Below are 101,191 nucleotides of genomic sequence, written 5' to 3' on the forward strand. Positions count from 1 at the left end.
GAGTTTGCAGCACAGGCGGAGGGAGTGTTCTAACAGCCCCAGAAGGCTATTTTATTGTTTCACTTGTGCACATCTCACCTTTGCTTTCACCATATAACTTCCTTATTTTTAAGTGATCATAGTAGTAACGACCAGAAAACAGAAGCTGAGACTGTAGAGTTAAAACTTATTTCCATTTGACATTAACAGGTGACTGGAGCAGTGAGATCTGCAGAAGCTGCAATGTCTCGTCTGGCTGATATTCACACTGGGATCATGACCTACATGAGTCAAACAATCTCTGCAGGAGCCCAGAGTAAATGGTGAGTTAAAAGTAAATGTAAAATGTCTTTATTGTGTTATATGGTTAAATCCCGCTATTTTTCAAGTACCAAATAGCAGAAATTTCAGCATCATGAAACACTAGGGGGCTTCATGCAACTGTCCTATATAGAATTAGTGAGCACAGTAAACTGAAGAATATGCGCACACGCAATAAATTCTATTATTTGTAAAAGCACCTAATTTGTCCTCCTAGAGCACACATTGACTGGGTTGGACAGGTTATGGACACGCCTATCTACACCAGCCCCATCCTGCTGTGCAGTATTTTGAAAGGAAAGTAGAATCATTGCTCTGTCACCTGAATGATTTCTTTCCTTGCGACACTGTACCAGAAGAAAAGAATAATCATTGAGGTGCGGTGACTGGGGCAATGGTACATCTTTCCTTCCGCCCCCTCTAGTGGATGGTCACACCTTTCTGGCAACTGATGACACACCCTTCAAGGGCATGTGGTGCTTCACACTATTACATGGGCCACTTCCATTGCATTCCCCTAGTGGGTCCTTAATGTCCCAGTCCAACACTGCGCATAGGTGCCTGCCCAGTGCCCACATTATGCTTTGAGCAGGGCCGGATTAACCATAGGGCTAACTGGGCTACAGCCCAGGGGCCTATGGTATCCAGGGGGCCCTTGAAAGTGCTCAGCAGCAGTATTGATCGGTCGGGGGCGGGGGCGCCCCCAGCCCGATCAGTGCTGCTGAGCACTTTCACTGCGGTCCTTCCCTGGCGCGCTGTATTCTCCTTACTGAGAGATCTCGTGAGTCTCACTCTCACGAGATCTCCTCATTAAAGAGCGTACAGCGCGCCGGGGAAGGAGGTAAGTGCCGGGGGGGGGGACGGGGACGGTGCGGGCAGCTCGGATCACGGGGGGGGGGGGGGGGGGGAGACCCCCTTAGCCCAGGGACCTCCGTTCCCTTAATCCGGCACTGGGTTTGAGCAATGACCATGTACAAAACCTCTGCATAGCAATACAAAAGCTCTACATAACAATGTGTAAGTTTGAGGACCCTGATGGAAATACACATTAAAAGAGTAAACCCATCACAACAAGGTTCTGTATACTATCACTTTGCACCTTGATAAAGCAAACACCTTTGTGTACCATAGCCGCTGCATTCCCTGCAATGATGGTAGCTCAGCCACTGAATATTGCACATGCATGAATAGGAGTTATGCCACGACTAAGATTTAGTTCAAGAGTTGACACTCTTGAAAGGTCTTCAGTTAATCCCTGACTTCCACGCCTACATGTAGCGTTATAAAAACCAAACCTATCTGACATGTGAATTCTTTTAGAACACAAAGGCAACATGTTATTAAATGGAGATTGATATGGAAAAAGTTACAATGCTTATTGAATAAAAAATGGTGATAACAAATTGGCAATTATAAATACAAAACAGTTGTCTTAAAATAAAACAGGAATAAATACAGAAATGGTCATAGCACATTCATATGAAATGCTGTCTGGGGAAGGTTAGAGAGTATGGACTCATCAACAGCAGAAAGATCAAGCCCAAGAACTGAACATTTCTAAAACCAGTCTCCCTTGCGCATCGCCCTTTCCTCTCCGATCTCACTGAAAAAAGTGTGTTGGTATGCTAATCTGTTTCACGACTATTTTGTTTACCTTTTGTTCAAAAACACTTCTAGTAAGTAGTAAAATTTTTAATAAGTCCACTAATCCGCTTATGATATTCCAGACATATGCACAGGAAACATGACTATGTTATATACATTTTTGGGAACATGCATTATGGCGATAGTTATTTCTATTACCTAATGGGGCTGGTATCTATGGACAACATATTTTGCATGACTGGTTCTGCTGGTTACAAATTGGTACAGCGGTATATTATTTTCCTAATTATTCAGATTAAGCTATAATCATGACATTAGTAAATTTTATTTCATTTGTAAATAACATGTCGAAGTCTGTACTTACATCATATACTGTTGGTCATATGAAGCTACTAATAAGTGCCTTTAAATGTAATTTTTTATTTGTTTTATGGTTTTGCAACAGTCGGAGCCTTTATATAAGCAGCAAGAGATTGAGATCCTTTACTATCACATTTGGATTTGCAAAGCAGTAATAATTTGCATATATAATTATCCCGTAAGAATCCACAGAACACACTTACGTCTCTTCTACACATTGTATTGTTGCAGTGGGCAATATAAAAGAATAAGGTCTATAATATTAAAGAAATAAACACTACATTTGTTCTCCCATATGTGTGAATGCATGGACATAATATTATATCAATGATCACCAGTTGTATCTCTCTGCTTATGTCCTACAGGAAATCTTCCCATGACAGGTATGTGACTTACTAAGATACAAAAGTGAGAAAGAAGTTTAAAAAAAATATGTTCCTAAAGTACAGCAGTCATATTTTAAATCATAAATCAAAGTAAAAAAATTACATTACATTTAATTCTTTTAACTGATCTGAAATCTAGCAACAAGGATCAGCTCATTAATCTGTAGGGTCTACTCAGAAGAATGCTTATAGAAATGTGCTGTAATTATATTTATTACACATTATACTATTGATAACAACAAACATACTGTATTTTTGAATAGAAACAGATATAATTTTAGGAAAAATGTGCAAATTGAAAAAGAATAAAAGCATTGAAGAGATTCAGAATTATCCCATATAATTAACATGGAGCTTACCCTCTAGGGGGCGGAAAAAGCTGGAGAAAGTGTTGGAGCAGACAAAAGTAGACATTGTGCAACTTACTGACCAGCTCCTGCAGGCAAAGGAAGGTGAGCTGCTCATAGCTTCTACATTACATAGCACATTCAATCTTACATGAAATCATTGCCAGGTTTGATGTTTAATTTTTATACATGACTTGCAAGAGCTTTATTACATAATTGGCACTAGTCCAGGTTTATATAAAAACATGCACGTAAATACGTGTGTGTGCATATAACAATAATAGCATTGCCAAATAATACAGAACCTCCAACAATACCCCATCCAACTGGTATAAAATGCTGTGCACCTGAACTTCCCACCTAGTTCTCTATTGCAGTTACTTGGGGTTCATTAATTATTTGCAAGGAACTGTATTGTTTAACATAATTTAATTAATTCAGCCCTAGTAACTGCAGTATCTTTTTAACAGAACAATTGGGACTGACGTATCAGCAAAAACTTTCAGAGCATAAATGTACATGAACCAAAGTTTCCCATAATGCAGTGCACAATCATATTAGGAAGATCAGGAGCAGAGCACTTCATACTGGATAGAAGAGGAGATGTTGCAGAATATGATATTAGAACATGCTCAGTGGTCTCAATGTTTATAGCATCTTCATTCTATTAGCCTTGTCATTACGGTATGGACCAGCCCACCTTTGTCATGATTACTGTGACTCTGCTCCATTACCTGTTGAAATACCATCCATGTATCCATGCTATGTGCAGCTTCAAGAATACAGTATATTGCAAAATACCTATATAACATGCTTGTTAGACATGTCAGTTTTTAATGTATCTTTTATCTATTTCGTAAATGTCTTTGTCAATTACTTTTTTTGCATGTGACTAGATGGAGATAGATTTAGCAGGCATTCTAGTAATGTAAAAACAAGGTTGACCCCTGTTACTGTGTCTTCAGGGACAGGACTGAAACCTAAAAAAACAAAAAAGCATTTTAATTTCTGGTTGAACATAAAGTCAAGTATAACACTTCTTAGAGCCGCCTTAATGCATTGGCATGCTGGGCAGTTGCCTGGGGGCCCCATAAGCATAGGGCCCCCATAGGCTTGCTAACTTTTCAGTATATTATTCCATTGATTTCACGTCAATTATAAAGTAATTCTTTGCAAAGAAATTTCACAAATGTTTGTGTTGAACACATGATTAATAATAAATAATATATAGTAATTCCGTACTGTGCCATCTCCGTCTGTATGATTTACCAACTGAGTACCATTTGTATGTTGAATTTCTTGTTTTTCATCTTCAAGGCTCATGTTATATTGTCCAAAGGTTTGTGCGGATTAATCTCTGCTTTGCCTGGGGGCCTATAATGTTTTTAAGACGACCGTGGGTGACAGAGACATTTACTGATCAGATTAAGTAAATTGTCAGCTCTGTGAGGCTTTCATTAATACTTTCCATCCTATCCTCGTACTTTTTAGATCTAACATTAAAAGACCAGAAGATGAAGGAGCTACTGAAACAGAATGAGATGAGAATGCTGGAGAACCAGCACTTCAAAACCCAGCTGGAGGTGACAAAAGTAAATATACAGAGTGGATGGTGAGGGTGTAAATGTATCACCATGTTAATCTGAGTAATGTAATGGTTATCAGTGACACCAGCAAGCCCGCACTAGTGCCAGGCCAGTCATGGTCTCTGCTCTTAGCAATCCCCTTTCCTATAGAACGTAACAATAATCCAGTAGACAATAACACCTAGATTGTAAATAAAACCTATATCAGACATCTGAGTGGGCCAAACTTATAAATACACAGTCACTTTTAGGCTGGTACATGCTCTCCTGGCAAAGCAAGATTTAGCACAGACCATACAAAGCCCAAAATTGGTCACAGGTGTTGCTAAGAAGATGCATTATTACATCATAGGCAAACCGAGGGGGGTTTACTAGTGTCTGGAAACCCCTTCCAAGCCTGGGACACTGTATAATTGAGGTGGCTGGACCCTGCCCCCGCTTCACGCGGCTCTGCTTGAAAACGGAGAGCTGCTTGCACCTAACAGTAGTGCATGCAACATTGCCCATGTATATTATGGGGATAGGGAGAGTTGGAGAGCAGCCAAGCACTGTCTAAAATTATAGCCACGCCCCCATGCATGCTGGTCACGCCCACTGGTGGTGTGGTGTGGAAACCCCCCTCTACAAATCCTACATTTGCCCTTGTACATATTTGTCTGAACACTGGCATACAAGTGCATATGACACCATGGAAAGCATTTTGCAGATCTGATATCCCAGTTTGAACTAATATGAAGACTATTTTCATTGTGTAGTTTATAGTAGCAAATACATGGTTATCAAACACTTTTCCAACTAAAAAATAATGCAGCCTCTACTGTCTGAGTAATTCTGTGACCATATAAAAGGTCTCACTTTTATTATTTTTATATTGCACAATAGAAATGGCATCTTTCCTTATAATACAGGAGCAGTTGTTTTTTTGGACAAACAAATAAAAATATATTTGTTGTAATGTTTGAATTACCATTTTATTCAATTAAATTTTATTTAATTATCTTCTTTTTTTTAATGAGTGAAAGTAAAGCTGTCAGCTTGGCACACAGCTGTGTTTGTGAGGTGATTCTGTCCATGAGAGGCTGGTAAAGAAGGAAGGGGTTTGGGAGAGGTCAGGTGTAGAGGTTATGATGGGTGTATTGTAAGCACTGCAATGGCTAGCTAAGGTAAATTTTAAATAAGAAATGATGCAAAAGTATGTTTAAAAACGATAAATAAATAAATATGAAACACAGTTATTTTTGTCATTGACAAGGTATGTCCTAACATGGCCAACAAAGGGAGAGGTATTATATATTTGATGATTGTAGAGGTTCACAAAAATAAATATGTCCATTACTTTTGTTTATACAGTTGTTCCCACCACTCACGTATTATAAAACGTTTAATTCAACTTATGTTATGGCTATAAAGGTGATCAATATTTGATAAATCCACAGAGTTATAGTACCAATATTGTAATGCTTTATATATATACACTGATCAGCCACAACATCAAAACCACCTGCCTAATATTGTGTAGTTCCCCCTCGTGCCGCCAAAACAGTTCTGACCCATCAAGGCATGAACTCCATAGAACCAAGGTGGCACCATCTGGCACTAAGAATTTAGCAGCAGATCCTTTGAGTCCTGTAAGTTGCAAGGTGTGGCCTCAATGGCTCGAACCTGTTTTCCCAGCACATGTCACAGGGATTTTGGAGGCCAAGTCAACACCTTTAACTCTTTGTCATGTTCCTCAAATCATTCCTGAGCAATGTTTGCAGTCTGGCAGGGCACAATATCCTGCTGAAAGAGGCCACTTTCATCAGGGAATAATATTGCCATGAAGAGGTGTAGTTGGTCTGCAACAATATTTAGGTAAGTTGCATGTGTCAAAGTAACATCCACATGAATGCCAGGACACAAGGTTTCTGTCATGCGCCGTCTCCGTCCTCCTTTGTCGGGGATGGACGCCTCTTCCGGTGCGTCCCGTTGCTAGGCAACGGGACACTTCTGTCGGCCGGGCCCGGGGCGCATGCACGGCCGTTGCTACAGCAACAGGACGCATTCCCCGGCTTCCTGAAATCCCCTGTCCACCAATGATATTGTTGTAGTCTCTATGTAAGGGAGACTCTGGCACCATTAGGGTGCCAGAGTATCTAGGTCTATGTCCCGTCTGCTCCAGCATTTCCTTGTACTTCTCAGCAACCTGACTGACTTCTTGGTTTCTGGCTTGGCTTTCCCTGACCTTCCTCGTGGATCTTCCTTTGATGTTACTACTCTCCTGTTTTTGACTTCGGATTGCCTGACTATGCTTCTGCCCGATTCCTCTGTACCTCGCTACCAGTTCGGCCTGACTCCAGATAGTTTGACTACTCTATTTTACCCACTACATCACTGGTGGCTAACTTGGAGGAAAACGACCTGCGTGCCTCTGCAGCGAACTCCAAACTTCCTTGCAGGGTCCCTGGTGAAGGGGCACGTTTAGCCTCCCTGTTAGCAGCGCAAATACCAGTAATTAGGCCTCAGTTTTGGAAATTGTGACTGTATACTCTGGCCATGACTTCTGAGGCACCTGATGAACCGAGTGCCCGTGACTTACTACTGCACCTTGCCCATGGGGTTGAGCAAGAGTCTGAACAGGCCCATTTGCTGCAATGTATCCAAGGGGACGCTGCTAGACTTGAGTCCCTCCAAGCCTCCGTGGCAGCCTCTCAGGCGGAACCTGTAACCTCCTCTGGAACCACTCCACCTACTTCTTCATCAGCCATTGTTTCTACCTCTTCTCTACGTCTTCCTCCCCTGGAGAAGTTTGATGGAGACCCCAAGAAGTGTAGAGGCTTCTTGAATCAGTGCCTGAACCATTTTGAGTGCAACGCAGCATCTTTTCCTTTGGAGCGTGTCAAGGTTGCCTTCATCATCTCTCTGTTGTCCGGGCAAGCCTTAGCATGGGCCTCTCCCCTCTGGGAACGTAATGACCCTCTCCTGTAGAACACCTCTTCTTTTATAGAAGGTTCTTTGACGAGCCTGGCCGTGTTTCCTCTGCGGTCTCCAGTCTTTTAAATCTGCACCAAGGTACCCAGACGGTTGGTCAATACGCTATACAGTTCCATACATTTGTGTCTGAATTGAAATGGAACAATGAAGCTCTGGTGGCAACCTTCTGGCAAGGCTTGGCAGATCGGGTCAAAGATGAATTAGTCTCCCGTGAGCTTCCCGCAGATTTGGGCTCTCTTGTTTCCCTGTGTAACAGGATAGATCTGCGTTTTCGGGAACGTATGCTGGAACGGACTACTACCTGACGTCCTTCTCCTCGACTTGCTCCTCACTTCCAGAATCCATTGCCTCCAGAGGAACATATGCAGATTGGTCGCTCTCGGCTCTCCCCTGAAGAGAGAGAGATGCTGTAAGCAGAATCTTTGCCTCTTTGTGGGGAACCTGGTCACGTCTTGTCTACTTGTCCAAAAGACCGGGAAATGCCTCCTCCTAGCCGGTGAGAGAGAGGCCGACTTAGGAGTCAAGTTTACTACTCCCTACACCAGTTCCAGTTCAGACTTTTTGATGTCCATCTCACTGGACACTCCTGTCGGTGCCTATGTAACCTCTGCCTTTGTGAATTCCAGCTCATCCGGGAAATTCATCTCCACCACTTTGGCTTCGCAACCCCAGATACCTTCTCGGAAATTGCCTCAGCCTCTCTTTCTCACTGCCGTGGATGGGAATCGAGTTACTAATAGTTCTGTATCCTGGATTTCTTCCCCTGTTCGGCTGACAGTAGGGGTACTACATTCGGAGTCTATTGAGTTTTTGGTTCTTTACATGGAGCCTATAATCTTCTACGCATCCGGCAGGGGGGCGAATGTAAGACTGCCTTTTGTACACGTGAAGGACACTTTGAGTACCTTGTACTGTCTTCTGGGCTTTGGAATGCCCCGGCTGTGTTTTAATCCTTCATCAATAAAACTTTCCAAGATTTGCTTACAACTATGTGGTTGAGTACTTAGATGATATTTTGATTTTTTTCTCTTGACCTTCCATCTCACCGTACTTATGTGAAAGAGGTCCTCTTTCGTCTCCGATCTAACCTGTTTTTCGGTAAGCTTGAAAAATGTGTGTTTGAAGTTCCTCATATTCCTTTTTTTGGGTTATATCGTTTCTGGTGCAGGGTTTCAAATGGATCCAGAGAAATTTTCTGCTATTCTTAATTGGCCCAGACCAACGGCTGTTCAGTGATTCATTGGTTTCACCAATTGCTCAATTCAACAGTTCTCTACCTTAATTGCTCCTATCACGGCTCTCACCCGGAAATCGGCCAATCCTCGGAACTGGACTCCTGAAGCAATGGTCGCATTTGACTCTCTGAAAAAGGCATTCTCTTCAGCTCCGGTCGTCGCTCAACCCGACCAACAGAGACCCTTCTTCCTAGAGGTAGATGCCTCATCTATAGGTGTTGGGGCAGTCCTTTCACAGGAGTCTACTTCCGGGAGACTTCATCCCTGTGGGTTCTTTTCCAAGAAGTTTCTCTCCTCTGAACGCAACTATGGCATTGGAGGCAAGGAGCTGCTTGCAGTGAAGTCTGCACTTGAGGAGTGGCGCCACCTCCTTGAGGGTGCCCTTTACCCTGTTACAGTCTTTACCGGCCACAAGAACCTTACCTACCTCCGGGATGCCTGTTGCCTGAATCCCCCCCAGGCTAGATGGTCTTCATTTTTTGCAAGATTTGACCTAAGACTTACCTATCGCTCCGGAACTCTGAATTCGAAAGCTGATGCCCTCTCCCAGTCTTTTGATATCTCTGATCGTCTACCGACCTCCGAACCTCCACCTATGATTGAGCCCTCCTGCATTGTCGCTCTTACCAGAACACCTCCCATTGGCTGTTCTTATTTGAAACCTCATCTTTGTCTAAGGCTCTCCGATGGGCTCATGCAGCCAAATTTGCTGGACATGCCGGGTTTGAAAAAACCTTCTCATTACTGTCTCAACATTATTGGTGGCCTACCCTTCGTGCTGATGTTAAGAAGTTTGTAGCTTTCTGTGTAACATGTGCTCAAAACAAAGTTCCCAGACAACACCCGCCCATATTACTTCTACATCTACCCATTCCTGATCATCCTTGGTTAAGTCTCTCGATGGATTTTATTAACGACTTACCTCCTAGTAACGGCTTCAACACCATTTGGGTAATGGTAGATAGATTTTCCAAAATGGCTCACTTCGTCCCTTTGAAGGGCCTTTACTCAGCTATGAAACTCGCACAAGTATTCATTAAGGAGATATTTCGCCTCCACGGTTGTCATCAAGGAATAATCTCTGATCGTGGTGTTCAATTCATATGTCGCTTCTGGAGGGCATTTTGTAAAGACCTTGGTGTTACCTCTAAAATTTTCTTCTGGATATCATCTCCAAATGAACGGTCAGACAGAACGGGTGAATCAAGATTTGGAACTTTTCCTCCGCTGTTTCTCTTCTCATAACCAATCCAACTGGAGTAACCTTCTACCATGGCCCGAATTCTCCCATAACAATCATATTCATACTTCCTCTGGGTTCTCTACAATTTTTACGATGTACGGTGTTCATCCCATTCTTCCTGATTTTTTTTTTTCCTGTTACTGTCCCGGCTGCTCTCTCCATGGTTCGAGATATGAACAAGATCTGGTCCTCTACCAAGGAAAATTTATTAAAGTCTTCCTATCACTACAAACTTTTTGCGTATCGTCACCAGAAACTAATCCCTACTTTCTAGGTGGGAGATAAGATGTGGCTATCCACACGAAACCTTAAACTTCGGATGCATTCTATGAAATTGGCACCACGTTTTATTGGACCTTTCCCTGTGATCCAAATTGTTAATCCTGTCACCTACAGACCTCGGTTTCCTCCCTCTCTAAGGATTCATAACACCTTCCACATTTCTTTGCTTAAACCTTTGGGGCTTAATAAGTTTTCTCGTACTCCATCCTTTCCTCAAGCTATTCCAACTACGGCTGGTAACAAGTACAAGATTTGTAAAATTTTGACTGTACGTAAGCTTCTGGGGCGTTCCCAATTCTTGGTTCACTGGAGGGGCTTCGGTCTTGGGTTTTTGAAGATGACTTGCATGCCCCCCATCTATTGGCTGCCTTTCAGAAGAAGAATTTGTTGACCGTTGTCTCCCCTGGTAGAGAGGGGGGTACTGTCAGGCGCTGTCCCCGTTTCTTCTCCTTTATTGGGGACGGACGCCACTCTCCTCTTCCGGCATGTCCCTTTGCCAGGCAACGGGGCGCTTCCTGCCTGCGGTCAGTCATGCTGAATGCCGAATCCCTTGTCCACCAATGATTTTGTTGTAGCCTCTATATAAGGGAGACTCTGGCACCATTAGGGTGCCAGAGTATCTAGGTCTATGTCCCGTCTGCTCCAGCATTTCCGAGTGCTTCCCAGCACCCTGACTGACTTCTTGGTTTCTGGCTTGGCTTTACCTGACCTTCCTCGTGGATCTTCCTTTGATGTTACTACTCTCCTAGTTTTGACTTCGGATTGCCTGACTAATGCTTCTGCCCGATTCCTCTGTACCTCGCTACCAGCATGGCCTGTCTCCGGATTGTTTGACTACGTTTTGCATGACCCCATTTGTACCTCACTACCCACACGGTTTGACTTCGGTTTGTTTGATTACTCTATTTCACCCACTACTTCACTGGTGGCTAACTTGGAGGGCCGCGACCTGTATGCCTCTGCAGCGAACTCCAAACTTCTTTGAGGGGGTCCCTGGCGAAGACATGGGGCACTTTAGACTCAGCGCCTCCCTGATCTCTCTCTCTATCATTGTCTGGGGAGAAGGTCAGATGTCTTCTGAGAGAAACTGCAAATTATTCTGTATGTTCCATTTGTTTGGTTCAAATGAGGGACACTAGGTCCCTCACTCTAGGATATTTCACTGTATTAGTTAGTAACCGGATGGCTAGAATTTTGTTTTATATATATATACATATATATATATATATATATATATATATATATATATAAATATATATATATAAATGTTATATAAATATATTTTTATTTTTTTCTTTTATTCTTTTTCTCTAGCTCTCAAAGGATATATCCCTGAGCTGAACATGAAAAGCTGTATCCTATATTTATCTAATTGGCTACTGTAATCTACAATATTTTGTACATTCTTGCATACGATATGTCGCTCAGACACATTTTATGTTGCCAGGGAAGTCTGCAAACTCTACAGGATGAAACAGCAATTCAACGGTCACTTCTTGAAGCTGAACTAAGGAGACAGGTTGGGAGACTGGAGGAGCTTGATAATAAGGCTGCAGTAACAGGAAAACAGTTTACAGATGCCAGTACTCAGGTTGGTGAAACCGTAGTTATATGTCAGTTTGGTGATTAGTGAAACTTCAAGTCATCTCTTAACATTCTGTTTTATTTTTAAATCTGGATTATCACAAGTAATTAAGGGATAGCAGGGTGGGCTAACAATAGCCTGGTACATTCAATGTGAATTAAAGTTTGACTTGGTCATGTCTCACTTATATTGTACTATACTAGTAGTTTGAGTAAAATTATTTTGTATATAACAATATGTCTTCAGTGGGAAATTCTAGAGTCTGTTCTTAAAGATGGTGAAGGAGTCATTACAGATGACAGTGAAGAGGAAATGGCTGAGAAAACAACCTTAACAGTAAGTGGGAAGAAGGTTCCACTGGTTGCTAAAAGTCTATGTATTATGATCGTATTAAAGAGGAAAAGTAATTGAGTGTCCAATGAATACATTATTTAATAAAACATTATTTTAGGAGTGAAGTTACGCAGCACAGCCAACATGTTGGTATGGAGTTCAGTCTCTGCACTCTCCACTGATAGTCAGCAAAGGGAAGTTTTTATATATATTCAACAATGAAAAACAGTTCACAAATGCACATAAAGGATTACAGTGTTATACAATGTTCCAAAAAGAAATCAATTACAATATGTAATAAGCTCTGTCTATTCTGAGTGGATGAAAATACCGTCTGCTGTTTTTGGTCCCTCAGGCATTGTTGTCATCTGGCTTTTTTGGTCATTTAGAACAGGTAACTCTTAAATAGAAATGTTACAATTAGTGAAGTCATATTTAGTCTGAAATGAACAAGAATTTCACAACAGATACGATAGTGACATTTTCCAAGATTTTAAAACTAGTACATATTACTAATCATATTATTATGTTATTGAACATTGATTTCAGTCTATGGGAGAATGCTAATCAGCGTCTGTTGTTTTCATTGCTAGCTGTACTGTGTTTACATATGAAACACTGTGAATACAACAAAAGGCTGTGTTTATACTAAATATATGTGCAAATCTAGTTTTTTTTGTTTAGATTAGTTTCACAAGTAATAAATGAGTATTAAAATACAATGAAATGACAATTAAAGATACAATCTTATCAATTTATTAAAAATTAACAACAGGCAGAGTCCACTTACAGCAGTGTTTCCCAACCCTAATCCTCAAGTACACCTAACAGTACATGTTTTCCATATCGCTTTGCTGAAGCACAGGTGTAATCATTACTGACTGACACATTTTGAAAGATCCACAGGTGGTATAATTATATCACTGGTCACCTGGAAAACCTGCACTGTTAGTACTTGAGGACTAGGGTTGGGAAACAGTGATTTACGGGATGTGATGGAGATATGTCCTGCCAATAAGTTGCTGAGCGAGTGTCATTCCAGTAAATGTGATATGAGTCATCAATGTGACATGACTCCATTGAGATTTCCGTGCTTTTAACTTTCAAGTTCAGATAATATTTCAAATAGTGTTTCAGATATTACCAGGATATGTATGTGGCTCTGCAGTTGACCTGAATATATTAGAAAATACATATGGAAAAATTGCAGCCATAAAAGACTAAAAGATGAACAAAAATTTATCAAAATTAGGCTAGTCTTTCAGACCTGGCCCTCTTACGCTTTCTGTAATCTGATGTAGGTTTATTAAGTACACAAGTTAACACGTGCATAATACTCATGCATTCTAGTCAAATCAAGCTACTTAAGGTGTTAAAAAGGTTCTTGTCATGCATTTGGGCCTAGCCCAGGCCTCCTCAGGGGAAGAGCGTTACTTCCTGACGCAAGCGCCCTTTTTTAACGTGGTTTTGTCCACATGTCACCACCTCATCATTTTTCTCCATCACCTCATCCTTCATCTTCATCGCTACATCCTTCATCAAGCTACTTAAGATGTTAAAAACTCCCCACTGTCACCCCCGGCAACCACCAACCAATCCCAACTGTCACTTCTCCTTCAAGAAATATATAGGTCAGTGTATAACTCTGCCCAGCAGTTGGCGCTGCAGCTTGGTTTTTTTTTTTTGTCACACACGCCACTAGGCATTTATATAGTAGATAGGGGCTACCACTATTGAAAGGCAAAATACTTTCTTCAGTATTTGCATGCAAAGAGGATAGGCAAGTATAAATATAATATGTGTGTGACATAGATCAACAATTTAGCAGGAAGTTGTGTAATCGCATCTGTTAAAATCCTTCACATTATATTGTATTGTTTTCATTATCATTGAAATTGATGGTAGTAAAAAACAACAATAAAAAATGTATCAAAATGTCTAATTCTGATTTGCTGGATCTGCAGATAACTATGAAATATTCCACTGTGACATTAGTCAATTCTTCTGCTTTTATTCACTTTGTTAAATCTTTTTTTTTATCCTACTTTTAAAGAAGAATTCAACTCAGAAATAAAATTTTAGTTGTATATGAAGTTTACAAATTAACAGAAAATACAAAGTTGTACTTTATTTTAGTCTGGCGTGACCCCAATTTGACAGGTCTTAAGGTTTAAGTGTTCTAGTCCCGTGGTCCTCTCTTCTATTACTGCTTTGCCTGATTCAGTCAAGCATTGGCGTTGTTATTGCCCCTTATGTGTCTGTCCCCCATTAATGTGAATGGGGGAGAGACACTGACAACACTGCTGTTAGTTTGGTAAAGGCCTGTCTTAGTAGGTGAGAGGATAATGGCAGGATGAAGCGTTAGAGCCATTAGGGGGACCTGCCAGATTGAAAATATGAAAAAACTGATGTCAAACTAAAGATAATTAAAACTTTGTATAGTCTCTCATCTTAGTAAGCTCCACTCAAAACTAAATGTTTCGTTTTTGGGTGGGGTTAGTCTTTAAGGCGGCCGTTTCAAAACATTGCAATTCTATTTCCTCACCTCTTTTTGAGGCACCAACATATTCTTCCATTTGTCAATTATTCATATTGTTTACTTCTTCCTATATGACTATGACTCCATATTCTTGTTTTTCATAGGAGTTCACAGAGGAACAAAATGATGTTCAGAACTTTAAAATGGAACTCAACACTATAGAAATTGGCAGTGCTGTCACAGAGGAAGTATCCGAACCTGAGTCTTTGGACTGCAATATTCCATCTTTTCCTATATTTGATGAGGCTATTTCTGATACAACATTGTATTCTGTTGTGGAGGGAAATAATTCCACTATTAGTTCAGTTTGTGTAGAAGAAGAGCGTAACACAAGTCTTACATCACTTCCTCTATCTCAGAACAGCGAACCTACTATGACACAACCACCTAATATATCCACTATACAACTATGTGATGCATCTGAAGTGGAAATCCATCACATAGACAAAAACAATTCTGAAATGTACCCTGCTACATCCTGTGCTGAACTTCAAGAAAGTGTTATGTTAGTCCTGACACCTCCTGTGTCTCCAGAGAACATGATGTCACTTAAAGACAAGTTTACGCAAAGCATTTTACCTCCTGTGATAGAAGAAAAGGGTCATTCTGCAATAGCACATACAGACTCAGCAGAGATATCAGATGGCAACCTGTCCCTTTCTCTGCCTAGCGGTGGATGTAATGTTACAACATCATGTCATGAGACTGACAAGACAACCCAACTTATATTGTCAGTACCTATGGCTGAAAAGTATACCAGTCCCATTACCGCTATTTCCTTGTCTCACAAGAGAGACCAATGGTCTCAGACTGACGGCAGTAACACTTTATTTCAGGAGTCTGAGAAGAATAATAGTCCTATTACACTACTCAAGACTGATGAAGACACAAACCCTATGACAACAATTCCTATCAATGACAATTCCTATACTTATCTGATGATATCACCATCAAATATTAAGACAAGTGCTGATTTTCCACCACCTTCCACACTAGAGCAGAATATTCACATATCTGTTCCTGCAGATAACACCATGACAGCACTTTCTCCTTCATATGAGAATGGTGACCTGACTGCATCAATTCCTGAGCTGGATCAGAGTTCACACAATAGTATATCAGTTCCCGTGCCTGACGTGAACACTCTACATTTTACATCACTTCCTGTGTTTGACAAGATCACTGAGGTTATTACATCTCTGTCTGCACCAAGTGACATCATCCGTCCAGTTACATCACCTCCTTTGGATAGTGAGAATAGCAATATAGATGAGAGTGTTCATACTATATCACTTATCATACCAGGTAAATTAATCAATTTTATTACATCATGTATTGTAGTTGATATTGCAGACAATTTTATTACAGTTTTCCTGCTCTATGCTTTAATATAATGAAAGTACAATAGAAAACTAGTTTAAACATGTCTCTAAACACCATCATATTCCTTCAGACCATAAGATGCAACCTCCTGAGACACATGAAGCAGAAGTTACTCCAGAACAAAATCAAGGAACTTTACTCTCCAAAGACACTGGTTCTATAAACCAACCATCTGAACCAGCTATACTCTGTAAGGATCTAGCAGGAGTAGAAAACAAAAAGGTATTTCTGATTGGTTATTGTGTCTGTAAAGTCCTCAAACTTGCACATTTTGTTATTTTGTGGATCAATCCAATCTGATGCCCCAGTGAAAATTTAGGCTTTACTAATAAAGTCCAACGTGATATAGGACTCATTGTTAGACTTCCCTAATGATGGGGCCTGTATATGAGAGGCCCTAAGGGATGTTATTTCAATCCTCTGATGAGCAAGGAAAACAAGATACTCTTTGCTGAGAGAAGGGATATTCTTCTTTCAGGTGAGTGGTTTTGCTAAAATATCTCTGCTGTGTCAAATTAAAGAAGACCTCTGTTAAAACTAAATATTTAGTAGTTAATATTTAGTTGAGCCCAATGAGTTAGTATAATAATATAATAAAAATATATAATTAATCAGATCTTTCCTTATGGCTGTACCTGTCCCACATTGTACTCCTGTTTCAAACACACTGAACAGCTGATACTCCTCCTTATTATACCTTCTGTTCTATTCTGAAGAAGGACAAGTTCACAGTGGGGTCTCAACACGCATTTAGCCTGTTTCAAACACGAGATGAGCTTGGGTGCAGTTTTCCTAGTTTTGGGTGGAGTTAATCCTTTGAAACAGTTTTTAAAAAAATACTAATTTCAATGTTACCTAACAGTATTAGCCCTGACATTTGCATAACATTTGCATAACATTTACATAATCCAAACATTATCCCTAGTCCTAAATCTGAACCTTGCCAATAATGCCTTAGAGGCACTAAGTCCAGTTGGGTGTTCCCTTTAGAGTTATACACCAAGGACTTGTACAGACACCTGGCACTAGATTGTGTTTGGATGTGAATTTTGCACCAGATCAGAGTAGGTGGTTTTTAGGTCTTTTTGGGTCTATATTTTTAATGGAACCTATTTTGAGCTTTCATGTCGTGCTTCGGTGGGGGACTGAATTTCCAGGCTCACTCCAAGCAATGTAATAAAAAAGCTTGACACACAACGCTTGGCACCTGTAATAAATACACCCCCATTCCCCTTCATTGCAATCATAACTTAGCCATAAATTAGGTTAAACCATACAGTATTATTAGGAGAAAAACAGAAACTTTAATTTATTAAAAGGGGTGTTACTAAAGAGGTAGGCGATTGTGACACTTTTATGCAGTGTGCTCCTGGAGAAGTTTATGGCATCTCTTCACATCTAGAAGCACTTCTAGTTTGTGGAGAGGTCTCCTGAGAGCAGACAGTAGACATGAAGCTCTCTTCCTCCTGATGGACCATCAGGATGCAGCAGTGCAAAACCAATTCGTTTTGCAGTGTGCATCAAGTGCGCTGCTAAATGGCCTCCCCTGTTGGTTTCGCTTCAGACAGGATGGACATTCCACACAGAAGAGGGTGAAGTGTCACCTGTGAAAAGCCTGGACAGTAGTGATCATCATGCACAGTTATGGGGGATCTCACAAAGATTGCATAAATGTATGCAGGAAATAAGAGAGTTGCTTACTACTGAAGGTGAGTGATCTGTGAAATGTTTTTGTACAAAAATATATCTATTATTATATTTGATAATTACCTATTAAAATGTATTTGTTTACCTACATATTGTCTAATATCTCCACTGGCTTGCCCGTTATCCTCTTTACACAACTATACTTGGTTTTCAGGCTTTCACTCATTGGCTGATGGTTTAACAGAAGAGGTTGAAGGTAATAATGCAGATGGAATATCTGGGAATCTTAAACAACTTGAAAACTTTCCAGCAGGTAAAGGTCTTTCTTCACTGTACTCAGATATATGGAATGGAGGGTTCTAAGGTGGCAGTCCTAGAGGGGTGTTGTGTGAATTACTTATAGCTGGGGAGCAAATTGATTTTGGTGACATCCCAATAGGTTAAGAATGGCCTTAATATGGAATTATTTAATTTTTGTATTGTAGCGCAATTATTCTTGTGTAGTATGCCGTAGACATCACCGATCAGCAATACCAATATATGTGTCACAAATTAAATGTAGGGACTGACTGTGCTCTCAATGCTTAATGTTCTATTCTGATATAAAAGCCTGCAGGAATCTTTTTTTTATTCTATCAGTCTTGCACAGTTTACTACATACTGCCACAAGAAAGAACACTGAGCACAAGCAGTTACCTGATGAACATTCACAAGGTGCCGATGTAACAAGTGGAAACAAGAGCACTGAAAAAAACTGGTATGGAAAATTGGCAAAATATCTTTTCATTTCTAGATCATACCTGTATTTTTTTACATTTGAAAAGCCTTTTGAATTTGATCGTTCAAGTGTAATGTGAAAAATATTTCAAATTCAATTTTTTTGTGTGGTGGAATCATTGGCGCATCAAAGTCTTATTCACAAGAACTAGACAACTATAAGGGAAGCAGCAGTATTCCCATTCATACACAAGATCTCTCTTTGCACAAACCAAAGTAATTATCACATTTTAATAGTGTGATGAAACTTGCAACATAAAAATGTTTATTTAAGCAGCGGCGCCGGAGGGGAGGTTGCAGCCGTCACATATGAGTCCCAGCACCAAGTCCCAGAAAACCTGAATGCCGCTAACCACTGTACATTGCCTTGTATTGTTATTTAATTTTTACATTACTGAATGTCTTTCTTTCATTTCCTCTTGGATGTCCTCTCCACCTTAAATTCAATCTTTCAAAAACGAAACTAATAATATTCCCACCAGTCAAGAGAAGCTACCTACCTTACATCTCTATTCCTGTTGACAACACAACAATAAACTCTACCCCTCAAATTTGCAGCTTATGTGTCATCCTTAACTCCAGAACTGTCCTTTGTGTCCCTGCTATACTGTACATCCTGTTACATATATGACATGACGATGACGATCAGCAGCATTATCTAACTTCACATTGGCTGTCTTCTTATTGACTGATTGCGTGTAGCCCTCTCGTACTGATTCATTTGATTTATGGTTATATCATATTTTCTGTGTTTGCATTTGTTACTTTTAAACTTTACAACCACTGCGCCATAAAAGCAGAAGATTCCAATTGCACTCATACTCGATAAAGTGACATGTGTGGGGGTGTTGGTAATTAATGATTATATTATTGCTTAAGTGCAAGCACACATTTTCCTACTAAAACTGCAAGAACACACTATAAGAAAAATATTCTTTCTTGAAACTATACTCAAGAAATATTGTCTCCCACAAAGGGAACAACATTGTGTGTTTTTGGTGACTGAAATCAGAACCTTTTCCTACTAATACTCCTCATTAATGCCATACATATATTTCCACATGTGCCCCTTCAAATAGTTATCCTGTGGTCATGGCACAGGTCGCTCAAGCATTATGTGCCCAATCTCAGTCCCTCTTCAGCAAGTGTTCATTATGATGTCAATTTCCAAGTTTAGTGTATGGTGTACATACACCACCACATCCAAGGGACATGGTCTCCTCTGGAAAGCTCCCTACCTATCCACATCATGGAATTCGGGACCATTTATCTGGCTCAGTGTGACAACAGCAATTCAGTGGCTAACCTGAACCATCATGGGGACAGTTGCAGGTCATGATGGGAGCACCTTGAATCCTACAATGGTCAGAGTTATGTGTGTTATGGGTTCACTCTGTGATTCAGACAATGTACAAGGTTTTAACGTGTTGGGTAACTGGTTGTTTCCGTATACCTATTCCAAGTTCTACAAAGTGGATGTTACTGTCTTGGTGAAGACTGCCTTCAGCAGAAAAGTCCACCAGTTGGCCTTCCACTCCGTCTGTTGAGAGTAGCTTTAGAAAACCAGATCTACTGTAGATGGAGAAAAGAGGATTTTTATACTAGATGTTAAATTTATTTCCCTGATGTTGTAGGGGCATACAACCATGCAGAAATCTCTCCCAGCAGGTGCTCCTCTTTGATTTTGACTGGTAAACTAAAGAAGAGGTTTATCTGGGAGAGAAGTTGTCAGTTTTTGCTCCTAGTGTTGGAACATAACCCATCACTTTACTTTGATGATAAGTTATTACTGATGCATTAGAAGTACAAACTGGCTACAATATCAATTCTACATCAGTCACCTTTTGCTACATTGAAACTGCCATATTCATCTGTCAAAACCAAGATACATTGCTATACTGTACATACTGAATAGATGAACAATGCCATATAAATGAAACCCATTTGTTCTGATCTATTGTAGCAAGTATCGTTGCTAACAGGACAGCTAGTTTACATATCCAAGTAACTAAAACATGAAATAATTATACTATTTTTTTCATTTTGTTTCATTTAAAAAAATGTTTACACTATTTTAATGACAGATCAAGATCTAAACCCATTGTTTTCATCCAAACATTTAATTTTAGCCCTCTGTTATCAATGCATACAGAAGATGGAACCCAAACTTGTGATGATCTATCAGTAAGTAGAAGTAAAGTATATATCTCAGAAAGTACTTAGACATTCACACTACTAAGTATGCCATAAATGCCATGTTCAGCACTACTAGATCTTAAACTCTATGTCATTTCTAGTTAAATTACAAATAGTCCTAATTGTATAGTTTTAATTTATTTTAACAATATTACGCATTGAACCATAGATTCCTTCTGGTATCAAGATACACAAATGTGCCCTGACATACTAGTTGGGAATCATTTGATTTACGTGTTTCATCAAAACATAGCTAAATACGAAGGACAATAATCGTATTAGGATTGAAATGTAATGTATTCTGTGTGCCTAGGTGCATGCTCCTCTCAGTCACGATTCTGGCAATACTCGCTCACTGATATTTACCCGTCTTGATGAAGAACACAACAGACGAGTTTTGCAACGGGCCAGATACCAGGGCAGGTTACCAGGTCATTTACACCAGGTGAGAACATCATTCTGCAGTATACGTTCTCTTGGCTTCTCATTCTGAAGATATCTTCCTACTATCTGCTATCCTTACAGGATGCCAGCAGAGTAATGACAGAGTACCGCATGATGCGCCAGGAGAGATTACAGGTTCTAGTTTGGAGATACGTTATATATATTGCCTGGAAAAGGGCTGAGAACCTCTTACAAAAGCAGTGTCTCCTGAGACCACAGGTCACCCCCACCCTAACTAAACTGCAAAAGCTGAAACATCAGGTAATGTCTGCCGTACCACAAATATCCCTATAAGTATTTCCAAGGAGTTTACTGATAAGAAATAATCTTATTAATAATGTTATATTATTAATACTAGAATACTGATATAATTGTAGGCACTTAGCAAGGTAACTGCGTAGTACGGCATACACTGCATCTCCAGCACAATGACACAACAACATCCTACTGTGGTATACTACTATTTTTATTTGAGAATATGTCTGTGCTGCAGGTTTTCCTTCGCTGGCGGGAAAAGATGATGCAGAGTCAGGAGGAGCGGCTAAGTCTTTCTGTAGCTCTTCACCAGACCTTACAAGGCGTGCAAGAGGAGAGTGGGATATTCCTAATCAAGCCTGTGCTTTCTTGGCCTGCAAGGTAATAATCTGAGCATGTCAACCTTCTACACGATGGTGTGAGGAGAAGCTGTACTATGCACATGACGTCTTGGTGCAGTACCTCCACCTCAAGTGGTCATAACAGGGAACAAAGAGACAGTTTATGGAAATACTCCCAAGAACTTCCAAATTAGTGCAATACAGGTCTGAATGCAAGAGTTCTAGTGCTTCACCACTGGGTTACAGTTTATGAAAACCCAAAGTATAATAATCAGAGGTGCTATTGTCCATATCAAGTTCTTAAAGAACAAACAAGGACAGGCACCCTACCCCAGTGCAGAAAGACAATGGCACACTCACATTATGTGGGACTGCCATATTTTTTTAATTAAAACTGGAATACTAATCTGTGGCTTGCTTGAGATACAAAAATCAGACCATCTTTCCTTTGGGTACAAACTGCTGTATGAACCTATACTACCTTTCCTTGTTAATTTTGGTAGATTTCTGGATTATTGGAAAATATCAAAATAATCATTGAGAGTTGGCAGACTGTTCTACACGAATCTGACACATGGGAGTCATAACATTGAGAGGCAACACAGAGCCTCAGGAAAATCTGACACCAGTCAATTCAATTTGTCAGTCTCCAGTCTCTCTATGATGATATTGACTATCCAGTGTTGTACTTAGCTCCAAACCACCGTGAGTTGCAGCCCAAATAAATGATACCTGGAGGAAATAACAGTTAAAAGGGCACAAGTATGATCCTGCTGCAGGCTTCTCCTTGGTGGAAGAAGCTCTAAAATAAGCAGCTACAGAATAAAACCTATAGGTTGTAGTTCTAGCTTTAATTTCTAAATCCATTGCATTAGGTATTATAAAAATGTTATCTTTGACACTAGAGCTAAGATGTGTTATATGTATTATGATTTGTCTCATTTAGCTCATCAGCGACGGAGACTCGCAAGGAAATACGATTTCGTTATAAAGCACTTCGGCAGCCTACGTTCCCCTCACTGGACCAGGTAACATTGGTGGTTAAAGATAAAGTGTATTACCGTATTAAATATGTAAATAAAATAACCTTAGTTGATCATTATTAATGATACCATCATTTATCATTTATCTATTCCTAACTTTGTTCACACACCACACACAAGAGGTACAGAGTTTGCGTTGTTCTTGTGTGTACTTTGGAATTTATTTGGAGACCTCAAAGGAAAGAAACATTTACTAGATGACGAGTATGTTAACGATTTTATTAATGTAATGAAATCACACTTACACCAGTTGAGATTAAAAGGCATATCAATGAATACCAGGCTGGTCAGATACTAGTATCCTCCCTGTGCTATGCGTTTCATATTTCTCCTTCTACAGGCAAACTGGAGGCACTACAGCCAGCAATAATCTACCACAATCAGCTGGTGCTTTATACAGAATTCCCCCTTAAAACATAATTGATTGTCGCAATGTTTAACAAATGTGCACATATGCTAATTCCATAAGGGTAATATCTATTAATACAATTGTCTAGTAGTAGTTAATTGTAACAGAAGATAGACTATAGTCAATAGACAGTAAAGATGATAAAAATAATAGACATACAATTTAAATAATAATAAAATACAATTATATAAACATGTTAATAGCTTGACAGTAATAAATACAATTCTCAATACCATTGATAAAAAAAAAATAATCCAAATTAAAAAGCACTATATATACTATGGAAATAAAAATCATCTTAAAAAAACATTAAAATCAAAGTCATTATTACCAACCATAGTTACAAAAGTATTTAGCATATAAATCCAGGAGGCCTCTTGTTCTCATGAGACCAGTTAATCCATCTATCTATCTACAGGGATAGTTTCAAGTCACAAATCTCAGATATCGGGAGTCAGTGTAATTGGCTTCAGAAAAATGTCTCTATAAACCATGTGTGATATTTTTAATTTTGTTGCAGGTGCTCATATATGCCTTCTTTTAGGTGCTCATATATGCCTTCTTTTAGGGGTTTAATGTTGCTTACTGCATATTGTAGACCACATTTGCAGACTAGAGGATATATTACATAGGGAGTATGGCGAGTAATATTATCTTTAATTGTAAAAAGACGATCATTGCTCTAAGAAATAACATTGATATCATCATGCTACCCATTAATGAACAATTTGCATTTTTTGCAGGTAATCTATTGGGTTCACATTTTGGATTTTCACCAGGAAAACAGGGGGCTAATTTATTTTTAAAGCTAGAGGCAAAAGTATATATGAATTTCAGCCTGTCTGAAAGAAAAGCATCTAGTACATTTGTAGGAGCATCCAGTTATTACTAATTAAGGATTCTATCTTCTTACTGTATTTGGATATAATGTTCAGATTGTAGATGGGGGCACACTTTCTAGTGATTATTTCCAACAATGAATTTTGGTCAACGATTATCAATCTCTGCTTTCATATTAGATAAAAGGTTAGCACTATCTAATACACTACTACTGATTTTTTTAGGATTGATTTTAAAAAAGACTTTCGGTTTGTTAAGAGTATAAAAGGCATAAAAAAAGCATCACAATAGAATAGTACAGAATTTTAAATGCAGCTTTTACTGGATTGGAGGATTGGAACCACGTGGGTGAAAGGTTAGAGCAGTGTCTTTGATCAGCAGATTTTAGGACTGGGGTATAGAAGGCAGTGGTTCAAGATCTAATTTACCAATTGAGCAAGGGTTAGTTGTGAAATGATGTCCAGGTAGCCCACACTTTATGAAAGATACAAAGGAGTTTCTCAGAATGCAAGTAATATGTTCTATTTGGTACGTGAACCAAACATGCTTGTTAACCTAGAATTTTTATGCCAACTAGTGACATTCAACTTCTTTAAAGTTGGTACAAAAGTTTTGAACGATCCACTTGGATTACAAAATCTACGAACACCAATGATGTTTTGCTGGCTGTGGGAGAAAATTACATTAAACTGATTGGAGCTTAAGTCATTAATTAACATTAAGACATAAAGACCAAGCCATCTATATAGTGTTTACATCTGAAGATTGATTGCAAATAGAGGATTGTTAGTCCAAATATGAGAGTTGTCACAGTAGTCCGTCAGTTGGTTTGTGTTAGGCAGCATTCCCGCACTCTCTCTGCTGTGTGGGGTCATCTCCTTCCTTCTCCATCGGCTTCTACGCATGCGTACCTCATCGCTAGGTGATGACAATTCTACTGTCCTCGGAGGCGGTCAATGATATCACTGACCACCAGGTGTCTAATTAAGGATCCCTATATAAGAAGGACTTTGGCTCCCAAGATGTAGGCTCTGGCCTTCTTTATGGATCACTGAGATCGTAGTGGGTTTCTTCCGCTGTTATTGGGGCATTAAGAGTTTTAACGGCTTCTGTGGTCAATTTAGGGAGATTGCAGCTAGTTTAATTGTTATTAAATTTATTCTCCAAATCCAGTGGTTTTTAGTAGGTTATAGAGTTGTAGCAAGCCCAAAATTCTTCAGTGAATTTTTGGGACATAGTAAGCTATCTGGCCCTGTGAATTTTGAATAGACGCAATAGCATTGTGTGTTCAGCATTGTCAAAACCTACTGGCCAGCAGAGAGTCCTTTTTATCGCATTATTCATAAACCTTTCGGTTCATCAACTTGTGTAAAAGTTAGTTTAGAGAACTGGGAGGTGAGGGACTGTATATCATGTTTTACTAGTCTTACTGGAGCTTCTTCCAATTTTTCCAGATTTTTGGGAGTTAATGAAAGGTAGCAATACTGGTTCTTTTTACAAATAGAAAATGAAACTCTGTTTGGGTGATGTCAATATTTAAACCTTTTTAAAAGTGGAGTGATGTTTTAAAGTACTGTGGAAGTGACAAGATATGTGGAATTATCTTCAGAAGAGCTGTGATTTGTATTAGTATTGTGTCCAGTAATGTCGGTGTGCTTGTTTGAGGGTCAGACTCAAGTACAATCTTATAGAGATTAATAAAAAAAAATCCATCTTATTTAGAGATTGAGTGGGGGCAATTTTCAGCTCTTTAGACAGTAGTTCAAATTGTGCATTACTGAGTCTTAATTTGGATAAATTAAAAATACCTTTCTCCCTTAATTCTTCATTGTTGTAGTGTTACTTTTTTAGGGGCAGTGTGGTTGCAAGATAAGAAAGGTTATAGCTAAGAATTTCCTAATTTCTTTCTAGAAGTGTCAGTCTCCCTGTTGAATCAGTGCTGGCGTATGTTAGTCATTTTATGTTTCTATCTTTAGGATGGTCTTTTGTGCTATGGCAGAGCTCCATCCCATGCGCCCAAACAATGGAAGAACATACACTCCCACACAGATATAAGACCACTAGTGATCACACCCAAACTGCTGGAGATGGACGTGCACAGAAACTTGTGCAAGGAATGTTGGTGAGTGCAGAATCTAAAATAAAACAATATGTATCTAGACAGAAACCGTAAAATGATCCAGGTCACCAGTGATACATTGTAACAGTGGATTTAGACCAGAGGGGCCAATATGACTTTAACAAGCAATAGCTTAACATACTGTGAGTGGCTTTCTGTATACTACTGTTAAACTACTGTTTATCAAGAAACTCCAAAACTATAAACTCAGATACGATGAAAAGCAAGTTTCTTTATTTCATGAAAGACACAAATATGTGGATGCCTTGCTCAGTGATCAGTAGACACTCCACTTACTACACATGCAAAACATGTTATATCCAGACATCACAGGGAGAAAGATAAGGACCATGACCTCAATCCATTACTAATAGAAACCGTTACATTATACCGTTACATTATTCTCACCATATTCAGTGACTATGTGGCACCTGCAATGCTCTCAAAGCACATCAAACAAAGGAACCTCTGCACCTACACATAATCCATGACTTGTCCTGGTCTGTCACTGCTGCGGAGATCTTTGAATGGAGAGGAAAGGAACATCTCATTTTGGTGGACATTTATTCAGGGTGGTTTGAGACTGACTACCTACCCAATCTCACCAATGCTACTGTTATTGCCAAACTCAAGAGATACTGCCATGCAATTTATGAGTAGAGAGTTCAAAGAGTTTGCAACTACCTGGGACTTTCAACACTCTACCAGCAACCCCAAATATCCTCAATCCAATTGGCTAGTAGAAAAAGCTATAAGCTCAGCCAAAACACCTGCTGGAAAAATGCACACATGATAACACCGATATCTTTGCAGCGTTGCTTAACCTAAGAAATACACCAAGAGATGGTTTACCATCACCTGCCCAGTGGTTATTGTCACCAGGACTCTCATCCTTGTTACTAAGCAACAATTGCAAGAGTGAGTACACACTCTGATTACCTCAAAACAGCTGTCCAATAAAAGAAGTTCTGAACAAGCAGCACATTGTCTTCCACATCTTATGCCAGGTCCACCGGTCCGAATGCAAACTCCATGTGGATATGACAGACCTGCCACTGTCCTCCAAGAATCTGCTGGTCTCCAGAGTTCCAGAGTTAAGCTGAGGGTGCCACCTATGAGGGTAACCGTCACCATATACTGAGTGTGCCTGAGGAAGTTCCTCCAGCAACCATGGTTGACCCAGAACTCATTCACACTTCACAGGAGTCAAGATTTGATGTGCCCATGACTATACCTTCAGACTCTAGACTATCACTTGACTTGCCTGAATACTCAGGTGGACTTTTGGGAAATAATCAACCAGTGACACTTCCTTTTGTCACATGGTCTAGTTGAGTGTCCAAGCCTAACCCGAAATTCCAGGACTATGTAACTTAGTGGTAATTCTTCCATGGCCTTTTCTCTCATTCACTGGCCACCACATCCTACTCCACTGCCACTTTAGGCCTAACCCATTATCTGTATTTTGAAGGGAAGGATGTAAATGTATGATCTGCCAGAGCCTGGCAGGAAGTGAGGTCGTGGGCTATCCATGCTGGGAAGTTCCTGTTCCCTGTTCTACATTCTAGTTATGTATACTATGCATAGTAAACATGTTATGTTTCACTCCTGAGAGTTGTCACTCCAGTCTTTCTAAACCCACATCTACAAAGTGTAACATGTATGTTGATTTCAGGTAATGCATTAAGTTTGTGTGTATAGGGGGTGTGGTGCAGTGTCGTTAAGGGTTGTTATAATGTTTGCTGTGTAGTAGGTGTTGTGTTGCATTGTATGCAATGTGCGTCTCCACAACCCAGCAAGCAGACTGTTGTGGGGAAATGGTGGCCACATGGAGGTGTAGTGGTGAAAACAATAATATACTGTACTACATCATGCTCTAGTCTGACTAGAGGATTATAGGTACTTAACGCAGGTCAGAAAATAAGACAGAGATAACATGTTAGAGTTATTAAAGTATTTAAAGTATAGCTATAAAAAAATATATACAACACCTGAAAGTTGGTTAATATTTAGTAAAGAGTGACGAGACAGATTTTTGTTTGCTGAGGATAAGACACCATTCAATTAAACACATGACTACTTGTCAAATCTAACTCTTTATAAATGTTTGTTTTTGCAATGTATATCTGCTATAAATAGAACAATACAAGGATTATGTCAGGAATGCGAATAATATTAATTAATATTAATAATTATAAGAACATAGCACTGCCGCGCTATTGATTGTGTAATACACATTTTTTTGTTTTGCAGTGTGATGTCTCAGCTACGCGATTCTTACACTGGATTACCTCTAAAAACCACCTCCCTTCAAAAAAATATTGTCAGTGTGAAGCGGACTCCTCCTTTCCCTGCATTGTGAGACAGAAATAGAAGTAAAAGACTACACATTTTTTCACAGTTCTACAAACTAATAAAAATATACCAGAGTGGAGTGCTGCATCTTAGGACTTTACTGAGTAGACATTTGCCTGCAAATATTGGAGTCATGTCATATTTTTAAAAGCTGGCACTCAAGTTTGAAATTTTATATATATATATATATAAAACAGTATATGTGCCATGTTCAAGAACAAATAATAATTACAAAATAGGATCAAATCCGGCAATAATGGTCTTTGGTGATAGCCGTCACCGGCAAGCAGAGGTTCATAAATAGGGAGGAACATTAAATCGGGAGACTATTCCTGTTTTCAACTGATTTAGGGCTTTTCCCTATGGTATAAATAGATACCTGTATGTATTGGCTTGAACAGAATATACCGTATTTCCCCATGTATAAGATGTACATTTTTCCCCAAAATTTTGGGTCTAAAACCTGGGTGCGTCTTATACAGGGGTAGCAGGGATGCAGGGGGGAGGGGGGGCGGGGCAGCGTTACAGTGGCAACAGGGGGGATCGAGGGGGAGCGGGGCAGCGTTACAGTGGCAGCGGGGGGATAGAGGGGGAGCGTGGCAGCCTTACAGTGGCAGAGGGGGGATCCAGGAGGAGGGGGACAGGCACAGTGGCAGCGGGGATCCAGGAGGAGGGGGACAGAGGCACAGTGGCAGCAGGGATCCAGGAGGAGGGAACAGAGGCACAGTGGCAGCGGGGATCCAGGAGGAGGGGGACAGAGGCACAGTGGCAGCGGGGATCCAGGAGGAGGGAACAGAGGCACAGTGGCAGCGGGGATCCATGAGGAGGGGGACAGAGGCACAGTGGCAGCGGGGATCCAGGAGGAGGGAACAGAAGCACAGTGGCAGCGGGGATCCAGGAGGAGGGGGACAGAGGCACAGTGGCAGCGGGGATCCAGGAGGAGGGGGACAGAGGCACAGTGGCAGCGGGGATCCAGGAGGAGGGGGCAGGCACAGTGGCAGCGGGGGATCCAGGAGGAGAGGGGCAGAGGTACAGTGGCAGCGGAGGGGATCGAGGGGGAGCGTGGCAGCATTACAGTGGCAGAGGGGGGATCCAGGAGGCGGGGGACAGGCACAGTGGCAGCTGGGATCCAGGAGGAGGGGGACAGAGGTACAGTGGCAGCGGGGATTCAGGAGGAGGGGGACAGAGGTACAGTGGCAGCGGGGATTCAGGAGGAGGAGGACAGAGGCACAGTGGCAGCGGGGATCCAGGAGGAGGGAACAGAGGCACAGTGGGAGCGGGGATCCAGGAGGAGGGGGACAGAGGCACAGTGGCAGCGGGGATCCAGGAGGAGGGAACAGAGGCACAGTGGCAGCGGGGATCCAGGAGGAGGGGGACAGGCACAGTGGCAGCGGGGGATCCAGGAGGAGGGGACAGAACTGTTATTTGATGAATCTGTGTGACGATCTGACTTGCTGTCCACTTCATCCCCCTCTTAAGAAAAAACTCCTAGGGATATATTTACGAAACTGCGGGTTAGAAAAATTGGAGATGCTGTCTATAGCAACAAATCAGATTCTAGCTGTCATTTTGTAGACTGCACTAAATAAATGATAGCTAAAATCTGATTGGTTGCTATAGGCGTTCAGTAAATATACCCCTAGAAGAAGTAAAAACAAACCACTATCTTATACCAGCATGGGAAAATATGGAAAGTGGTTTAAGAAGACAAAAACCACTAGAAAACTCACAAATGCATGCTACATATAGGAATAGAACAAGGTTTAAAGAGAAGACAACTGTGAACATTATTGTTAAGGTCCTATAATTTACAAGCAATTAAAATCTTTCAGCCAATTATCTTACTAGTATGTTTTTGGAGTGTGGGAGGAAACCGGAGCACCTGGAGGAAACCCACACAAACACAGGGAGAACATACAAACTCCACACAGATAAGGCCATGGTCGGGAATTGAATTCATGACCCCAGTGCTGTAAGGCAGAAGTGCTAACCACTAGGCCACTGTGCTGCCCAATGCTAGGTGGGGACCTTCACTGCACCCACACCTCACAGGATCACCATTATGTAACCAACATTAGAAGAATGTTTACTCTACACCATACATGCATGGAGCCACTGCAAGAGCTACATTTTATCAGCATCCACTTCCTCACAACTGTCTACGCAGAGCTGGATTAATGCACTTAAGACAGGAGGGTATTAAGGTCTAATACACATATATACAAACATTGCTCCCTTCATATAACTTCCATTGCCCCCTCCATACTCTCAAATTGGCCCCTAATCTCTCTCATTGCTGCCACCCTTCATGCCTCTTTCATTGCTACCACCCTCCACGACTCGCATTGCTATCTACACCATGTCTCTCTCATTCAATCTACTCCATGCCTCTCTAATTGCTGTCCCCTCCATGTCTCTCTCTTATTGCTGCGCCCCTCCATGTCTCTCTCACTGCTGACCCCTCCATGCCTCTCTAATTCCTGTCCCCTCCATGTCTCTCTCTTATTGTTGCGCCCCTCCATGCCTCTCTCACTGCTGCCCCCTCCATGTCTCTCTCTTATTGTTGCGCCCCTCCATGCCTCTCTCATTGCTGACCCCTCCATGTCTCTCTCTTATTGTTGCGCCCCTCCATGCCTCTCTCTCACTGCTGACCCCTCCATGCCTCTCTCACTGCTGACCCCTCCATGCCTCTCTCACTGCTGCGACCCTCCATGCCTCTCTCACTGCTGACCCCTCCATGCCTCTCTCACTGCTGCGACCCTCCATGCCTTTCTCATTGCTGCCCCCTCCATGCCTCTCACTGCTGCCCCCTCCATGTCTCTCACTGCTGCGACCCTCCATGTCTCTCTCATTGCTGCCCCCTCCATGCCTCTCTCATTGCTGCCCCCTCCATGCCTCTCTCACTGCTGCTCCCTCCATGCCTCTCTCACTCCCACCCCCTCCATGCCTCTCTCTTATTGGTGCGCACCTTCATGCCTCTCTCACTGCTGCCCCCTCCATGCCTCTCTCTTATTGGTGCGCACCTTCATGCCTCTCTCACTGCTGCCCCCTCCATGCCTCTCTCACTGCTGCGACCCTCCATGCCTTTCTCATTGCTGCCCCCTCCATGCCTCTCTCACTCCCACCCCCTCCATGCCTCTCTCTTATTGGTGCGCACCTTCATGCCTCTCTCACTGCTGCCCCCTCCATGCCTCTCTCTTATTGGTGCGCACCTTCATGCCTCTCTCACTGCTGCCCCCTCCATGCCTCTCTCACTGCTGCGACCCTCCATGCCTCTCTCATTGCTGCCCCCTCCATGCCTCTCTCATTGCTGCCCCCTCCATGTCTCTCTCACTGCTGCCACCTCCATGCCTCTCTCACTCCCACCCTCTCCATGCCTCTCTCACTGCTGCTCCCTCCATGCCTCTCTCACTGCTGCGCCCCTCCATGCCTCTCTCACTCCCACCCCCTCCATGCCTCTCTCACTGCTGCCACCTCCATGCCTCTCTCACTCCCACCCTCTCCATGCCTCTCTCACTGCTGCCCCCTCCATGCCTCTCTCACTGCTGCCCCCTCCATGCCTCTCTCTTATTGCTGCGTACCTCCATGCCTCTCTCACTGCTGCCCCTTCCATGCCTCTCTCACTGCTGCCCACACCATGCCTCTCTAATTCCTGTCCCCTCCATGCCTTTCTCTCATTGCTGACCCCTCCATGCCTTTCTCACTGCTGCCCCCTTCATGTCTCTAATTGCAGCTCCCTCCATGTCTCTCTAATTGTTGCCACCCTCCATGTCTCTCTCATTGCTGTCCTCTACATGCCTCTCATTGATGCCCCATCCTTGCCTCTCTCATTGCCCTCTTACTTACCTGTAGATGTGACAGACGTTCTGTCACTCTGCTGCACGATACTTGCTGCTCTGACAGAAAATGAATACACCTCTCTGGGCACTGTGAGACTGTCTGACATCTCCCCATAACACTCAGAGAGTGCTCAGAGTAATCTAAGTCATGCATTTAAAAATGCATGAGGCTAATAACTTTCTGCAGTAGTGAGTGGTAGGCACCGTGGGTCCCTGATAGAGAGGTACCAGGGGCACGTGCCTCCCCTTAATCTGGCTCTGTGCCTCCATGTTGTTATTCCCACTGCTGGGTTTCATCTTGACGTTTAGTTCTCAAGAAGTAACAATAATATCCACACTGCTTACACCACGAGGCTCTCAAGAAAGATTACACAACTAAAATCAGAGTCTAACCTTTTATCCTTGTTATAGAAGTTTGTTATATAAAATTCTCTACCATGTGAAACATGTTTTAAATTCTTGAAATATAGAGGTTTAGATATCTTTTTAATAATGTCAATTTTAGGTCATAGGGTTGGGGAGAATAAATAAACTACTCTGTTACTACAGGCACGCATATGCTCGAATTACAAATTTGCTCAAATTTTAAACTTGCACCTTCTTGCAACTGGAGAGGAGTATAACGGGAGGGGGGGTTACATAGGCCGAGTACTGTATAGCAGGGCTTGGGCTAATTGTCAACATAAATGTGCACAAATGCAGACTTGCATGGAGATGCATATTTGTCAGGTGCCTAAGGGCAAGTGCAAATACATGCTGACTCTTGCTAGCCACTTCTGATTTGCTAATTGTGTACTCATCTTTGTAGCTGATGGCATCTTTTATCATTAATTGTGCATACATAATATGATCTTATCATCATATTTTAACAAAAATGTTTTCATGCACAATGATAGTTATACCTGCTTTATTTGAGATTTTTTCTTCTATTCAAACATAATAGCGAATGCATATTTCACTATCAAAACAAAAGTTTAAAATACTGGGTATACAGTGTATCTTATGTATAACTGACATAAACCTGACACATATGTTACTGATGCATATGCACCGTGCACGCAATTGTGATTTTTTTAGTGAATGCAATTTACATCCGTGTTTACGCAAACTCAGCATTGGTTCCAAATAGTCCACAATTAAGCGTGTACACTCAAATCTCATACAATACTATACTACCCTGGAGGACCAGGTACACCCCTCTACAGCTGAGTACCTTGGCCACATTATAATAAATATTGCAACATGTTTCTACCTCTTTAAGGAGCCACGAAAGAGGGGGTTAAAGGACTTCAATAGAAATGCCTCCAAAAAGTTTCTTTACTTCATATAAGCTGTCCCATGCTGGTGCCAAACTCTTTAAACAGTAAGGGAAAGGGACTGGAGAATTGTGAATAACAATCTCATCAGGTGTAAGACAATTATTTCAGCATGCATCATAAATTGTTACAATGTTTGTACATTATTTTATTTTTATAATGGCTTAATAATCTAAATGTGGTTGTACTATTCTTGTAAATAAAGGAAAATGAAATCACTCCATACATCAAAACCAATGTATACATATACAATTAGCCATGCTTTTCTAAACATAAGAGAGGAAGAACAAAGACTTACAGTTTGGGATTGTTTAAAGGGTTAATCCACAGCCAACTTGTTTATAGCTCTAGCTGTAGGTTCTAGGTCTACTCCCCTATGTACAATAACTGTATGTCCGCACGGGGGCGCTGTCTCGCCTTTGTTTTGGGCTTTTGACGTCACCCGGCTCAGCCCCCCAGCCGCTGCTCTCCGGAGTTCCTGTGCAGTCCTCCCGCTTCCGGCAGCTCCAGTGATGGCGGATGAAAGTGGAGTCCCTCAGTGGGGTCCCCCGGAACTGGGGGAAGATGAGGAGGCTACGGGAACTGACAGCGACACAGAGGGGGAAGACATCTTCACCGGGACTGTGAGTAAGGCTGAGGGACAAGAAGAGCAATGACTGCTAGATATCTGTCATGTTGCTCACCCTGATCTGAGTTTATGTCCTTGGGGGATTACAGGCTCTGTATAGATGTAGTTATGTGTGTTCTTTACAGTTATATGGCATATAGTGTTAGGCTCTGTAAAGTCAGCATGTCATTTGGTAGTCTATTACTGCTGTTTATAGTCATATGATACGTTGTATACATGAGTGTGCCCTGGCGGAGGTCTGCTGCCCCCGCAGGGGTGCGCCCTGGCGGAGGTCTGCTGCCCCCGCAGGGGTGCGCCCTGGCGGAGGTCTGCTGCCCCCGCAGGGGTGCGCCCTGGCGGAGGTCTGCTGCCCCCGCAGGGGTGCGCCCTGGCGGAGGTCTGCTGCCCCCGCAGGGGTGCGCCCTGGCGGAGGTCTGCTGCCCCCGCAGGGGTGCGCCCTGGCGGAGGTCTGCTGCCCCCGCAGGGGTGCGCCCTGGCGGAGGTCTGCTGCCCCCGCAGGGGTGCGCCCTGGCGGAGGTCTGCTGCCCCCGCAGGGGTGCGCCCTGGCGGAGGTCTGCTGCCCCCGCAGGGGTGCGCCCTGGCGGAGGTCTGCTGCCCCCGCAGGGGTGCGCCCTGGCGGAGGTCTGCTGCCCCCGCAGGGGTGCGCCCTGGCGGAGGTCTGCTGCCCAGCAGGGGTGCGCCCTGGCAGAGGTCTGCTGCCCCCGTAGGGGTGCGCCCTGGCGGAGGTCTGCTGCCCCCGTAGGGGTGCGCCCTGGCGGAGGTCTGCTGCCCAGCAGCAGAGGCATACATAAAACATGTAAACTTTTTATGGTAAATTCAAGATTCTGAAAATATATGTATGTATATGTGTTTTAAAATGTATTAAAAACTCGCAAACATCTGACATTGCGCTTTCTCCATCATGTACACGGGACATGAATTCTTGTTTGAACTTGATTATTCCCATAGGCTTCCTGCTATTTTAGGCTCTTAAATGCACAACATTACAGGAAAACTAATACTTTTGTTTATGGCTGAGGGTTCTGGTTTCGCTAGTCATGTCTGCAACCAATTCCCAACTTCTGTTCAATCTAGTTCCAGGTATTAGTGAGTGAAGATTGTTTAGAGGTGGGGATTAATATCACTGGCAACAACAGAAATTTTTCAATGGTAACTCCAGTCAAAATCTAATTCTGACACATCTACACACCCCAGATTAACAGATTTGTGGGGGGAACTTGCCAGAAATGCTAGAAAATCACTAGAAATAGTCCCCAATAGTCCTTCAGCACTCCTTGTTCAAGAGTTGACATACAGGGGATGTTTAAACAGTGCTTAGTCCATTTGTAACACAGACACTATTCAGGCAGCACCTGTGTGGGAAACTGACACAGCAATTTTAAAATTTGAACAGCTCCCATTTGTCAACACCAATACAAGAAATGTAGCAATGAGTGATTTTGGCTTACTGGCATAATATATCTATTCTGAACGGTTCCTGACCACTTCATCATTCCTGCACAGTGTCCACTAGATTGCTGGGGATTGTGTACAGGATGCAGTATTTTCATCATGTGATTTCTGAACCTGCCTGCAGGAGGTAAAGCTACTGGGTCTAAGGAGATCCAGATTGGCTTTGTATTAAAAGAAATAATACAAAACTGTTCCTTTTAGCTCTAACCAGCTCTGGTATGTCATCTGCATTAAGAGCAAGTTTAATAGAAATTAAAATATGTCTGTAGTTTCCCTCTGTTCTGACCTACTGGGAGACATTCTAAAACAAAGCTAAATAAGGAAAGTTTATAAAAAGAAAACACTCATTTCTAGTTCCTTTAACTTTGACTAAACTAGAGAAAATGACAGATACTAAGTAAGAAAATAAATGGGAGAAGTAGGAGTATATAGTTCAGGATATGTTTCTGGGAGCACACTGTTTGCTTTAAAAATAACAATGAGCATAATTATGGTAAAGTGGACATTTAGCTTTCATAACCCTAAACAAAAACAAAATAAGCTATTAAAAACACGACGAACAAAGCTTTGTCAACGAAAATAAATAAATATATATATATATATATATATATATATATATATATATATAATGTGTAATTTATATTTCACCCTAACAAACAAAAGGTGTTCTCATTTAACCAGCAAATAGCAAATTTTGTCCTGGAGCTCTAGAGTGCCCTGGTCATTATGGGGTTAAGATCCCTTTAGCAGACTAATTTTCTAAACTCTTTCCTTGATTGACATTTTCAATCTTTACAGCATTGTGTAGTTTGGTAAAATACAGGAAGTACAAGTACTACATGAACACTAAACCTTTTACCCTTGCGTCATACAAAAGAACTATGCTACTTACAACGTTTACAGATGATATAGGTGTGTGTGGAGTTTCTATGTTCTCCCCGTGTTTGCGTGGGTTTCCTCCTGGTGCTTCGGTTTCCTCCCACACTCCAAAAACATACTAGTAGGTCAATTGGCTGCTATCAAAATTGACCCTAGTCTGTGTCTCTCCCTCTCTCCCTCTCCCCAAACTGCTCTTCAACCGTGGCACATGTGGATGTTGGCACCATATATGTACGGAAGATCAGCAGCTCTGCTCTGTAGTGACATCTTTATACTGAGAATAGAGTAGCAACAACATTCAGGAAGCAAATACAAATATTTTTGCATTCTGTATATATTTGTTTACATTACAAACTGCACTTCACACAAACATTCCTTTGTAAACTATTTTTCGCAAGATTGAAAAGCATTTTGCTGATGTGATGCAGAAATAATAAAATAAACTATGCCTTCACCATCTGAAAACAATAATCAGCTTCTTGCTGAACCCAGAGCCCTATTGAAACACGTGACTTGTGCATAATAGCCATATATAGCTCTGGATCTCAGATGGGAATCGAAAGCACCTTTAGTAGATTATTTTAGTTAAAATGCACATAAAGCAGAGCCATGGGGAACAGAGAATAGACCCTGGCAACCGGAGAAGACGTGCGGATCTGTTGATATGGTATTGCTGGGCTACTTACATCAAATTCCTGCCGTGCCCTCCGGCCTGTTCTAGACGCGTTTACTGGCATTTACAGTCAGTAAGGTTGGAAAAGGCACAAGTCCATCAATTTCACCCTTTTCTATACTCTTGATTCTGAAGAAAGCAAAACAAAATCCTTAGCATGGCCATCAAGTTAAACTCTGCAATACTTCATGAGTCCATAATAGGAATCTGACTAATTATCTGGATTATTTATGTAGCTGCAGTAGAGAACAGTGTTGTGGGTTATCACTGTCAATGTGAATCGGTAGCAGAGATATGAGTTTAATAAGTAATTACATTTTATATGTCACATATGGGAACATCTGTTCATCTCCAATTGACATGAGCATCTGGGCAGCACGGTGGCTAAGTGGTTAGCACTTCTGCCTTACAGCACTGGGGTCATGAGTTCAATTCCCCACCATGACCTTATCTGTGAGGATTTTGTATGTTCTCCCCATGTTTGTGTGGGTTTCCTCCGGGTACTTCGGTTTTCTCCCACACACCAAATACATACTGGTAGGTTAACTGGCTGCTAACAAATTGACCCTAGTCTGTGTGTGTGTGTGTGTGTGTGTGTGTGTATGTATGTTAGGGAATTTAGACTGTAAGCCCCAATGGGGCAGGGACTGATCTAAGTGAGATCTCTGTACAGCGCTGCAGAATTAGTGGCGCTATATAAATAAATGGTGATGATGATAATAAAATATTGTGGTATGGTGAGCGATCTGCTAGAGAAGTGGAACTGTATGTTTGTTCAGTAGTGAAAAGTGTCAGGGACAGTTGTGTAAAATGTGTGGCATGTCCCAGCAAATCGGCGACAGTTGCCAGCTGTGAAATTATATGGACATAAATGAATAGTTGGTTGTATAGTTTGTGTAGCTCTGGCAATGTGCCTGCTTTGAGAGCATGTTAAGGTTTTTCTTTCCTAGCAAGTCATGAAAGAGCATGACACTGGGTTGTAGTTTGTTTTACAACAACCTCATAGTCAGCATCATAGGTTCACCTAAGCATGCAAATGCCTCTAGGAGGATATGGAAGAGTGCATAATCTGTTTCTGCACGTCCCAGTCTATTTCCATTATGGCCGAGAGATATTCTACTTCTACAGAACCACACTCGGTACGATACACGTAGAGTAAATATTTGTGTGTTTATATATATATATGTGTGTGTGTGTGTGTATAGATAGATGGATGGATAGATAGATAGATATAAAAAATTTTTTTATTATTTTAAATCCAGTGGTACAGGTTGGTTTAATTAGCCATTCTGTACATTTTCTCCAATCGATCAGAGGGGCTTGAAAATTTTTCGGATCAAATAATCTTCCTCTCTGGTATTCATCTTGAAGCAATTTGTTTGAAAGGATTGACTATCTACTGCCTCTGTATTTAAGGGACTTCTGAGCATTCATAGACTGCTGAAGGCATATAAATATTTGCATGGTATTTAGATAGCTCCCAGAAACTCTCTCCCTTATTCTAGTGATGATACAGACATATAATTGTGTTAATATTTCTATATAACTTCAGTTTCTCCCCTTTCTCCCATTATATAGTATAAAGTTCATGCTGAATTTTATCTTCTCCATCAGAATAAATGCCTAGTCCCAATCCGTTCCTCTGAAATGGTCACCTATTATAACTGTATGTTACAGTATTTCTGTCCACATAATGGCTCAGTAACAGTTTGATTTTATGGGCCACATTTTACTATATTCATTATTGTCTCTTATTTCATATTTGGCCTCGGGGGGGTATTTAATTGTTCGGCTTGACGCCCGAAAAACTCGGGCTCTAAAACTATTACCGTTAATACGGTAATTACTCGCTGAATTTCAGCTCGCAGCTCCCTGAGCTGCGAGCTGAAATTCAGCGAGTAAATTACCGTATGAATGGTTTTTAGGCGCAATTTTACCGTATTAACGGTAATAGTTTAAGAGCGCGAGTTTTTCGGCCGTCAAGCCGAACAATTGAATACCATATATGATCTTTTGTTTACTCGATCCCTTAGGTCACTAAAAATGACAGCTCTAATGTGCATTAATTAGCTTGTCCTTTTCCTTAACTCTGCACGTGACTCATGTTGGCTTGTCTAACCAGTAGAACAGTTATCTGAGACTGGATTCCTCCCAGACCTGCTGTGAGGCTTGTCTATAATCACAGTAGTTGTAGGAAGTACTGCTAGATTGCCCCTGTAATTATGACTTTTGACCTTGTTATATTACAGAGCAAAGAGGTGCTGGTTCCACAGCCCAAGAAAGAGACTCCCCCAGAAATCTCCAAAGAAAATGGGCTATTCCTGGAGGAGGATGACCAGGATCTTTTTGCAGGTACATCAATATTTTTTGTAAATTGAGACTAACTGTTTACACTGTATGGTTCAGGTTTGGTTTTTAATTAGAGCTTCTCCATTGCCTTTTTGTTATATTTACCATGTAATGTCTTGTGAACTGTGTATTAGGCAAACAAAAAAGGGGTCCCATGAGCCTGTTCCATTTTGGAACAGGCTGGACCCCTCTGTGTCACAGCATGACATCTGTGTCATCCAAGAGAGCAGAAAGTAGTCTCGAACATAATTTGGAAGCGGTCGACTGATTGGCTTGATGAAGACTATATTAGGTGCTCTGTCCCAGGCTGATGGTGACACGAAGAAACACCCTTTTTGTGCAACATAATGTGGTACTCAAAGCATTATGTGATGAAGGGAAGAAAGCAGAGAGAATCTGGTGACCGAACCTGTGTAAATTATCCAGGTTATCCCAACACTATTTCAATAATCGTGTTTCTCCCACAGAATCTACCGTCAAGCTGTCAGTGGACAGTTCTCACAGCAGTCAAAAGGAGGAAGCTCCGCTCACTACCCCTATGCTCATCGCAACTGCTTCTGCTCCCTCCAAGCAGGAAACTTATGATGAGGTAATTTGTTAAGAGACATGGGAGATATTAAATGTAAACTGGGAATAGACCAACAGGCTGTGAAGGATTTACACTGAAATTGTTTCTGGTCGCCAGACATACCCTCCAAGTTCCACCACAGGAAAGGTACTGGCAATCTCCAATTGTTCTTCTCGCTAACTGCTCATTGTCCCCTCAGCCTGACAGTCCACCCTTTCTTGAGCTGGCTGTGGATGTTTCATGTCCATCTCTATCTCACTTAGTTTATAGGGAAATTATTCCCAACCAGTGTATTGAAACACATTGTGGTAAATTTATCAAGCTGTTGGTTTGACCAAGTAGAGATGTTGCCTATAGCAACCAATCAGATTCTAATTATCAGTTATTTAGTACAGCATACGAAATGACAGCTAGAATTTGGTTGCTATAAAGCAACATCTCCAGTTTTTCAAACCCGCAGCTTGATAAATTTACCCCATTGTCTTGATTTGTTACATTAATGTTTAAGTTACCTTGAAATTTGCTGGATATATAGTTAATAACTATCACCCTATGTTTCATAACTTCATTGTAAAAACTAGCTGCATTTTTATAAGACTAAAGAATGTATGCAGAATTCAATGCATTTGATTCTATTTTCTGACTGTTCTACTTCTTGTCTTGCTCCCAGATAGAAGAGGAAGAGCAGGAGGATCAGTTTGAACTGAACATCAGTATCCGAGACCCAGAGAAGATTGGTGAGTCTCCCTATATATTCTCTTCCACCTGCAGTGTGACTAATTATATTCTGTGTAGCCTGTGATTACTGCAGAGTATTCTCCTGGGGTGTTAGAACCACTTAGAGCATAGTTCTACATGCAGTCTGCCTATATATAACATCTCTGCTGATTCTACCATATTGTCAGGCATTGGTTCACACAACATTGCTGGTTATAAGACATAAAGCTGAATTAAGTAAGATGTAAACATCCTGGTTTGATATTCACAGTACTTATATTTTTGTTCTGTAAGTAAATAACATTTTCATATAAAGATTATCTGGCACAGTCATCTCTAATCTTCAGTGCGGACAGCGTTCGTTTATAATGTAGAGGTAGTGAACATTTATTGTACACGTGGGTTCACATGTTTTGGTTGTTCCACTGTGAGTAATAGTTTCCAGTAGGTCTTGTCCCATGACTGATGACTACGTGGTGAAAGTGTACAAAGTAAACTCCTTCTATTATTTGCTTTGTATTGTATTAAAGGTACAAATAAAACTGCATTAATCCTTTGATTAGTGCTATTTATGGTCTATGATTAGAACTGTTGTAATGACTACATGATCTTTTTGAAATCCGTTTGCATTATGATTGTACTAGTGTAATAACAATACTGAGGAAATCCTGTGCTTGGTCTTGTATGTTTTTTGTTGTTGTTTTGTTAATTTTTGTGTGAGAATAATTCCTTATGTGAAAAGACTAATTGTGGTTCCTTCCCACTAGGTGAGGGTATGAATGCATATGTAGCATATCAAGTTTCAACCCAGGTAAGCGGCAGTAATGAAGATTAGCGTGGAGCCCTTTCTGAATTACTTTCCACATTTGCTATAGCAAAACAACATATTATTTGTATTGTATGCTTCCCATATTCGTGTTGTGAAATCCATATGAAAATTTATCATTAAATGATATCTCTTTTTCTGACATGTGTCCTTCCATACACTTTACCTAAGGTAACATGTATGGAGATACAGATACTATTTATTGAGGGGGGAGGCAGATGTATGCTGTAAAACTACAGCTCTCCACATCGTGCAGAGTATGCACTCCTGGGTGTTTGCAATCTGCCTGAAGTGACCACAACCTAAGCAGACCTCAGAATAGTGATCTGTTGATAAGGGGATGCTTTATCTCAATCCACTGCATGCTGGACAGACCAAAATAGGACATGATGCGTTCACAGTCTATCCAGCATTTTGAGGAAGTGCAGTGTGAGTACAGATAAATTAGTGATCACTACTTTGAGGTGTACTTAGAACTGCATTCACCTCCCGGTCAGATCAGTGTACAGTAACATACCACAGATGACATCAAAATGCCTGAGAACACGGCCTTAATGTATGGGTAGACTTATGTGTGTGTAGTTTTATGCAGATGTTCATTCATTTGTGCTCTTTAATGCCAGACCAATTTACCAATGTTCCGGACAAAACATTTCACTGTAAAGAGACGGTTCAGCGATTTCCTGGGCCTGTATGAGAAGCTTTCCGAGAAGCACTCCCAGAATGGGTTTATTATTGCTCCGCCTCCCGAGAAAAGCCTCATAGGTAAGAATCATTCATAGTGTATTGGTAGCTCATGTGACAGCAACTTGGCTCTTAAAACTGTCTGCTATGTGCAGGCAAATGCAGCTGGTAAGCACAGAGTTCCGCAGGTGTCCAAATTGCATGGACAAGCAGATTATTTAGCATAATGTTTATTTAATGTCTAAAGTATAATGTTTAATAGTATATTTAATGTAACACACATTTAATATAAACAGACGTTTCCAGTGAAAGAAAGCAGAAATAAATGTTAATGTTCTGCCATGAAATGTCATTGGAACAAATACAGTTTGAGAGATGTCCCTGTTTAAGCATTTTAGAAATTGTGCAGTTTTGAAGAGAGAATATATTGAGACAATGTGTAATGACTTTGTTTCGTGTTGTATAATTCCCTTGTCATGTTGGTACCATTGAATCATTTAAAATTGATATTTGGGTTATGGTTGGGCGTAGTGGTGTCTCTCAAGGGTGACGTGCAGGATAGACACACTAACCTCTTTCTCACAGAAATGGTCAAAACATCGCTTCTATGACTCCTGGTCTGATGTGTGTTTTGCTCAGGTATGACGAAAGTGAAGGTGGGAAAAGAGGATTCATCTTCCGTAGACTTTTTGGAGAGAAGGCGAGCTGCATTGGAGAGGTGAGAAACAATATGATAACAAAGAATGATCACGTTGGTGGCGTGTGGGATTATAGTGCTAACTTGCTACTTTATTTGGACAGAAGGAAATTTTAGTTTACTTTTTGATTTACTTTTTTATTTCTATTAAAACGAGCCCTCTTCAGCTGTCCATATCCTAATGGGGTAACATGCAGGATCCAAGGAACCATCTCAACCTGCTTTCTGGGGGGATAGAGATAACCTATAGCTTCCTGATTCCTCAGTGGGGGAGAAATGGGAGGATGAAAAGACTATGGGACATGGAGTCTCCATTGTAGAAATGGGACATCCCATGATGCACCTTGCTACGAGTTTTTCTTTCTACTCTTATCCTACTGCTTGTATCTGGGACCCTCAGCTGTTCATGTGGAAGCCTCTAGTAATGTACTGCTGAGAATTCTTTTGAGTACAACAGATGTTACTGAGGCAATCAACATGTTTGCATGGTGCATCCTGGTGCATAGTCAAACCTATATGGTGGAGACTACATGTCCCATGATGCTCCAGTTCTTTGCTGCACTTATTTCCTGATGAGGTAGGCAGCACCTACACTTCATGTAAGAATATTCAGCCCATAGGCTGCAGAAGGTAACAGGACGTCTCAGGCTGTTCAATACAGATAAAGTGCACTGCTGTTTTGGATTGATAATATATACCTTCATGGAATTTTCAATCGCAGGTATCTCCAAAGAATTGTTAGCCACCCTACTCTTTTACAAGATCCCGATGTCCGTGAGTTTCTGGAGAAAGATGAGGTAATTCTTTTATATAGTCTCATTGTTTGTTTATAGTTATGATCTCGCTGTTTCCATACACTGTTCCTAAACAGTCTTGTTAATTATTCACATCATTTCCTCCTTTCCTTACACCCCCTTTGTTTTTTTCACAACTTAAATAACCTACAACCCCCGCTGAGTAATTATTATTAGTAATTTGGCAATAGTTAGAGGGAGTTTTAGATAATAGTTAAGCAGTTGTTAAAGGTTATAGTTAGATTATTCTAATTGGGGAATAATTAAAGGTTGATTAAAGGTGATTATTGTTATAACTACTGCCTGATTATTGACGTTGGTAATATATCAGTTAAGATTATTGCTATATTAACAGTTTTTATAATTCTCTACTTATGCCGCAGGGATCCTGTATTTCAGTAGTGCAGGGATTATCCATGGGTCCTATCTCTTTCTGTAGGGCAGGTAGATGATTATGTCCAGGAATGTGGGTTGGGGTAGAGGTAGGCTTGTGCTCCCAGCATCCATATTGTTCTGCACTTAAAAGCCCGCTTTCAATCAGATGTGTTCTCCATCGTAGAACATTCTTTTAGTCTTGCTGTGGATTCCTAAGAATATGTATTGCAGGGGTGAGTTATTGCGTTATATCTTTTCTCTCGTTTAGCTTCCTCGTGCTGTCAGCACCCAGACTCTGAGTGGAGCTGGTCTCCTCAAGATGTTTAATAGAGCCACTGATGCTGTCAACAAAATGACTATCAAGATGAATGAGTCTGATATTGTGAGTACTGACTGGATTTTTACTACTAATTGACAAGTTAAAATGCCTGACATGTTGGTTTTATTCATCTTTATATTATGCTCTAGTTTCTCTATAGACACAAGAACGGAATTGTGCAGTATTTAATTAACTTGTCATTATGTACAGCCTTATATAGCGGGCAAGCACAGTTTTTGCCTTATCCACAACCTAATCATCCCTACACTGGTGCACAAAAGCCATTTACCATCTTTAGCAAACATAGTATAGAACGTAGGGGGGATTCAGTTCCCCGCAAAGTTCCTCTGGAACAGTCTGAAGTCCACGGCGATGTATCTTCACCAATTATTTCTCACATACAATAGAGGCGAGTAGGAAAATCGGCAACATTTCTGGCACCGTAGTGCGTGGAAATAAGTGCATGGCAACATTACGTGAGGCTTCATACAGGTGAAATAGAAGTGAACCCCCCCCCCCCCCCTGCCAAATATGTATCAAAGGAATCTATATTCACTTTATAGAGGAGGCATCCAGTTCTGTAAGGAATGTGATATTACTGTTACCCTCATTACACAGTGTAGTAGAGAGAAGTGATATAGAGCAGACATTAGTACATGCCAGGTGTCTTCAGTGGATTTCTTGTCAGTCCTCATTTTTCAGAAGTTATTCAGTCATGGGAATAAACCTAAAGATGAGATTTATTTTTAATCCAGAAAGAAAGACATAAAGGCTATCTAATATATGACTGTATCTCACTACTTCCCTTCATGTAAAGGTGGTATCAAGGCACTGACCTTATCAGAATGATCAATCTATAAAAACTGGACTAACATTGCACCTTTTATTGTTTTAAGAGTGCTATCATTGTTTAAATACAAAACAAGGGAGGGAAGCACACTAATTCTGCACACACTGCACAAAATCAACAAAGCTAAATAAGCGTTCAGATCAGTGTGCCACAGCATTTGTGTGAGCACTGTCTATCTGTCAATTCACATAAACTAGCTGGTTTGCAGAAAAATGTACAAATGTAGATCTGTGCAAGCCAGTCTTCCTCTGTCTGAGGGGATCTGCGGCGTTAATCTACTGATCCTAGGGTGGTTCACCCTAGGGTCAGACTGAACCTAGGGTGGTTCCCTAGGGTGAAATTGAATCGCAGTCAATTGGATCACACTGCATTTCCGAGGTAACAAATTACTACTAGGTAGGTAGCTTAGATTATTCTCATATTAATAAATAAATCTGTAACTGGCGGAATGTTCGGAGAGTAAAAGTGACATCTATAGTAGGTGTATCCTGTCCCCCAGAGGTAACCCATTGAAGGGGGAGGGGAAACTCCCAATGTCTACTAGAAAATCAAACATTTATCACAGTTTATCCTAAGACACAAAAAAGTAGCCTAATAAACTTATAATGTCTGAGATTTCTTTAAGGGAGGCACCTGAGTCTCCAAATAAATCAGTGTGTCGTGTTTAAGGAGAAATCCGTTCTACTACTCTGCTGCCTTTTAAGCAATTGTCAGTGGGGGTTTATGTACAAGGATAGCATAATTTCAAATGCAAATAAAAGTTGGGTGCGTGGATAGCACTAACAAGTCCCTTAGGCTAAATTAAATGTTTTTGACCATTGAGAATTAGTCTAGATCCTAGCTTGTTAGGTGTTATACAGCCCCTGGACCTATTTAATGAAACCAAATCTCCAAACGATAGTCCCAAGATCTGCACTTTTTCACTGGATCAAACATCTTGCATGTATCCTATGCCAAAACATTTCTGTAACCTGCATTTTTTTTGCCTTAGAGATACATATTTGTTGTTTCCAACATTGCTTTCTAAAATTTTAGAACATGGCAAGACCTGTTTCTCATACATTCACTTGTGCTTCCAGTGCAATAGATTATATTGAGAAAAGCACAAGGTGTATAGCATTAGGCATGTATCACTAAAATGGGTGAATGTTTTAATGCATATTACCAATTTTCCCAGCACATGTGTGAACAAGCCCTATTTATTGTATATACTCTGTAGTAAGCCTATTAACATTCACTTTTTGTTGAAAGGCAAAAGTGGAAAGTCCTACATTTATTCTTGAACTGTATCTGAAGTCCCTTTTAATCTGTTTAACCCAGATTTTTGTCTCACAGTTTAGATGGGTCAATAAGATTCACAAGAACTGAGTGGCTCACCGGTTTTCATAATTAACTTTGAGGGCCTGCACTACCTGCATAGCCCAGAGCCAGAGCCTTGGTGACTGCTACATGCCGCCCTTTTTCCCAGTGCTAACCATCTTTAAATAGTGGTGAAGGGGGCTGTTGCTTGTAACCGAAGGAGGGCCAACATAGTAAAATAGTTTTCTATGTAGTAATGCAGCTTTAATTAAATGTAAAAAGCCCTTAATTTGAAAGATGTATTTTGACCCTGTTTGCCTGAGGTTGGGTTGTTCTCAGCTCCTAACCTGTAATCCCTTGGATCCAACTGGCAGTAGGTAAGTCTCCCTCCCAGCTTTGAGTCCCAAGTATCTAGACTTAAGAGGGAGCACACAGTTGTGTGACAGATACACTCCAGGTAAACCCGCGCATTTTTAAACACTTGGGTTCAGCCACCACTCTTACCTCATCCTGCAGACATGATGATTGCCTCCGTTACATCTGTGGAGGAGTTCCAATAGTAAATGGGGGCTAACAAAGTCAAACCATAAGACCCATGGGAAGATTTAGAATTGTCTACAACAATTCCTTCAGGGTGCTCGCAGTATCCAGAGAAGTATGTTGCTCAGAGGTATCTTTTAATATTACATTGAATCTTTCTTTGGTTCAAGTAGGGATATTGAATTCTAATGATGATGGTAATTAAACTCTAACAATAGAAAATGTGTTATATCTGATTAAAATCAGATATTGCTTATTGAGGATGTGGCAATGGTAAGGCACTGGTTTTGTCTTAAAGGGTAGCAGTGCTTAGTTATTTAGGGAAAAGGACTAAGATAGAGATATGATGTCCAATATAAATCTCATGAACTTTTGATGATCCATTTGTGAACTTAATAGAGACTAAATATAGTATGTATGCAAAGCTTTTATTGATTAACTCATTTGGATTGCATTATGTTTTATGTTGACTGTTCCATCAGTTCAAGTAAACATTTGACTGCAAATTTGAAATTTGTGTCCAGTATAATTTATCATGCTTTCTACTTTGAGTTGTGTGTAAGAACTGTAAGCATGTGAGAAAAGGGTATATTTTACTCAGCACAGCCTCCTAGTGGCAGTACATAGTACTGGAACTCTGTTCCTGTTTTAAACAAGGTACTTTCAATGTTGTGAGATGCTGTAGATTCCTCAGTATATCAATTAATGATATCAAACAAAGTAGTTGGGGTGAACCAGTCACACCTGCAGTAACACTGTTCGAAAGTCAGGGCTCCAGTTTCTTTATAATCCAGAATAGGACAAAGTAAGGCTTCATGACTTGTCCCACTTGCCTTTAGCAGTGAAGAGGTTAAGGATGGGTTGTTTAATAGTGGACAGCCCTTTAATAATGTCCCCATTTGGGTGTAAGCTGCATGCATATTTTCTCCCCCAATTAAATAACCCATTTATCCATAGTGAACTTCATCTGCGCTCAATTTGTCTAGGTACCTCTTGTAAATTTGATGCTGTGTCATCCATCTGTAGTGCTATGACGGTGCTTGCCATAGTTCTGTGACTTACTGTCTGGTTGGTCACTGACATATTGCCTGATGATTAGAGGACATCGAGTACATGCTGTCCCGCTGTTGATATGCTTTAACAGGGTTTTCTTTAGTGTGTTTCAGTCAAGTTATCAGAGGTTTTCATGAAGTTGTTATACTATATTCCTTGACTTTTCTTCTGTTAATCATTATATAAGCCATTGAATGTATTAATTACCTTTTGTAAGTATCGATGTATATTATTTTATTGAATTTCAACTATTTTATTATGTTTAGTGGTTTGAAGACAAGTTCCAACAGGTGGAATGTGAGGAGCAGCATCTACGGAAACTACATGCTGTGGTAGAAACTCTAGTGATCCACAGGAAAGGTAATTTGCACATATAAAAGAAAAACTGCAGCTGGAATAGCTTAACATGCTTCTAGATAAGTATCTGAAATGATATAGGACAGTTAGGTTACCAGCATAATTGTAATTTTATTCTCTAAAGCTGGGTACACACTACAGAAATTTCGACCAACTTTTTATGTCAAGAGATTTTACATGTGATCGATGGTCCGATCGCTCGGTCCATGGACTGCATACACACTAGCCTTGTTTAGGACGATAAAGGGAAGAGTGGACGTCCCTTTGGCGACTTTTTACAGCCATGTTGTCGTGAGCAATGACTAATTTCGTACTCACTGTTGTGGATCGGTCAGAAGTTTATACACACTACACAGCGGTAATGAGATTGGAACGAAAATATTAAACAGTACGACCAACCATGTTACAAAACAGATTGATACATACATATGGCGCTGCCTGTACGCCCACTGTGTCCTGGAACGGACATATACACAGGTGCTCTTCAAGCAAATCTCTGCAACATATAATCATATAACACAGAGACAATAATGGTGAAGTATGTTCAACACATCCGTTGTTCAAAATACACACATTCCCATCGAATTCCCGTGCTTGGATATCTGTAATATGCACCCGTGTCTTCACTCTTTATATGAACCCCATAGGGTATGTGCTTACTAGAATGTAGATGATATCGCGCCCAAATCGGATCAAGTAGTGTGGATTCAAATTTCAGCAATCACATGGGTTCCTCGAGCATATAACAGAGTACATCAGCGCAAGGTAAGTATGAAACTTCAGTATCCTCACCGCGACCTCTCCGTCTGTTCACGTGTACCGTCCTCCGTCCCGGTTCCAAGTAAATATAAAACCAGTAAGTTTAAAACCAACGCGTTTCGACTCATAGAAAAAGTCTTTATCAAGGTTGTATTTCCCAGTCTGGTGTTCATCTTTTTATAGCCGTTTCCTGATCGTGATTCAGATCAAAACGAGGCTTGAATCTTTCTCCATATACAAGCTGTTCCGGTGTTAATTTTTTCCCCGATCTAACCGTGGATACAATCTCCTATTCCTCTTGACCCTTACGGATCAAGTGTCTAATCTAATACAGATGACATCTACGCTACATGACTAATGTCCATATGCTTTTCTCCTCAATAGGAGTCCACGGAGATAAATTTTGGACTCAGATGAAACATAAAATGAAAGATAAAGATAATACATGATCATAAAACTTATACAAAAATAATTTTTTTCTATGTATCTAGAACACGCAAATCACATTCCCTGAATTCCACCAATTTTTCAAAAATTAGCAATCAGATTTTAACAATAGGGAAACTTTACATCTATAAGAAACATTTCAGCTCAAATTCAGCATTGAGCCCCTTGGGGGTAACGGTATCTAGATCATATATCCATCTCATCTCTGATTTTGATAATCTAGAGAAGATGTCCTTGTTCTTTCAACATGCTTCGATTTTTTGTAACCCCCAAAAACCTGTCACATGCTTTTCTAAACATGCATGATGAAGCTTAAAATGTTGGGACAATGCATGTGTTTCTAGTCCCCTTCTTATGTTATAAAAATGTTCGCGTAGACGTATTTTCAGGGGGCGAGTTGTCCTCCCTATATATACTTTGTTGCAACTGCATTTGATGGCATAGATGACATTATTGGAATGGCAAGTAATAAATTGATCTATATGGATTTCTTTATTGTTCAGGACTAGAACTGTTTTTTATTCTGTTCCATTTTACAGGTTCTGCATGCTACACATTCTGCACACCTATGAAACCCTTTGGTTCTAATAGAGGTTCTCTTATCTCCCGGCAAATGACTTCTGATCAATTTATCTTTCAGGCTAGGAGCCTTCCTATATATGAAAATGGGTTTGTCGGGTATCTTGCTACCTATTGTTGCATCTTGTTTTAATAGATACCAATATCTATGAAATATCTTCTCTACCTGTTTATGTTTAGAGTTATATCCCGAGATAAAAGCCCATTCATATTTGTTGTCAGTCCTTTCTGTAGTTCTAGTCTGGGGAACTAAAAGGTTCCCCCTTTTTAAATCCTTTGCCACTTTTTCCGCATCTATCAAAATTTCTTCCCTATATCCTTTTTGACTAAATTCATGTTTCATCTCTTTTATCTGCTCATAAAAAACTTGATCTTTAGAGCAATTGCGTCTAACTCTCTTCATTTGGCTTAAAGGGATGTTTTCAAGCCAAAAACGATGATGATTGCTATTCCTATCAATGTAGCTATTGATATCTGTCGGTTTATGGTAGGTCTTTGTATAGTTGTACCCTCAACATAAATCGTAATATCAAGGAAATTGACACTCATTTTGCTCCACTGAAACGTAAGTTCGATATTACGGTCATTACCATTCAGATGACTACAAAATGCTTGTAAATCTGATTCTGACCCTCTCCATACGAAGAACACATCATCTATGTATCGGCGCCATGTCACCAGGTCCGCCCCAAAGCCATGTCCTGACCACACATATTCCTCTTCCCACTTGGTCATAAAAGATGTTAGCATAGCTTGGGGCAAACCTGGTGCCCATCGCAGTACCGACACACTGCAAATAATAGTCCTCTTGAAATCTAAAATAGTTGTGTGAAAGCACAAATTCTATCCCCTCCATAATGAACGCCTTCATTCCTTCTGTAAGTGATGTTAAAGACCTACTCCACCTGACTGCTTCCAGCCCTATGTTGTGAGCAATGATGGTGTATAGGGATTTAACGTCGGCTGTTGCCAGTATCATATTTTCGTCTCAGCTGATGTTTGATAGACAGCTAAGGAAACTGGTAGTATCTTTTAAATAGGATTTTGATGTTTGTGCCATAGGTTGCAGATGGTGATCTAGTACTTCAGATAGATTTATAGTGATAGATCCTGACCCTGAAACAATTGGCCTTCCCGGAGGATTCTCCTTATCCTTGTGTATTTTGGGTAGCATATATATTACTGGAGTTCTCGGGTATTGGACCAGTATGTATATAGCGGTTTCATCATCTATGGCTCCCACATTTTTATGTTTGTCTAAGAAGACCATCAATTCCTTAGTGATCCGTTCTAAAGGATCCTTCTTTAGTTTTTTGTATGTGCCATTTGTATGTAGTTGTTTTAGGACTTCTTCTATATACTTATCTTTGTCCATAAGTACTACCCCCCGCCTTTGTCGGCGGGTTTGATGACTATCTGATGATTGTCTTTCAAGGTTTTGATGGCTTTTCTTTCTTTGACATTTAAATGATATATTCTTTTTTTGGCCATTGATGGTTTCTTAGCTATCTTTTTGATATCCTCTGCAACTAACTGGTTGAAGGATTTAATAAAATTTCCCTTGACATGGGAAGGTAAAAAGGTAGATTTGTTCTTAAATTTCTTGTGTACTTCTAATGTCGGTGTGACTTCCTCGCTACCCTTTTCATTTTTCATCTGAAAGAATTTCTTTATAGTCACCTTCCTAATAAATTTTTGCAAATCTATGAAGGTGTCAAATGGAATGATGTCATTTGTTGGAGCGAATTTAAGTCCCTTGCTGAGTAAAGAGGTTTCACCTTCTGTTAACTCATGGGAACTTAAATTGAAGATGTTGGATGTCTCCACATTCATTCCCATGTTAGGGGTTAAAGCCTCATTTTGAGACCCTTCACTATTAGTTTCTAGGCAATTATTGGCGATAATAGTCCATTTGGGCAGACTTTTGACCATCGTGTCACTGTACACACTGACCCGACTTTTGAACAAGCGGTTGTATGTCGGCTGTTTGAGCCGATTATTGGACGAAAACAGTGTAGTGTGTACCAGCTTAACTTACAAACATTATCAGCAGTTCTTCGTTATACATATGATTTGCAGAACTTGTAGTCTCCTATGAGCATTTCTTTTAGCTAAGCTTCTTAGAGTGCCGCGCGCCCTTGGTGACTGGTAGTCTATGCTTAGGGCTCACTGCTTGGTCAGTGCACAAGACTTGTGTGACCAGAGAACACGGCATTGTAAGACACCTGCTACACCAGCCTTAAGCAGTATTAGATTAGTGCATTACCATGCACATTTGATATGTATATGTTTTTATATCGACACAGGTTGATTCTGACATGACAATGCATGCAAAGGAAGGGGCTGAGCTGTAAACACTAATAGTAATCCAACATTATATTACAATGTTTATGGAGCAGGTTTTAAAGTAAGACTTAGATTCCACATTAGGGCACTTTCGTCATTGGTTATATCCCATAACCCGTTTAGTCAGTACATGTAGACAGATAATAGTTGTTGCCATTGGTACAAGTAGAGGCTTCTTGAGAACACATATATTCTGTAAGCATTTGTCATATGTGCTGTATGACGATCATGTTTAAACATCCTGATATTTCTGAATAGTTGTAATATTGCTTCTACAATGCATTGGTCTAGGGATTTTGAAATAAAACTTTTTAAGGTTGGTACAAAAAAAACAACAAATACAAATGTATAATATTTGTGTTTTGTTTTCACATGACTATATTTTGATTTCAATGTCATCTGCTTCTGAATGCAGAACTGGCTCTAAATACTGCCCAATTTGCCAAAAGTCTGGCCATGCTGGGGAGCTCGGAGGATAACACGGCACTGTCCCGAGCACTGTCCCAGCTAGCCGAGGTGGAAGAGAAGATAGAGCAGCTGCACCAGGAACAGGCTAGCAGTGATTTCTTCCTGTTGGCTGAGCTGCTGGCTGATTACATCCGCTTACTGTCTGCAGTCAGGGTGAGTGCACGTGACTGGATCTTCATGTATACAGCAGGAGTGTTTAACATAGTCGTGTCTAAAGTGTTCACCCTGTCATGGCCAGGCCGATGTACCCATCTACGCTCATCCAGTGCTAGGAGCACTTTGGAGATCTGGGTTTTATTAGACCTGTAGAAGTTCCCTAATTCGGGGAAGTCCCAATGATAAAGTCATCATGACTCCCACATGATGGAGAAGTGAGGATTCAACTGCACATACACTGTGTCCTATACAAAATGTTGAACACCTGTCATCTACAGACTGGGGACTGCTTATATGGTTGTTGGCAGCTGCAGAGGACATGGTGACTGTCATGAAGAGCCCAGCTCCTGTGCTTGGGGTATGCTAGCAGTGCCACATCCTGATGTGGGTAAGGGTGGCACATAAGTATGCATATACTCTATGGGTGCATGGTATCGGCTTAAGAAGCGTGAATCTGTACTATAAAGTAATTACATACTTGTTGATTTTTAGCAACATATTTCACCAATCCACTGCCAGCCAATGATATTTTCTGTGACTTATTCACCTATGGTAATGCACAAATATTTATTAAAATGGTCCCTCCCATGGACTCCCTTACTCTACTCTGGGGACCCCAGATAAAGGTGGGCTACTAGAAGGAAGAGGAGGGATCTACAACATGTTGTGTCATTATGGCGCTTCAGCAGTTGCAACCATGCTGGGTGATATCTGTTGTCCCACAGATGAAGAGAGCAGCTACTAAAGAGGGGTAAGTCTCTCTTTTTCAGTAGTGTTTGAGTGTTCTATATCACGCCCATTGTAGGGTGCATTTGACCAACGTATGAAAACTTGGCAGCGCTGGCAGGATGCCCAGTCAACTTTACAGAAGAAAAGGGAGAATGAGGCTCGGCTGTTGTGGGCCAACAAACCCGATAAATTACAACAAGCAAAGGATGAGATTTCTGAGGTGAGTGCCCTGTGTGTGTGTGGGTGAGGGCTCTCTGCATATTTACTTGTTGGTTTACTGAGTAACAATGGGAAAACTGCCTCCCATGGAATTTAAGTGGATGTGTTTGCAATGGGCTGGTTAGATGTTTGATATAAGTGACATCCTAATATTAGATTAATATGTACATTCATGCTGTGGGTATGTGAATGACTATTTAGAAGTAGTGTACAGTTATGTGATTGGGAGCGATTAGTTGTATAAGGATGAAATTGTTCTAGTATGTGGAGGCTATTGACAATCGCCAACATTTTATCGCAGCTTTTTGTGAGTTAAATTGATAATATTGTGAAATAATTCTGTTATCTTCTTCTTTATTTGCAATTATTTATTTCAGGTACACTGTCTCCATTAGAGCTTTGATAGCTAGCTTGAGGATTGAGTTATCCTGAAATGTCAGAGCAGTGACAGTCCAGTAATCTTTCTCATTATGTCATCTTGTTTCTCTGGGAATTTCTATGGCTTAAGCCCACTTAACTTAAAATAATTTATTTGTTTTGTCCAATAAAGAATATTTCTTCATAATGCATCACTGTGTCAACCTTCGCTATGAGAGGGGCCAGAAAAGTACAATTAGTTCCCTAGCAGTGTCCAACAGTATTGGGAGTTAGTGTCCTTTATGCATCTGTGGGGATTTGAACAATGACAAACAATTAGCTTAGGATCAATAGTGTTGTTTTAAGTAGAATACAAACCTCTTCTCTAATGGAAAATAATACATACACCTGGTGCTCACATGCAAGCATGGAGACAATAACAGTCCTCTACCACATTAGGCTTTTTATTCTTGGATTACAGTCTTCAATTGTTCAAACTAGAATCAAAGCTCATACAAAAATAACCAATATAGTGTAGTAAGTAAATCCAAAGACATATAGTCCTCCAGTGCTCCACCAATGTATGTGCCTGTGGGATAACACAATTATTTAAAAATGTCGGAGAAGCATGCTAAATAAGGGATACTTTTGAGTAGTTTACACTGGTGATAAAGCTGCCCATGGCCCCAAAATGATCATCCAACCAATATCAAATCTGACTGGGAAGTGATCAAGTGAAGTATGTATGCAGCTATAGGCCGGCCTCAATACAATAATCTGGTCACATAAAATATGCAGTCTGATATTCAGTATGTAATACAGAATCTTATTGCTGTGCATTCAAATGATTTTCTGTGTAATCCATGTCCATGATTGACCTTTTCTTTTCTGTTAGTGGGAATCCAGAGTCACACAATATGAGAGGGACTTTGAAAGGATTTCTATTACTGTCCGAAAGGAGGTTATAAGGTTTGAGGTAATGTCATGTTGCTAAAGCCAAACATGTCTGTAGATTATAGCACAGAAATAAATGACATTTTTTTGGTTATTGTAATGTTCTGATTATCCAGGTAAACGTTTGTATTTATCTCACTACACGGTGTTGTATGTTTGAGCTCTACATTATTGTACATGTCAACTAGAACAAAGCATTTACATTTCCATGGACAATTATTTGTTCTTGGTATAAATGAAACAGTGATACACACTATAGGAATAATGGCAGCAAATATTTAAATGCAGTACAAGAGATGGCACATTTTGGGGGCATTTGCTGTATAGTGGGTGGCAGCAGTGCCTCTTTATCCTCAAAAGTGACATGTAATACAGAGCCTCAATGCCCCCTTCATCTCATGATATATTCTAATGGTGCAAATTTATAGATGCATTCCAGTGTAACTGTAATGGATTGTCTGAGCCTTCCTGTCATTCTCACAAGAAACCACACTGTGTCTGTAAAACATGATGTAAGCATGTGTCTGTGTGACTGTGGTTCACCAAACAAAGAACAATCTTTTTGAAGTAAGATGTCTTGCATAACCTACCTCCAAGAATGTGTGTGTATGTGTGTGTGTGTATATATATATATATATATATATATATATATATATATATAATATAATATAATTTTATTTCTACAAGAACATAATCACCATATGTCCTCATTTAGTATCCAGCAGAGCTGCTGTTGTCTTATTCCTGTAACAGGAGTAATATGCTCCACTTTTATCCAGCCCTGATATGTTCTGTGTCTCTTCTTTCTTACTGCATACCATTTAATAATAATTATATTTGTGACAGTAACACTTATTCTAGGACTTCAGAAACCTCAGAAGGCATTTGCAGATTTGTTGCTATAAAACTGACAGGTTTCTGTTTGTGTTTTCAGAAAGAGAAATCAAAGGATTTTAAAAGTCACATAGTGAAATACCTTGAAACACTCTTGAATGCACAGCACAAAGTAAGTTATCAGACTGTCCCAATGTATTTATGCTTTTAGTATAACAATATAGTCACGTTTTTACTTTGATAGCTATGTGGTGAAACCAAGTTAGAGTGAACAAGCTCTTGATAGCAGCTTTGTTCATGTGGACAAGGGGCATTTTGCAATGTAGCAGTTTTTATTACGCTGATTATCATACTTTCTAACAGAGTCCTAACAATTCTGGATTGTATACTCGTGCATATGAGATGCCTCTGGTAAATAGCAGTGAATGAAGCAGGTTGAGTGGCTTAATATTTAATGCATTGGAAAGGAGGGATGCTCTTTACAAGTCCTGAAATGAAATTGCCATGATTTGGTTACATTGAGCAATCTTAATAAATAACACTCAAAGATGGAAATGTGTAGTAACACACAAAGCAAATGATCAGCAGTTCACTGTTATTTCTGTCCTGTGCAAGTTAGACAGTGACATCAGATGTATGGTCGCTGTGATTCAGTGGGCATTTTCACTTTGAGCAATGTTTATAAATTGCTCATATTGTGATTATTCACACTTTGCAAAAGTCAGCTTATTACTGTGGTTTTCATAAGATGAGTAAACTGTGCCCTCCGCTTCTTTTTTTCCCCTGAATTGTATTTTGGATCTTATCCACGTGTATGAAATTCCTTTCTGTCTTGTCAGCATGTGTATTGGGAAATGGTCTCTGTCTACACAGTGTGGCGGCCATAGTTTTGGTTTCTTCCTGCACCCCCTTCAGCACAGATCCCTGTTGGAATAATATTCATGATGATCAAAGCTTTTTATGTACACATCTAAAGAGAATAAACAGAGCTGATACCCCATTCACACTGCATATAAAACCCGGAATTTTGCCTGGGTGAGCCCCGAAGACCCAGGTTGTGGCTTAGTATGGAAGGGGGTCAGTGCAAAATCCCAGGTCTGATGACCCAAGAATTAGACCCAGGACTTATTCCTGTGTCAGTCCTGGGGTGCCTGCAGTGTGAACGGTGCAACCCGGGTTTTTCAACTCTGGTCTCGCATAAAGAAGCTGATTCTGGGATTAGGGACGCCGGAGGATGAGGCAGAAAAGAGAGAGGAGAAAGCATAGCACAATAACTAGAGGAAGAAGTGCATGAGCTGGCCATTAGAGAGGAGGAAATAAAGAAACAGATCACAGTCACTGTAAAGGATGCAACAGTGTACTATAACATAGCAAAAATACTAACAGAACGGGAGATAAAGTGCAGCCATCAGCAGGTAGTAAATAAATTAAAGTCACTTCGAAAATAATACTTGTGACATACTACGTGACCACAACCCTCCTCCCATTTTAAATGACCTCACCATTTTTCAGCAAATCAAAACTCCTCTTGTGATGACTGACACTTATTGCCTGGGTAGACCCAGGTTCAATATTAACGGGATCGACCTTGGAAATTCCCGGGTCCAAGGTGCAGTGTGAACGGGGTCTCTGAGCTGGGACGCTCTGTGACACCGCAAAAACGCAGCTTGAAAAAAACCAGGACATTGCAGGGGCCGCAATGTGAAAGTGGTATGACACAAACTGTGTGCTGCAAGGGAGGCAGGCTCTATTCAATGGTCAAAAGGGCAGGAAGGCATAGGAGCCATCTTGTTTGTTGTATATGGTTTTTAATAGAATATTTCTGTGTGATTTTCATCTCTGTGGTGCAGATTATATGTGGTGGTGATGCAAAGCAAAGTTAATTTAAGTTTTGTTTTTTAAGGTTTTTTTTAACTAGAATGTTTTAATGACTCCACTTAGATTTGTTGCTAATTGGAGGGGGTGCAAAACCAACAACACACATCATCTTCCAATGAAATTTAATAATAAAAAAAATTGCATAACCACCTAAGTAAAAGGAGACTCCAGTTGCAGCGCAGGATTAACCGTTTCAGACAATCAGAAACCTTGTGAGCACACGACTGAAAATCTATAAACATTGTTTCAGATTGTCAAGAATATACATTTTCAGCATTGCTGTTAAATACATTTCATCTGATGACTTTTCTTGTGTTCAGACCTACAGAATGGTTAGTACCTGACAGGTCGTTCTACTGTGTGATCCTGTGTCAGCTGATCACATGTATTTATCCTCAAGCTTTAGAAGAGCAGACATCATTCTGTCTTCAGCCCTCTTTTAGAATACACAGTGCTGAATATTGTTATGTACACCTAATTACACCTGCTACAAATGGTCTGTTTGCTCTATAATTTTCCATACTGCTCCCAGAACTATTTGTTTGACAGATGATCTGAAACCAATGTCATTCTTATGTTTCTAATTTATTAAGTTGTGTTTTGCACTTAAATGCTATTTCCAAAATTTATCTTGTGCTCGAACAAACTAACATCCTTAATTGTTTCCTGTCAGTAGGATGCTAAGCAGACAGTTTCTACTGTAACTTTAGAATACAGCAGTGTAAAAACCCAGAGGATGTTGGGGCATAATTCAGAAAGCGCAACTGGAATTGTGCTGATACCACTTTCTGTTTCAGTGCTGAATTATTTAAGGTTGTGGACATCTCATAGCCATAGATCTGTCTGCTGCATACAATTGTCCAATTTATTTCAAGACCTATCTCCACTGAGGCAGGACACAGAATACACCTACAGTGCTGGTGTCTGGCATCCACCTATAGGACTATGTCATAGATCACATTGTATATAGATTTCATGAACTGATCACCAAACTGCATACTACTTTGATATCTGACACCTTTTTCTTTATCATTTCAGCTGGCAAAGTGTTGGGAAGCATTTCTACCAGAAGCAAAGGTTATATCCTAACTGCTATGGAACAGAATTACGGCTCAAACTGTGCTACTACCTTTCTGACTTTTTTTTTTTTTATGTTTTGTTTTTATTAAAAAAAAAATATTGTATACCTCTTGCCTTTTAGAGACCATAGCCACACTCTAATTCTGCTTTTACATTTACCTGATGCTGTCAATCTCTCAACTCCGTCAGTGCTGATTCAGGTCTTACGCATTGCTGTGCAGCGCGTTGTTGGATCTTCATTTCATAATTGGTTAAGGAAGATTGCAGATTGGTGCCTCTATTATGGATACACATTCATTTCCTCTCACTGCCAGATCAGCCTCAAAACATTACGTAGAACCACAGACTGGTTGGAAGGGATAGGGTTAACCCTAAAAGGACAATTTTGCCCCAGCACTTAAGACATACTTGCTCCTGTTAACATTTCTTGTGTATATTTTTCGTTTAACTTCCACATATATTTTCTTATTAACTACAAATTGGTAATTTAGGGCTTTCTGCGACAAAATAAAAAATAGAAAAAAAAAACACAAAACGTTAAACTAGTGGGAATTTCTTGGGAGGGTTTATTAATATAAATATCTATATAATGTATATTTTTTGGCTGTGACACAGAGAATGGAGCCTTTCTATTCTACAAGAACCACACGGTTATTCAATAAAATAATTAATATATTTCTGTGTTTGTTTTGTGATGTATATTGAGTGAGAACTATACTAGCGTAGAATGGAAAGGATCGCCGTTTTGCATGTTTTTGGTGAGGGGGAGATTGAAATTGCTGTTTTTGTTTTTTTGGGGGGGGGGATTTGTTTGTATTTTAGCAAGAATTTAATATGTTCCCTATGGAAGGCCTTAAACGTACGTAATGTTGGTCCTTCTCTTGTGGCAGAATAATGAGGGCCCGTTATTGTTCATGATCAGGCCATTGCTAGTAGCATGATGTAGAGCACTGCAATGACTCTCTACATGTCTCCATCTAGCTTTTTCTCCAGAATCTGGATTTATAGTGCTATTCTCTGAAATAATGCAGCTGAACAGCCATGATTTGTCCTCTTTAACTCGTACTTATTGAATATTTTACACTTTGGATGGATTTGCTCTTTAAGTTAACATAACTTGTTTGTGTTTATAGCAGAACGTACAGAATAGTGAATACCTGGGGTACCATAATCCGCAAACCTTGCTGTGAATGTTTTTTCCCCACAATGTTTCTTCTGCATGTTCTATGGACTTCCTCTGCGATCTATCGTCACCACCACTTATTTATATAGCGCCACCAATTCTGCAGCTTTGTACAGAGAATACTTGTTATTAACAGAAGTCCATGCTCCATTGGAGCTTACAGTCTAAATCCCCTTTCTCAGGCTACAGTTAATTTTGACAGCAGCCAATTCACCTACTAGTATGTTTGTAGAGTATGGGAGGAAACCGCAGCATATACTATATATGGTTACGCCAAACTTTGGTTATCTTCACACATTGCCACAATATTATCTGCCATCTACCATTGACACTACATGAGACATATTATTTATTCTTTACATGGTTCCCTGTTATTACAACAATGTACATTCCTTCTATGCCCTAGATTTGTTTAATTTACATAATATTTAGAACCAGGACTAATATATTTACTTTTCCTTGCCATGTTTAATGCCTATTTATAGATAAATCTTCTTTTTTTGTTTTGTCTTTCCTTTTTCCTTTCATTGAACACTAGCTACTTATATTTTGCCTCAGCCAGCAGATGTAGAACAGGAAACAGTTACTTTCTGTTCCCTGTTATAAAAAAAAACCCAAAAAACTCCCATTTCCTCTTGGAAGATAAATGTCATATTATATACTCTGCACAGACTTAGGAGTTACATATGGACAGTATCTGCAGAAGTTCTTTGAAAATGGTGTGGTTGCGTATATTACACTAGTGCTAGTAAATGCTCCGTTTCAATATGTATCTCATAATTTCTCGACATAAAACAATGTGTATATAGGGTTAGGGGTCTATTTAACATTGGTGGAGAGTGTGCGGCAATACTTAAGGATCTGTAGCTCCGCTGGTCACAGTCCTACAGAAAATGTTACCACCAGTATTTAAGCATATTTACCTGCCAGGCGATTCTCGGTGAAAATTCCTATTTGCAGCGAAACGCTTGTTATAATGCAATAGAGATGGGCTCCATTGAACAGACAGCGTTGACTGCGCATGCTGCGATGTTTCACGTATATGCAGTAATGTCAGCTCTAGCCTAAGAGGAGAAGGAGCATGCAGCCAGCAACGAGGATCCTCCAGACTGCACTGTTCTAAGTAATGCCTCTTGAGATGGCGGAAAGTTTTGAGTACTAGTGGCGAAGCTTGTCAACACTTAATGAATAGATTCAGTTTGCCATCCACATAGAGGTCTATGAGGACATTGCTAAATAGCTGAAGACAGCTTAAGCTTTTGTTAAATGGAACAAAGTGGAGAAAGAGCATTTTTCCAGCAGTTTTGTGGTGACTTTACACAGTCCCTTTTATTAATGCCAATACATGCATCTTTCCTAGCTTCATAAAGGATGATACAGGCTTCTGTACTCTGCAATGCCTCTGCTCTAAGTATTATGTTGGGGGAAGTGGTTTTATTAATAAACCTAGCAAAGGGGAGTAAATTGTGATGGTTTGGCACTTTCTGATCACTTATTTGGATAAATAGTCTAAATATATTCTATAATCACACCAGCACACACTTCTAGTGCAATTTTCAGCTGAGAACCTAAAATGCAAGGTCGCGGAATGAGACTAAACGATTACCTTTTGTTACAATCAGATCAATATACAGTACAATTACAGCACTCATGTTATGATCCAATCAATTTTAATCAAATTGTAACTCAATAAACTAGTGATTCATTGCTTTACACATAGTGCAATTTTGATCTGTCAAACCAGAGAGACATTTCATTGCATGTGCAATGTAGGATGAATAATAAGTGTGTGTCTATATTAGGGAATTTTAGACTGTAAGCTCCAATGGGGCAGGGACTGATGTGAATGATTTCTCTGTACAGCGCTGCGGAATTAGTGGCGCTATATAAATAAATGATGATGATGAATAAGGAAATAATTTTACTTAAAATACACACTTCAATCTGATCTTTTTTGGATGACTATTTTCCATTTAATCCAACCAATCAATTTGACCATCCACATTTGACTTTATTGAATCTTTCTGTTATCTCTTTAAGGGAAAACAAACACTTGAGTCCCAAAAAAAGGACACAAATGCTTGAAACTCGCCACCATGGAAATCATAAAATATCTTTAATAGTCTTGGTAAGTTATATCTGCTAGCACTTATAGGGAAGTAGTTCTTAAAATATATTGTTTATAATACTTATTGCCACATCAATCATTTAAAGTAAGATTATGCAGCTCAGCCCATTGCAAATGCTGTTGCCCTGAGGCTGGCCTTTTCCATTGACTATGGAGCTGCTCCCATCTAAAAAGATTTTTGCAACAGGGAGAAAGATATGCTAGTGCCCATCTTGTAAGTATGTTCCCCTCACCTGAGTGGGCAATATTTGGTTCATGTGCAAGGCTGCCCTCCATGACAGAAGAAAAATCTGAAAAAAAAAGCACTTATTGATATGATCATGTTACATATGTAGATACTCCCATTAGCCTGAAAAATTATGTGTGGTTTTTCAGAGGGAGTGGTTAAATACATTAAAAAAAAAAATGTAAGGGTTGAAAGTTTGTTTGCAGTGTGTCTGTACCCGACATAAATTAATAGGCTATCTCCATGACAACCTGGTCTTGCAGAGGCAAGTGGGCAGTGACCCACCACTGATCCACAAACCAGCTACACACTTGTATGGTGGTGATGACATGTTTCCACTTCACATTTACAGGTGGATGATTTTCCTGACCAGGATGACGTGGCTCACGGGCAGTGTGAATTTATGTTACTGTTATTTTGCTAATGTAACGGTTGATTGAATTTAGTATTTTGAGATTTAGGGCGGCGGATTCTATAATAGTAGAGGAAGAAGGTAGATTGGTGGTACAATTAATTCAGATTATATAATAAAATACCATCATCATCGGCTATTTATATAGCGCCACTAATTCTGCAGCGCTGTACAGAGAACTCACATCAGTCCCTGCCCCAATAGAGCTTACAGTCTAACTTCCCTAACACACACACACAGACAGACTAGAGTCAATGTTGATAAGAGCCATTTAGTCTACTAGAATACCACACATTTTACTCTAGTCTACATGCTTTTATAGACCATGGAGTATATTTACCTCCATTTCTACAGAATGCCCCCATTGCAGTTCTACAGTCTAATAACTGCTTACTTTAGCACGCTCTGAACTTTGCTGCCCCTGCTAATATCTGGTCCTCTTACTCTGAGACTGTGCTGATGCAGCAGATAAAGCTTATGACTATTTGGCTGAGTCAGGGCCTCTGAAGCAATCAAATCTGTGACTGGGCTATGGTCTGAGTCAGAGGCAGGTGCAAAGCATCCCAGCTAGCGGTATGCACAGCGAGATGATAAAAGGCAATACACAGTATTCAGGAACATGTACCAAAATAAACAAGAGATGATTTTTTATCAGATGCTCAATACCAGTGTTTCGCAACCTTTACTCACCCCCGGCACACTTAAACCCTTCCCAGAATACACCGAAAGCAAAAATATATAAAAAAATAGGTATTACAAAGTGCATACACAGAAATTACATTTCCTCGTTATTTTTATGTGATCTATTTAACATTGCACTTTTTTTTTTTTATTATTATAACTAATATTAACTATGTTGGCTTATAACTATAATTGATATAAACTTTTAACTACAACTAATGTGATACCTGTGCTGGTTTTAATGAACACAATAGTTTTACATTCGGCTTGATGATATTTGACAGAGCAACTCAAAGTTTTTGGTCAAGGCCCTTCTACGTATCCTACAGCTAGAATAAATACAGTACATTCTAATTAGCTGGAACCCAGATTATTTGTGCAGTATAAAGTAAAAGACATGGTTCCCAAAAACAATAATATTCTATGTTGATTATTTTAGCAGTGCCTGATGATGATGATGATGAAGATGAACGTCGCAGGTTATTTCCGACTGAGCCGTATTTACGTGAACACTGATAAGTACACCAGTTTTATTGCACAATATGAAACATTCTGCAGGAAGTGCCTACAGAGGTCCCTGTTTCAAAGAGCTAGCACTTTAAGCCTGGGGACAGAGAGAGCCGCTGCTTGCCAACATTGTTGTGCTGTCGGTTTACAGTTAATGTGGGAGAGAAAGGAAGAGACGGCGGAGATCAGTGGTTAAAAGAGAGAAAGTTATATGAACATAAACTCACCAAAATGGGATAACCACAGCAAGTAACAGCATAGGGGCAGTGCTAGCTCCATACCCAGGGAAAGGATAAGTAGGGAGGAGGGCAGGACTTCTGGGTACAGTGGGAGGGGAAGTTTGGAGAAGAACATACGTGGGAGAGAAGAAGGGTAGAAATTTAGGAGTGTCTCAGGCAATAACCCGCCTAATAACCCGCAACCTGCAAAAAAAAAAAACCAAGCCCAATTCTGCTTGTTAAAAGCGGAATTGGTAACTATGGCAGTAACAGCAGCAGAGAGATAAGGAACGCGCTTGCGGGAACGTCACACGCATGCGATACATTCATAAGTGTCACCCCTGTAACATAATAATAATTATGAACTCTTAACTTCACAAAAATATTTTACAAAGAGAACATAGGAAACAAAAGGTGAAATGATTTATTTAAGGCAAGGTGTTTCAGTTAACCATAGTATGACAGATGTACCGCCATAAATCTTTTATCTCCTGTTGAAGACATTGCGCTGCGATACACTAGTTGAGGAGCACTGCTCTATACTGTATGTCTCTATGCAATGTACTAGAGAGAGGGCAACCAGCACAGCCCAGCTTATCTTCAAGTAAGCAATATGAAACCTATATACTGGGGATTGCACAGACCTGTAGACCAATACAAAGTAACAATGTGCGTTGAATGAATTGTTCCTGATCATGAATGGCCCATATACAAACCTTGTTTTACAGTAATTTATATTAATATTATTGTCGTGGATTTATAAGACAGTGGACAAAATAAATGAAGACATGAAAAGAATAAGACAGGTTATGAAGGGCCTTGCTCATGAGAGAGCTTTCAATCAAATGGGAAAAGTGCCCAGCTGAGATAAGAGAAGAGAGTGTGGCTCAGAGTTGAGATTGGGACAGTTGAGAGGGTGTATTGTGGATATAGGTGAGAGTAGGGTAATCTGATGGGTTTTCAGAACGTGTTTAAAGATTCCAAAGAAAGGGGGGGGGGGTCTGATCGGACGTGATAGGGAACTCCATAAGTGGGTAGCCGCACGTAAGAAGCCTTATAGGCTGAAGTGAGAGGTCACCAGAGGGTAAGATGTAGGAGGGAGAGTATTTTATAGGAGATATAAGATGTATGAAGGGGTTTTGTTAAGGTATTTGTAGATAATTGTAATGTTTGAATTTGATTCTGAGAACACGGGGAGTCAGTGTAGGGATTTGCAGACTGCTTCTGCGGATGTGGAGTGGCGAGAGAAGAAGATCATTCTTGCAACGACATTTAAGATGGATTGAAGTGGGGATATATGGGCGAGGAGAATGTTAGACAAGATTTGGTTGCAGTATTTGAGGCAGGATATAAAATAATGGGTAAGAGTGTTGGTTGCATTTTGGGTAAGATGGGAATATGCTGGCAATAATGATGGAAGCAACAGGACTGAAAGTAAGAAACACAGGACACAGAAAAGGCAGAATGTGACACCGATGGAAATTGTGATGATGAGGGAGACTTAGTGACTCTAGGAGGAGCAGAGAAGATGATATGCTCCGTTTTGGACATGTTGAGCTTTAGCTAGTGTTGGAACATGCAGAAATAGCAGAGAAACAGTTGGTTACACAAGATAGTACAGAAGCTGAGAGATGAAGGGAAAAGAGGTAGGTATGGGGGTCAGCAGAGTAGAGTTGGTACAGGAGGCAGAATGAGCACATTACATACAAATGCTGATTTCAGTCCGGCATGAGAGGGGCGTCAGTGCACTTCCCACCACAGGCAGTAGATGGCTAGATGCATGAGAGGGGCGTCAGTGCACTAACCTCCACAGGCAGCAGATGGCTAGACGCATGAGAGGGGCGTCAGTGCACTTACCTCCACAGGCAGCAGATGGCTAGACGCATGAGAGGGGCGTCTGTGCACTTACCTCCACACGCAGCAGAGGGCTAGACGCATGAGAGGGGCGTCAGTGCACTTACCTCCACAGGCAGCAGAGGGCTAGACGCATGAGAGGGGCGTCAGTGCACTTACCTCCACAGGCAGCAGAGGGCTAGACGCATGAGAGGGGCGTCAGTGCACTTACCTCCACAGGCAGCAGAGGGCTAGACGCATGAGAGGGGCGTCAGTGCACTTACCTCCACAGGCAGCAGAGGGCTAGACGCATGAGAGGGGCGTCAGTGCACTTACCTCCACAGGCAGCAGATGGCTAGACGCATGAGAGGGGCGTCAGTGCACTTACCTCCACAGGCAGCAGATGGCTAGACGCATGAGAGGGGCGTCAGTGCACTTACCTGCACACGCAGCAGAGGGCTAGACGCATGAGAGGGGCGTCAGTGCACTTACCTCCACAGGCAGCAGAGGGCTAGACGCATGAGAGGGGCGTCAGTGCACTTACCTCCACAGGCAGCAGATGGCTAGACGCATGAGAGGGGCGTCCGTGCACTTACCTCCACAGGCAGCAGAGGGCTAGACGCATGAGAGGGGCGTCAGTGCACTTACCTCCACAGGCAGCAGATGGCTAGAAGCATGAGAGGGGCGTCAGTGCACTTACCACCACAGGCAGCAGATGGCTAGACGCATGAGAGGGGCGTCCGTGCACTTACCTCCACAGGCAGCAGATGGCTAGACGCATGAGAGGGGCGTCAGTGCACTTACCTCCACAGGCAGCAGATGGCTAGACGCATGAGAGGGGCGTCAGTGCACTTACCTCCACAGGCAGCAGATGGCTAGACGCATGAGAGGGGCGTCAGTGCACTTACCTCCACAGGCAGCAGAGGGCTAGACGCATGAGAGGGGCGTCAGTGCACTTACCTCCACAGGCAGCAGATGGCTAGACGCATGAGAGGGGCGTCAGTGCACTTACCTCCACAGGCAGCAGAGGACTAGACGCATGAGAGGGGCGTCAGTGCACTTACCTCCACAGGCAGCAGATGGCTAGACGCATGAGAGGGGCGTCAGTGCACTTATCACCACAGGCAGCAGAGGGCTAGACGCATGAGAGGGGCGTCGGTGCACTTACCTCCAAAGGCAGCAGATGGCTAGACGCATGAGAGGGGCGTCAGTGCACTTACCTCCACAGGCAGCAGAGGGCTAGACGCATGAGAGGGGCGTCAGTGCACTTACCTCCACAGGCAGCAGATGGCTAGACGCATGAGAGGGGCGTCAGTGCACTTACCACCACAGGCAGCAGAGGGCTAGATGCATGAGAGGGGCGTCAGTGCACTTACCTCCACAGGCAGCAGATGGCTAGACGCATGAGAGGGGCGTCAGTGCACTTACCACCACACGCAGCAGATGGCTAGACGCATGAGAGGGGAGTCAGTGCACTTACCTCCACAGGCAGCAGATGGCTAGACGCATGAGAGGGGCGTCAGTGCACTTACCTCCACAGGCAGCAGATGGCTAGACGCATGAGAGGGGCGTCAGTGCACTTACCTCCACAGGCAGCAGATGGCTAGACTCATGAGAGGGGCGTCAGTGCACTTACCTCCACAGGCAGCAGAGGGCTAGACGCATGAGAGGGGCGTCAGTGCACTTACCACCACAGGCAGCAGAGGGCTAGACGCATGAGAGGGGCGTCGGTGCACTTACCACCACAGGCAGCAGAGGGCTAGACGCATGAGAGGGGCGTCGGTGCACTTACCTCCACAGGCAGCAGATGGCTAGACGCATGAGAGGGGCGTCAGTGCACTTACCACCACAGGCAGCAGAGGGCTAGACGCATGAGAGGGGCGTCGGTGCACTTACCTCCACAGGCAGCAGATGGCTAGACGCATGAGAGGGGCGTCAGTGCACTTACCTCCACAGGCAGCAGAGGGCTAGACGCATGAGAGGGGCGTCAGTGCACTTACCTCCACAGGCAGCAGAGGGCTAGACGCATGAGAGGGGCGTCAGTGCACTTACCTCCACAGGCAGCAGAGGGCTAGACGCATGAGAGGGGCGTCAGTGCACTTACCTCCACAGGCAGCAGATGGCTAGACGCATGAGAGGGGCGTCAGTGCACTTACCTCCACAGGCAGCAGATGGCTAGACGCATGAGAGGGGCGTCAGTGCACTTACCTCCACAGGCAGCAGATGGCTAGACGCATGAGAGGGGCGTCGGTGCACTTACCTCCACAGGCAGCAGATGGCTAGACGCATGAGAGGGGCGTCAGTGCACTTACCACCACAGGCAGCAGAGGGCTAGACGCATGAGAGGGGCGTCAGTGCACTTACCTCCACAGGCAGCAGAGGGCTAGACGCATGAGAGGGGCGTCAGTGCACTTACCTCCACAGGCAGCAGATGGCTAGACGCATGAGAGGGGCGTCAGTGCACTTACCTCCACAGGCAGCAGAGGGCTAGACGCATGAGAGGGGCGTCAGTGCACTTACCTCCACAGGCAGCAGAGGGCTAGACGCATGAGAGGGGCGTCAGTGCACTTACCTCCACAGGCAGCAGAGGGCTAGACGCATGAGAGGGGCGTCAGTGCACTTACCTCCACAGGCAGCAGAGGGCTAGACGCATGAGAGGGGCGTCAGTGCACTTACCTCCACAGGCAGCAGATGGCTAGACGCATGAGAGGGGCGTCAGTGCACTTACCTCCACAGGCAGCAGATGGCTAGACGCATGAGAGGGGCGTCAGTGCACTTACCTCCACAGGCAGCAGATGGCTAGACGCATGAGAGGGGCGTCGGTGCACTTACCTCCACAGGCAGCAGATGGCTAGACGCATGAGAGGGGCGTCAGTGCACTTACCACCACAGGTAGCAGAGGGCTAGACGCATGAGAGGGGCGTCAGTGCACTTACCACCACAGGCAGCAGATGGCTAGACGCATGAGAGGGGCGTCAGTGCACTTACCTCCACAGGCAGCAGATGGCTAGACGCATGAGAGGGGCGTCAGTGCACTTACCACCACAGGTAGCAGAGGGCTAGACGCATGAGAGGGGCGTCAGTGCACTTACCTCCACAGGCAGCAGATGGCTAGACGCATGAGAGGGGCGTCAGTGCACTTACCTCCACAGGCAGCAGATGGCTAGACGCATGAGAGGGGCGTCAGTGCACTTACCTCCACAGGCAGCAGATGGCTAGACGCATGAGAGGGGCGTCGGTGCACTTACCTCCACAGGCAGCAGATGGCTAGACGCATGAGAGGGGCGTCAGTGCACTTACCACCACAGGTAGCAGAGGGCTAGACGCATGAGAGGGGCGTCAGTGCACTTACCACCACAGGCAGCAGATGGCTAGACGCATGAGAGGGGCGTCAGTGCACTTACCTCCACAGGCAGCAGATGGCTAGACGCATGAGAGGGGCGTCAGTGCACTTACCTCCACAGGCAGCAGACACACCCATGGGCCTGATTAAAATCTCAAACTTCTTTCTAACAAAATAAACAGTGATTTGGCAGATTTTATCAATGATTTCACTGGAACTGATCAACTAATAATTGTAAACATATTGAGATGTCTGATTTTTAGTAATTTTTGACCTTTTCGTATCATAAGGAACTGAAACTCATTCAACCTGAAAATTTAAATTTGTTTCACCAAAATATGGCACAAAAAATCTGATCCTGTTAAATATACTAAATGTTAAACATCCCTGTGAAGCTCAGCCCATGGACCCACACCTGCAGACAAATGTTCAGTGTTTCTGTGCCAGCAGCAGCAGTTCCCTTCCTGGCCCACCCCGCTGCCGGACGTAAGTAAACAGTAAGTGCCTTATTCTTCTATATCGCACTCGGGTAACACACAGAGAGTACAGTGTGTGTCGCTCGCCCCCAATTACCAGCTTTGGCACAAGCATGAAGGGGAGCTCCGCAGCATCAGAACAGTGTGTATGGGTGCATACTATATTTACTGTATTTTACAGTTTTCCAGCCTTCTTGGACTAAGCACTTCTAGTGTGTTAGTTTGTACCATGTACACTGTAAACATCCCATAATGTATTGCGTATTGCAAGCAGCCATTATACCTTTTTAGTATTGTATTAAAATCTATTTTGTATTAAAAAAGTATTCTTTACTAATGTACTACGCTGATGAGTTTTACATTCAAGGTGTTCTTCTAAATGTTAAAGGTAAACAGATACCATGTATGTCACTAGGTCATGTTTAGAAACCCTGCTGGATATTTTTGCATACATCTCTATAGAAAAGTCTTCCAAGCCATTTGCCTTGAAGTTTAGCCCAATCTTGAAGAACTGCATTCAGAACCACAAGTATACTTCTTTTCCTTGTGCACCTATTACCAGAGATGCTGGACGCCACAATAAAGCTTGCAATATTCATAGTGGATTCTACTATGCTCATTGTATAAAGTTACAAGCTATACAAATAAGATCATTAGTTTAATTATGGCTATACTGGTGTTGTTTAATGACAATTTTAGCATACCACAGATTGTCATTAATATGTTGAAGAAATAAAAGAGCCTGTTTTGTTGACTTTATTAATTGATACCATTTAGATTCTTTCTTTTTGTTGTAGTATGTTGCAGATTACTAGTTTACTAATCAGTCTACATATCCGGGGTACATAATTTCGACAGTGTAAATGGTGGCACTTAACCAGGGACCGTGCGGCATTGGTCTTGTAATGACGACATTGTCCACCTGTCTACACAATGCAAGTGTCGGCAATAAGCCTGCCGACATTTTCGTGTCGGCAGGTTAAGTGCAGATATTTACACTGTCGGAATAGTGTCCACCACCCATCTATACAACGTTATTTTGGGTCAGTACAAGTATTTCACCATTGCAATTGAGTTAGTGCCTTGGAATGTTTTGAACCGACTATTGTAAAACACCTCATGAACACATTTTGAAAATGAATGATCATCTGTTTAACTCAAAATGTTCTAATGACAGAAGAAGCTGAAAATGTCAATGGGTGGATTAAGTTTGAAAAGAATAGCAATACGGTCTGTATGGGGTAGTTATTTGCTTTACAGATATATGAGCTAATAAAGCCAAGCTAGCAAAAGTGTCTAACTCTTGCCCAGTCTGAAACATAATTGTGTGAGTAAAAGTGTGTGTTATAGTACAATAATGGTAAACATGTAAGTTATTGTATGACAGAATGTGGATAGAAACATTATAATTTATGATGCACACATAGGGCCTGATTCATTAAGTAACATAAATGCCGATACATGCCGTATTTTGTGTAAAATCCCTGTGCGCGTGCCCAGAACTGCACTGTATGCCAGTGAACACAAGAACTCCCAATTAATCTTCGAGCACAAAAGGCACATACTACAGGTTACAGTTTCCTGGGCGGCACAGGGAGGGAAACGGGCACATGTACATAGTCAATGTACAGTAAGTGTGTTCCAAGCTTGAGCTTTTCTAAGGTGCGTGGTAATGATGTCAGTCCTGTATGCATGCCACAACAGGTGTTTGCAATCAGGAGCAACTGTAATCAGAGCTGTAACTGGGGTGGTGCGGGCGGTGCCGTCGCCCAGGGCGCAAGCCCAAAGGGCTACCTAGCTCTATATGACAATATTACTCCCAAACAGCCTCCCGCTGTTGTATGTTAATAGTGCGTGTGTGTGTTAGGAACTCCTTCAGTCAGCACGACAGAACCCGGAATCTGCTCCGATGTCTGGTGTTCACTGGAGCCCCTAGTGGTGGGGACAGACTTGGCTGCAGACGAACGGAGGGTCGTGTAGTGTGCACTGACTGGGGAGAACCCTGAGGCAGCGTAGTAGAACACAGCGATGTGAGATCCAGGCAAAAGGTCAAGGGCCGGCAGCAGACAGGGATATCAGAAAACGAGCCGAAGTCAGGGGTCACAGGCAATACAACGAAGTCCAAAAACAAGCCAGGGGTCATACACGGGACATCCAATAATAGAATAAGCACAGGAGCAGGGAAACAGGAACAGGAGCCTAGCTAAACAGGAAGCTATAACTGGCAATGAGGCTCATTCCTCACTGCCTTAAATAGCAAGAAGGGCCAATAGGAATCATGATAACAGAAACCCCTCCCACTGTATGACTCTGCACTGACACAATGCTGACAAAAACCAAGCCAGTACCAATACAGTAAATATATAAGACTCCCATAAGAGTCTATAGATATATATAACAACCCTACCTTTCCTTGCTGATCTGTGCCCGGGTGTCAGCCCGCTGGCCGGGCGCTGCGGCCTCTGGATTACAGCGTCCCGGTTGTTGCCTAGGCAACCGGGACGTCAGAGGCGGAAGTGACACCCCGGTCGTCATGGAGACGGCCGGGGCGTCCGAGAAGACCGGAAGCGAGCCCATCGGGGAGCCGCGGTTCGTAACAGTACCCCCCCCTTGAGGAGGGGTCAATGCACCCCGACTTCCAGGTTTCCCAGGATACTTTTTGAAGAAGTCCTTAATGAGTTGGTTAGCATGAAGATGCTTTTGCGGCACCCAAGATCGCTCCTCCAGGCCGTAGCCCTTCCAGTGGACCAAAAAGTGGATTTGACTTTGCACCCTTTTGGAGTCTAGGACTGACTGAGACAGGACGAGGTCTGTGCAATTGACGTGGTCTGAATTTATGTGACCATGTGACTGCTTTCAACAAGGAACAATGGAATGTGTTAGGAATTTTGAGTGAAGGAGGAAGTTTCAACTTGAAAGCCACAGGATTAATCTGTTTATTAATGGCGAAGGGTCCAATGAACCTAGGACCTAACTTCCTACAAGGTTGCTTAAGTTTAATGTTGCGGGTAGACAGCCACACCTTGTCCCCGACCTTGAAAGGACATGGTCCACGATGCTGATCAGCATAATGCTTAGACTTAAACGAAGCTTGTTTGAGGGCAAGGTGAACCTTTCTCCATATCCGGCACAGATAAGAAATCGAAGAACTAGATTTAGCTTGATTCCAGACCTCCAGCGAGTTGGACCGAGGATGGAATCCGAGGTTACAGAAGAATGGTGATACCAGAGTAGACGAATGGCACGAGTTGTTGTAGGCGAATTTTGCCCATGGAAGCAGAGCAGCCCAATCACTATGGCATTTAGTTACATATAAACGGAGAAATTGCTCAAGGGATTGATTAACCCTCTCCGTTTGTCCGTTGGACTGTGGGTGATACCCTGAAGATAGACATAGTTTGATTCCTAATTGGGCACAGAATGCTCTCCAGAATGTGGCTACAAATTGGGAGCCGCGGTCAGAGACAATGTTAACAGGAAGTCCATGGAGCTTGAAAACGTGCTGAATGAATAGAGATGCCAAGGTTTTAGCACATGGCAATCCTACAAGAGGGATGAAATGTGCCATCTTACTAAATCTGTCCACTATCACCCAGATGGTGTTAAAGCTGGATGAGCGCGGTAATTCCACGATGAAATCCATCGATATGTGGGTCCAGGGTCTCGCTGGAATGGACAGTGACATAAGAGGCCCGGCAGGATGTTTGCGAGAAGACTTGTTCCTGGCACAGGTTTCACAGGATAACACAAACTCTTTGGTATCTGCTGCCAAGGAAGGCCACCAGACGGAACGAGACAGAAGTTCCAATGTCTTGGATACTCCAGGGTGACCTGAGGTTTTATTATCATGACATTCGGTGAGGACCGTCCTCCTCAGATAATCCGGTACGAATAATTTACCCCTGGGAGTAGCTGATGGTGCCAACTGTTGGAGACCACGGAGAGTTGTGCCAAGATCCTGAGTTAGGCCAAGGACTACTTTGGATGCCGGAATAATAAAAGTGGTTTCTGCGAGGGAAGGAAGAGAGGCGAAAAAACTGCGAGACAAGGCGTCCGCCTTAATGTTCTTGGATCCGGGCCAGAAGGTAATGGTAAAGTTGAAACGGGAGAAGAAGAGGACCCACCGGGCTTGTCTGGAGTTCACAATCTTGGCAGATTGAATATACTGTAGATTTTTGTGGTCGGTATATACTGTAACAACATGATTAGCTCCCTCCAGCCAGTGGCGCCACTCTTCAAATGCCCACTTGATTGCCAGCAACTCCCTATTTCCAACATCGTAGTGGGTCTCAGCGGAGGAAAATTTCCTGGATAAAAATGCACAGGGGTGCAGGCAGTGATCATTGAGGTCTTTCTGAGAAAGGATGGCACCTGCCCCGACGTCAGAAGCGTCCACTTCGATGATAAAGGGTAACTCTGGATTGGGGTGTCGGAGGACAGGTGCAGAGATGAACGCCTCTTTTAACTCCTGAAAAGACGTTAAGGCAGTAGAGGACCAATTAACGGTATCGGCCCCTTTTCGGGTAAGGGCTGTAATTGGAGCCACTAATACCGAGAATGACCGGATGAATCGCCTATAGTAATTAGCGAATCCTAAAAACCTCTGAATGGCTTTAAGATTGCTTGGCCGGATCCAATCGAGAACTGCCTGTACCTTACTGGGATCCATGGAGAAGCCACGAGGAGAGATGACATATCCGAGGAACGTGACCTGAGTGACTTCAAACTCGCATTTCTCGAGTTTAGCGAAGAGGCAGTGCTGGCGGAGTTTCCGAAGTACCTGTCTGACATGAGTACGGTGTTGCTCCAACGACTGGGAATAAATCAAAATGTCGTCAAGATACACTACAACGAATCTCCCCAGGAATTCTCGTAGGACATCATTAATAAAATCTTGAAACACTGCGGGGGCGTTACATAGGCCGAAGGGCATGACCCGATATTCATAATGGCCTGAGTGAGTGTTGAAGGCCGTCTTCCACTCATCGCCCTTTTTGATTCGAACCAGATTATATGCCCCCCGCAGATCGATCTTGGAGAATATCGTGGCTAATTTAAGCTGATCAAACAGCACGGAGATGAGTGGCAACGGATAGGTATTTTTCACGGTAATCCCATTTAGACACCTATAGTCTATGCACGGCCGGAGGCTCCCATCTTTTTTTTTCACAAAGAAGAAACCCGCTCCTACGGGTGATTTGGATGGTTGAATGAATCCCTTACGTAGGTTTTCCTCCACATAATCATCCATAGACTTAGTCTCGGGAATAGACAAGGCATATAATCTTCCCTTAGGAAGCTTGGCATCCGGAACCAAATCAATGGAGCAATCGTAGCTACGGTGTGGGGGTAGAGAGTCTGCTTCTTTTTTCGAGAACACGTCGTGGAATTCACGAAAAGGCATTTGAAGAGATCCAGGGCAAGGCTGAACAATCCGGAGAGGAAGAGCAAGACAGGTTGAGGAACAAGCCTTACTCCATTGTATGATCTCTCCCGTGCTCCAATCTATGTGAGGGTTGTGAAGTTGAAGCCAGGGATGCCCGAGGATCAATGGTACGGAGGAACAAGGAATCAGAAAGAACGAGAGGACTTCAGAATGGAGAGCTCCCACCGTAAGCTGCAGAGGAGGCGTTTGATATGAGACCCTTCCGTCAGTTAACGGTCTGCCATCCAGTCCGCAGACCGTGATCTCCGAGTCCAAGTTTACGGACGGAATGCCCAGAGTCTTGGCAAAGTTTATATCCAAAAAGTTTCCGGCTGCCCCACTGTCAAGAAAGGCAGGGATAGAAACGGATTGATTACCATACATGATCCGAGCAGGGATCAAGACAGAATTCTTGGAAGAGACCATCTGGAGACCTAGGTGTACCTCCTCTTTTACTCCTAGGCCTGGTGTTTTCCCGCCTTGTTTGGGCAGCTACGCAGGAGATGGCCTTTATTGCCGCAATAGAGACATAGCCCCAATGACCGCCGCCTGGATTTCTCCTCAGGGGACAGGCGATAAGCCCCTAACTGCATGGGCTCTGGTAAATCCTGAGGAACTGGGTAGACGGCTGGAGAGGACCAGGATGGTGAGGCGGCCTCCTTCTCGGACCTTCTTTCCTTGATCCTGCGGTCAATTTTAATAACCAATTGCATTAAGGCCTCCAAGGAAGATGATGAAGGATACTGGACTAAGGAGTCCTTTATCTGCTCCGAGAGCCCAAGCCGGAACTGACTCCGTAGTGCGGGGTCATTCCACTGGCTGTCGACCGACCAACGTCGGAACTCGGCACAGTACTCTTCCGCTGTCCGCCGTCCCTGTTTCAGCGCTCTTAGGTGGGACTCGGCCGAGGCCACCCTATCTGGGTCATCATATAAGAGACCAAGTGCGTTGAAGAAGGCGTCTACGGACTGCAGAGCTGGATTAACAGGAGTCAGACTGAACGCCCAGGATTGGGGATCGCCTTGGAGTAAGGAGATGACAATGCCGACCCTCTGTTGCTCCGAGCCCGAGGAGCGGGGCCTGAGACGAAAATACAGCTTGCAGCCCTCCTTAAAATTTCGGAATAAGGTTCTATCTCCAGAGAACCGGTCCGGAAGATTTAATTTTGGCTCAGGTGCCGGAGTTGCTTGTGAGGCCTTGGCGGCTTCTTCCTGAGCAGAAAGCCTGTGTGAAAGATCCTGAACCATCTGCGACACAACTTGGATCTGCCCTGCTAGGACTTGAGCCGGACTGGGTTCCATCAGTGGAAAATAGGATCGTTTTTATTTTTGGGCCAGTTATAATGTTAGGAACTCCTTCAGTCAGCACGACAGAACCCGGAATCTGCTCTGATGTCTGGTGTTCACTGGAGCCCCTAGTGGTGGGGACAGACTTGGCTGCAGACGAACGGAGGGTCGTGTAGTGTGCACTGACTGGGGAGAACCCTGAGGCAGCGTAGTAGAACACAGCGATGTGAGATCCAGGCAAAAGGTCAAGGGCCGGCAGCAGACAGGGATATCAGAAAACGAGCCGAAGTCAGGGGTCACAGGCAATACAACGAAGTCCAAAAACAAGCCAGGGGTCATACACGGGAAATCCAATAATAGAATAAGCACAGGAGCAGGGAAACAGGAACAGGAGCCTAGCTAAACAGGAAGCTATAACTGGCAATGAGGCTCAGTCCTCACTGCCTTAAATAGCAAGAAGGGCCAATAGGAATCATGATAACAGAAACCCCTCCCACTGTATGACTCTGCACTGACACAATGCTGACAAAAACCAAGCCAGTACCAATACAGTAACTATATAAGACTCCCATAAGAGTCTATAGATATATATAACAACCCTACCTTTCCTTGCTGATCTGTGCCCGGGTGTCAGCCCGCTGGCCGGGCGCTGCGGCCTCTGGATTACAGCGTCCCGGTTGTTGCCTAGGCAACCGGGACGTCAGAGGCGGAAGTGACACCCCGGTCGTCATGGAGACGGCCGGGGCGTCCGAGAAGACCGGAAGCGAGCCGCGGCGGCCCATCGGGGAGCCGCGGTTCGTAACAGTGTGTATATATTACAATAGTATGTATGTATGTATGTATATATATATATATATATATGTATATTAACATAGTGTGCGTGTGTGTCAGTAGACTAAATGAGTGTAGTGTGTGTGAGGGGCCAGTAAATTATTGTAGTGTGTGTGTCTGTGTGTGTGGTCAGTAAATGAATGTAGTGTGTGTGAGGGACCAGTAAATGATTGTAGTATGTGTGTGTGTGTATGGTCAGTAAATGAATGTAGTGTGTGTGAGGGACCAGTAAATGATTGTAGTGTGTGTGAGGGGCCAGTAAATGATTGTAGTGTGTGTGTGGTCAGTAAATGAATGTAGTGTGTGTGAGGGAGGCTATTCATTTAATTGTGGGATGTAGGTGGGGACTAGTTATTTCGAAATTTTTATTTGTGGGGTGATGGTGGGCCAATTTAATTTAATAGTGGGGCCTATGAATTTAAGATGGGGTAATTGGACTTTTAATGCTGGGGGGTTTGGCAACTATTCATTGATTGTGGGGCTTTTTGGAAAAATGAGGTCTGTTTATTAAATTGATTAAAGTGATTATAAATTATTTTTTTGCCTGGGATTGTTCTGAGAAATGGTTATATTTATTAACTGTAAATGCTATTGAAATTATTGCTGGGGCTGCTTGGAGGGAGAGAAATATGTTTATTTACTAAATATGTATGCTATTAATTTAATGTCGGGGCTAGTTGGAGGGAAATATATCTATTTATCAAATGTGAATACTAATATTTTACTATTGGGGCTGGAGGGAGGCCTAATTATCAATTATTTTGATTTAACATCGGGGCAGGCTGGAATTGACTTAATTTCATATACCCATTTTTTTTTTTCAAATAGGGCCCCCAACATTCCAGGATCCAGACCAGCAGCAACTGATCTAATGACACCAGCAGCCACAAGTGGTGAAAGTGACAAGAACAGGTAGGAGAGAGCAGGACAATTTGGATGACTGTCTCACTTAGTCAGGATTTGGTCCGACTGGAAGGACAGTTGTGAGGTATGTCTTGCTTCCCACTGTACTATTCGTGAAGGCAGAGCTGCATGCACCGAACAGTAGTGCACACAGTGTTCCCTGTGTATTTGTCTAAAATGATAACCATGTTACATCATAGGGGCCCCCCTACCTAAAGTACACCAGCCCCCCCCCCCCCCACCACCACCAGTGCCTTAATCCAGCTCTGGGCCAGGGTGTCAGATTACACCTAGTGCTCTGCTCCTCCTCCCAGTAGCACCCTTCATATTATTTCTTTTAGGTTAACCCTAAAACGAATAACCCTATTAGTATATAGTGCAAAGCAAAAAACAAGCCATTTTGCTGGCAAATACATCAGCGGGTATATTTACTAAACTGTGGGTTTGAAAAAGGGGAGGTGTTGACTATAGCAACCAATCAGATTCTAGTTGTCATTTATTTAGTACATTCTACAAAATCACAGCAAGAATCTGATTGGTTGCTATAGTCCACATCAACCCTTTTTTAAACCCACAGTTTGGTAAATATACCCCCAAGAGTTTTCCCAGAGTATCCAACCTACTTTACGGTTTAGGTGGTGTATGCCTTTAAATATTAAGCAAAACATCCATCAATGTTAGGAGAAAATTTTGTAAATATACTAGGGATGTGCACCGGCCACTTTTGGTGTCTCGTGTTTTGTGTTTTGGGTTCGGATTTGCTTGAGGTTTTGGGTTCGGATTTGTTTCACAAAACACCTGACGAAAGGTTTTGGTTCGGATTTAAGGTTTTGGATTCGGATTTAATTTGAAAAAAACATAAAAAGTGTTAAAATCAAGTTTTTTTGGTTTATTTTCACTCCTACGCTATTATTAACCTCAATAACATTCAATAACAATCATTTCCACTAATTTCCAGTCTATTCTGAACACCTCACAATATAGTTTTTAGTCCAAAACGTTTCACCAAGGTAGCTTTCTGGACTGCATAGTGGAGTGGTCCCGGTACCCAATTTGGTACCGGGGCCACAATACCTCCTCCGACTTTCAAATGTAGTGTTTCTAAGTTATAAACCCTACAGTAGTTCGAGCACGTCAATACCTCTTGTTTTAGACGACCATGGTACTGAGCATTTATCATTGAGATCCCATCAAGTATGTGAAAGACACACAGGGTCGAAGTGTTATTTGTTGACTTTGTTAACCAAAAAACTGTCCCTGTTGCAAATATTCGTGCAATGAAGAGTGACTTTTTCATTTAAAGGCTCAAGTTTTCAAGTGTAGTGTTTCTAAGTTATAAACACTACAGTAGTTCGAGCACGTCAATACCTCTTGTTTTAGACGACCATGGTACTGAGCATTCATCATTGAGATCCCATCAAGTATGTGAAAGACAGACAGGGTCGAAGTGTTATTTGTTGACTTTGTTAAACAAAAAAACTGTCCCTGTTGCAAATATTCGTGCAATGAAGAGTGACTTTTTCATTTAAAGGCTCAAGCTTTCCAGTGTAGTGTTTCTAAGTTATAAACAGTACAGTAGTTCGAGGAGATCAATACCTCTTTTTTTTTATTATGACTGGGCATTTAACTTTTGGTTTAATTTGTTTAATTGGTTTTAATTTTGTTTTACTTTGTGCTCATGGCAAACGACTGTTGGACGGTCAATTGTTTTGTGAAAGATGTAGCGGTCTTACGACTTCCCCTCTTGGAAGATGACCGACTAACAGCAGCAACAGCAGCAGTGGCAGTAGTAGGCGTACCGCTGCAGGATTCCTCGGATGAATCCCGTATTGAGGAGGACTCAGTCTGGCTGCTGACTTGGGCTGCAGGACTAAATCTGATGGAGATCGTGGAGGAAGTTGACAAGGAGGGTGTTGCTGGTGTGTATCCAACAGGACCAGGGATTTAGGTGTCCCTGTACTGATGACGGTCCTAGCCCCAGTTCCTGAACTAACCACTGAACTATGAAGGTTATTCAGGTGACGTATAAGGGAGGATGTCCCTAGGTGGGCAAGATCTTTACCCCTGCTTATTTGAGCTTTACATAAGCTACATATGGCCATACATTGGTTGGCCGGATTTGGATAAAAATAACTCCAGACCGAAGAGGTGCATTTTTTGGTCTTCTGACCAGGCATGACAATGGGCTTTTTAATCCCATGGACATCAGCTGTTTCCCCCCCTGGTGCCTCATTTACAATAACCACATCAGCATCCTCATCATCAAGTTCCTCCACATCGCCAGCTACATCAATAGCCTCCTCCCGAGCCACCTCTTCCCGTACAGTGATGGGAAGGTCAGGCTTGACAACCACCAACACCCTTGGACAGGGCCACCTTAACTACTTTATGGGCCCCCGGGCAATGCAGTGTACCGGGCCCCTAAAAAAAATAAATTATATATATGTATATATATATATATATATATATATATATATATATATATATATATATAAATAGTGTGTGTGTGTGTGTAAAAAAAATATACATGTATGTAAAAAAAAACGTTATTATATATATATAATCACTTTTTTTTACATATATATATATACATATATATATATATATATATATATATATATATATATATATAGGGGCCCCCTTAACTTACCTTAAGTCCGATCCTCTTCTTTTTTCCGAGCCGCTGAGTCTATTCTGCCCTCTTCCGTGCTGTGGTTGCAGTGAATGCTGGGTGTGACATCACGCCCAGCATTCACTGCGAGCACAGCTCGGAAGAGGGGACCAGGGAGGGAGCCGGATCACCGCTGATGTGACCGCAAGGTAAGTATTTATAAAAAAAACTAAAAAAAATATTTTTATTTTTTTTAGGATTCGGACGGCCCCCCCTTGCCTGCAGGGCCCCCGGGCACCTGCCCATCGTGCCCAATGGAAGAGACGGCCCTGCCCTTGGACTCGCCTTGGGGATTTGTGATAATTTCTCTTTAGAAGGCAGAGTTGTTTGCTGTTTTGTTGCTGACAGCATAACTCTCTTCAATTTTTGGTAGGGGGGGGAGGAGGAGGAGGGCTAAGATCCTTGGGTGAAGCTGAACCACTAGTCATGAACACGGGCCAGGGCCTAAGCCGTTCCTTGCCACTCCGTGTCGTAAATGGCATATTGGCAACTTTACGTTTCTCCTCAGATGATTTTAAGTTTCTCTTTTTGCTACTTTTACTGAACTTGGGCTTTTTGGATTTTACATGCCCTGTACTAGGAGATCGGGCATCGGGCTTGCCAGACGACGTTGATGGCATTTCATCATCTATGTCATGACTAGTGGCAGCAGCTTCAGCATTAGGAGGAAGTGGGTCTTGATCTTTCCCTACTTTATCCTCCAAATTTTTTTTCTGCATTATATGTAGCACAAGAGAGTGTACCCCTAAGCCACACACACTCGGCAAAGCCTTTAAAAATTATATGCGGCACAGGAGAGTACCACTGGACTGGAGTTATACAGCAGTACCACTGGACTTATACTGCAGAATCAGTGAAATTTGTAATATGGCAGTAACAACAATGGACTTATACTGCTGAATCAGTGAACTTTGTAATATTGCAGTACCACTGGACTTATACTGCAGAATCAGTGAAATTTGTAATATGGCAGTAACAATGGACTTATACTGCAAAATCAGTGAACTTTGTAATATTGCAGTACCAATGGACTTATACTGCAGAATGAGTGAACTTTGTAATATTGCAGTACCAATGGACTTATACTGCAGAATGAGTGAACTTTGTAATATAGCAGTACCAATGGACTTATACTGCAAAATCAGTGAACTTTGTAATATAGCAGTACCACTAGACTTATACTGCTGAATCAGTGAACTTTGTAATATAGAAGTACCAATGGACTTATACTGCAGGATTGTTTTGGGATATTTTTTTTTTTATAATTACTTTTTTTGTAATTTTTTGTATAACTATTTTTGAAATTTTTTATAATTTGGGAATAATGGGGAAATAACAATGCCCTTAGAAGGACAGAGCACAGGACACAGCACCACTGGACTGAACAGGACACAGCACAGGACCCAGCAGCACCACTGAACTCAGAAGGACAGAGCACAGGACACAGCACCACTGGACTGAACAGGACACAGCACAGGACCCAGCAGCACCACTGAACTCAGAAGGACAGAGCACAGGACACAGCACCACTGGACTGAACAGGACACAGAGCACAGCACAGAACAGCACAGCACAGCACAGCACGAGATATAGCAGGACAGAGGACCACCTAACACACCCTCCCTCTACCCTGATCAATGCCCGAGTGAAGATGGCGGCGACTAGCGGGGAATTTATAGGATCCGAGTATCGCGAGATCCGACAGCGGGATTATGACTCAGAGCCTCGCTTTCAGTTTTGCAATTGGCGGGAATACCCGGATCCGCAACGTTCGGGTGGGCTCGGATTTCAGAAATCCGAGTGCGCTCATCTCTAAAATATACCCCCAAATTTTCAAAGCAAAAGGGCTTTTTGCATTTTGATCAGTATTGTAATAGAACATTTTATATGATCTATTGCTAAATGATTTATACCTAATTATAATCAACCTGGTATGTATAAAAACAAGAAAAAAGTGCTGTAGGGATAAAGAACATTTAAAATAAATTGCAATATAAAGTGTGGGTTGTTTTTTGTTGCATTATTTGTTTTCATTAGTTAAGATTTATCATTTATAATAATAAAGTATCGCTGGGTTAAACAACACTAAAATAGCCTCTTTTTATATTGATAAATATATATTGTACCGAAAACCACCTCTTAAGGATGGGCTGCTTCTTATGGGCCAGTGCAACATGCTTGCCCCTTGGGCTAAAGTCTGCCAGCCAGCCCCTGACAGACGTTTCTTCAAATTTGCTTGAGGTTGAATACGGATGTGCGTATTCCCAAACGACGGACGTTTTATAAAAAACACCATTTATGTTTGTTTTGCCTGCTTCAATGAATCCGGCCATGATGGGCAGAGCAATACACTGCATTCCCTGCACATCAAGATACTTGGCTACAAATGAAACCTTTGCAGAAAGGCTGAAAACTCTGAAGAAGTGCATAGAGTTAAAGTTTTAACACCACATAAAAGACCAACCTCCTATCACTTTAGAACCACCCTTTTGTTAAAGAAAACATTTGTGTTTTTCTACCTAAAATGTTGTCCAGTTTAACCTCACTTAAATTAATATATTTATCTATACATTGTGGTGGAAATCTAGCCGCAGTAGTGTAATTTGAGGTGCACTGCACTGCACTGCACAACCACATTATGTTCTGTACCTTGGGTGCTTTTCAATTTGTAAATGAAGTGCTGTGAACTATGTGCAAACACAACTTGTCACTAATGGAATGGTATGCTTCCATTTTTCCCACTTATTTCCCTGTTTTAATAACCTAAGTTAGATTACATAATTAAAGTGGTTAACTAATTTTTATAACTTTTGCTTGGGTTATTACAATGGAAAATATGTTGGTAGTTTTGCAATTGTAATAACCGGTGATCATTTGCAAAACAAATAATGTTTATCCACCTGCAATAACCAACATTATAATGCGCTTGCAGATTAACTATTGCTACATCCAATCTCAATTTACTGAGAAACATTACTTGAATTTCCTGCAGGACGCATACAAATGAACCTGTGGCCTTTCAGGTGTTGGGAACTACATGTCCTATCATTCAATGCCAGCCTGTGGCTGGTGGAGCATGTTGGGACTTATAGATCAAGAATAATGGAAGAGTTACTAGTAGCCTAAGAATGCTGTATTATTTTATGAAGACAAATGATATGTTCTCAAAGTACAGTAGTGGAAAATGTGTTACATAAGCTGTAGCTGTGTAAGGTCTTAGTGAGATCTTGGATTAGTGCAGTATTTGGGTATAGTACAGTATGCAGTTAATATAGCAGTAATGTTTCCACACCCAATACCATTCAGGGGCGCACGCAGGATTTTTAGGAGGGGTTTCCCCCTCAACCCAAAAAAATGTGCAGCAGTTCCGTTTCGGCAGCACTGTACTATACACCAGCCGCGGCGCTGTCAAAGAAGCGTCCGCGGTGTTGCTGTATAGTACAGTGCCGCTATGTCGGGCACTTCATTAGCGGAGGGGAGGGGTTTCTGGACACCCAAAAACCCCCCCTGCGTGTGCACCTGGGACCATACACCTACTATATTGTAGGAGATAAGAGGACACTTCCATGACTGATCCAGCAAGACACCCTTTCAGCCGAAGTCTTGGAAGATGAAATAGGTTAGGGTCGTGGATTTGTTGTGTCAAATCTCCTGCACCAAGTACTGTGGAGATTCTATTTTGCCAACACAATCAGCAAATATTAGCAGAGTGAGTTTTATGCAGGTTTATGCTGTTTAACTTTTATCTGATACATGCCCAACTGATTGTTTTATGCGGAAATTTTTTTTTTTGCCAGGCAGGAGTTCAGGAGAGTCATGTTCCATCAGAGAGAGGGACCACAGTGACTGGCTGAGGTTGGACCCAGCCATGTAAGAATGTTGTATGCGGACTAGGAGTTTGGTACTTTTAGATACTTTAATGCTGACAGTTAAAATCAATTTTGCCGGGTGGAGACTCTTATTTTGCAACAAGATACTGACCAAACAGGCTGTTACATTTAAATTAATTTTGTCGCTACAAAGATATACATATAAATACCACATGATATCATATACATATACTTATCTGTGATGAGCTTCTGGCTTCAGGAGCATGAGACATGCCAGCCAAAGAATAGCTGACAATTTTTGGCTAGGGTGAATGCAAGCATATGAAAAGGCCCATTCATAATTAAACTATTTTTGTCTAGTTCAGTGTGTAGAGAGTGTAGAATGCACCCAGTACCCAATGGTGGTAATCGTTTTCCCGATAACCACCAATCTGACATCGGTAAGCCCTCGAACTAACATCCGAATTTCTGGGAAACCGATGTGAAAATATACAGACTTACCTTGAAGCTGACGCTGGAGATCTCTGATTGGCTCACCATGCTGACAGCAAATTAATCTCGATTGAAGAAATCATCGCCACTGCAGCTTGATGTCATTGCGACGTCTGTCAATAGAAATTTAAAGTGGCAATGTAGGGACCCCTAAGGTTAAGAGTTTAAACACTTAACCCGACATTGCCACTTTAAATTTCTATTGACAGACGTCGCAATGACATCAAGCTGCAGTGCCGAACACTTCTCCAATCGGGCTAACTTGCTGTCAGCGTGGTGAGCCAATCGGAGATCTCCAGCATCGGCTTCAAGGTAAGTCTGTTTATTTTCACACTGGTTTCCCAGAAATTTGGATTTTAGTTGGGGGGCTTATCGATGTCGGATTTTTCAGCATTGATCAAGTGTAAAAATCTGGTTGGAAGTTGACTGCGGTTGTCAAAAAATATTAAAAAGTAAAGCGTTTTTTCAGTGTTTTAATTTTTCTGTTATCACCATTCCAAGATGGCAATAATAGAACAAGGAATCACTAGAATAAGTAATGTGTTTATAATGTGACACAAATTTTTATTAAAGGGTAGAAGATTATTAACTCTACACAATGTCCTATTTATGCAGCCAGCAAATTTAAAGAAAGCCAAGTTGACACCTTTCTGGATATATATATCAGACTTACTATCTCTGATATGTTTCTGCCCTATCTCTTTTCTTTCTCTGGCATCTCCTCCAACAGACAGGCATCACCACTGAGAAGTCCACAATGTGAATGTCTTACAGTTGTATATAATCCTTAGCAGGACCTGCCTTGATCATAAATAAATCACCAATCTAGGCTGCTGCTCTATAGACTGTGGCCGAGGCTCAGGACCAGTAGGCAGCCTGATCATTTTATCTAAAAGCGACCCTCAAATAACAGCTGTGATGCAAATGCCTCCTTGCTGCCACCCTTGTCGGCTCTCTTCTGGTGTCATTGCTATTGGTGTGAGTCCATACTTTCAGGAGAAAGGTTTGTATAGCAAACTAGGCAACTTGAAGGTTTTATTTGTACCATAAGATCATAGTGAACAAGTTAGCACATCTAGGCTTAGAGGTACAATCTGAGTGATGTGACAAATCTTACTTTGGTTCTGTGTGTCACAATATGTATTATATTGGAGCAAAACTGTTAGTGAACCTTTGTATTTATCTAAAGTAGCATGACATGCACATTAGACACTGGCACAGTTTTATGCAGCCAAAACTATATATAGTATACTTGACTTGCATGTTTCTGTGAGTAAAGATACATAGTTATCATCATCATTATTTATTTATAAGGCGCCACTCCTCAGCGCTGTACAGAGAACTCATTCACATCAGTCCCTGCCCCATTGGAGCTTACAGTCTAAATTCTCTAACATATACATACAAACATACAGACAGACAGAGAGGGAGAGACTAGGGTCAATTTGATAGTAGCCAATTAACCTACTAATATGTTTTTGGAGTGTGGGAGGAAACCAGAGTACTCAGAGAAAACCCACGCAAACACGGGGAGAACATATAAACGTCACACACTCCACTCCACAAACTCCACACAGATAAAGCCGTGGTCGGGAATCGAACTCATGACCCGGCAGAAGTGCTAACCACTAAGCCACCGTTCAGTTAATACAAAATATTATATACAACAAACATAGAAACGTTGAATCTGGTTGTTCTCCTTTTCTTGATCTTACAGGGGATAAATGACCCTTGAATTATACTTGAGGGTGTGTGTGCTCAAGTTCCTGACAATATCACTTCAGGGTTTACTGTGAATCCCTTGTAAAAGGATTAAAACTGTCTTGGATGATTGTCTTAGAGTTTGCAGTCTCATGACCTGTACGCCTTGTGACCTTTATCCTGTATATCCTGTTCATAGCTGAAGTTTATTGTTCCTTCTGGAACACTTGCAACAGTTTACAACTTAACTTTCTTGCCTCCTGTTCTTGTGAATTAAACTTCCATCTCATACAGAGCTACTATGATTACCGGTTAAATTTATCTGAGCCTTGTATTGTATTTTTTCAAAGCAATTAAATATTCAATCTGCAGTGTAGTTATATAGGGCAGAAATACTTACCCCTTAGTTAATCAGTTTGCACTTTTGACAGAAGTTCCTATTTACAGATTACTATTACGTATTACAATGAAACTTTGTATGTACAGACCACAGAATAATTTAGAGCAGAGTTTCCAGGACTCGGTAATTAAACTTCTGTCAATAGAGATAAAATATATACTTGGACAGATTGTTCCTAAATTGCGGGCAATGTCTTTCTTAATTTAAATGTGATTTGGACTTATATTCCAGGTTTTAGATATAATATTTACCAGGTTATACAATATATATCTTAAAGTGCTACTCAACTCAACAGGAGATATGATTGTGATACATGAGAAATAATATATCTAATTGTCATTATTTGTGATGTGATTTTATCTTACTTGTATTTGTTTTTATTTACTTATAAACAATTATGATCTCTCTCATTATAATTATTTATGCATTATGATCTCTCTCATTTCTTTACCTGCCCTGACCCCTGACGTGTTTAAATTATTCCGCTGTCTTCTCTACTCCTAATCCCTGCCTGTCTAACTCTGAGTTCTGCCAAATAAATTCTGGTTGCTCACTGCCTGCTACTGTGAGCTGTCCACTCCATCAGACAAGTGCCAGACTACTATGCATTACCTCTGCCTGTCTGGCTCTGAGTTCTGCCAACAATATCCTGGTTGCTCACTGCCTCCTACCTTGTTCCATCCACTCCACCGGACAAGTGCTGGATCAACAACTGCCACTACCCAAGCTTAAGTCCTGGGGGCAACCAAGTATTGTGGAACATAACTAGTTCCTTGGAAAGGGGGCAGCTAAAGTTGAACATCTCGTGAAGAGGTTCTAGCAGTTGATCTCATGCTACTCTGTCCTTACCAATACGTTTTAATTTTTGGAAGGGGAGAGTAATACCTCTCTGCACGGAAGCTGGGAAACCTCTGTTAGTTCTTAACTAGCACCAGAATTTCTTTTCATTTTTTGCTGGTTTACACAACATACACTTGAGACTAGTGGTCGAAGTGGACATTTAGAAGTGGTGATATGGAAATTTAGAAGTGACGGTATTAAAATGTAATGGGAATGTAAGTGAATGGAATTTTATAGTTTCACAATGAAGGCAGTAAGAGAAGTGATGGTATGGCATACTACTGTATACACTCCCACTTCTACCATTGCATGAGACCCAATGGTGGGACCATATGGTGCTCCATACACCCATATGCCGACAGCCAATATAACTTCATATCTCTTCACAAGCCACCAAATAGTATCTATACCTTCATGTAGCCTCATATGTTGTTGTTATTATTATTAATATTATAAGTAACAATATGGGCAGAGGCGGGCTGGGCGGAGTTATGTGGGTGACTAGAGGCTTTGAGGCTAGTGGAAAGACCGATTTAATGTGGAAGTGTATTCTATAGGTGAAGAGAAGTATAGTAGGAGTCTTTGAGGGCAGAGTGGGATGTGGTAGGCAGGAATGAGTGTGGAGTGAAATTAGGTTGGTCGTGGAGGAGGAGTGGCTGAGGGGTTTGACGGTAAGGAGTTTGAATTGGAATCTGCAGGTAATGGGGTGCCAATGTAGAGCTTGATTGAGTGGGGAGACAATAGCCTAGAGTGGCAAAAGAGAAATATCAGTCCCCCAGAGGCATTGAGGGTGGATTGCAGTGGGGAGAGCTTGGTGAGAGTGGATGAGAATTTTGGTAGCATTAGAGTTGAGAAAGGGTCTCACTCTGGCAATGTTTCAGACATGGAAGTGACAGCGTAGGAGAGAGACTCTATATGGGAAGTAAAGGAGAGGGCAGACACAAGGGTGTCACTCAGGAAACAAGCACAAAAAAAAGAAGAAGATATTGTAGTGTTGGCCACAGTAAGAGAGCAATATAGCCTGGATCAGACCTTTCCTCTCCACTGATGTTAGAGAGCTTTGGGCTGATTTGGAAAAGGAGGAAAGATGATGAACTTAGTTTTAGACTTAGTTGCTATCCATAGGGAGATACATGAGAAAGGACAGAAAAGGGCAGAGGTGAACAGGTAGATATGGGTGTTACCATCTAGAGCTGGCTCTGGAGACCGAAAGAGTTAATTAGTTCACTAAAGCAGGATGGGTCCAGCGAGAGCAAAGGGAAAAAGATGCAGCATTGTGGGGCCCCAACAGGTAGAAGGAGAAGAACAGGGGCAAGCTGGGCTACGGCAGGGGGACATCTGCTCCCCTAGCCGGTCCCATAGTGGAGAACCTTGGGCTGGGTCACATCCGTCACCTGCATTTTTTTTCCTTTAAAATGTTCCTAATAGGCTGCTGAATCAAGTCTTGCCCCAGGGCTAAAATTGGTCAAACCTCTCCTGGAGAAGAGGGAAGAAGGGGCTGGAGTTAGAAACAGCGAATAAATGGTTGGAAATGTAGGAAGTCAACCATTATTATTATTATTTTTATTATTATTATCTTTTATTTTTGAGGTGCCACAAAGGGTCTGCATCACCGTACATAGAGCATGAGACAAAACCCAAAACCGTACACGGCATACAGGGCAGTAAAAATGCAATAAGTAAAAACTCAGCTGCGACTGAGCAGGTGCACAGGGCAAAGAGATAAAAGTGAGCTCCAGTGCAAAATAAAATGGGAAGGGAAGGAGGGAGGTGGGGAGTGAAGTAAAGGAGGCTGAACCTGTGCCCAGTAGTGTGGGCGCCACTAAAGGTTGCCAGGAGGAAGAGGACAAAAGGATAGAGGGCCCAGAGAGGAGACACAGAGAGGGAAAATAGAGTGAGGGGGTGAGAACTGTGAGGTAGAGAGATGAATAAGACTAAGTAGGAGCGGAAGAAGAATGAGGGTGATGTATAGTATAGTTTGGTTAGTGAAAAAGGATGTTGTAGAGCAGGGGTTGGCAACCTTTTTCTATCGGAGTGCCGGCTAAAATCTAGTCAAGCCCAGGTGTGCCAGTTGTGTGTGCATATATATATATATATATATATACACACATACATATATATATACACATATATATATATATATATATATATATATATAATTATACACACACACACACACACACACACACACACATACATACATACAGAGCTGCCTAGAGAAATTCATGGCCCCAGTACAGCAACTCCCTTATAGTTAAGCATAGTGAAAAAAATGTTGTGCCACCGCTTGGCGGCGGCACAACATTTTTTCTACCATGCGAGTGGTCGTACAATTGGGGGCGTGGCAGTACATCATTGGGGGCATGTCTAGCAGGTGAAAAGCACCAGGCCACCCTCTTACAGAAAAATGCATTACTCACACATGCCCCATTGCTCAGCAGCTTTGCTCACATATGTCCCCTCTGCCCACATGCTTTAATCACACGTGCCTCCCTCTGCCCACATGCTTTAATCACACTTGCCCCCCCCTCTGCCCATCACCTTTAGTGACACATGCCCCTCTCCATCACACCTTCTTCTTACCTTATTCTCCACTGCACAGTATGGGAAGATATCCAGCAGCCCGCCGAGTACCATGTAACCACTGCAGTCACATGACCTGGCGTCTGAAGGTACCTGAGCTGAAGGGGATTTAGCCACTACCGATCCCCCTGCACTCAATAATTTTTTTTAAAAAAAAAGTACTTTTAAAATATTATTTCTTTTTTCAAAATTAGGTCTCCAGAGGGGACTCGGGCCACCAAGCAGGCCCAGGCAATTTGTAGCCGTCCCCTCCCCTCTCGGCGGCTATATATATATATATATATATATATATATATATATATATAATTATCTCTCATTTTATGAGGCTAATATCATATTAACAGTAAGGGACCAGCAAAAAAAAAATGTTATGCCGCACAGTGCCCCAGTTCACATCATACCTCATAATTGTGCCCCCAATTCATCTTATGCCACATAGTTGTGCCCCCAATTCATACTTTGCCACAGTTGCCCCCATAAATACATAGTATTTCACAGTTGCCCCCATAAATACATAGTATGTCACAGTTCCCCCAGAAATTCATAGTATTTCACAGTTGCCCCCAGAAACACATATTATGCCACAGTTGCCCCCAGAAACACATATGTCACAGTTGCCCCCAGAAACACATAGTATGCCACAGTTGCCCCCAGAAACACATAATATGCCACAGTTGCCCCCAGAAACACATAATATGCCACAGTTGCCCCCAGAAACACATAATATGCCACAGTTGCCCCCAGAAACACATAGTATGCCACAGTTGGCCCCAGAAACACATAGTATGCCACAGTTGGCCCCAGAAACACATAGTATGCCACAGTTGCCCCCAGAAACACATAGTATGCCACAGTTGCCCCCAATACATTTTATGCCACAGTAATGTCCCCATTGACTCTTATGGCCTCAGAATTGGATAAAAAAATTTTTTAGGACACTAATAAATTAATAAAAAATGATATAATTTTATTCTTACCTCTTCTAGCAGTGAAACGGTCCGCAAAGGTGCTTGGGAGGAACTGCGCTGCCGGCACTGACAGACGGAGAAGTGCTGAGCTGTTGCGCTTGCGCAGCAGTTCAGTGTTGGGGAAGGAATGACAGCCGGAGAAGAGCTGAACTGCTGCGCTTGCGCAACAGTTCAGCTCTTCTCCGGCTGTCATTTAGAACAGTCGGACGGCGTGCCAGGACTCAAGGCGCTGCGTGCCACCCCCGGCACGCGTGCCGGGGGTTGCCGACCCCTAGTGTAGAGGAATAGAGGAGATCAGGGTTAGACTTGTCTGGATCCTGGAATGATGGAGGCCCTATTTGGAAAAAATGGCTACATTTAGATAATTCCAAACAACCCTGGCGTTAAGTCAATACCACCCACGATTTATAATTAGGCCTTCCTCCAGCTCCAATATTACAATAATGTGCCCCTTCATCATCGCCATGCATTATGATCACACTGCGCCCTCCATGCTGCTTTTGCCCCCTTCACCTGGCTCCCCTTCATCACACTATACTATGCTGCTCCCCCCCTTTTTTCAATCCCACTGTGCCATGCCTCCCCCCCTTTTTAACCCCACTGTGCCATGCTGCCCGCCGTTTTTTAACCCCACTGTGCCATGCTGATCCATTTTTTAACCCCACTGTGCCATGCTGCCCCCCTGTTTTTTAACCCCTCTGTGACATGCTGTCCTCCTCGTTTTTTAACCCCTCTGTGTCATGCCCCCCCTCTTTTTTTAACCCCTCTGTGCCATGCCCCCCCTTGTTTTTTAACCCCTCTGTGCCATGCCCCCCATTTTTTAACCCCTCTGTGCCATGCTGCCCCCCTTGTTTTTTAACCCCTCTGTGTCATGCTGCCCCCCCCCATTTTTTAACCCCTCTGTGCCATGCTGCCCCCCCCTGGTTTTTTTTACCCCTCTGTGTCATGCTGCCCCCCCCCCCATTTTTTAACCCCTCCGTGCCATGTCCCCCATTTTTTAACCCCTATATGCCATGCCCCCCTCATTTTTTTTTAACCTCTCTGTGTCATGCTGCCCCCCCATTTTTTAACCCCTCTGTGCCCCCCTCGTTTTTTAACCCCTCTGTGCCCCCCCCCCCCCCCATTTTCCTCCCTTCACTTAACTTTTCTTCTCTCTTCTTTCTTGGTCTTCTCTGCTCCTCTGTGCTCCATTGCTCCAGACTGACTGAATGCTGGGCGTGACATGATGACGTCACACCCGGCATTCAGTCTGAATGGAGCACAGAGCAGCAGAGAGGAGGGATGCCGACGCCGCGATCACGTGAGTATGGTTTTTTTTAACTACCCTGCTCCCCCTACCAATGACCGAGCACCATTACCCCCCCCACCCCCCCCGCCGCAAAAAAAACAAAAACGAAAAAAATGTAGTTTTGAAAAAATAAAAATGAAAAAAAAAAATCGTGGGCGCAAGGACCCGGGCCGGTCCCCCTGGCATGCCCGGGCCCCCATCTCTCGGCGGCCCTGGGGAAGGCCAGTAAGGAGGAGGTTGCAGTAATCAAAGTGGGAGATGATCAGATGATGGATTAGAATTTTGGTGCCATCAGTGGAGAGGAAGGGTCTGATCTGCTCTACACTGCTGAGATGGATGTAACAGGATTGGGCAAGAGATTGTATGTGGGGGATGAAGGAGAGTGAAGAGTTAAGGGTGACCCCCCAGGCATTGAACTTGGGGAGAAGAGGAGATGTTAGTAGTAACAATAGTGATGGAGAGAATGTGAGGGGAGAAGTCTCTTGAGGGAGGGAACATAATAAGTTCAGATTTGGCCATTTTGAGTTTAAGGAAATGTTGGGACATCCAGGAGAAAATGGCAGAGAGGCAGCAGAACACGTTAGTGAGGAGACGCCAGGAGAAGAGAGGTAGATTTGGGTATCAATGGCATAGAGGTGATACTGGAGGTTGAAGGAACTGATAAGATCACCCATTGTAGAGGTGTACAAAGAAAAGAGCAGAGGGCCAAGGAAAGAGCCCTGATGGACTCCAATGGGAAGTGGGGAAGAAGGGTAGGAGGAGCCAGAGGGCAATGTCAGAAGGGTCAATGGAGTGAAGACTGTGTAGCACGAGAGGTTGAAGACTGTGTCCAAGGCTGCAAATAAGTCCAAGAGGTACAAGATCTGCGTCTCTCATGCACTCTCATTACATCCTTCCATTCCTATTTACAAGACTTCTTTCAAACTGCACCTACTCTATGGAATTCCCTCCTTCGCACAATAAGATTTTCTTCTGGTCTACAAACCTTCAAGCTTTCTCTGAAAACTCACTTTTTCAGGCTAGCTTATAATATTTGTCAGCCACCCTCTTAACCTCACTAGATTACCCTATTACCACCTGTTACACAATTCACACAAGATAACAACCCTCTGACAAACATTGCTTTTGTGACTGGTTCATATAGCATACTAATCCATTTTGTTTTTGTTTTTTGTTTTTTTGTTTTTTGTTTTTACCTTTGCAATCTGGCTGGACTGAAATGCAATATATAGACTTAAGCTCATGTGTCCAATTCCCATTGTCACATAAATTTTATACTTGTGAGCAGGGCTTTCTCACCTCTTTGTCTGTTTTACCCAGTTTGCTTATTACTGTGTTGGTCCCCAATTTTAAAGCACTATGGATTTTGCTGGTGCTATATAAATAAATATTCATGATGTTGTGGATAATGAAGGGAGTAGTGACCTTTAGATTTGGCAGATAAGAGTTCATTAGTGACTTTAGCTAGGGCAGTTTCTGTGGAGTGGAGGGCGTGGAAACAAGATTGGAGAGGATCGAGAAGGGTTTTGTTGTTGAGGTATTGAGACGGCTGTAGAGTAGCCATACGAGTAATTTAGAGGTGAAAGGGAGGAGAGAGATGGGGCGGTAATTGGACAGGTTGGAGGAACCAAAATTCCAAAGGAAAGGACTAAATTGAAGAGGTGGGCTAGGTGGTAGCAGGATTTAGGCAAGAGGGGTCTGAGGAGGTGGGAGGGGGTGGAATCAAGGGGGCAGGTAGAAGGGGGAGAGGACAAAAGTAAAGAAGGGACTTCCTCACCCGAGGTGGGGAGAAAGGAGCACGTAGGATGACTGTTGGAGGGCAACTGGAGGGGATGAGGCAGGGGAATGTGAGAGATGTGGGAGGAGGAGATTTCTGTTCTGCTGGTATCAATTTTGGTGGAGAAGAATGTTGCAAAGTCATGGACAGACAGGGTGGGTAAGGGGAGAGAACAGTGCCACGGAGGCCACTGAAGAGAAGGATGTGCCTCGCTACCCCCCTTCACTGGAATGACCTCCCTCGCTCCATCCGTCTCTCTCCCACTCTTAGCTCCTTCAAAAGGGCACTAAAAACCCACCTGTTCCTCAAAGCCTACCCACCTTCCACCTAATCCCTCCTCCCCTCCCTTATACGCCAACTCACTCCCTTTGTACCTGAGTTTTGTTCACCCTCCCTTAGGATGTAAGCTAATTGAGCAGGGCCCTCTTCCCTCTTGTGTCCTTACCTGCTCTTCTGCTCCATCTTTACTGCACTAGCCTGCTTGGAGTTCCTGAAGTGTCAGTATTTTTTGTTTACTGTTCAGTAATGTTTTACCCTGTACTGTCTACTGTTTGTGCATTGTACGGCGCTGCGGAACTCTTGTGGCGCCTAACAAATAAAGGATAATAAATAATAATAAATAATAAATGTGCCTAAGGAGAGTGTGGTCAATTATGTCGAAAGTGGTAGAGAGGTCCTGGAGGATCAACGTGGAGAAGTGGTCCTTAGACTTAGCAGAGGGAAGACCATTGGTGACTTTTAGTGAAGGCAGTCTCAGTGTAATGAGGGGACAGAAACCCAATTGGGGGGAATAAGTGGAGAGAACGCTTGGGAGGTGGTTATAAACAAGCTGCTCTAGTAGTATAGGTGAATGAGAGAGAAATTGGACAGTAGTTGGTGAAAGAGGCAGGATCAAGAGAAGTTATTTTGAAGATAGTTGAGATGAGAGCATGTTTAAATGAGGGGTATATGTCAGCAGAGTGGCACACGTTGAAGAGTTGGGCTAGGAGCAAGCAGGTATAAGGAGAGGGAGCAGAGACCGTGAGAGGGAGGACCCCATCCCCAGAGTACATATGGTGAGTTACATAGATATCTTTATGAGCTATGTCAATTTTGGTAGTGAAGTGGGTAGTAAAATTGAGGGCTAAAAGAGAGGAGGGGAAAGCGGTGGGAGTTGAAGGTGGCAAAGAGGTGATGATAGTTGGATGACTGAGTGGAAGTAAGAGGCTTAAAGAAGGATTTTTTATTATTATTGTTGATTTTTAATACAGTACAATGTTTCACAGTGCCAGGCAGTGGGGGAAACAGGACATATAAAAAAAACGGACATACAAAGTAAATACATGAAAACAAAAGGTGAGTGCTTCTAATTGGAAGAGAACAGATCTGAAACAGAGGAGTGAGTGGGGCTCAGAGTGAGAGAGGAAGATCAGTCTTGCTGTAGCATTAAGATTGATTGCACTGGAGATTGATGGGTGATTGGAATTCCAGATAGAATGACGTTAAAGTAGTCAAGGTGGTTGATGATGAGAGAGTGTATAAGAGAATTGGTTGCACCATGGGTAAGGAAAGGGCATAATATGACAATATTTCTGAGGTGGAGACAACAGGACTGGGAGAGAGACTGGATGTGAGAAATAAAACAAGATGGAGTCAAGTGTGACACAGGCTGAGAGACTGAGGAAATTGTTGTGTTCTAGACAGTGAGGGAGATTTGAGGGGAGGTGGTGACTCTGGGACTAGGGAAGTTAAAGTGGTGTGAAGGGTGTGCAGGAGAAGAGGCTTATCAACAGTGTCAAAAACAGATGAGAGTTAACTGTTTAGTGAGGGAGAAGGTAGAGCTATAAGATGAAAGAATACATTTAAAGTGGAGGAAGTCAGCGTTAGAGTGAAATATTCTTTCAACATCACTCAGTTGTACAGGACCACTTTTGCAATTAATGGGTCTTTTTGGAGTGCCACAGCTACAACCAGATAGACAGTAAACATCAATGTAGTCTAAGGCTAGGTACACACTGAAGAATTTTCCAACCAACGTGTTATCTCAAACGATTGTACCTACGATTGAAGGTCCGATCAGTCTGGCGATTCATGCATACACACTGACACAATTTAATTTCAGATCTGTGCTCTCATCTGGTCCTTCATCTTGTCCTCTAGTCTTCGGAGAATGTGAGCACAATATTCATTCATTCATTCATTCATTCATTCATTATTGTCACATCGTCCCAGTGCTTAAAACCTCCTTGTTATAGCTGTCCACATATCCTAACGAATTTTGTTAGCTTCTGTGACTCTGAAACAAAATATTCTGTCTCAAAGCGAACAAATTAATTATTCCTTATACAGCACTCTCTACATTTATTCACAGTGACATTCATTGCTGGCATGGTTTGAAAAGAGCAATCTGACAATCTCCATAGAGTAAATTCTATGCAGATTGTCAGCATGAGTGCATACCCACTACATGATCGGTTGGTGATTGGGAAGAAACAGTACGACCAACCAAATGAGCCGACAATCGACAATTGGGACGACTTTCGACTATCGTGTCATTGTACACACAACCCCAACTTCCGTTGAACGACTGATTGGCCCGATGATTGGACGAAAAAGCTCCAGAGTGTACCTAGCCTAACATTCTACCTGACAGCTAATTTGTCTCGTATAGCCAATATATGTATATACAGACTCACATGCCAGTAAACTGTATAGCCAGTATACCCACAACTAACCAAGTGCTTATTAAGGGATATATTTTATAGCCTGGCAAACTTCAGGTCACATAGTTGACTGTTTTTTAAATTCAAAATGATGGGAGCCCAATTTCTGTGCAGCATCCCCCAGCAGACTTGACATAGTTTTTACTTTTAATGTATGCAATATCTTTGGTAATAGAAAGGCATTTGTGTAGCTTTACAATATACAAACCTGTACAAATGTATGGTTTAATGAAATAAAAAACAACATGTCAAGTAAACATTATAAAATATCCTATTATGTTAGTTTCGGGAAATTTTACTCCCACGCAGACTTCCTGAAGCCTGGTATGATAATTTCATGGTAAACCCAGCCAGCTGCTACTCTAACAGCACTAACATTCATAAGTTAATATCAGACTAATGTCCTAAGAGGAACTTAACTTCTTGTCAACACATATTACAGTGCAAAACACATACTTTTAATATTGAAATGGGTGTATTTACTACCTCCATTCACAATGTATTTATTCCACATGTAAATACACTTATGGCTGTAAACATAGGCACCTTGCAGTTTTTTTTATGAATGCAACGTTTCTTCCAGAAACTTGTTGAAATAAATACTATTTTGGTATCCACATATGTAATTCTTTGGATTCCAGTGGAATAAAATAAAATAGCAGAAAAAGTTGTACTTTATTCCACACAGAAATCCTTAAATGGCCCACACAAAATTATTGCCACCTTTTAGAAGGAGATATAACTAATTAGTTTTCAAGCAGGTAATTCTCTTCTACTCTAGAACTAAGCTCACCTGTAGTGAGTAGCAGGTGCCTGTAATATAAAAATCACTCATTAAGCTTGGACAGAGAAAAGGACTCATTCTTCTGTTTTGTGTCACTGTGTATACTGCATTGAGTGTGAAAAAAGAAAAACAGCCAGAGAATTGTCTGAGGAGGTCAGACAGAAGATTGTAGCCAATCATGGATAATCTTCTAGCTACAAATCAATCTCCAGAGACATTGATGTTACTGTTTTCACCATACATAATGTTATTTGGAAACTTAAGGCCAATGGCACTGTAACTAACCTCGCTGGAAACAACAAAATTTGATTGAATATTGCAGCTCAGGATTGTTAGAATGGCAGAGAAAGCACCTTGATTGACTACTAAACAGATTCAAGTTGAACTTCAGACACAAGGTAAGATGATTTCAGCTTACACCATCTGTCGTAAAGTCCATGAAAGGGGGATATATGGTAGGAGGCCCATGGGGGGCCCTACTGCTGAGAGAGAGATGTAAGAAAGTCCATCATCATCATCATTTATTTATATAACGCCAGCAGATTCCATAGCGCTTTACCATAGGGAACAAACAGTAATATAACTATACTGGGTAATGCATACAGACAGAGAGGTAAGAGGGCCCTGCTCGCAAGCTTACAATCTATGGGACAATGGTTTGATACACAAGGGTGCTACATCGTATTGAATATTTGTCCAGCTAGAACACAAAGGTTACAAAGTATTTAGTGGGCTGTGTGCTCAGTCACACAACTATGTTGGTCAGAGGGTTGTTGTCTTGTGTTAGCTGTGTAGAGGGTGGCAATAGGGTAACCTAGGGAGATTAAGAGGGTGGTAGAGGTATATTATAGGCTTCTCTGAAGTGGTGGGTTTTCAGAGAACGCTTGAAGGTTTGAAGACTAGAGGAAAGTCTTACTGTGCGATTTCCACAAAGTGTTTGCAGCCCGAAAGAAGTCCTGTAACCGAGAATGGGAGGATGTGATGAGAGTGGAGGAGAGGCGCAGATCTTGTGCAGAACGGAGGTGTCGAGTTGGGAGATATTTTGAGACAAGTGAAGAGATGTATGTCGGTGCAATTTTGTTGACGGCCTTGTATGTTAGTAGAAGAATTTTATATTGGATTTGTTGAAAAACAGGCAGCCAATGTAGAGACGGACAGTAACTCACCATAGGAAGAACAATTTGCAAGGAAAATCAATCTAGCTGCTGCATGCAAAATAGATTGTAGGAGCTCAAGTCTGATTTTGGGAAGACCAGTAAGGAGGGAATTACAATAGTCGATGTGGGAGATGATGAGTGCATGAATTAAAGTTTTTGTAGTGTCTTGTCTGAGATATGTGCGTATTCTGGAAATGTTTTTTAGATGTATGCAGCATGATGTAAATATAGAGTTGATGTGGGAAACAAAGGATAATTGAGAGTCAAGGATCACATCTAGGCAGCGAGCTTGCGGGGTGGGATTTATGGTATTGTTGTCCACAGAAATATAAATGTCAGGCAGGAAGCTTCTACTGTTAGGTGGGAATATTATTAATTCTGCTTTTGAAAGATTAAGTTTGAGTTGGCGAGAGGATTTCCAAGATGAATTAGCAGAAAGACAGTCAGTAACACGAGACAACACAGATTGTGAGAGATCAGGAGAGGATAGATAAATTTGTGTATCATCTGCATAGAAATAAAACTAAAATCCAAAGGAACTTATTAGTTTTCCAAGAGAAGTGGTGTAGATAGAGAATAGCAGAGGACCTAGGACTGAGCCTTGTGGTACTCCAACTGATAAAGGAAGTGGAGTGGAGGTTGTTCCAGAGAAATCAACACTGAAAGAGTGATTAGATAGGTAGGATGAGAACCAGGAAAGGACAGTGTCTTGAAGACAAAGGATTGTAGCGTCTGTATGAGGAGAGCGTGGTCAACAGTGTCGAATGCAGCAAAAAGATCCAGGAGAATCAGGAGAGAGTAATGGCCTTTAGTTTTAGCTGTGATCAGATCATTGACAACCTTGGTCAATGCAGTTTCTGTGGAGTATTGAGAGCGAAAGCCTGATTGAAGAGGATCCAAGAAATTGTTTGCAGAAAGAAAACGTGTGGGACAAGTGTAGGC

General features: G+C 42.0%; 2 protein-coding genes across 4 annotated transcripts; both read left to right on the plus strand.

Annotated features, from left to right (window-relative positions):
• Window positions 1-201: 201 nt before the first annotated feature.
• Window positions 202-28,768, plus strand: LOC142149963 (uncharacterized). 3 transcript variants are annotated; one of them, XM_075205236.1, is made up of 17 exons: window positions 202-302; window positions 3,018-3,103; window positions 4,490-4,590; window positions 11,765-11,908; window positions 12,149-12,238; window positions 14,879-16,079; window positions 16,228-16,379; window positions 17,722-17,866; window positions 18,019-18,117; window positions 18,444-18,561; window positions 20,711-20,765; window positions 21,091-21,222; window positions 21,303-21,482; window positions 21,715-21,857; window positions 22,764-22,845; window positions 26,086-26,231; window positions 28,482-28,768. In XM_075205236.1, the coding sequence occupies exons 1-17, from the start codon at window positions 223-225 to the stop codon at window positions 28,588-28,590; spliced, it is 3,063 nt and encodes a 1,020-aa protein (XP_075061337.1). In that variant the 5' UTR covers window positions 202-222; the 3' UTR covers window positions 28,591-28,768. The 3 variants fall into 3 exon arrangements, with proteins under 3 accessions (XP_075061337.1, XP_075061338.1, XP_075061339.1); XM_075205237.1 differs by lacking the exon at window positions 26,086-26,231; XM_075205238.1 differs by lacking the exon at window positions 3,018-3,103 and having other exon boundaries at window positions 222-302.
• Window positions 28,769-34,189: 5,421 nt separating this feature from the next.
• Window positions 34,190-60,279, plus strand: SNX1 (sorting nexin 1). The gene is made up of 15 exons (XM_075208213.1): window positions 34,190-34,361; window positions 39,620-39,722; window positions 40,187-40,308; window positions 40,958-41,024; window positions 41,772-41,815; window positions 42,454-42,595; window positions 43,154-43,232; window positions 43,933-44,008; window positions 44,649-44,762; window positions 48,708-48,801; window positions 53,345-53,550; window positions 54,359-54,502; window positions 55,754-55,834; window positions 56,747-56,818; window positions 59,563-60,279. The coding sequence occupies exons 1-15, from the start codon at window positions 34,251-34,253 to the stop codon at window positions 59,611-59,613; spliced, it is 1,506 nt and encodes a 501-aa protein (XP_075064314.1). The 5' UTR covers window positions 34,190-34,250; the 3' UTR covers window positions 59,614-60,279.
• Window positions 60,280-101,191: the final 40,912 nt, after the last annotated feature.

The sequence above is a fragment of the Mixophyes fleayi genome, chromosome 4 (genome assembly GCF_038048845.1).
Source record: "Mixophyes fleayi isolate aMixFle1 chromosome 4, aMixFle1.hap1, whole genome shotgun sequence".
In the NCBI taxonomy this organism is placed as follows: Eukaryota; Metazoa; Chordata; class Amphibia; order Anura; family Limnodynastidae; genus Mixophyes; species Mixophyes fleayi.

What these genes read in the sequence shown, in the direction of transcription:
- LOC142149963 (XM_075205236.1), top strand. Translation starts at nt 223, where the DNA reads ATGTCTCGTCTGGCTGATATTCACACTGGGATCATGACCTACATGAGT. An exon ending in GCAGGAGCCCAGAGTAAATG is followed by an intron (nt 303 to 3,017) that starts GTGAGTTAAAAG and finishes CTTACCCTCTAG; the next exon opens with GGGGCGGAAAAAGCTGGAGA. An exon ending in CGTTCCCCTCACTGGACCAG is followed by an intron (nt 22,846 to 26,085) that starts GTAACATTGGTG and finishes TTCTATCTTTAG; the next exon opens with GATGGTCTTTTGTGCTATGG.
- SNX1 (XM_075208213.1), top strand. Translation starts at nt 34,251, where the DNA reads ATGGCGGATGAAAGTGGAGTCCCTCAGTGGGGTCCCCCGGAACTGGGG. An exon ending in AGCAGGAAACTTATGATGAG is followed by an intron (nt 40,309 to 40,957) that starts GTAATTTGTTAA and finishes TCTTGCTCCCAG; the next exon opens with ATAGAAGAGGAAGAGCAGGA. An exon ending in CCGAGACCCAGAGAAGATTG is followed by an intron (nt 41,025 to 41,771) that starts GTGAGTCTCCCT and finishes CCTTCCCACTAG; the next exon opens with GTGAGGGTATGAATGCATAT.